At 42.9% G+C, this 121,896-nt stretch overlaps 17 protein-coding genes, 1 non-coding gene and 1 pseudogene across 28 annotated transcripts in view; 5 read left to right on the forward strand and 14 right to left on the reverse strand.

The window, feature by feature from the left end:
- The window catches only part of LOC127770040 (E3 ubiquitin-protein ligase PUB23-like), a 1,662-nt gene extending 1,107 nt beyond the window's left edge, over positions 1-555 (reverse strand). The window contains exon 1 of the mRNA XM_052295705.1: positions 1-555. This exon is cut by the window's left edge and continues 1,107 nt beyond it. Coding sequence (XP_052151665.1) covers positions 1-353 — 353 coding nt within the window. The 5' untranslated portion in view covers positions 354-555.
- Positions 556-7,403: 6,848 nt separating this feature from the next.
- On the reverse strand, positions 7,404-8,957 carry LOC127770415 (uncharacterized). Its single transcript, XM_052296126.1, has one exon. The coding sequence runs from the start codon at positions 8,916-8,918 to the stop codon at positions 8,454-8,456; it is 465 nt and encodes a 154-aa protein (XP_052152086.1). The 5' UTR covers positions 8,919-8,957; the 3' UTR covers positions 7,404-8,453.
- A 2,793-nt stretch (positions 8,958-11,750) lies between these two features.
- LOC127770414 (PH, RCC1 and FYVE domains-containing protein 1-like) lies at positions 11,751-19,413 on the reverse strand. Its single transcript, XM_052296125.1, has 9 exons — positions 18,651-19,413; positions 17,034-17,120; positions 16,644-16,733; positions 16,487-16,573; positions 16,273-16,398; positions 13,599-15,572; positions 13,375-13,521; positions 12,299-12,816; positions 11,751-12,180 (listed from the first exon to the last, which is right to left on the reverse strand). The coding sequence occupies exons 1-9, from the start codon at positions 18,675-18,677 to the stop codon at positions 12,063-12,065; spliced, it is 3,174 nt and encodes a 1,057-aa protein (XP_052152085.1). The 5' UTR covers positions 18,678-19,413; the 3' UTR covers positions 11,751-12,062.
- Positions 19,414-28,097: 8,684 nt separating this feature from the next.
- Positions 28,098-30,201, reverse strand: LOC127769918 (uncharacterized). Its single transcript, XM_052295578.1, has 3 exons — positions 29,856-30,201; positions 29,684-29,772; positions 28,098-28,405 (listed from the first exon to the last, which is right to left on the reverse strand). Exons 1-3 carry the CDS (start codon positions 30,184-30,186, stop codon positions 28,274-28,276), a joined length of 552 nt encoding a protein of 183 aa, XP_052151538.1. The 5' UTR covers positions 30,187-30,201; the 3' UTR covers positions 28,098-28,273.
- Positions 30,202-30,469: 268 nt separating this feature from the next.
- Positions 30,470-30,555, reverse strand: TRNAY-GUA (transfer RNA tyrosine (anticodon GUA)). The gene is given in 2 exon segments: positions 30,470-30,505; positions 30,519-30,555. It is a non-coding gene; the product is annotated as a tRNA-Tyr (tRNA).
- A 33-nt stretch (positions 30,556-30,588) lies between these two features.
- Positions 30,589-33,075, reverse strand: LOC127769311 (putative pentatricopeptide repeat-containing protein At3g15130). The gene has a single exon (XM_052294851.1). It carries the CDS (start codon positions 32,798-32,800, stop codon positions 30,731-30,733), a length of 2,070 nt encoding a protein of 689 aa, XP_052150811.1. The 5' UTR covers positions 32,801-33,075; the 3' UTR covers positions 30,589-30,730.
- A 118-nt stretch (positions 33,076-33,193) lies between these two features.
- Positions 33,194-35,180, reverse strand: LOC127769312 (serine/threonine-protein kinase ATG1t). 3 transcript variants are annotated; one of them, XM_052294852.1, is made up of 8 exons: positions 34,775-35,069; positions 34,581-34,698; positions 34,259-34,317; positions 34,092-34,156; positions 33,872-33,965; positions 33,707-33,787; positions 33,516-33,627; positions 33,194-33,435 (listed from the first exon to the last, which is right to left on the reverse strand). In XM_052294852.1, exons 1-8 carry the CDS (start codon positions 35,018-35,020, stop codon positions 33,383-33,385), a joined length of 828 nt encoding a protein of 275 aa, XP_052150812.1. In that variant the 5' UTR covers positions 35,021-35,069; the 3' UTR covers positions 33,194-33,382. The 3 variants fall into 3 exon arrangements, 2 of the variants coding, with proteins under 2 accessions (XP_052150812.1, XP_052150813.1); XR_008016754.1 differs by having other exon boundaries at positions 33,406-33,435; positions 33,865-33,965; positions 34,775-35,180; XM_052294853.1 differs by lacking the exon at positions 34,259-34,317 and having other exon boundaries at positions 33,865-33,965; positions 34,581-34,702; positions 34,775-35,166.
- A 353-nt stretch (positions 35,181-35,533) lies between these two features.
- Positions 35,534-42,021, reverse strand: LOC127770062 (serine/threonine-protein kinase STY8-like). Of its 4 annotated transcripts, none has more exons than XM_052295730.1 (15): positions 41,376-42,021; positions 41,111-41,290; positions 40,788-40,889; positions 40,131-40,203; positions 39,923-40,033; positions 39,680-39,730; positions 39,330-39,466; positions 38,912-39,019; positions 38,745-38,833; positions 37,050-37,225; positions 36,886-36,972; positions 36,414-36,494; positions 36,254-36,304; positions 35,981-36,121; positions 35,534-35,861 (listed from the first exon to the last, which is right to left on the reverse strand). In XM_052295730.1, exons 1-15 carry the CDS (start codon positions 41,612-41,614, stop codon positions 35,802-35,804), a joined length of 1,686 nt encoding a protein of 561 aa, XP_052151690.1. In that variant the 5' UTR covers positions 41,615-42,021; the 3' UTR covers positions 35,534-35,801. The 4 variants fall into 4 exon arrangements, with proteins under 4 accessions (XP_052151690.1, XP_052151689.1, XP_052151688.1 ...); XM_052295729.1 differs by having other exon boundaries at positions 36,886-36,981; positions 40,131-40,200; positions 41,376-42,019; XM_052295728.1 differs by having other exon boundaries at positions 36,886-36,981; positions 41,376-42,017.
- A 6,762-nt stretch (positions 42,022-48,783) lies between these two features.
- On the reverse strand, positions 48,784-50,439 carry LOC127770064 (SKP1-interacting partner 15). Its single transcript, XM_052295732.1, has one exon. The coding sequence runs from the start codon at positions 50,385-50,387 to the stop codon at positions 49,149-49,151; it is 1,239 nt and encodes a 412-aa protein (XP_052151692.1). The 5' UTR covers positions 50,388-50,439; the 3' UTR covers positions 48,784-49,148.
- A 4,705-nt stretch (positions 50,440-55,144) lies between these two features.
- On the forward strand, positions 55,145-56,169 carry LOC127771478 (vacuolar iron transporter homolog 5). Its single transcript, XM_052297392.1, has one exon. It carries the CDS (start codon positions 55,364-55,366, stop codon positions 55,988-55,990), a length of 627 nt encoding a protein of 208 aa, XP_052153352.1. The 5' UTR covers positions 55,145-55,363; the 3' UTR covers positions 55,991-56,169.
- A 9,085-nt stretch (positions 56,170-65,254) lies between these two features.
- On the reverse strand, positions 65,255-68,748 carry LOC127772070 (soluble inorganic pyrophosphatase). Its single transcript, XM_052298053.1, has 9 exons — positions 68,594-68,748; positions 67,987-68,117; positions 67,872-67,900; positions 66,745-66,810; positions 66,391-66,498; positions 66,097-66,162; positions 65,871-65,991; positions 65,689-65,770; positions 65,255-65,556 (listed from the first exon to the last, which is right to left on the reverse strand). The coding sequence occupies exons 2-9, from the start codon at positions 68,111-68,113 to the stop codon at positions 65,514-65,516; spliced, it is 642 nt and encodes a 213-aa protein (XP_052154013.1). The 5' UTR covers positions 68,114-68,117; positions 68,594-68,748; the 3' UTR covers positions 65,255-65,513.
- A 2,735-nt stretch (positions 68,749-71,483) lies between these two features.
- LOC127771461 (uncharacterized) lies at positions 71,484-72,774 on the forward strand. Of its 2 annotated transcripts, XM_052297377.1 has the most exons (3): positions 71,484-71,660; positions 71,791-72,245; positions 72,343-72,774. In XM_052297377.1, the coding sequence occupies exons 2-3, from the start codon at positions 71,863-71,865 to the stop codon at positions 72,569-72,571; spliced, it is 612 nt and encodes a 203-aa protein (XP_052153337.1). In that variant the 5' UTR covers positions 71,484-71,660; positions 71,791-71,862; the 3' UTR covers positions 72,572-72,774. The 2 variants fall into 2 exon arrangements, with proteins under 2 accessions (XP_052153337.1, XP_052153335.1); XM_052297375.1 differs by lacking the exon at positions 71,484-71,660 and having other exon boundaries at positions 71,713-72,245.
- Positions 72,775-73,196: 422 nt separating this feature from the next.
- Positions 73,197-77,239, reverse strand: LOC127771460 (uncharacterized). Of its 2 annotated transcripts, XM_052297374.1 has the most exons (8): positions 76,868-76,979; positions 76,528-76,616; positions 76,047-76,076; positions 75,191-75,286; positions 74,891-75,011; positions 74,025-74,334; positions 73,788-73,842; positions 73,197-73,615 (listed from the first exon to the last, which is right to left on the reverse strand). In XM_052297374.1, exons 2-8 carry the CDS (start codon positions 76,552-76,554, stop codon positions 73,541-73,543), a joined length of 714 nt encoding a protein of 237 aa, XP_052153334.1. In that variant the 5' UTR covers positions 76,555-76,616; positions 76,868-76,979; the 3' UTR covers positions 73,197-73,540. The 2 variants fall into 2 exon arrangements, with proteins under 2 accessions (XP_052153334.1, XP_052153333.1); XM_052297373.1 differs by lacking the exon at positions 76,528-76,616 and having other exon boundaries at positions 76,868-77,239.
- An 8,608-nt stretch (positions 77,240-85,847) lies between these two features.
- On the forward strand, positions 85,848-89,438 carry LOC127769958 (WAT1-related protein At1g68170-like). Of its 2 annotated transcripts, none has more exons than XM_052295615.1 (3): positions 85,848-86,285; positions 86,737-86,799; positions 87,953-89,438. In XM_052295615.1, the coding sequence occupies exons 1-3, from the start codon at positions 86,092-86,094 to the stop codon at positions 88,941-88,943; spliced, it is 1,248 nt and encodes a 415-aa protein (XP_052151575.1). In that variant the 5' UTR covers positions 85,848-86,091; the 3' UTR covers positions 88,944-89,438. The 2 variants fall into 2 exon arrangements, with proteins under 2 accessions (XP_052151575.1, XP_052151576.1); XM_052295616.1 differs by having other exon boundaries at positions 86,211-86,285; positions 86,716-86,799.
- A 4,961-nt stretch (positions 89,439-94,399) lies between these two features.
- Positions 94,400-98,024, forward strand: LOC127771266 (tubby-like F-box protein 7). The gene is made up of 5 exons (XM_052297136.1): positions 94,400-94,531; positions 94,872-95,260; positions 95,768-95,855; positions 96,701-96,833; positions 96,934-98,024. Exons 2-5 carry the CDS (start codon positions 94,904-94,906, stop codon positions 97,742-97,744), a joined length of 1,389 nt encoding a protein of 462 aa, XP_052153096.1. The 5' UTR covers positions 94,400-94,531; positions 94,872-94,903; the 3' UTR covers positions 97,745-98,024.
- A 2,106-nt stretch (positions 98,025-100,130) lies between these two features.
- On the forward strand, positions 100,131-101,842 carry LOC127769396 (protein ROH1-like). The gene has a single exon (XM_052294978.1). It carries the CDS (start codon positions 100,331-100,333, stop codon positions 101,612-101,614), a length of 1,284 nt encoding a protein of 427 aa, XP_052150938.1. The 5' UTR covers positions 100,131-100,330; the 3' UTR covers positions 101,615-101,842.
- A 3,785-nt stretch (positions 101,843-105,627) lies between these two features.
- On the reverse strand, positions 105,628-111,971 carry LOC127770441 (peroxidase 12-like). Of its 3 annotated transcripts, none has more exons than XM_052296165.1 (3): positions 111,607-111,952; positions 106,588-106,773; positions 105,628-106,483 (listed from the first exon to the last, which is right to left on the reverse strand). In XM_052296165.1, the coding sequence occupies exons 1-3, from the start codon at positions 111,877-111,879 to the stop codon at positions 105,866-105,868; spliced, it is 1,077 nt and encodes a 358-aa protein (XP_052152125.1). In that variant the 5' UTR covers positions 111,880-111,952; the 3' UTR covers positions 105,628-105,865. The 3 variants fall into 3 exon arrangements, with proteins under 3 accessions (XP_052152125.1, XP_052152127.1, XP_052152126.1); XM_052296167.1 differs by lacking the exon at positions 111,607-111,952 and adding an exon at positions 106,928-107,239; XM_052296166.1 differs by lacking the exons at positions 105,628-106,483; positions 106,588-106,773 and adding exons at positions 110,469-111,246; positions 111,328-111,513 and having other exon boundaries at positions 111,607-111,971.
- Positions 111,972-113,811: 1,840 nt separating this feature from the next.
- On the reverse strand, positions 113,812-115,237 carry LOC127770443 (cationic peroxidase SPC4-like). The gene is made up of 2 exons (XM_052296168.1): positions 114,893-115,237; positions 113,812-114,738 (listed from the first exon to the last, which is right to left on the reverse strand). The coding sequence occupies exons 1-2, from the start codon at positions 115,145-115,147 to the stop codon at positions 113,950-113,952; spliced, it is 1,044 nt and encodes a 347-aa protein (XP_052152128.1). The 5' UTR covers positions 115,148-115,237; the 3' UTR covers positions 113,812-113,949.
- A 3,849-nt stretch (positions 115,238-119,086) lies between these two features.
- Positions 119,087-121,001, reverse strand: LOC127770444 (peroxidase 66-like; annotated as a pseudogene).
- Between the last annotated feature and the right edge of the window lie 895 nt (positions 121,002-121,896).

Below are 121,896 nucleotides of genomic sequence, written 5' to 3' on the forward strand. Positions count from 1 at the left end.
GCAGCGGAGCTCGTGGCGCCGCGGAGGCGGGAGACGAGGTCGGCGACACGGGCGCGGTCGGCGGGGGGCTTGGGGGTGGGGACGAGGTCGACGCCATGGTCGGCGTGGAGGGCGCACCACGACTGGATGAGGCGGCGCAGGGTGTGGTTGGGCGTGGGGTCGCAGTCGGGCGGCACGGGCTGCTTGGTGAGCGGGCAGGTGCCGGCGGTGAGGAGCCATCGCTCGATGCCGTCGCGGTCGTAGGTGATGCCGGTGGGGAGCGTCACCGGGTCGCGCATGATCTGCAGCGAGATGGGGCACACGAAGTAGGACGGCACCTCCACCTCCACCTCCACCTGCTGCTGCTCCTCCATTGCCGTCGGTTGCAATGCTGCTGCTAGCTCGTCGTCGTCGTCGTCTTCTTGGCTCTTGCTCCGGTGATGGTGAGCTGAGTAGTAGTTGTTGTATTGTATGTGGTGGAGATGGCAGCAATGGTGGATGGGAGATGGGGAGTACTGGAGGAAGAGATCGAATCCGAGTAGTTTTATGGAGTACGCGGGAGGAGGAGGAGGTGGATGGATTCAAAGTCCACACGCATGAGCGAGAGCACGAGCATGAGCTGCCCGAATATTAAAGAATTCGGTCGGTCAAGGTAGCTAGCTAGCTCTTTGGTTGTTGCTAGCCTTCCATGAAGGTGACGCCTCAGTTGATTAATCTTACAACTTGATTCTCTCTGGTCACCGCCCCAAACTTTTTCTTTACTCAATATGGTTCTATATTAATTGACGTTTTAGATAAGATTGAGGATAAACTTTTATAACTTTGACCATCAATAACTTTAAGAATATTTAGTTTAAAGAAACTAGAAAAACATATATAGATTTGTTTTTCAAAACACTATAATAAAAGTAAACATGCATTTATTTATTGTATATATTATAATAAAAAATAAGCTCAAATGTATATCTTGTAGAACGTGTCATTGTCCAAAGCGTCAATTAAAATGAAACTGGAGGGAGTAATAGTACAAACTGATTTTTTTTTATTTTCAGAATCTTTTTCTTGTTTCTGTAAAAAAAAAAAACACTCCTCATGCCTCATTTTCAATACTAATAAATCCTTTGTCCAGGCCACTGTTGTTGACTAGCCATGCCATAACGAAGTATCGTATTGCCATAGACATATATTGGAGTTATCATATCATTGTCAAAAATATTTATAGTAACTTGAAAATATTTTGTTGGTTGATTTTGTAAATAAAATATTCAGAAAACAAGAAAAAAAATCAAACATTATCTTCGATCCAAGTGATTTGCCTAAGCAGATAGTGCTTTTGTAGTAAATGAGATGAAGATCTCCATTCGTGAATAATATCAAGATTATAGTACTGTACATAATAGGCCACGAGCATTGCATGATACCCTTTTAAATTAAAAAAAAACTAGCTTGCACCAAATTATAAGATAAGTTTGTTTCAGTTCGTGCGCGCGCGATGCTAGAGGTGAAGCGAGTGAGATGAAGCAGAAAAGAGTTGACGAGGTGAGATAAAACAATTGGATTATCGAGAGAAAAATGGCCAATGACGTGAGGTCTCCAACGCCTAGGAGGCCGCTGCTCCTCTATTACTTGATTTGCTTAATTTACAGTGGATTTCTCAATGTTTTGGCCTGCACCTCTTGTTGGAGACGTAAGATTTGTCTAGGTGAATTACTAGGCAGATATAAACGAGAAATTTGCCTAGGCGACCTCTAATGACCAGCAGGGCATCTTTGACCACACTTGTTAATTACGCAGCTCATCCCTCCAATTGTTTACAAGTACAGTTGGACTTGGAATTAAGGAAGGTTTGCATGTGGCAAGTAAAAGACTAAGCATTTGTTTGTTGTTTCTTCTTTTTTCTGATACAGTGTGCTCATTGTTTTCTTGCTCTAGGTGAACTGAACTGATAGATTATAATCTCCTCTACCGACTCCAGATCTGTCTGATCTGACCCAAACTATAGATCATTTCATTATCACGGGGCAGTTTATGGAATATAATTATAATTATTCGATACGGATGATGGCGGCTTGTCATCTGTAACGCTTGATTAAGGTGATGTTTTAGGCCTTAAGCACACTGTTTTTAGTGAATAATCAGACTCTTGTTAAGTTGTTATTCATTTTCATCTGAATTGAATGCGATACTTTAATTTACGTCCATGTATGCGGCTAGCTGAAACGTTAGGAGCAAAATTCAGAGAAAGAATAGCGTCAAATGAACAGGACATGATGCATTCCAAAGAGAAATCCAGGGTAAAGACTAGTGATGAGGACATGAGAAAGGCCAAAACTTTGGTAAACGGTAGGCCTCGGTCCGAGGTGTACAGTGCTGGATTTGCAATTAATCTGCGGCTAATCACTTAACTAATGGTCGCTAAGTTGCTAGTTTTGGTTGATTAATCCTGTGAATTTGACTTGCGATCGAGAATGAGACGAAATGCTGCATGAGGTCGCTGTCTCTGACAAACCGCCCGAACGTGAGTACACGCTAAGACAAACGGGAAAATGATAGAAATTTTGGAGCAACGAGGAGACTATACACGTAGATCGGTAGATGCATGGCTAGATGTAATCCTATTGATACTTCATCGATCGATGTGATGGCAATGGTTACTAGTATTAGCTAATTAAGCATCCTATGAGAAGAACTTTTGTTTCTTCCATTTGACTAGTTGCGCCATAGAAATTTCACCGGTATTTGCTACTTGTTTGCTTACGAATCTGACCAAGACTAACATTCGCTTACCACTGTGTTTGTCTGCAAGTGATTCATGTATATATGTTCAACAAGTTCAACAATCGTTTTCCAGATCGTTCCAAGAAATGTGCAGTGATATTCAGAGAGAATTTAAATTTGTGCTAACTGAATATTGGAGTATCTACCAAGAACATTAGGATGATATAGAGAATCCGTATTCTACACCACGTGATAACTGATAAGCAAGTAGAAGAATGGGTTCACCAATTAAGTCTAAAATCATGCGATTAATTATTAAGATGGAGCACGCATGCATAGTGCCGACATCGTCTTCTTGCAGCGAGAAAGAAGTGAACTTTCCTTTTGATCTTTCTTGATTTTGACTGAAAATGCGATATGGGGTGGTGTTGACGCCGACGAATGCACTGTTCTTCTCCTAATCTTCTTGCGACTGTCTGACTTTTATCAGTTAAACTAATCGTCACGTACATAGCTTATCTCTGACTAAATCGCTTCCCTTGTTCAGTTGTACTGGCTTAGCTAATAAATATAGTGGAATGCTTTTTTGAACGAAATATAGTGGAACGCTCATCAACACGTACGTTTGCGTGCGCGTAAATTAAGATTGATCGATCGGCCATACAATGTGCTGTGCTGTGCCCTGGAAGTATAAGGATGAAATTGTGTTCTGTCATTCAGAACTGTTGAGAAATTCAGACCTGTTGAATCTAAGGATATTCAGAACCGATGCGACTTTTGTTCTGGTATGCAGACATGTTGAATCAAAGCTGGATTTTGCAAATCTGACACGCATTGAAAAAAAAACGGGTGGACTATTGCAGCGAATGTATGTATGAACAGTATCGGTTTGGAATTGGGATAGGTAGGTGGTGCTGGCACGGGATGGGGAGAGTCGGAAAATTAATGAGAACTTGGATGGCTCAGATCATACAACATGATCAGCGAGTTGGATAGTTCGATATCGATCGGATTTCTCCTCTGATCTGCAGCGATGCGATTGGAATGATCAGGTAGACAAACCGGCGTGGTCCGCTCCGCTACTTGTGGTCGCATAAATTATGCATGTTTGGTTGTTGACGAATCGATCGAGCGACACTGTTGCTGTCCATTCGCTGAAATCTCTGACCGATCCGGTTCATCCGTGAATTTGAAGGACCAATGTCTACTCCTCGACTTCTTTTCTTTTTTTTTCTTTTGAAGTTTTTGGGGTTATCTATATGGGATTCGTATGATTTTTTAGGCTTCCATCATGCAGTGTTTCACCGAGTAGATCGAAAATATTTCACCGAATAGATCGAAAATGTTTCAATTTTTTTAAAAAGCTGTAATACAATCAAATCACCCCATGAAAACATTTTGCTACAACGTATAAAATAACGCTTCTAAATATATTGAAACATGAAACAAATCTGAGTACATTGAGAAAAAGTCTATGGGATTCCCATGATTTTTTAGCTTCCATCATACAGATTTTTGAAGCCAATCGGGCATTGTTTCACCAAGTAGACCGAAAATGTTTCACCAAGTAGATCGAAAAAGTTTCAATCTTTTTAAAAACTGAAATATAATCAAATTACCTAATGAAACATTTTTCTATAATGCATGAAACAAAGATTCTGAATATATTGAAACACGAATGATTTAGCTATAAAAAAAAACATTCGACAGCCATTTAGTCTTCCCCTTTTTTTTTTTTGAAAGGAATACACCATCGATTTCATATGTTATTTATTTGGGCCAAGATGGTTGTAGATGCGAAGCCCATGTAAATTTACGCCGAAATAGACATTCGGTCCAATACAGTTGAGAAAGCCCGGACGAACTCTTTGCGGCCCACATATATTTCGGTCTAAACAGTTGTTGGGCCGGAACAGTAAGGCAACGTACGTGCTGCCAATATTACTGGACCATAGCCCACGTAACTGTTAGCGGGCCGGGCTTTAAACGAGCCAAGCCCAGACGAAGGTCGCGACTCGGCCTCTCGTATCCGGATGGAACCCTCCGCCGCCGACGCCGCCATCGCCCATCGCCGGCAGTTGGTGCTCGTCTCCCTCTAGCCGGGCCCTCGCAGATTAAGCCAGCGATAACGGCAACAGCCTAGGGTATTACTATTGCTACTTTTCTTGCAGTTCTTCCATTATGTTTCAAAACTTTCAACCAAACAGACTAGACATACGCGTGCTCTGCTCTCATCAATTTGGTAGTCATCATTGTTTGTTACTAGTTGTTGTTTATTTTCCTTTCCGAATCCGAAATGCTACTTACCAGTATTCCGTCCCAACGGGAAACCATTTTTGGTTCCAGCTATGCACCGATTCGCATCTATCTCATTTAAGGCAATGTTGTTTTTGGGATTTTTTTTTATTTCAGACAAAACTAAGGCAGGCTTGGGAAGGAAAGACAAGGCTGACGTGGATGGAGGAATCGGCGAATCCTGCGTCAACGACGACAGCGCCGGCGCCGACGCATGTGGTCATTTTTTTTCTTCCCACAGTGCACTCCAGGTTCTTCTTCTCGCTCTCATTCCCCATTTCGTCACATTTATTCCCTCGAATCTAGATCCCAAATGCTCTCCCATCTATTCTAGGGTTTGTGTGCATGTTTACGATTTATTCAGGGGCTGCTATTCCGATCAGTGATAACCAATAGCAGTTGGGATTGTCTTTGATTTTCTAGGGTTCAGAGTTAGTGGAGAAGAAATATAGTTAACTCCTTGGTAATGAGATATGTTGGGGCTTTTTTTGCGGAGGCTGATTTTGGCAGGATTAGGGAGAGAGAGGCTCTTTTAATATCACCTAATACCTTGCAAGTATCACCTAATATATGGTAGGAATCGCCTTACCTGACAGGTTTTACCTGATACTTCGCAAGTATCACCTGATACGTGGTAGGAATCGCCTGATACTTGACAAGTTTCACCTGATACTTCACAAGTATCACCTGATACGTGGTAGGAATCGCCTGATACTTGACAGGTTTCACTTGATACTTCGCAAGTATTACCTGATACGTGGTAGGAATCGCATGACACCTGACATGTTTCATCTGATACTTTGCAAGTATCACCTGATACGTGGTAGGAATCGCTTATTACCTGACAGGTTTCACCTGATACTTCGTAAGTATCACCTCATACGTGGGAGAAATCGCCTGATACCTAACATGTTTCACCTGATACTTCGCAAGTATCACATGATACATGGTAGGAATCGCCTGATATCTTATAGGTATCACCTGATACCTCGCAAGTATCGTATCAGGACCTGATACCTAACCGGTATCATCCTGTCCCAACACGATTCCGTTGTATAGTAGCCCCTTAATTGCAGGGTTTATTAAGACCGAGGATCTCAGGCTTGGTTGTCGTACTAATTCGGTTGTTACAGTACAAATCGATCGGACGAAAACTCGCATGATCCATTCGCCCAAATCATAACTTATGACTTGACTACAACAACGCGAATATTAGGGAGTGACCTAATATCAAATAATTAAAAGGGGTAAGGCTTAGAATCCAGATCGTATAGCCCACCATCTTGTGGAGCTAGCTGGAAAACCCCTAGGTGCTTCTCCTAATTTGACTACAACGTCAAGTAAGCTCTTCTTTTTTTCTCTTTCAGGGGAAGCTCTAACTTTTCTAATGTACTTCAACATGACAATAAAATATATTCACCTGAATTTGATCATTGTACGGTTCATTTTACTTGAAAAATTTTAAGGTCACTGAGGCTTAGCACACGATCGGGTGAATTGAAGAAGGCGGCAAGGCATGGGCCATTTGATCAGGCAGGGCAGTAGTAGTAGCTTTAAACAAAGGGAAATCGTACGAGGTTTGGAGACATGCAAGCACGATCAATTGTCGCCCTGCACCTGTACGCACCATCCAAATTCTGAAATCTGAATGCTGCTGGGCTTGGCTTCCTTCCTCATCTTCTCGATCTGTGGCAGTGCAGTGCACGATGGGCACTGCACTGCTGCAGCTACAATCTCAAGCTGTGATTATATATATACTTCATCTACCTTACCACAAGTCATTTCTCAAGTGACCCGTCACTTTTTCACCCCTCCCCCCTGCATCTCTCCTCTTCCGTTCATCGCAATTCACAAGTTCACAACCATACATCACATCCTCTTCATCTCCACTCGTTTGATTTGTGTAGCCCTAGTACACCTATAGTATACAGTATTAATGTTTTCCTTGTAGTACTGGCTGCTCTCTAGTCAAGCAAGGAAAAGCCAGCCCTGATGTACCCTACAGTGCTCCCTGCCTGCCGCCATTTGCACGTCCATATTTTTCTAGCGAAAACAAACTAACGCACATGTACACTTATTTAAATTTGTTATCCTCACCTATCACGGATTGTTTTTACTTCTTCCGTTTTTTAATAAATAACTCCATTGACTTTTGGATATTTGACTATTTCTCTTATTTTATTTTTTTATAAATGTATTAAGATATAAATCATGATTAAAATAATTTTTAGTGATGAAACAACTCACAACAAAATAAATGACAATTACGTAAATTTTTTAAATAGAACGAATAAATAAATGGTGTCCAAAAGTTCATAGCGTCATCTATTAAAAATAGAGATAGTATTTAATAACTCGTTTGAAATGGATTCTTCATTGGATTTTTTTTTAACGAATCAACGGGCGCCAATTTCATTGAATATAGAAGGAGAACTTTACAAAGCGAAAGGAAAAAAAAAGGAGCTAGGACCTTTGGTCCGAGCTAACTGAAAGAAAGCCAGCTATTAAGACTTCTCAGCCAGCTATTAAAACTTCTCGCTCCTGCTATCGCTCCTGCTAAGGCCCAGAGTTTTGGTCTCTTCCTTAATCTTGGCTAAAAGGGAGGTAGCTGAAAGCTCCTTTTGTTGGAAGGTTCTGCGATTTCTTTCGTTCCATATCTCCCAAGCTCCTTCATTGGATTATTGACATGATTATCTACTCATTTATGGGGTAGATTAGATATTTTAGAAAATAAAGTCAATAAATTGTTTAGAACAATGGTTTAAGCAATGGAGTAGAAGGATTTTTTTTTTCGCCAAGATAACATACTTTTAGAGACGTGGAGCAAATAAGCTGATGAACGAAGTAGCTAAAAAGAATGAAAGAGCCAGGATAGATTTGATACTGGTGGTTCATTGACAATTTCTTGAATAAACTGTTTAGTATACTGCCTTACTGTGCATGGGATGGCAATTTGCTTGGTGTATATGATGAAATCAAATCAAAGGTCCAAACAGTAAGGCAGCAATATGAATGAAGGTTGTAACATGACAAAATGCCTGAACAATCATTCTGCCAAACTTTTGCTGCACCAGACCTTCAGAAATCAGAACTGGTGCTTCCCTTTGCCCTTTCTCTGGGACTGACATTATCATTCAGCTAATGATAAATATACATAGTAGGCAAAACAAGGATGACGCATAAGCACTTTCCCTTTTCCTTTAACCAAAGAAGCAAAGCAAAGTAAAGATGACATAATAGTAACTGAAACCTCAACTGTTAGAGTTGTGGACCGAGGAATGTATAGTTAGAACCCCAAAAGAGAAAAATGTTAATGACAGAGACATGCAAAAACCATATGTCTGACAGGCCAATACATACATACATACATGCTGCTAGCTAGTTACTTACTATCATATGACAGACTCTGATCATGACCACCTTCTCCACAAGTGGCTAGGTTACCTCTTGAGTCTCTGCCATCATGGCTTGCTGATCAGCTCATCCCCATCACCATTCTCCGGTCCAATGGCGTTGTGCCGCTCCGACGGGCCGGACGGCGGGATCAGCTTGGCCCGCGGCAGGTAGCCGAAGAGCCTCCCCGACCTCATCATCGCCGTCGGCGCCGTGGAAGGCGTCCTGTTGATGTAGCTCGCCTGCATGGTTCTTGCACCGTCGACGCAGCTTGCGACGAATGTGGCGGCGAGGAGGAAGAGGAGCGCGATGGCTATGCATCTGCGCAGCTGAGCCATTGATTGATGATAGTATCTTTTTGATAGTTTGGGACTGCACAGTTTGAAAGGCTGATGCAGATGAGGTTGCAAGAGCTGGTTTGGGAAGGAATGGAAGGGGAAGTGCAGAGTATGCGTGAGCAAGATGACAATGGTGCCATATATATGCTGCAAGTCTACAGAGAGAGGAGGCGAAGGTGAAGGTGAAGTCGCCATACTCGTACGGCGGCTAGCTTGATGGGACGAGAGAGATGTGTGGTCTGGAACGTGAGGTAAAAATTCAGAAGAATGAGAAAGTAGTAGCAAGCATGCGTGTGCAAGAATCTGGATAATCTGATCCTGGAGAGGATAAAAAGGGTGCTAGCTTATCGCAAGGAGTAGACTAATTAATTAGAGTAATTAAGTATGGCGTGAATGAAGTAAGCACTGCACGCGGAATCCTAACAGAATGTTGAACAGTTGAAAAGTGGGGAATTCATCGGTGAGCAGCTAGTCCTAAACAGGATATGTACTCCATGTACTGCTGTGTTGTGCTGTTCGATCAGCCTGCACACCTTTTGGGCCCTGCGTTTCAACCTGCAGGTACACCATTCGGATTAACTGTGTACAGCATTCGCTTGCTTTGTATCGGTACACCGGTTAAAATTACACAGTGGAATCAAGAATGAAATATCGGTAGTACTATAAACAAGCATTCAAGCATTCGTCATGATCAATCTTGAGAAGAAGAAAAACGTTGCCGAATTGTTCCTGTCGAAATGAAATCATTAGCTCCAGAGGGACCTTTTGGGTAGGAGTAGGACAAACCCTTGTTGACCGGATTCACCGACGTACCCCTGCTGAGCATTGTTGAACATCCCGTCTCGGTGCTGAAAGTCTGAAACAGCTGCTACTACTACTCGTAGTACTAGCTTTTGTGTTATGATGAGAGCAAGTCAGTACCTACTATAAGGTCAACTCTATTTTCTTCGGTCACACGACGGATTCACTATTCAGGGCTCGTTTGAATCACAGGAATGAAAAAACGGAGAAATATGATAAACATAGGATTTTAACAGGAATGTAAGTGTAAAACAGAGGATCGTAAAACACAGGAAAAACATAGAAATGATTGTTTGATTGGGCCACAGGAAAAACATAGGAATTTATGGAGAGATAAAGACTCAAATGATTCTTTCCATGAGGTTCTACCTCATGTTAAATTTCCTCCAAAATTTACATGAGAAGAGATATTCCATAGGAATTTCATAGAATTCCATAGGATCCATTCCTTTGATTCAAAGGGGTATACAGAAAAAAATTCCTATATGAATAAAATCCTTTAAAATTTCTATAAATTTACTTTGAATCAATCAAAGTGGCCCTCAGCGAGGGCAAGTGTGTCGTACTACAACCGATGCTGCCCGCAATCGGAAAAAGAAATATTACTCGTGCTGTTTTGGTTGCCAAAGAGTATTTGCAGTAGCAGTAGAACTGACAACTGATAGGTCATGAAATGCAATGCAGGTACCTTCAATTATTTTTATGTGTTTGATTTGTAGTACCATCGTGGTGGCGAGTGTTGTGTGCCAGGCAGCTTGGAGTGATTTGGTGAGTGAAAAACTGTCTTTAATTGGTGAGAATTCAGCAGGGACGGGATAGTATATGGCCACAATCTTTATTTCCTTTTGAGACGACGTGACCTGCTGCTGCAATGCAAGCCTCCAAGTGAATAATACTATCAGCCAGTACTGTGCAAGTGCGTGTCATGAGTCGGGTAGGTAGTGTGGATTTCTGGAGTAATTGTCAGATCAGTTCCAATCGATCGATGGGACTTCCTCCCTTTAAATTTCCAGTCTGCCTCTACCTCACCATGGGTAGAGGCACTACTAGGCAGGAGTAGTACGAGCTTTGTGCTGATTGGAGTGAAATCTTTGTGCTTGGCTGCGTATAGGTCGATCGGTCTGGGGGCCAGGTGTGAGGCGATGTTTCACGAGGATGGAGTGCCAACGGCGATGGATGACAAGGAAGAAAAAGGCCAATCGATTGACTGTTGCTCAATGTTCCCGTGCCGTGCCGACGGTTCAGTTCATTTTGGCTGCTGGGCTGGCAGTCAGGGGACTGGACTGGCAGAATAGGCAGGCTTGCCCTGGAATGTTGGGATGGAACCTGCACTGCACCTTTGGGTTCATTTCTTGGGGAGAGGACGACTTGCTTGCTGCTGTGCTATGCATCTCCTCGAAACCTCGATCGGTTGTCGTCGTCGTTGCCAGCAAACAAGATCAGTGCGGTGGCCGGCGGCCAGTGGACATTCTGCACCGGTGTGGACAGAGAACGACGACTGAGCAAGCATTTCATTTCATTTCAGAGAAAGGAGCCTTGCCATTAGGCTGCCTGCTTGGCTGACTGATGCACAGCAATAGTCAAGCTCAGTTTTCTCTGCTAGTGAAACAAGCTACTAGCAGGTGCGTTCCTTCCATCACCAGCCATCGAATAGAATCGAATTTTCGGTGAAGTCCAGCACTGCAGATAACCAATCTTTATGAATCAATCTAGTTCTACTACTAGTATATAGCTGCAGGATCTATCCAATTAAGGAATCGAGCTTGCGTCGTCATCCTTACCTGATCCATAATCTACTTTACGGGAGCATATATATAACCCTTTCTGTTTTGGATGATGAAAATTGACATCGCATCGCATGCATACTTGTATAGCTGCTCTCATCAGTCTGAGATGGAGCCGCGTCACCCTTTCGCCGACCTCTGTTGCTAAAAGGCAAATTCCAACCTTATCAGATTACATTTCCACGACGCCAAACTTCACTTGCAATTAACACCAAATGCATCTACACATTTATTGTGGTGCCATTGCTTAATTGAATTCCTCCCTTCTTTGTGATATTCACGTCCACAAACGGAATCCTTGGGCAGTGCATTAGTACCAACTAGAACCGACATTTCGGCGCTTCAGAGTTCAGACAAAAGCAGCATTTCATGATAATCTTTCAGTTCCTTATACTCATTTCAGACGTATGGTAGCACACATTTGAGATCAAGAAACCCATCGTCCACTTCCAAGAGCATTCCGTTTCATTCATGTAAATGAAGGAGCTTTTGCTCAAGACTCGTCCACTAACTCCCACGAATATACATACAGACATACACAGCCTTGTATCATGGTCAACAGAGCAACCTCACTGCACTGTATTAACCTATTCATACGACACATCATCAATTCTGATTCCTTCTATACAACAATAGTACAGGAGAAGATAGTCAGGAAGAGAACATCATCAAATACATTTAGGCGAGGGAAAAAAAGATCTCTTCTGAGATCTGAACCAGTTTGAGAATTTAGCTTCTAGCTGGTATTATCACACTACGCTGTCATCACTGAAGAAATCCGATCAGTTCCCCGCACGTTGTATTTGTCGTACACTTTTTCACGGTTGTCATTCCACCATGATTCCGCCTGATGCTCTCCAAATCTTCTCCGGCTGTAAACAATTCGACCTCCATGTCAGGCTACTCTTATTCAGGGCACGCATTTCACAAGTTAGAGCTTAGAGAAAACAAAATAAAATATGTTCTTTAGGAGTAGCGAATCTTGGTTACCTGAACCGCACTCTTTTCAGCTCCTTGGTTCCATCACGAAGAGAAACTAGTGTTAAGTATACCCCTGGTTCGTATTGTTCTATCCATTCAGCTTCGACTTGGTTGCTGGGTGAGCTAGAACCTCTCATGTTGAAACCATGGAGGTTTATTTGGAACCTTTCTGTTTCCCGCCGATCATGATCTTCTGTTCTTGGGCGATACCCCGTCATCCCACCATTGGTCATCTGCTGCGCAACTGGGAACTCCTTAGTGTTGCCATTGTTTTCATGCCTGCTGTCATGTGGAACCATCGTGTTACCATTGGGTTCACTTATTTGATGGGCTTGAGCAAGGAACCCATTAAACCGGGCCGATGCAACAGAAGTAGGTGTTTGTGGGTACTGGAAGCTGCCTGGCTCATATCTCTTTTGGTTTTCTCTCCCTGTATCAGGAGAAACTGCACCACCAGGTAGATAAGGCTGCCGTGTTTGCTTCATGTCACATGATGCTGGAGGAAGCCTTTCAGCCATTTCTTTTAGCTGCAAAAATGGGGAGTGTTTTTAATTTCTATATTATCCAGTTGGGGATATAACAAGTCCAGAACATGCAATTATCTATGTGATTTATATAATTATCTATATGCAATTATCTACAAGCACAGTTGTCACTGTTCCACTGAAGAAAGCACAGCTAGGCAGTAGCAGTAGAAAAAGAACAAATCAGGTTTACCTTGGTTTATTCACCCCTAGTATCTATGACTACTAGCAAGGTGCAACTAGGATCAACAATGAGATGAGCAGAAACATCCATATCAACTGAATATGCAATCATTTTATAGGGGCTGAATGCACCTCCAAGCACGTGTGGGTGCATGGAGCAAAAGGCACATATAAGAGACAAGGTTGCTGTTGATAAGAACTGAAATTAGTGCCATTTTAACTGTCCATGTCACAAATTAAGCTTACCAACGTTTTGTTTCAATGAATGAGCAATGCAAAAATAAAAGTAAAAATAAGGTAAGTGAAGAAACTGGCAGATAATATGCAGCTAGAGCCAATTTAACATTAAGACGTGCAATAATAAATTCGGAAAATCACCTGTGCTGTTAGTGATTTAATAACATCCTTTGCAGCCTTCGATTTGGATGCTTCTTCAGAGGCCAGGGTCATGGCCTCATGAGCTTTTGCCTCTGATTTCTGCAAATCTGCATCTTGCTGTTCACGTTGCTGCCTCAAGCTGTTAACCTGCATAATAGATAAGCATAAAGACGCATTCCCCGGATATTTTAGTTATTACCACAAAAAATTAGAATATAGAATACCTCTTCTTTTAGTTTTTGAACCTCTTGCTTCAGAAGTTCATTTGCATCTCTAAGAATATCAAAGCTTTCTGAGGACAAGGAACTAGAAGAATTCAGATTTGGCAGCCTCAACAAAGGTGAACTATATGTGGAGTCATTAGGTTGCTGGTCAGCAGCCCCAATGAAAGGGATGTCCTTCAGCTGCAAAATCGCAGGGAACTGTGGTGGATAGTCATACTTCTTTGTCTGCTTTGCTGCCTTCACATCCAAGTTCTTGATCATATCTGAGCTATTAGCGGATGCAACTCTGTTTCCCTTTGAGTCCATTTTATCAGCCTTGGAATCACCTGATATGCGAGGCGTATTGTTCTTGTTATGACCGATTCCAGAATCCAAAACTTTACTTAGTTTCAGGTAACATGAATCACATACGCGATATGGCTTTCCAGGATTAGGGGACAATGCTGCTCTTAGAGCCTTTTTTGAACTGCAGGAATGGCAGTGTACTAATCCACAGTTATAACAGTTGTGCCTCTTTCGGGTGAACCCAAATGGCTGTCTGCATGATGAGCACTGAGACTGCTCCATCCCAGACACCGATTTATGTTGACAAATTGCAGCTGTGAAGCCTGATCCACAAGCGATGCGTTTTACAGACCTATCCCTTAAAGCCTCAACAAATGTAGGTGTCTTACGATCTGCAATATCACCATGACCCAATCTTCCATTTGCACCCTTACCCCATGTGTAGACTTCACCGCTCTGTGTCAATACCGCAACATGATAAGCTCCACACGCAACTTCCACAACACCACCACCACCAAGCTTCTCTTCAACTAGGCGTGGATACCTTCCATCATTATTGGGATTGCCAAGCTGTCCATACACAGAGCTCCCAGCAGTAAATATATGGCCTGAAGTAGTCAATCCAATTGTTAGAGTATGACCACACACAGCCTTATGGAAATTGTAATCTATTAATGAAGGCACACAGGTTGGTTTCAGTTTTGAAGACCTGTCACCATGCCCAAGGCGATATTTATCTCCATCACCCCATGTAAATAGCTTTCCAGATGAAGTATTTGACTGTGCCATGATAACCTCAACAACTGCAGCAGTATGCCACACCCCACATGAAACAGAAATTGTCCTCAAACCCTTCAATGACTCCACTTCTTTCGGGTATGAAACAGTTTCTCTATTTCCATGACCTAAGACTCCAAATGTGCCATCACCAAACGTGTACAATTTTCCAGAACTGGTTATCAAAGCAGTATGCCATGTGCCACAAGAAACAGCTGACACCTGAAGGCCCTCCAAAGGACCTGAAACTCTTTTTGGAATCCAGTGGCTCACGTTACTTCCATGACCAAGGAGTCCAGCGTTGTGGGTACCATCTCCCCAGGTGTAAAGGTCACCAGTTGCAGTGATGGCACAAGTATGGAATTCACCACAGGCAATTGTTTCGACATTGCAGATAGACAATGACTCAACAAGACGTGGTTGAAAAATGCTTGTGCCGGCCCCATGACCAAGACGGCCACTGCATTCTTCTCCCCATGTAAATACCTCTGCCTGTCGTGTAACCAGTGCCGCGTGCTTCACACCACAAGCCACATAACTGACATCAAGCATTACATTTGACTCTAAGGGCTTCGGTACAAGAATATCAGTAGCTGCAGTAGCAGAGTAAGCATTACTGTCAGATCCTTGCCTACAAGTAGTGTCACACATGACTTCCCCCCATACATAAACATCTCCAAAAGATTCAGAATCATCTCCAGAACCATGGCTGGATGTGCTGAGAGCACTGGAAACACTGATTCGAATGTCTGAAGAAGCACCTTTCACTTGCATATCTGACACATCTGTCCTTTCTGAATATGTAAATTCTCCTGAAGAACGATCCTTGGCAGAATTCGCTGAGCTCAACTTATTCTCAAAGGAATCCGTTGTATAAGCAGAGCTACTGCTTAGGCTACTATCTCTGCCACACTGTAAGCAATTTAAACAAAAAACAAATCAGAAGCATAGCATGCCATGATGTAACTGTGAGGTTCATCTATTTTACATGGGATTAACAATTGAAAGATCATTCGGTTGAAAATAGATATGGAGCATGTTCTTGACAGTTAATAAACCACAGGAATGCATTATTGGTTATTTAACATACAAGCAGCAGTACAAGATAATATGATGTATAAAAAATATGTTGAATGAACAAGATAAAGTAAAAGAACATGTTGAATGAACTAGGTAAAACAATAATATAAATATGCATGTAACCCTATAGCTTAGGCCAAAAGTGCACCAAACAAAAAGTTGGTAATCAAACAAGAAGCTCAATTGGATAGAATAATCAGAACTGTGGTTCTGCTTCTATGAGATGTTCCTAGATGCTAGGCTAGTTCTCGGAACATGATGGATAATGCGTATTACTACTAGAAATGCATGTGGGAATTTCGTCAACAACAATAACTTGTACTAGCTACTAGAGCATAGGTGGTGGATAATGACCCAAGAGTTGAACACAGTGTACAGACAGAAACTTTGAACTGAGGTTGCTAGAAATACTAATAGCGTTCTGCCCAAAGATTTTTCTTTTTTCTTAAAAAAAAAAGCTGTAATGATGATGTGAAATCATGACTCAAACAATGATATATTCACAAAGTGGTCTGTGTTGAAGAGAGTTTACCTCAAAAGACAGGGCACCGTTGCGTATTCCATCAATGTGTTGGTGTTGGGATCCATGCTGTCCAGGAGATATCAATACATTAAGGCCTGCAAACCATACTTCTGCCTCAACTTTATCCTTGCAGATCTTTGAAACAAGATTAGGACTCATTAGATGAAATTCATTCAGAAATGAAAGAGAAGAAATAAAGTTCAATTGATCCTTGTTGTAATACCAGATCAAGAGACCGCTTGCCATCATTATATATGAGTGAGAAGGATAAATGGTCCTTCTCAGGGAGCAGAAAACGTTGAAAAACCAACTGAAAAGAAACAGGTTGAAGATCAAATGCATGAAACAAATTGCCATATAGTTAAAAAGTAAGTCCTTACTGTTCTTTGTCCCGAGAGAACTCTAGACACAGATGATAGCTTCAAACTTTTCTCTTTGTTATTTGAGACCCAAATTAGTGTTGATTCATCCTGTGGAGCATGAAAAAGAAAGTTGCGTAAGTACATATAATAACTACAAATGGAAGTTGCATTGCTCTCAGTTTCATATTAATATGTCATAAATTTTCTAGCTGTCAATAATTTAAGTGGTTTCTGCTCCAATGGTTGTACTCTTGGGTAAGTAGCACCATAAACAACATAATATGGACCTAGATATTTTGTTAAAAAAAAAAGAAATCCCATCCACATTTCAGGCTGGAACTGTGGAATTCAAAACCGTACTTTGAGATCACCTTTATCAAAAAAGGTTGCACAAGACAGTAAACTTACATTTGATAGTCTGAAGGGAGTAAATTTTGGCTTCCCCTTGCGACCATATTTAAGCAGTTGGGTGCCTTTCTTTAAAGCAATAAGTGCCTGCCAGATGCATTAGGACGAACAGAATTATGAAGCAGAGTAGCTGGTGCAGAACATTGGTAAAACATTAGCAAAAAACTTCAATAACAGATCACTAGAGTTTAGAACATTTTCTTGGAAATGTAATTGACAATTAAAACTTCGATAGCATCAATGCTAATGGGAAAATTCCAAGTGTCTTCTTGTCTATTCCCTCAAAACAAAAGTAACTAATGGAAGTGTCTGCCTGTCCCTTTGTTTTCTCCATTGCATTTTGACATTGTTAAAATTTTGATTTTGATATTTTGGTTAGCTCCAAGAACCCAGTTATCCAGATTCCAAAACAAGAGTAGGATCTATCTGAAGGAAAGCAGACATCGCAGTCATATACATATAATCAAGATTACTCAAAATCTTTTTCCTGATCGTCAAGATTTCTAGGACACAATCACACAACCTGCCCAGATAGTGATGCTTTAAATGATGCGATTTGTGAGATAGTGCTAACTCCTAACAAAAAAAAAGAAGACAAAACTGAGTTCATCACTAGTTGTATGTCTCTCACACAAATGGCACACATTATTTATCTTAAGCACTGAACCAAGTAGGTAAACAAGACCCTGAAATTCAACTTCATGATTCTTTTTAGCAAGAAGGCAGGGATCCTGTCGTTTTCATTATCCAGAGAGAGTAACGATATTTTTTTTTAAAAAAAAAGGAGTAATAAGAGTAAAATCAAAACATCAGAGACCCCATAAGAATAGGATCCCATAAAAAAGAAAGGAATGGCAACTAGAAACGATAAGCATCAATTCAACTTTGATATATAGAAACTAATCTAATGCACCAGCTTCTCCTCCTTTCTATATCTGTGCATAGCACAAGATAATTCGAGCAGGGGGAACAAGGCCTGAAACTCTTTCGGTAAACAAAAAAAAAAAAAGCCTCAAACTCGATAAGCCACAGCATTCTCCAGTGAAAGTAACAATCCTCCATCCGACTAATAATTGAATTCAGCACAGCTCAATCGGCGGTTTGCAATTGCACATCGAAAATTTCGAAGTATGTGGAGTGGAACTTGACAAACCTTTCTTTTGTTCGTTCCCAATTTCCCCTTCCATTTATGTTTTTTTAAAAAAAAATAAAAGAACAGATTTTTTTCCCCTCCCAAAATTGGGCATTGCAGTAAGCATAACCCTGGAATGATCTCCAAATGCAAATAGGCAGGCCAACATTTGAGAGAGCAGGGGCAGCATTGGCTACATTCATGCAACCCACGTTGTGATTGTTGGCATTGAATTAAAAGTCAAAAGTGCGTGTTCCTCAATAATCCGCGGTGAATCTACAACAACACCAGCAAGAAGGCTACAACGACAGAGATTGTCGGAGCGAAGGAAAGGCTAGAGCTTTGGTTGCAGCAATCAATGATAGTTGCCGGCATTTAGCAGCACGCAAGGTATAAGATGGGGGAGAAAGAAAGGTGGTAAAAGGCGCGAAGAGATGGAGGCAGCGGCGGGTGCAGGGAGGGAGGGAGAGGGAGAGGGAGAGTACCTTGTCGATATCGACGGGATCTGCCATTCCATCGGCGGCCTCCGGTCATCATGGAGCTGGTCGTCGGGCGCTCATGAATGCCTCCAAGGCTGGCTTCCAACACAGCGACTCAGAAAAGAAAGGAAAAGAAAAGAAAAAGAAAGAATAGTGGCGCCGAAATGGAAGGAAGCCAAGGTTGAAGAATGGAGGAGACAAGGTAGGCGAAGATTGAAGATAGAGAGACGAAGAGGGCGGCGGCGGTGGTGGTGGCGGCCGGGCGCTTGCGGCGGCGAGGTGGGGAGTGGAGGAGGAGGAGGAGGTGGAGAGGGAGTGGGGTCGTGCAGGGAGTGCTTCCGCTGCCTCTTTCCTTCAATAAATAAAGAGGAGGACAGACTCCCTCCGCTCTCTCCTCGAATTTGCTTCTTCTCTCGTCGTCGGACTCGGAGGAAGGAAGACGACCGACGGATTCTCAGATTAACTGCAATCCTGTCAAGGCACAACATGAACAAACTCGAGGCTTTCTTTCTCTCCAAAGCAAAAGCTCAGTAAATCTGACCCCTTTTTTTTTCTTTTTTGGAACGCAGTAAATCTGACTTTGGAATGAGCGGATGTCACTACTACGCGCTCTGCCTTTGAATTGGCGCTGATCGAAAATTAACCGAAAATGTCACAAGCAACAAGGCATGCAGTGCAGAGCAGTAGCAGGCACACATAATCCATTCTCTTCTCTTGTGAAGAAGAAACAAAGTCGATCGCTTTTAAGCTTGGTTTTCTTTAGCTTTAATGTGTGCCAAACAAACAAAAGAAAAGAAGCTAATCACGCCTACCTACCTGCACACAATTGCAAAAGGCAAAATATAATACTGCTACGACGGCAATGGAACGGAAAAGTTGATGATCGGTCCATTGGCACACGCGCAGGTGCAGATACATAGAAAAGAGTTATAGAGATCGAGGAGAGAGCGACGTGGCCGTGTGGGGTGGAGAAAGAAAGCGTTACATGAATGCATCATGATGCGGAGGTGCCTGCATCTGCATGCGCACACACGAACGAATTCTTGCTTGCTTGCTGCTTTCAGTTTCAAGTTTGAGATGAACTGCTTTTGTTCGGGTTCGATGGGTGTGTGGACGAACGGGCCCACTGATTCCTGGGCCATGGCAAAACCTAGTGGGCCCCGGCCTTCCCCCATTCCGTCTGCATTTGTCCGGCTCTGTCGGCCCGGCCCCACCGGCTCTTTTTTTTTCTTTTTTAATCTCTCTATCTCTCCCTCCCTCTTTGGCGCGCCTCGGCAGCTCGACTCGATCGCCTGGAACGGGAAACGGAAGGGGGGATTTTGCTGCATCTGCCGCAGGCTTTGAACCCACCACCACCTTGTGGGGCCAGTCGAAAAACCTCTAACTATTTCTCATATGGTACTCCTACCAACGATGGGTAGCATTTGATCGCTAAAATCTTAGCTCTTCCGTCCTAAAGCATAATCATTTTTCAGATGAGCACAGGTAGTTAAAAAAATAGATGAAAGTAATTGAAAAAAAATATTTTTTTTGTTTGAGAAAAAAGAAAATAGGTGAATAAATTAAATAAAAATTGGTGTGATTGATTGAGATAAGGTGTCCATCCAAAATCTTTTATAATATGAGACGAGGGAGTAGCACTATGCTAAAAATTGCTAGGTACTCAGCATAGCCATGAATTTCCGTCGCCAGATTTGATCGTTCATTTTATTTTCAAGTTTTTTATAATTACTCCATCCGTATTTTAATATATGACGCCGTTGACTTTTTGATAAACGTATGACCTTTCGTCTTATTCAAAAAAATTATATAATTATCATTTATTTTATTGTGACTTGATCTATCATCAAATGTTCTAAAGAACAACATAAGTATTTTTATATTTGTATAAAAAATTTGAGTAAGACAAATGGTCAAACGTTAGTTAAAAAGTCAACGACGTCATACATTAAAATACGAAGGGAGTAGTATTTTATTGTTATTAGGTAATGAAAAATAAATAATAATATATGTGTGACTTATGTTTTTTATTTTTTTTAAAAAAATTGTTTTTTATTTTTAAATAAAACAAACAATTAAATTTAAATACGAAAAGTTATGTATACGTTTAAAATGTGACGAAGGAAATATAGCTCTAGTAGTGCCGGGCCCAACGCAAGCAGCCGAATCAAACGTGCAGATGCAGTAGCACTGCACTGCACAGAAGCCCCAGCGTAGTACTCCTGCATTGCTACGCGCGGCTAGTAGGAAAGGAAAGGGAACACAGCACAGCACGGCAAGGATCAATCCACGTCTCATCTGCATGCCTCGGGATTTCATACAATTTGGATCCACCACTGTAGTACTGTACTGTACACTACTACTAATAGTACACAGCTTTCTGACAAAAGCTTCAGCGTTGCATATGCCGTCCAGATGAGACGACCCTACTCTAATGAGGAGGAGTACTTAATTGCTAATGATCCAGTTTTCGAAATTAAGGGGGCGTGCATATCCCATCGCTGTCGTCAATTAACACATGCAATCCTCTTTTGTCTCTTTCCCACTTGTACATCACCCTTCACTTCCACGATTTAGGCCCCCTTTGAATAGCGGTATTGAGAAAACGTAGGAATATGAAAAACGTAGGATTTTGATAGGAATGTAAGTGTAAAACGGAGGATTGCAAAACGCATGAAAAACAAAGGAATGACTGTTTGATTGAACCATAGGAAAAACACAGGAATTGGATGAGAGAGATAGACTCAAAGGAAAGTTAGCAAGAGGTTGAAGCTCTTGCTAAATTTCCTCCAAAATCTCTATAGGATTGTCCATTCCGTAAGAATTTCAAAGGATTGGATAGTTTTCAATCCTTTGTTTCAGATGGCTCTATAGGAAATTTTCCTATAAGATTGAAATCCTCTAAAATTCCTATGTTTTTCCTCCAAATAAAAGGGGCCCTTAATTCCTGCGTTTTTCCTGCGGTCCAATCAAACGGCCATTCCTGTGTTTTTCCTGAGTTTTGCAATCCTCTATTTTACACTTGCACTCGTATTAAAATCCTACGTTTTTCTTATTTCTATGTTTTTTTAATCATGTGATTCAAAGGGGCCCTTAGACCTCCAGGTTGGTTTTTTTGCCTGATGATGCCATTTTGTCCTATTTTGCCTAACCATCCATGAGTTCACGGCCTTAGGCCTTTCACAGTGCACCGAGCTAGCGCGTGATCTTGTTGCGCCAGCTCGGATTCGGGTCGACGTGGAGCAAACGCCCATGCCTCAGCTAGGTTTCTCGTCCCTTGTCTGAGCGGCGCAAAACTTCGGGGTGGCAAGGGCGCGAGCGGACGGGGAAAACCGAGAAACGCCCGCTGTGGGTAGCATTTCTTCGCTGCCCCGTGACCTCCCCAAATCGCCCTCCATAATCCCCACGACATCAGACATGCTAGTAATTTCAGATCGAAAAAACATCCATCTTGAAAGAAAAATCAAGAACATAAATCCATGGCGGGTCGCCTGCTGCCGCCTTGCCTCCTCTCCCTCCCCTCTCCCCCCCCCCCCCCACACGGGTCGCTTCTCCGCTGCGGCCGTGGCCACCTCCTTCGTGGACTACTGTAGCGAGGAGGAGGGGGAGGAGGAGAGGAAGGCAGCCATGGCGAGGGTGCGCGCCTACACGGCCTCGAGAAGTCCGTCGCCGAGAGCGATGGAGGGGAGGGCTAGGAGAAGTGATGTCTCGCTGAGGATAGGTGGGGAAATGAATTCCGTCCCACTCCCCTGTGTCCACACGTGAGGTCACGTCCACTGTGGGCTCAGTTTACTCCTACAGTACATTCAACCAGTTAAGCCACATAAAAGAGTGTATTTGCACTGTAGGAATGTGTGTCTTTGCACCAATATTTTAGACGAGGTTCCGGGTTAGGGTGTTTGCAGCCCTTAGGGAGAGGCGATAGACTAGCAACAAAGGGTACTATCTCGCACTTGAATTGGTGGTTGTGATATTGTACTGCAGAGCGTGATCGTGTCACTATGATGATGTTAGCCTCAAATCGCCTGCTACAGTACTACTCTGCAGATGACTGCATACGAGTAGGGTAGGTTGATTGACTGGTTGATGGATTGGACCTTGGTACTCGAGTGTCAGTTTGATCATGCATCAACACATGCGATAAACAGTGCAGATCACTCCTTAATTACGCTGGCTACAATCATGCATGAATTCCCCTCATTTGACAGGTCGGATATACGAGTAGCATTTGCGACTTGTGGTATTTTCTTTTCTAGAGTACTACACGAGTGAGCTGGACAAAAACAAGAGTGTAGAGATTGGCAACGGGCCATACATAGCAGGCACACGCTCGATCCGAGGCTCTCTCACCCGACCTACGCATTAATGTTCATGTATATATCGACCGGCACAAATAACCCGCTGCGTATATAATGGTCTTTTCATAACATGAGTAATATCTTCATAAATAAATAACTGAATAGAAAGCAACATAGTTAATTCAACACAAACAATTAAGAGATACTCCAGTACTCCTATACTCTACATGTTACAGTCACCTTAATTACACTCTTAATTATCCTTGCTCTTAGCTCCTAGTCAGGGTCCATCCAGACCTAGCCTAGGCACTGCACGGTACTACGTGTTGATCATCGGAACTCACACCGTGTTTACGCAGTAGTTGCAAACTTTTTTTCAAACTTATAACTTTTCCATTACATAAAAACTTATCTACACACATAAATTTTCAACTTTTTCATCACATCATTCCAATTTCAACCAAACTTCCAATTTTAGGTGGTGTTTGGGAAGGAGGGACTAAACTTTAGTCCATCTCACAAAAAAACATAAGTTTCTATGAGAGGGACTAAAATTTTTGTGAGAGAGACTAAAGTTTAGTCCCTCATTCCTAAACACCACCTTAGAGCAGGTACAATAGCAGGCTATAAGCCAGCTGCAAACATATTTTAGTGAGATAAATGAGGAGAGAGAAGGGCAGCGGGCTACATATTTATAGCCAGCTGTAGCACGGACTCCAAGACGCAGCGTGTGTATGGCATGTGGGACCAAGTATTAATAGTGTAGTATGTAACTATTATATGAATGAGCTATTAGGTTAACTATAGATGAATTGGAGTTAGTAGTTAGCTATATACTAGTATTAAACTTGCTCTTAGTGTAAACTAAACACATCCTCGGTGGCAATGGCATCCTCGACTCGACTCGACTGGACGTGCTGTATGCACATGTAGTAGTAGTACTGTACTAGTAGTCATAAAATAAAATGCACCATCGATCACATCAGATTACTCCCGTCTCCCGACCAACGTACGCAGATGCATGGTGCAGATCCAGAAGAGATGGGCGGTGGAAGACCGTGTCTGTTTTGTGGCAATGGCAATGCATCAGTCCCAGGGGAGGGAGCTGCTGTTGCATGTAAACTCTGTTCGATCAGATTCAGAGGGTATCAGCTGCCTCGTGTTCAGTTGAGCGTTGACTCTGATAACCCAGGTCACCACCTCTCTGCCTGACACCAACTCATCGCCACATCTGTTTTTCTCTGCAAATACTGTACTACTCCCTCCTTTTTTTTAATTAATCATCGTATAATAGAATTTAAAATTTCTCAAATTAATCATCATATAACCATATAAACATAGATTTCATCGTAATACAATTAATACAGTATGAGAGAATACATATGTGCATGCTAAGGTGTAATTGGCATATTGTTTTAATCAATGCATGTATTATGGTAGAATGTGTGCATGATATCTTAATTAATGTGATTTAAATTATCTTTAGTCTTGGTGTATAAACATAAAGTTTTATATATGATGATCAATTTGGAAAGAAGAGAGTACTACTATTCCTACGTAGTGAGAAGACTAGTAGACAGCAAAAATACATTGATCGACGTGGAAGGGAGTGATATATCATATGTTAATACATTTTCTTTTTTTTTCATAACCATTTGAGTGGTATGCAAATAACGAGGGAATATCCCCTCGAGAATAAAAATAGTTTCCCGATGTAGAGCCCCGTTCTTTCTAGTTGTTTAATTGAGTGAGCTAGTTACCATTTTCCCGTGAGCATATTTCTCAAATTACTAAATAGTATGTTTCGTGTAAAAGAAATTTGTATAGAAATATTTTACACTATGCCAGGTCAGGTTATAACTTTTGACGGGCTCAACGTTCATCCTTGACGAGTTTGATCTTGGTCAAAGATGAGTGGTCAGTGATGACTTCACTTATCTCTAACGGATCAAGGCCCGTTAGAGGGCGACCTTTTGTCAGGCACAAATGACGCCCCGTCACATGTGATGGCCTACCTGTGATGAGCCTCGGCTGATGTCCAAACCTATTACGACCTTTATATGGACTCGCCAAAGGTGAGGCCATTTGTGATAAGCATTTCGGCTCGTCAAATGTGGACCGATCTAGTATAGTGTTAAAATGTTCAAACAAATTTGTTTTTCAAAATTTTGTAATATTTAATACTCGATTAATCATACGGTAATGGCTTATCTAATTTCGTGTGCTGCTAAAAATGTAAGCCAACCAGCTAGTTACTACGGAACTCAGCCATTCGTAATAGAAGGATAGAAACCAAAGAGTGTTTCAACACAAGGATCTTTTGGCGATAGCCCTAGTAGCGAGAACCAAGAAGGAGGTTAAAACTTGGGCCCTAACAAAAGCGAAACGATACGATAGCTCATCCTTTAACTTGTGCGACATTTTTTTACTCGGCACAATATTTAATAAAATCGGCACACTCTAAATACCGGTTTGTTAAAAAATAAAAGAGATGGAAGCGCGTGTTATATATGCGTGGCGGCTCAGTGTCTCCCGATCAACCTACGCAGTGCGTAATGCGCGCTGTGTGTCTCACACCACTGGGACGAGAGAGTTTGGTGGTCTCGTCGATTGATCGTGTGCTTTATTTAATTTTTGGCAAACAATTGCCCTTTACTTGTCCATATCTCCGGCTGTGTTCCCATCCAATGAACCATGCAGATCGAGAAATGCAATCCAACAGCGCAGCGACCACATAAATACTGTTGCCGTTTAAGAATAGTATAGTACAGTACTAGCTCCAATTCATCTATAGCTAATATAATACTCAATTCATACCATAGCTACTTACTATGCTATTAATATATGGTCCCACCTATCATACACATATTGTGTCTTGGAGTCCATGCTGTAGCTGGCTACTGCCAAGTCGATCGGCCTGGACTTGTTTTTAATTTGCATGCACGCGACGCCTTGTACCCGTGACTCTCGACACTCTCACCACTTGACCAATGTACAATTGCTAATTCCATCTCCGGTATAACCTGCAACATGGATTATATATACACGACTCGATGCATGCATTTTAAACTTTTTCATGGCACTCCGTTCGATCTATAGATTCGTGTTCCATTACATATATGCTATTGGTATGATGCATATCGGTTCTCACGTATAAGTACAATTGGCTGATTGACACACATAGATTTTACTCTGAATTCGGAAACGATTGATGAAACTCTTGCAACTTGACGTAAAGCAACTCTCCCGTGAGTGAGCGCAACGCAAGAATATTCGTTCCATCATCATGCCTCCCTCATCTGCTCACAATCGCTATCAACAACAGGATGCATATATGCATGCACGTACGTTTGTTGACTGGATCTCATCGATCGTGAATACTCGAGCTAAAATACTTTACATGTCTTTATTCCAGATTGCTTTCCTCCTTCAGTTGATGCAATTAATTATGTATTAGTGTACTCTATTATGTACTTCCCCAGTTCCAAAACAACTTCATTTCTCATACATTCCGTATATATCAATACAAAACCTAAAAACTAGAATACCCTACTTTATCAAATAATGCAAATATTCCCCACATTATTTACTCTAGATACAATTATTTTTTACTTTCATAAACTCCGATGTAATAATTACTTAAAAAATAATTTTGTTTTACAATAACTGAAAGGAGCTTAAAATGAACTGAACTTATTATAAGACGGATGGAGTAGTAACTTCTAGCGTTAAAATATTATCTTCGATTATAACAATTTATTCAACAACTTTATCATCTCGACCAGTCACAACTATTTTCTATTTAATTTTACATATATTTTTAATCAATGTGTAAAAATTTATAAACTATTATTATATTTTGGAATAGATGGGTACTGTACGAAAGACAAAGCGTATTCGTACAAGACAAACCACCTGACCATCCATCCAATCATGAGACATGTACTGCAGGCACCATGGCCCATGCAATGCATGCCCTATGGGGCGCTATCTGCACTGTGCCCCAATCTCGAGGCACCTAGTACCTGCCAGGGCAAAGCACACGACGAGCAAGCCAAGCAGCAAGCAAACATCAAACATTTCTCTCGCTCTTGTAGCCTGATCCCCTATTTTACACCAATGTTTGGCGCCAACCGATGTAGGAGAAGCTAGTGGTAGATCACAAATGGAGTACCTTTGGAATCCAACAGCTCGAGCAGCTGGCACACAGTATCTACCATCGAGCCCATCGTCGAACTTGCAATCCCATTACCCATCCACGAAATGTTCGAAGTCCGATCCGATTACTTTACACTTAGATTAAGTTAGCAACAAGTACGTGTCGCCCAAACAGGTCGAGGTCCTGCGTGTTTCATGGAGAAAAGTTTCCAGCTAGTGCCCAACTTGCTATACTAGCTTCTTTGGTAGCCTTTCAGTTGGGGGCCGCCGATTAAGAAATAACCTCAACGAATTCCATACTCGACGAAATTAAATCTGGCCTGTTTAGGTTTAGGCCCACTTTAATTCAAAGGAAATTCATAGGAATTTTAGAGGATTTCATTCCTATAGGAATTTTTCCTATATAGCTCTTTGAATCAAAGGAATGGATCTTATGGAATCCTATGAAATTCCTATGGATTGCCTAATGCCATGCAAGTTTTAGAGGAATTCTAACATGAGGTAAAACCTTTTGGAAACTTTCCTTTGAGTCTTTATCTCTCCTCTAATTCCTGTGTTTTTCCTGCGGTCCAATCAAACGACCATTCCTGTGTTTTTCCTGTGTTTTGCAATCCTCTGTTTTACACTTACATTCCTATCAAAATCCCGCGTTTTTCCTATTCCTATGTTTTCTCATTCCTGCGATTCAAAGGGGCCCTTAGTATGCAAACAATCATACAAATCAGTCCATTTCTTACCGGATCCAAAAAAGAAGACATATGTTCTGAAATGATGCTGTCATTTGTTTTCAAATTCGACATCCAAAAGGTCCAACTCCAAACGCCCAAACTGGACATGCTTTGAAAACGAAAGGTACAATCCGATTGAAATATCAGGATCAGATTGTACCTGAGAGTGGCAACGCAGAGTCACCAGCGTAAATCATGAGAGAGAGTTTTAGCATATCAAACTAAAAACCAGCTCTCATAATTTTGCCCTTTGCTGTACCACCATCTCGTGATAAAATATGCGATGACCAAAGTTTTCATCTTGTAAACTCGCTAGGCAAATTAATTAACCGTTTACAGGGTTCATTGCAGGACAGAGTTGTACAGATAAAAGGGCACTAGTTAAGTTGACACTCTTTCTATTCAGTTAAGTGAGTAGTTTTCACATATGCACATTTAACATACATCATGCAGAAGCACAAGCCTTCTTCAGAGCATCAAAGACACCCTGGAGAGTCGCATCTTGCACCAGCACAACCTTTTCCCTCGATTTTGAGCCAGAACCAATAGAAACTTCTCTTTTCTTAACTCCAAGTACCTGAATATGTCAAGTAGGTTCTCAAAATTCTGATGTGATCCATAGAAATACAACATCAAATGTTTAAGCACTAACCCAGCTAAAAAAATGTTTAAGCACTGGAAACATCTGTTCTAATTATCATTATCCGATATATGTATCAACGTCTCTGATGAAATGTACAATAACTCTTTTGATTAGAGAACCTATCTCCAGAGTCCAGACTAAGCACACATTCTCAACCAAGTCTCGAGAATAACAGACTCCGTTTTTTATCTCATATTTTGGAGAATGAATAAGATCGAAATTATCTGAACAGATATAATGCAAGGATCTGTAGAGAAAAAACAATATAAACCATGGTGCAACCGTGCAAGGAGCATGGACGGTAATGATCTGCTCAGGATGATAATAATTGACACGGTGAAGTGGGTTAATGATGTATCAGGAATATCTCTTATACTACTGCAATAACAGGTGGAAAACAATGTTATTGGAAACCAAATCTGAGACAAGTTGGTCTGAAGAACAGTTTCACGTGCTCCACGCGGAGCAATTTGGAACTGAGCCACCTTTTTCAGCACACTTAAACTCTAAACAGTGATGACATTGCATCGATTCTTGTAAAGAAAAAGGTTGTTTTCTGTGCTCTAAAACCAAACGCAAAGCAAACCATTTACGCGATGCAAAAATTGTAGAGCCTAGAGTATTAAACTGAATAGTGGACACTCCAAAATCCAAATACCCCGACATAAACCAATGATATCATAGGCTACTTGGAAGAAGTAACACAACTCGCTGAACATAAGCAAAACTAACAAGAACAGTAGGGCAAAGAAGATGAATAGAAATATAGAATGGCAAACCTAGTTAATTCAAGTATTCGATAGTGAAACACATCTCTAAGATGTACTATCAATTTTCAACCGCTGAAAGAATTAATTGTGGCAGGATGTATAAACTCAGCAGAAGTGCACATTTACAGACGTTGTGGAAACAATGCTCTCTACTGCTTGAGGCATGTTTTTTTTCGTTAGCTACATATTCCATCAGCACTAGTTAATGTGAAGTTTGAATCTTGACTGAAAAGGGGGAGTTTTCAACCACGTCTCACTTTCCAGACTAGACAAATATGATGATGTAGTTTTTAAGCAAGTTATATGGTGTATTTTCTTCTGAGAGCCTTGCTGTATCCAAAATTCCTATGCATACAACCATACTGGAGTATAAATCATCATGCCAACTAAAATTGATCTCAATCAGAAAATCCACAAGCAGAGCAAGCAAGAAAGCACTTACGGAGCTGATGAAGTCGACGAGAGCGGCGTTGGCCTCCCCGTCCCTCGCCGGCGCGTCGATCTGGACGCCGACGGCCTCGTCGCCGATCTCTGCAGAATCGAAGGATGCGCGTATGAAGTAAGTAAAGGGCGAAAGTTGGTGTTTAGGGAGGAGGGGAAAGAGGGGGACGGACCGGTGATGGTGGCGAGCTTGGAGCCTGGCTTGGCGTGGATGGAGATGGCGACGGTGGAGGGCGGCATCAGGCGGAGGCAGGCCGGGAAGCCTCCGGCGGCGGCGGCGTTGGGGGCGGCGGGCGGCGGTGGGGCCCCTTTGGCCTTGCCTCGTTGCTTCCCCGGAGCCATGTCTGACGGTGACTGACGACAATCTGGTCGAGCCGTGGAGACGTAGAGAGCAAAAACCAACCGATATGGCCCAGTTTGGGCCTGGTCGCTGGAACTGGGCTGCGGCAGATGATACTTTGCAATCAAGGCCCAGCCCATCATCACCTTGGCAGGATGATCCATCAAGCTAGGAGCTACAGCCAGCGTTGCCGGCAGTAAACAATCCAAGAAAAAAACACGGGGAGTTCTGCACATCTTGAACAACAACTTGGCACTGAATCCTTTAGATGAGTGTTTTTTTAGAAAAAAAAAATACCACTAATAATTTTATGGTAGAAAGACTTTCGTGATAACTGATACTACGCGTTTTCCCAAGAACAGGCCAAAAGAAAAGGTGTAGCAGTAGCATCTTCAGGATTGCCGAAAACTTGGCAATAGGAACAAGTTGTTAGAGAAAAAAAAACTATCCGACCTGCCGGATTCGAACCAGCGACCTAAGGATTTATCTGCAAACACTACAGTCCTCCGCTCTACCAACTGAGCTAAGGTCGGTTTCTGAAAATTTTGTTGAACCATATGATACTTTTACACGTCTTCCGCGTCAAAGAGCTACTCACTCTCTAAATTGGGGATTGTGTACATGACATTCTATGCTACCTCTCACGGTCGCTCCAATTCAGAATTCGGTAATACAAGTAGAATTGAATTGAGAGAAAGATGGTGATGGTCACCAGTAGTCCCTGCAAGAACAGGCGCCATTCTGAAACCTGTGGAACCTGTTGGCGTCCCTCACCACCACCACCCTCCTCACCACCGCCGACAACCCTTTCAAGAACTCGTGGCAGTCGCCGCATACCCGCAGGTTCTTGTACACCCTCACCACCTCGCCGCCGCCGCCGCCGCCGTCTCCGGTGCCGTCGCGCAGCAGCCACAGCCCCACGGCGAGCCTCTCGCTGTGTTCCCTCAGGCTTTCCACCCGCGACTCCTCGTCCACGTCGTGCAGCGCGCACCGCGCGTCGCCGCTGTACCCCAGCCGCTCCCGCATCCTCGCCTCCACCTCCCGCAGGGCGCGCCGGATGTCGCCGGCCTGCGGGTGCGCGTCGTCGCCGCCGCCGTAGAAGAAGTGCACCTCCTTGTCCACCTCCGTCCAGCTGCACCCGCCCTGCTTCCTCAGCCCCTTGCGCCGCATGGCGCCCCTTATCCCCTGGCACTCGCGCCACTCGCCGGCCTCCGCCAGGATGTTCGACAGCATCACGTAGTTCACCGGGTTGTCGCCGTCGACGGCCAGGAGGACGTCGCCCACCTCCCGCCCCACCGCGACGTCCTTGTGCACCCTGCACGCGCTCAGCAGCGTCTGCCACACGCCCACCGTTGGCTCCATTGGCATGCTGAGGATGAGCTCCTTCGCCTCCCGGAGCTCGCCGGCGCGGCCGAGGAGGTCCACCATGCACGCGTAGTGCTCGGCTTTCGGTCTCATCCGCCGGTCTTGACAGATTCTCGAGAAGTACCGGCGGCATTCGTCGACGAGGCCGGAGTGGCTGCACGCCGACAGCAACGCCAGGTAGGCCACCTCGTCGGCCTCCACGCCTTCCGCTTGCATCTCCTCAAACAAGTCGATGGCCTCACGGCCATGCCCATGCTTCCCGACGCCATTGATCATCGCCGTCCACGACACCACATTCCTCGCCGGCATCTCCCGGAACCGCCGTCCAGCCTCGCCGGTGAGGCCGCACTTGAGGTACATGTCAACCAGAGAGTTGGCCACCGACACGTCCAGCCCGGCCGGGGTCTTCGCCGTGTAGCAGTGCACTTGCTTCCCCTGCTCCACGAGAGCAAAGTCCGCGAACACGGCGACCACGCTGGACAGAACATGGCCGTCGGCACGGACGCCGGAGCTCCAGAACCGCCGGAACAGGCACATCGCTTCCTTCACCTGCCCCTCCTGCGCGTGGCCGACGATCACCGTCGTCCACTGGATAGCGTTCCTCCGCTCCAACCCGTCGAACACCTGCATCGCCACCGGCAGGCGGTGGCACTTGACGTATACGTCGAGGAGCGCTCCGGCGAGGATAGCGTTGGACGCTGGGGAGACCCCTCTGACTGCCATGGCCGCGTGGACCTGCGCCCCCTCGCGAGCCGCGCCGAGGCCGCTGCACGCCTTGAGAAGGCTGGCGAAGGTGAACTCGTCGGGCTGCTCGTCGTGCCGCCGCTGCATCTCCCGGAAGACGAGCAGCGAGTCCCTGCCTTGGCCGGCGTGCGCGTAGCCGGAGATCATGGAGTTCCAGGTGGCGAGGTTCCTGGAGGGAATTACGTCGAACACCCGGCGTGCGTCGCCGGTCCACCGGCCCTTGGAGTACATGACGACCAGCGAGTTGGCGACGACGTCGTGCCCCTCGAACCCCGTCCTGACGCAGACGCCATGGATCTGAACACCGGCTCTCGTGCCGCCGCCGCACGCCTTCAAGGTCGCCGACAGCGTGAACTCATTCGGCGAGGTCCCTGAACCCCGCATTTCCCCGAACAGGCGGAGGCACTCTCTGGCCTCCCCGTGGTGCAGGAAGCCCACCATGAGCGCCGTCCAGGACACCACGTTCCTCTCGGGCATTCCGTCGAACACCTCGCCGGCCATGTGAAGCTTCCCGCACTTGGCGTACATGTCGATCAGGTTGTTGTTGAGCATGGTGTCCGACCCGAAGCCGAGCTTCATCAGCGCGGCGTGGAGCTGGACGCCGCCGCGGAGGGACGAGCCTCTCGCGCTCGCCCTGAGCAGATCGGCGATCATCCTCCGCCGCTCCATCGGAAGGAACCCCAGTAGATCAATCGCTCTCAGCTACGACATCAACACGGCGCCCGAATCTGAAGGTCCAGGAATGGCGCTGCTCCTGATCATTGCTGCTAGCAAGGAGATGGATTGCAAATGCGGAAAATACCTTTAAGGCAACAGAACAGTGAGAAACGCCCAGAGATCTTCCAGCTAACTCCACAAGGTGGTGAGCTAGGCAACTTGGGTTCGAAGCCTCACCCCTTATAATTATTTAATATTAGGTTATTCCCTAATATTTATGTCTTTTTGGCAACAGAACAGTGGATTGGGGGGGGGGGGGGGGGGAGTCTTGAAATGTTTGGATAGGAGACCGGGTTTCAACACAGACAAACAGTGGATATGAAAATGCATTTTGGTTGCTGTGTACAGAACTCCCAACTTATATTCACATTTTTCGTGTAAAGAGTCTACAGGCTACAGAGAAGACTACAGGAAAACAAGGTTTTGAACACAAAGAGGTACCTGCATATGTCCAAGTACAACAAACAAACAATTCAACTAATCGTGAACTTCAGATGATATTGCTAAGCTTGCATAGGCTCTTCAGTAAGGCGTCTATGGTCTGAGGAAGCTGTGGCTGAAGAACTCTTGGAAGGACAACCTTTTCACTGGAAGCAATTATGGAAATTTGTTAGCTTCGCACTCTCCATATTTTCAGTGAGAGGTTGTAACAAGATCAAAGGCGCACCTGGATTGCTACACAGAAGTCTGGTGCATATATCAATAGAATCAGGACGTAGCTTGGAAATAACGACTTCTGAGAATGGAAGAGACATGGTTCGGTTTATGCACTGAAGCAGCTGCAGAGACAAATCTGTGATGAGAACTTATGAAAGTTTAGATAAGATAAACAAGGTTGAAGAGAGAACTAGTAGCCACCTGGACATTGCTTCTACCACGGAATGGTGGATAGCCATTCAAGAGCTCGAAGAGAATCGCGCCGATACTCCACAAATCTACCTGCACACAACATACATATGTTCAGATTTCTCCCGTTTGTGTGTGTGGCAAAGAGAGTTAGCCATGTGAGTACATACAACATACCCCACCATCATACTTCTGAAACAGCATAACTTCTGGGGCCATGTACAAACAAGTGCCACAATTTGTATCTGTGTATTCCCCGGGACGAAGAACTCTAGAGACCAGAAGTAAAACTTGGATTAGATTGTCTTATGAGTAGCACGATGCCTTTTGCAACTAATACAGCTTTTTAAAGACTGAGTAACCTCAACCTACAGGTTATGTATGTTGAGCAGTGTACCTTGACAGGCCAAAATCAGATATCTTGAGGATCGCATTGCTGTCAGGAGAAGAGAGCAGGATATTCTGCGGCATACAACAGTTTTATCAGTCAACAATGGTGTCTCAAATCAGTTAGAGCTTAATAACACAAGTAATTAAGAGATGAAAAGAGAGAGATTTGTGGACCTCGGGTTTCAAGTCCCTATGGACGATATGGTGTCTGCGGAGCACTTGCAAGCCAGCTCCTACCACAAGGTGTTGGGCAAGCACAATTTCTTACACATGATTATCTTCTTGTTGTAATTGTAACACAACTCTACTGTAAACTGTGACATTTCTCTTAATGGAAATGGAGGACTAAGGCCCTTTGATCCAAAAAAAAAAAAAATTTGTAACACAACTAACTAAGGTTGCGGGTAATGTGATAGATTGGGGGGCAACAAGAGAAAAGAGATGCTACTAGGGCTAGAAATGAAATTGATATGGCAAATATTACTAGGTGAATTACCGATCTGTCTCATGAAATTGCTGGCGACGCGCTCCTCCACCCTCCCGTTGCGCTGGATGTAGGCCGCCAGGTCTCCTCCCTCGCACAGCTCCAGGACAAGGTACAGGTTGCTCTGGGTCTAACTAAGGAGAAAAATTCACTAGGATTGGTAGAGAAGGAAGAAGAAGAAGACGATGGAGAAGACAAAAGGAGACCTGGATGAGGTCGAGGAGGCGGATGATGTTGGGGTGGGTGACGGCGGCGAGGAAGCGGACCTCGCAGTCGAGGCTGTCGCGGAGGGTGCTGGGGAGGCCAGTCAGCCGCACCTGCTTCACCACCACGGGGGATCCGCTCGACCGCTCCACGGCGCGCCACACCACCGTGGACGGCGGCCGGCCGCCCAGCCGCTCCCGCAGCTCGTAGCTTCCCACCGTCGTCTCCGGCTCCGGCGTGCTCGCCATCGCGAAACCACTGGAAAGGAAATGGATGGATTGGATTTTTTTTTCCTCCTCAGTTTTCGATCTCATCAGATTTTGGCCCAAGCAACTAACTGGGCCAGGCCCAGCCCAAACTGCTATTTTCTTTCTTTACCCGTGTCAAAACATACTACTCCCTCCGTTTCACAATGTAAGTCATTTTAGCATTTCCCACATTCATATTGTTATTAATAAATCTGATCTAGATTCATTAACAACAATATGAATGTGGGAAATGCTAAAATGACTTATATTATGAAACAGAGGAAGTAGTTCTTAATATGTTTGAATTGCTTCCAGTTAGGTGCCAAATCTAACTAGAGTATAAACAAGGGTTTGGGATGCTACCAAATTAAGCTTGGGCATAGCCAACAATTTGGCTCCAATCCTATAGACAAGCATCAAAATGGAATTCAGCAAAAGAGATATGGTTCATCTGAAGTTCTGAAGTCTCAACGAAGTTATTGCCGGATGTACATGAGCCAAAATTGCACAGGCTGGAAACACAAAAACTAGAGCTGTATTAAAATATCCCAGTGGCTGCCGCCTTGTTCAGCGTTCTTCTAAATTTAGTACACATATTATATGACAAAACAGAAAACTCATACCAATCAGGTGTGAGTAAAAAAATATTATACATGCAAGCATCCGACATATATACAAAATCATTTCTATGCTGCCGTGCTAGCAACAAATAGTAGCCTGGTAGTTTTGAAGAAAACCTCTAAGCTGTTTTCACAAAGGTCACAAGGAGCCCATGTATTCTCTATCGCGCCGATTTCTTTTGTATCTTTGCTTTGGGATGTCGACTTCCTGTCTTGGAAACCTACAACAGATATGCAGCTTTTCAGCAGTCTCAAGCATGAACCTAGATACTTCAAATTCATTGTTTTTTTCCGATCGTCGTTTCATTAAACCTAAAGTGTACAAAGTTCAGAAATTTACCAGGACATGCCGTAAGATATCTTCCAATTCTACAGTAATCTCTGAGAAAAGGGGCCGCACATGAGGATTTTCATCCCAACATCGTTCAATCAGTTTGGACAACCTCGGATGCACCTTCGGTGGGATCTCCATGCGCATTCCCTAAAATAATTAAATAAGGGTCAACGTTTACAGTCATCCCTTCATCCTTGAGCATCCATTATTTGTTAATATTATTTACTTTTTTTAACATCCAATGTGTTATGTTGGAGCTTATTGGCATCAAATACATACCTGCCTTACTCCCAGTGCAGCTTGCAAGGGTGTCAGATTTTCGTATGGTATCTACATAGCACATGTATTAGTGGTTATTACATCTGACCATAGTTCACTGCTGTTAAAAAAATTGAGAACTATGAAAACGGCACACAATGCCTTGCCAGCCACAGGTTACCTTTGTAGTGACCAACTCCCATAGAACAATAGCAAAGCTGAAGACATCTGCCTTATGGTCATAAGGCTTATGGTTTATTACCTGGTAACACACGCGATTCTAATAAGTACATTGCACATGCATATTGTCTTAGCTTTGCATAACTCTTCTAAGTATGGCTTTTGCACACTGATCCAAAAAATCAGTGCAGTAAGTAAATGCAAGCGTGATCAATATGTAAGCCAACATGCTTGCAAGGACAGCATAGTCAGGCAGTCTGTGTATGCATACATGTGAAAACAGTAAAATAGTGCATCATGCATCTGTATATGTGCCTAAGCCTGGTGAAATGGGCTTGTGAAACTGAACTTATCATTAGCAAACAGAAAAGACTTTCTGTTGCAGTACAAAAGTCTTATCGAGTAATCAGAAAGGAAAATAAAGGGAAAAAAGGGACACCAGAGGATAAGGAACAAAAGGATCAACATAGTACCTCAGGTGCCATCCATCTATACGTGCCAGTTTCAGCAGTCATTTCTCCCCCTTGAGATCGGAGCCGAGAGACACCAAAGTCTGCGATCTTCACGACCTATTAAGAATTGAATCAGTGCTTCGACATCCTTCAATTGATAAGCAACTTCGAAACAATATGCATACTTGACCAGAGCCAATTAGCAAATTGGCAGTCTTCAAGTCCCTATGGATGATATTATTCTGGTGCAAATAATCCATTCCTTTTGAGATACCAATAGCAATCCTAAGAACAACAGGAAGCTCCAAAGTATTGTTTTGCTTATGAAGGAAGTCATACAAATTACCTCCGGGCATGTACTCTGGATGAGACACACAAATAACAAAGCAAAATATCAGTCGACATGAAATAATCGCAGAAAAGAAATTGCCCGATAATAGATACCCTAGATAGATAAATGCTCTACATTGAGCTGACTTGATCAATTCGGAAAACTCAATACATAAAAATACAAACAAGCAATCCATGGCCTATGCTCGTTTGTGGGATTGAAGCAAGAAAACAGAGTGCACCCTTGGAAAGTTGGAAATCGGAACTGACACATACAAACATTTTTTTCCCTAAAAAAGCAGTAAGATAAATATATAAATGATCTCATGACTACAATGATACTACTACTAACTTAACTCATCTAGATCGCTGGCTCTTGATATTATGTAAGAAATCCTATGGCATGACAAGGGAACAGAATAACAGTATTGTACATAAGTAATTATTTATTTACTATCCATGCAATTCTTGTCCATTATCTAAAAAAAGTATAATTCTTGTCATCTTCTGAATAAATAAAGACTAGACTGTACGAAATATTTGAACCAAACTCCCATGTGAATACGATGATTCAGTAAAGAAGATGCACAAGTATCTTTTTTTAAGTGACTAGAAAAGAGTTTAATTGGGATTCTGAACACAAGTTCACTTGCAGTAAAATGAATTAACACCCTCCTAATAAAGCTCTTCAAAACATCTAAATATTTAATTAACAGCAAGATTGGACAACCAATACCTTACTGCTAATCAATTATGCAATGGGAGTAATCTCAATAAACTAATGTCAAGTTAAAACGTGTGGATGATACATGTATCTTATAAATCCATGGATAGCATCTCCTTATTTATAGGTGCTATACAGGATGAGTCTGATATGAACTTTGCAGCTAGGGGCCCAGAACTCATCGCCTTGCAATACAATAATAGAAAAAAATACTCATGTGATGTGTAAACAATACAGAAATTTGGCTGGTAATTTAGAAAATGAAAATTTGTGTGCTCATTAGGAACGAAGACTTATTTCACATGCATGAATTAGAAAGTAGTAATTCACAGGCTAATTGAAGGGTGGGTAGAGACCTGTTGATAGGAATAGAGTAGCAATATTCTTCTGACCAGACATTTCTTGCACTATTTTCCATCATGGTGTAGGATTCTTTATGCATGGACGCAACAAGCAAATGTAATGGTTACAGTATCCCTCCTATAGACTTAGCTGCTCTTGAAGTCCCTACCAAAATGGATAAAAGACAGGAGTTATCCCCCGTCTTTCGAGATTTTTTGTTTTTAACAATTCCACCTAATGACGCTCACCAAAATGCAAAACTAAAAATGTTCAATCAACAGTTATTTACATTAGATGCCAAGGAAACTAGAGATGAAAAACCAAGCACATTGGTTATACCCAGACATGAGCTCAATCTTTTAGCCACCAACACTACTCAGATTGTAAATATGCCCAAGCACTGCTATCTGAATCTTGAGAAACAAGGATTTTGATTCCTACGAAAAAAATCAGCAGGCAAGATTATCAGCAATATTTGTGTCACCTGTTACAATGAGATACTTTCGATGCTTTGTGCAAGCTCCATAAAATTGGACAACATTTTCATGATCAACACTCCTGGACATGACTTCACTGTATTAGAATTATCTGGAATTTTAAATGATTCAAAGTCAAGTCTATGCATCAAAGTGATTTCAAAAGAAAGCTTACTTTAAAATCATTATTTCTTGCAAGAACTCCACTTTCGAAGAATCGTTAACATGTTCAGATCTAAGAAATTTTACTGCAACATCCACACCGAGATAAGTTCCTCGATATCTGCAGCCGAGGATACAAACAAGACCACTTGGTTAATGAACTGCTGATCTTGCTAGAAACATTAAAAAATATAGAATAATGCACACAGCAATATGTCTCCACAAGTTGAAATCAGAAACCCAGAACACAACTAGCTTTGTGACTATTTGTTGATAGTGCCCCCTTGTGAAACCATTTGCTTGTAAACAGATGTAAGAAAGGTCATGCAATCCACACTAGCAGTTGAGTTGTACCTGTTGTTCTAAATAACTACCTCCGTTCTTTCCTAATATTCATTATTCCTAAGTAATAAGAGTTGCATGTTTCTTACAGATCCCCAGAAGATCCGGATGCAATTTTCTCCCCAATTTGCAGCAAACTCCTGTCGAATTCAGAATCTCCTATCTTTTCCTGCAGCTCTAGAACTTTCTCTGATTGTGACAAATTTGTCGGATTAGACAATGAGCCCTACATACAAGAAGTTCAATTCTGTAAAGGAAAAGGATAGGGATGGCATGTTCATTTCTTCAAGTCTTGTAATGCTGACTTGAGAGTATTTACAGGACTGCATTTAATGCAAAAAGGAGGTAACTTGCAAGCATGTTGACTTCCTAACCAGCAAGACACCTTTAAATTTCAAGCAATCGTGTTGATTAAATGGAGAAATAGGAAGAACCATACATGGCTGCTTGCCTCTGCCTCTATAAGCTTCTGAAGCAAACCATCCGTTTCCTGCACATAGTGTTAGGCAATGTTTTAATTTGTGGAACACCTTGAAGCATAGTGTACTTAACAATCTGATTATCTAATTTTATGGTTTTCCACCATAAGTAGTCATGATTAAAAGTTCGAAACATAATTTGTAGAGTTCTGTAATTGTGTGAAAAAAAATAAGCTATAACCATGACGATGCTCTAAGTTTACCTCTGTATCCCAGCCATCAACAACAAACACATCGAGACAAAAGCCATCTGATGTTGAGAACACATGAGCTTCACGGATGTTCAACCCAATATCAGACAGTATCGCGGATAGCTGTAAAACAATATCTCACAGTTCAAGCGGTGACACAAGAAGGTGTGGTATTCGTATGGAGGTCTCTAAATAGAAATCACAAAGTACATGGCCTTGCCTTACTGAGGAGCTTTGGCTTGTCTATGGAAGAAAAAATAATTTCATGAACACGGACGAATTTCGAGTCCCTTCTGCAAAATTAAGAGAATGGTTATGGACAAATCATGTAAAAAATGATTAAAGATGATTGCTCAGGCAAATTAAGAGAATGGTTCACGAAAAGAAAGCATATAATACATGAGTGCTAAACTAGTCTGGATATCAGAAAGAAGTCCATATAAAAAGAATAGGCAAAGAAGACGTTACTAATCATTTCAAAGAATTATATGAGAACTGTTGTGCACCGATGTAGAGAGCAAAGGCTCATATCCACAAAACTCAACAATTCAAACAAGGCTGATTAGAGCAACTAGCCTGATTGCATATAACTGCAGTAACACCAACTATAAAGGTTGCTCTTAAGTATCATGACGGAAGCTTTGTACCAAAGAGGAACACAGTGTTCTTTTATGGACAGAACAACCTTTCAGTCAAGTTAGCACCCTTCTGGAAACATAATCTATGTTTATACAAATGAAATGGAAATTTCGCATTCTTGCAGTTTTTAGATCGAACCAGATGGTTGAAACCTGAAACTGACGTTCCGGATTAATTGATTGTTATTATGGTATAGATATGTCATACGCACAGCACAACAGCTTAGTAACAAAAATACCTTGCAGAACTGGCTTCGAAGTCATCCACACCTTTTCCTCTCTCTAGACTCAGGTCTTCCATCATCCTTTCATATGGCTCGGATTCTGTGAATTCATCATCTCTGTCCAATATTCACAGGCACAATCGATGTTAACACAAAAGATATACTGATAAGTTGGCTTGATATTTACAGAAGAAGAAGCATTTTTGTTTGGACAAAGAGATACCATTCCGAACACGAAAAGAAAGGTACATACACTCCACTGAAATCAACTGTGTCCTCAACTAGTAAAGTATATATATATATATATATATATGCATTGGAAAGTTGGTGACCTATACCTCAAATTGATAGGGAGAAAGCCCCCACCATTACCGTTTTCAGTTGGAGTTGATCCAGAGTCTACCCCTATGTAGCGGGCATGGAAGATTGGGCGCTTTTCAGGGTCGGCGCAGTCGGCGAGAATCCTCCGGTGCAGCAGCACTTGCTCTGCCTTGCTGACATCCAGATCGATCAGATAGCTGCACAGGCAAGAAGATTGGACTTTGAAAGGCGAGAAAAGCAAAACAACTGAGAGACAGGCGAGAAGCATCGTATGTGTACTACCTTTCGGGCAAGCGAAGGAAGTGGCGGTCGAGCTCAACGCGGAAGGAGGAAGGGTTGGAGATGGCCTCCTCGTTGCGAATCGCCACCAGGCGCTCGTAGATGACGTTCCTAATGTCAGGGGACCCGTGCACGCTACCGCCGCCGCCGCCGCCGCCGGAACCGAGTCCCGCGGCGGCGGCGGCGGCACGGGGAGAGGGTCCCGAGCTCTCGGCCACGCCCTCCTCGATGTCGTCCTCCATCTCCCCCGCGGCGGCGAGGTGCCGCCTACGCGAGTCCCCCCATAGCGACGTCGTCCACTACGTCTCAGGAGGAGGCGGCGAGAGAGAGGCGGTAGTAGAAGAAGCCTGAGCTGAGGTATCCAATCCAAGAGGTGGTGAGGAATCCGAGGGGATCTTTTTGGCGCGAGAATCTTCTAGAGGATGGCGCGGGCCGGCCGGCCGGGCGGTGGGCTAATATTTGTAGGGTGAAATTCCTCGCCGGAGCGGAGATTCCAATCCAAACGCCGGCGAGGCGAAGCGAGACGACGAACTGAGCAGCGTCTCGCTCTCTCGCAGTCGCAGCAGAAGGAGGAGGGAGATTTTCCTTTTCTCTTTTTTTTTTCCTTTCTTTTTATTATGAATTTTTGGCTTTGGTGGAATGGAATTATGGAAAAAAATGAAATGGAAGCAGGAGGAGGAGGAGGAGGATCTTCTGCGCCGTCGCGCCACAGGAGATATAGCTTCTTACTGCATCCAGTAGGGACGCGACGCGTGGCGGCGGAGGGGGTGTCCTTATCCGATTCCGGGGGGCGAGATGGACGGTCTGGATTCATCGTGGAGCAATCGGACGCCGGCGGGACGGGCGCCCGCCGGAGAGTTAAAGTTTGGGTGGGGACCACCAGTCCTTTCCGCAAGTACCGGAGATTGGACAAACGGACGCTGGAAAGGGTGGAATCAGAGTACGGCTCGCTGTACGGTGGGCCCGCCGTGCTTTCCATCTCCTTCTCTCTTTGCCTGGCCCACCGGGCAGTGACCTCCGGTAGTAGTAGTTCCCCTAAACTTGCACAGATTAATTTTCGAGTAAATTCCATTTGATAAAACTATCACTTTGCTACAGCTTTATTCAGAGTAAACCATAACGGTGTGTGTCTAACATGTGGCCTGACATAATTTTGTGTTTTTGAGTGCGTGCCTAGCAAATAAGCCTAGACAAATCAAGCTATTACGGTTACAGTTTTATGATAAAATCATCAGCTATTGTTATAGTTTGCTGAAATTTACTTTTATTTTTTTTAATATTAATTTGCAAACAAAATACTCCTACAAATCTTACTCCATTGATTTATGGTTGTTTTGGCAAAACTCCATATCCTTAATCCACGACAAATTTAAAGTTTGTAAATTAAATTATAATGATTTATTTACATTCTGTCTTAAGTGATGATAAAATGATTCTTCAAATTTTATCAATGTGATCTCAGATTTAGGATCATGCCAAACAGAGCACAAAACTCACGTATTTACAAGCGGAGAAATTATGTGTCTGCTAGCCTACTCCAATTGTTAAGTACAGTGTACTACTACTTGTTATAACATCAATATCAATGTCAAACCTTCGTTTTATATAATAGCAACGGCCAAAATTCACTGCTAGATTATGCTAACCTGATAGCAAATCAATGTTAAGTTATTAGTACTTCATTACTCACATACATAAGATTCTAGCAACTGGATCCAAGATACCACGCTTGACCGCATCCAGTTAGCTTCTAATTTCAACGATGTGCCTTGCATGCTTAATTCACTAACTAAGCAATTGATAAACAATTTACTAGTTTGCATCAACAGAGAAAGAGATCGTACTTGCTCCAACTTGTCCCGACGTGTCCAACACGTTCCTCTTCGACGTAACTTGTGTTTTAAAGTTGGCAATGACACGGAGTTAATTATAACTGTTTTTCAAGTGATAAACACATTGTCAATGTCACCACTGTGCTGGGGCACTACTCGAGCAAAACGCATCAAGTTGCAATTAAAAAAACTTCCGATGAAAGAAACATAAACTCAGAAGAATAATCAACCTCGATGATATTACGATATTTTCATTGATTAAGAGCAGCAAGGGCCAAATCAAATCTTCAGGTCAGAAGCAGCGGCAGTACTCAACTGCTAGAGCAGTAATCACTGTCAATTACTAAGTACTCCCTTTGTTTTTTTTTTAATTTAACGTTGGCGTCAAACAAAGGAGAATGGAGGAAGCAATTAACTACTCCAGTAGGGAATACATAGCTATAGCGTTTGCAATGTACGGCAGCAAACAGCAAAGGCCAAACCTTTGTTTCCAAGCGTATGTATGCTAGTCAAGAATCTAATTAAGCAATATTCTGTTCTCAAAAAAAGAAAAAAAAAGAAGAAAGAAAGATCCAATATTCTAATAACCGGACTCCAGATTCTAAGAAAGCAGTTTCGTCGTATCAATCAGAAAATAGTAGTACAACGCAGTTGTTTCTACATACCATAATTGTAGCGTACGTCAGGCTGCACGCTTGGCTTAACTTGATGGATTAGTGCCAACCTACAAATACTCCTTCCATGCATACAACGATCATACAAAGGGTACCGTACAAGGTAGTAAACACTTATGCCTTCTTTGAAACGGGAGAGCATTTTGAAGGATCATCTTAGGGATTGAGCTAGATTCTAAAAAACAAAAGGAAATACAAATACACATTTCTCTTGTTTCAAAGGAACTCTCCTTTGGAACTCAGGATTAAAAAAAAACATGAAAAGAAAAAAAGAAGTGTTGGATTGAATTGTCAAGGCTTGTTAAATCCTTAGGATTTCAAACAATACAAGAATTGATCTAATAAAGTTGTTTGGAGTTTCCTAGGGAAAAAGCACGAGAATTTTGAGAGAGGAAGACATAGGAAGATTCCCATGAGGTTGGAATTTATGCTAGAAACCCTCCAAAATTCTAATGAATTGAGGCAATTCATAAGAATTTATATGGTTTTGAGATGACCACTCATTTGTTCCAAAGATATGCATAGGGACTATTTCCACCGGATTCAAAATCTCCAAATATCCTTTGTTTCAAAGAAGCCCCTATATGGCGCATACTGTAATATAAGTTGTATTACCATATAATATATGTGGTTGTATCAGAAACAGCTTCTATTTAACAGTTAGCTATGACATGGGCTTTTATTGTTCTAAATTTCAAGGGATAGCAAGTATACCACTGTGTGAACTACGTATTAGTTAGACCAAGCACAACTAGTTGTTGCAAGATTTTGTTGTTGTAGCTGCCAGAAATTGCTTTCAGCTAGCTTCTGCGTCCAACCATAACAGTTTTTAAACGTAGAAAGGAAGAAAGTCGACCCACCATATTATGCGCATTTGTGCTGTAAGCACCGGAACAAAAACGCATCAAGTTGGAATAATCAAGTTCCAGACTTCCTGTTATTTGGCAAAGTATTGACAAAAGCTGGGGTAACCTGACCTGAAATGGATCATGACATCGGCACAATTAAAGCCCACGCTTTGTTGTCGCCACCTACAAAGTACGCTTATGCTGCAAGTGCAAATTAAAGGATATTACTGTCACTTCCAAAGTAATTATGTCACGCGGTAGTGACAAAAGCTGGAGTAAATTCCGTATTATCGCGCAGTAAGTAACCAGTAGTGTGAAGAAGCTGTGGCCGGCTGCGATAGCGATGTGAAGGTGAAGCCGCTCTGCTCAAAACAATCCAGCAGCAACTAGCAGTAGCGAGTAAGTTGATGGGAAAACAAACAAATTCAGTAGAACATCAAATGCAGCAGCAGCAGCTTGTGCCAATCCAATCCAGGATTAGGTAAGAATAGCACGGGATCAAGTGGACAAATCGGACAGCAGCTGCTGACCCAAAAGATCACACTGCCGAGTCATCCCACCTTACTATATTGTGCATACATCAATATTAGCAGCATTTTTTCATGCCAACTACAGGGCTTACCACTTAATCAGAGTGGGTCCCTGCATGCTCTTATGAAATAAATAATGATGGACGCATATCACAAGCACTAAAGCCACCAGAGCGTGTTCATTATCAGATCACCGGATGATTAGCACAGCCTTGCCAATTATCAGCCGACCACGAACTTGTGACATCATAAACCACACTAACGATAAAACTTTTACAGTGTAACAAAAGATGTGATGTGAAGACAGTTTTTCAAATTTAAAGTACTATTGCTTCCGTTAATCTTCCTTCACGAGAACAACAATGAATCGGCATGGCACATCAGAAATATTCAATCGGTTGATCGTCGTGATAACAACGCTTCCATGGCTTTGAATAGTAGTTTGCTTACATTTGTATGCACGTTCCAATTTTTTTATACTAACCTTGAAATAGCACTTACGTAGTTCGGTGTAGATTTTGGCACATACCGTACAATACAATATTGGTAGATGACGACTGGCAAAGCATTTCAATACAACAGCAACAGGTTCGCAACAATAATAATGCCACCGTGCTACTGCTCATGTGGACACTTTCTAGATGAACAAGCAAGAGTTGCTACACATGAGGTTGTATACCAGAAATGAAAATTCCCAATTTGATGTACCCAGAAGACCTATGAAATAGCTTAAATGGACAAGATAGAGATCTATCAGTCCCAACAGTACGCAGATTCCAGTTTATGTAATTGCTTAAAAAAATTCAACAGGGTGTTAGACTGTTAGTTCACCTAAGGCATTCTGCTAAACTGCTGCCAAACATAATAAAAGTGTCCATTCGTCTCGAGCAAACTAGCATGGCTTCCCCAGACTAGCGAACATCAAGAACACAGGTAAATAATACTAGGGAGCATGTTCATGTACAGAGAAAACCAGACATACCAATTTATAGCTTTCAGATCTTAGAGAACATTTTGAAACAGGGAAAAGATGCATGAAAATTGAAAAGGCTCACAAAATCAGAACTCTCATAACTTTCTTATTTCAGATCACTCACCAGCTCAGTAGATACCAGAAAGTAACCATTTAAGAACAATAAAACAGAAACAGTGAAGAAGTTATAACATAGACTCGCACAAAATCACCAAATTTTACAAGATGTATTTAGCTCAATATCATTAACACCAAACTGTGGTTTAGTAGAATCTGAATATCTGATGATATTCAGGAAGATGTGACATGCCCATAGATCTGCCAAATTTTCAGGGATCATATCCAAATACATCTTGTAAAATTTCATATTCAGTGAAAGGCTTATAGCATGGCACAGCAACTTGGTTAGGCATTGGAGAAATAGCAGTAGATTCGTTAGAAAATGGCATAAGTAAGAAGCTTCAGCAAGAATGAAAAATAAGGAATGAAGGTATAGCAGATTGATTATTCATTGCTTCAAGAACTACATGCAAAGCACAACTTTGTATAGGACGAGCAGGTGCATGACACCTAGATTGGCCTAATGCTAATTATAAGCCGTACTGCTTATAATTTGTGGCCAAAACTTTTATGTGTCCTTAGTTTTCTAAAAGCCAGTGCTGAAAAATAAACCTTAAAATGAACTTCAAAATTAAGTTTTAAAATTCAAATTGACAGTGGCTTATAAGCTGTAGGGAAAATGATGGGAGCCTAATTACTCTAGCATTATACTGTAGCTACAACTTTATCTATAACTTAACAAATACCAAATTCTAGTTTGAAAAATGCATATATTATCTTTACCTAAGGCAAGCAACAAACTCCTTATTCATATGCCATTTATCCCTGACCCCAGACCAATGTCCATAATGTTTGAGACAGGCAGATGAATCGTCAACACAAAAGATCATATCACTTAAAACCTTCCTCCACCTAAGCAAACAATTGTAAAAGCTGAAAGCATTCATGAACAAAGATAATACTTATTCTGGAACCAATGTTAGAACTTAATGTTGTAGTAGTCACCAATAAGCACGGTCCAAAACGAAGATAAGCAAAGCATATTATACTCCTTGTGTCTTTAATCAAAGCAAAATTAAGAACTAAATAATGTGTTCACCAAATTAAGTTTAGTAAAGCACCTCATCACATTGCAACTAGGGACTAAATTAGTTTGTTATAACCCAAGGTTGCATGACCATGAACTGTTTCAATCTTTGGCAAATGGGCTTCCTTACTACACTATATTTCTAAAAGTACCACTTCATACAGTTCATAATTAGTGCAGCTGTACCCTAGCTTTGACTTTTGTGTAGACTCCTGACTTTCTGAATTCAAATATGAGATGCTTGCATGTCATTATGTCAATAAGAGCATGCAAGTTATCAATTATATGAACATGCCTTGTTACGAAACAAAACCTGACAAAACCTTTTCTATAATGTTCACCACCTGAACCTGCAAGCACAGAGCAGAAGAGGAATGCATGCTCTTTTGTGTAGACTCCTGACTTTCTGAATTCAAAGATGAGATGCTCATTTTCGAGGAAAAAAAAGTTGAGGTGCTTGCACGTCACTATGGCTGTGTTCTTTGCCCAGGGTTCCCAACCCCTCTCCCTCGTTTTCCGCGCGCACGCTTTTCAAACTACTAAACAGTGTATTTTTTGCAAAAAGTTTCTATACGAAAGTTGTTTAAAAAAATCAAATTAATCCATTTTTTTAAAAAAATAGCTAATACTTAATTAATCACGCCCTAATGAACCGCCCCGTTTTCCACGATCACTGTTCTGGTTGGGATCCTGGGCTAGCGAACACACCCTGTCAACAAGAGAGCACGCAAGTTATCAATTATATGGACATGCCTTGTTACATAACAAAACCTGTCAAAAGCTTTTCTATAATTTTTATTAGCTAAGATCACCACCTGAACAATGTACAAGCACAGAGGAATTCAGCAAAAGAGTGTGTTGAGATATTTGAATCCATAAGGAATTAAGAACCATAACACAGCATGAAACATATAATGTTATTGCTGAATTAACTAAGAACATAGACACGTTTATGGTATTGGAATACCTAAAAGCTATTCTGTATGTGAAACACGCTGAATGAAGATATATATATATGCTTGTGTTAGGACCTATTTTTAGCATCCTTGACTCTGCTGGATGATATTTCATATAAGGCATCCCAATAGCACATCTAAGGTCAGAACAAATGAAGCTTAAGACCTAACAAACTTGTTTTCATGTTCATTTCAGAAGACAAATAACTAGAGTACCAACCAAGCCCTAGGAAACTATAAATTCAAAAGATCAATAGTAAGTACAGAACACACACACACACACAGGAAAAATTGTATACTTGCCTGCCCTTGCTATGACTGCTGATAACATTAGTACTGAGTAGAAAGAACTAGGGCACACCTGAATTCATTAACTTTATATATAGTGATTCCCCACTTCATGCGGCCAGTAGGAAAACTAATTATGTACTGACTACTGAGAACTAATATGTAAGTAGTGTCGCGAGTCAAGATCAGCAAAGTTATTATAACGATGTGATCACCTTGTTCATGTAACAAGCAGAGTGATCATCATACACATATTCCCCCCTACGAAATCATCAAAACAAAATAAAAGTAACCTGAATTTTATTGTCTGAAGCAACAAACCCTGAAAAGATATTTAAAACATTTCACTTTTAACAAGTACAGCAATTGAAAGTATCTCATGATGCTACGAACCAAGTACAATGCAAATAAAATTCTTTGACATGTCAATTCCCTCTGCATGCAATGGATAGATGTCCCGAATCAATTAAAATCTTAACCTGAGCGCATTTAGTCACGCACCGGACTGGTATGTGTTCTCCATAGACTTCAGGGCATAGCAGTGAACCCACCATCGAACACAAAGCCACGGTATACGCCATCACTGTACCCAGGAACACCATCAACCCAGTCCCACTTGCCACCGCTGTTGCCTAGCTCATCCTCCTCCCACATTGCCAGCTTCCCGCGCACCCGCTTTCCAGCAAACCACACCTTGCCATCACCGCCGAACACCTTGACCTTGTTGTTGCCACCAGCAACAGCAGTAGGCATGGCATTACCCTGTGCAGCAGCCTCACAGAGGCCGGTGAAGCAACGGTACATATTGGGAGGCATGCGGCCAGCTTCGTCCCACTCCATGGTGGCCAGATCTAGGCGTAGGATGAGCACCGTGGAGCATGGCGCGTCTATGGCGAACGAGGACCTGAGGCCGCCGATCATGAGGACACGGCGGCCGCCGGCACCAGCGAGGAGGCGCGGGCGCTTGAGGATCTCGAAGACATCGCCCCACGCGGAGCGCTCGACGGGGGCCCAGCCGCCTGTGAGCATGGAGAGCGGGCAGGAGAAGAGCTTCCACTGGCTGCGCCACGGGGTGCCGACATCGCAAAGCGCGAAGACGGCGGCAGCGCCGGAGGCGAGTATAGGGCTCCGCGGCTTGGAGGGGAGCGAGAGGGGATGCTTCATCCACTTGCCGGATCCGGATGGGGTGTAGGAGAGGGCGGCGAGCTCGGTGAGCACGAGGACGACGCCGCCGGGGCCAGCGAGGACGGTGCCGTGGCGCGCCCAGGCAGATCCGAGAGGGGGCAGGAAGCTGTAGGTCCCCGCGAAGGGGTTGCAGACAGCGAGCGATTTGGGCGGGTGGGCGGTGGAGGCGGTGGAGGAGGAGGAGGAGGGGAGGGATGGCAGGGAAGGCGAAGGGGACTCGAGCCAGAGGTAGAGGAGAGAGGGGGAGGAGGCGACGGGGGAGAAGGACTGGTTGGGGAGGAAGGCGGAGAAGGGGAGGCGGAGCCAGTAGCGGCGGTCGGGGTCGAAGGCGTGGAGGCAGCCGCCGCCGTCGGGGCGCGGGTGGCGGAGGAGGAGGAGGCGGAGGGAGGGGAGGAGGGCGAGGAAGTTGTGGGAGAGGGTTTCGTGGAAGAGGCGCGATACCGGGCGGCAGACGACGGCGTCGCGGAGGGGGAGGCGGAGGAGCACGTTGTGGAGCGCGTCCGGCGGCAGGAGGTGGATGGGCGCCGGCAGCAGCGAGGCGGCGGCGGCGTCGGCGTCGGAGTCGGAGTCGGATGCGGCCATGGCGAGAGAGAGTTTGGTGGGGAACTGGAGCCAGCCGAGCCGAGATAGCGGTGCGCAACTACACAACACAGAGGAGGAGCCCGGGGGCATTTCCGTCATTTCAGCCAGGCTGTAGAGCGGATTATAATACTAGTACTATACGGTGGGTTCACCTACTCGCGCGGTGGCCCCCTATGCATGTGGGTCCCAAGGAAGACTGGACCCACTGTCAGTGAAGCGTGTAAGGGAGGCGCTGGTGGAAGACGTGAGTCTGACGGGAAAGCCGTTGCGGCTGCGGCGTCGCGATCCCTTGCTGCTTCCCTTCCCACCGTGGGGAGTAGACTTGGAAGCCAATGGCAGGTGGGGTCCACCTGTCCGTCCGTGCCCGTAATGCCCGTATGCAGGCCAGTACAGTGTCGGGTGTTTGGGGGAGGGCTTAAAAGGGAAGTGGGCCGTATGCCACTACAATTGGAAAAGAGGCCAAGCCCATTTATGTACAACCCACTACACTCCATCTCCTTTATAGTAGTCTAAACCGGCGGCTTTACAAGTTACAACCGTCGAGTTGGATTCAGATAAGTGTTGTGACTGCATTATTACCCGATCAGGTTGTTTACAGGTGGTAGAGACGATGTAAGATGGGGGCTTTTTGGTAACAACGGCTACGGCAATTTTCTATGAATGCCAGATTTTGATATATGATGTTGTTAAAATCTCTGTTGAGCATTGTAATAGGGAAGCCAATTGTGTGGCACATGTTCTAGCAAATCTTACTTTTTTAAGTTTAGGAATTCTTGTAATTGGTTTGATGAGGCCCATATTTTCTTGTTAACGTTCTAAACGTTCTAGTGAATGTTGTAACAATGTTTGTATATTAATAAAGCACACCAAATGATTCCCTAAAAAAAGTGTTGTGACAGTATTCTGAGAACTGTACGTAATCTCAGCCATTTATTTTTATGATCGATGGTTTAGATTTACTGTTACAGTAACAGCATGAATAGTATCCCTTGCTACGATGTTTTTGCTATAGTACGATGATGAACAGTGTGATCACAGTCTGGATCGTCCGATTTGCATCCGTTGATGAGAACTGCAGTCAGATCCGGATCCCGTCCAGGTGCGGTGAGCACAGCGATGTTTTGTTTCTGGCCGGCAAAAATCTCAATCTTTTCATGTTTCTTTTCAACGATCAATCGATCATGCGTTGCAAGAGGCAGCCCTTGTTGTTGTTTTTTTAATTAATCTGAACAAACAAACTGCATTTGTGCTCGTGCAGTGCATGCATGCTCGCTTGGGCGACCCCAAGGGCCATCCTCAATCAGCTAAAATGCTCCATTATATGATCGATCAAGGCAGGAAAATGGCATTAGTCAGTCTACAATGAAAAAGCAAGCAGGGATCAGAGAAAGCGAGAGAGAGAGACCAGTGGCATGATACAACAACATAGAGTGGAGAATGAGATGGTAAAGCAGAGATGGAGCAGAACACAAAGATATGGGCAGGCAGCAGCAGCCAGCCAGAATTCGGGATAAGATTGATAAAACCGAAAAGAGGGATTAGAGTGGTGCCTTTCGTGTGGACGCCATGCTTATCCCGCACTATATCTACATATCTATATGTGCTTGCCTATTATTAATCCTCTATTGTGTCTGTCTGAACTCTTAACCCCTAATCAATCTGATCACTTGATTACCAATTGATGATCCATGGCGCGTGATGGCGGCTAGCTCGATCATCATCATTCTTAATTTACTCTGATTGCTAGCTCTTTCCACACGCCGTTCTTCCGGTCGGCTGTTTGGGCGAGCCGTTGCTTGCAGCAGCTACGTACCATTTCTCTGATCGACCTATGTTCCAGTGGCTGCCGATTCAGCACTCACTAGATCTCGCCCGATTTTTCACGAATAATCAATACAACAAATCTCTCCACTAGATTGTTTTTATTTCTCCATAATCTCCAACATACATGGATGATGGATGAGTGCCATCGAGTAGCGTACCTAACATCTTGACCTGCTCTGCTGCACTTTGTCATCGTCCTCTTCGTTTTCTTTGAAAACTCTTGTCTTCTCTTCTTCTTCTGTCGTTGATCTTTGCCCATGGCAGGGAGTCCATCGAGCTGCCTTTTCTTCTTCATCTTTTTTTCCATTTGCAAAGTTGTGTTTCCGTTCACCACTTGTCATCTTTCCCTCCAAAAGTTCATGTCTAATCTCCGCTCAAAGCTTTTTTCCTTTATTTTTTGCTCGGATAAAAAAAGACAACAGTCTCCACGAGAGGGATGCCTGCAATTTGATTAATTTAACTGATTTGCATTGCACACCTTGACATTAATTTTTGTACTACTACATACATTTTGACTAATATAAATATGTATAGTTTTTTTCTTCTCTTCTGTGAGGGAAGCAAGATGAGAGCAAGCAAATTCGTTCATTGGGCTCGATCGAAGCCGTTCTAGAATTAATACAGACCGGTGTCTTTTCTTTCTTTAATTTGTTCCTTCTTGGATTCTCATGTTAAAAAAAGTGCAATTCCACTCCCAAGCACTGGCCGTAAATATGAAGTGACAATTAAGGAAATAATGAGGTTTCATCCGACAAGGAGAACATTCCCCTGTCAACTTAACCGAATCCCGCACACTTTGACTGTATGAGCTAGCTAGCTACAATTGTTTTCAGTATACCGTACCGTCTTTAGGAATTTAAAGCCCTGGTGTACTGGCGTGAAATAAAAAAAGATGTCTTAAAATTGAAAAACTCATATAGACAAAGAATATTTATATAACTTCGATATATATGTAATTGCTTACAACGTTAAGGTAGTGTTAATTTAAGGTGGGCTTTTCTCTGATTCTAAGTATAGTACTTCATCTACCAGTAGTAAATTGAGCTAGCAACATGCATGATCTTCAATGCATGGCATATGCTCCTTTACTTTGAAACGCATATAGGAGGAGTATATGCTAAAGAGAGCGCATATGTTGCACAGTGAAACTAATGTAATCATTTCATTCAGGTACAATTAATGGCAAACGAGTCGATCTTCTGCTTAGAGTAGTCCACCAAATGTAGTAAGTTAAGGTACGAGAGGCCTCTTTTGTCTTCAAGGGATCTTGCACAGTTACCTTGAAGCTGAAATTAAGCATCATCTAGTACGTGCTAGGCACTTACTATATGGCTTGCACTCCATGGTGTTCAGAAGTCAGAACAGGGAATCGATCAGTGCAATCGACTGGTATGACAAATTTCACTGAACAGTACAGTTTGAAGATATAAATGCATGGGAAATTTATTATATTATTAAAGGAATAGAAAAAGGAGCCTCACGTTCGCTCTCATGACCTAGAAATTCTCACATTAATCGGAGAAAAAGAAAATGCAGAGTCCATATAGAAATACAATTTAGAAATAGCTAAAATTCTAAATTTAAAAAATAAGGAATATTAGAAGAGGAGACTAGAGTCCATATAGAAATACAATTTAGAAATAATTGAAATTCAGAATTAAAAAATAAGAAATATTAGAAGAGGAGACTAGAGTCCATATAAAAATACAATTAGGAAATAACTGAAATTCGGAATTAAAAACAAGGAATATTAGAAGAGGAGACTAGAGTCCATATAGAAATACAATTATGAAATAACTGAAATTTGGAATTAAAAATAATGAATATTAGAAGTAGAGTATAGAGTCCATACAGAAATACAATTAGGAAATAATAGAAATTCGGAATTAAAAAAAGGAATATTAGAAGTAGAGTATAGAGTCCATATAGAAATACAATTAAGAAAAAAATAGAACTTCGGAATTACAAAATAAGGAATATTAGAAGTAGAGTCTAGAGTCTATATAGGTATTTAAAACTAACTAAAATTCGGAATAAACATAATAAAATGAAAAGTAGTGTTTAGAGTCCATATAAAAATGCATTTTACAAATAAATAAAATTCGAAATTAAGAAAAACATGGGAAGAAGAGTTTAAAGACAATATAGAAATACAATTTAGAAGTAACTGAAATTTGAAATTAAAAATTAAAGAATATTGAAAGATGAGTTTACAGTCCACATAGAAATATAATTAGAAATAATAAAAATTCATAATTAAAAAAAATATATTAAAAGACGAGTCTAGAGTCCATATAGAAATATATATAATTTGCAAATAACTAAAATTTTATATTAAAAATAATTAATAACTAACACGTATATAAAATACAATATGAATATTACACATTAATAGTTTCGTAAAGTTATTGCAAAATTTAAAATTATGTTGTCATTGTAATATATTTTAATAAAATAATGAGAAAATATATATGCTATTATATGAGAGAAAATATAATGATGCTAGCCGCGCAATCTGCACGGGTTACCGTGCTAATTCTTTTGATTTCTCAAAGGGATGTCTACTCGTTTGCTAAAAAGTATTATCTCCTATCAAAATTCATACAATGTATATACATACAACTTCATAAAATCCTAAATCTATACTTAACTCACATATTGAGAAATAATACCAAAATATGGTAAGGTTTATTTTGGCGACAAATCAAACACATCAGCTGGTTATATATTGGTAATATATATAGCCTATTAAGTAATTGTCAGTTAAGTCAATGAATAATTATTAATATTAGATATAAATGTAATTTGCACATACACAATCGGCAAGCACCGATATTGAAGAATAGGTGACTTTAAATGTTCGTGGAAGGTGGCATCATGTCGAGGAGCAATACAGGGGAGCAAAAGTGAAGGGTGTTGGTCTAGAGAGGTAGATAGCTAAAAAGAGATGGATCGATCATGCATATATAACGATGCACTGCACTGCAGCTAGTGTAGTAGCTTTAAAATTAGTTGGCGACACGCAATAGCCACACCAAAACCTCCTGAAAACCACTATAAAACACGCCAAGAAGCGTGCTCGCCACACTGCCCATCCATCCACTCGATCGATCTCAGCTAATTAATTAAGCTAACAGGCCAGCCAATCAGCCATGGCGGCCATGATGAACAACGAGAGATCAAGCAGCAACAAGCTGCAGGTTGACGCCGAGAACCCGGCGGCGGTGGGCGACGAGCTGGACCTGGCGGCGCGCGCCAACTGGCTGCGGGCGGCGGTGCTGGGCGCGAACGACGGGCTGGTGTCGACGGCGTCGCTGATGCTGGGGGTGGGCGCCGTGAAGGCGGAGGCGCGCGCCATGGTCATCTCCGGCTTCGCGGGCCTCCTGGCGGGCGCCTGCAGCATGGCCATCGGGGAGTTCGTGTCCGTGTGCTCGCAGCGCGATGTGGAGCTGGCGCAGCTGGAGCGCGATGGCAAGCGCGGCGGGGAGGAGGAGAAGGCCCTGCCGAGCCCCGCGCAGGCGGCGGCGGCGTCGGCCATGGCGTTCTCGGTGGGCGCCGTGGTGCCGCTGCTGGCGGCCGGGTTCATCGTCAACTACAGGCTGCGGATCGCGGTGGTGGTGGCGGTGGCGAGCGTGGCGCTGGCGGCGTTCGGGTGCGTGGGCGCGGTGCTGGGGCGGGCGGCGGTGGCGCGGTCGAGCGCGAGGGTGGTGCTCGGTGGGTGGGCCGCCATGGGCATCACCTTCGGCCTCATGAGGCTCTTCAAGGCCAGCGGCATATGATCGATCGATCACTAGCTAGTTAATTAAGCTCTCTGCTCTACTACTAAGTTCATTTTTTTTAAAACTTACTGCATTAATTAAACTAAACTAAAACTGCATATGCATGTGGACGACGATGATGTTTTGGCGCCATGAGCGCATGATATATACGCGCGCACATGCACGCGTTCTTCGTGTTCGATCTTTCCTCTCCTCCTCGATCTCCTCTGCTTACAAGAGATTGCTTGTCTAGCTGCTCCGGCTGCCTATCGAGGCTAACTAATGATCGATCGACGACTTTACGTAGCAAAAGTAAAACCATTAAGCCTTGTACTCAGCTCCATACATATATAATAATAATAATAATAATAATAATAATAATAATAATAATAATAATAATAATCCATGCAAATTACTCCTAAGTTTTTCTTCCTTAAGTTTTTGAAGCTACCAATCGATCTCTGGTTAATTATAATGTTTGCTTGGCTCTCTCTCTCTCTCTATATATATATATATCGCCAAATCGATGCCATATATAATTAACACAGCTTGAACATACAGCTGTTACTAATGATCAAGCCATGTATATAGCCTTGAGAACAGCGATTAATGGCAAAACAAAACCAAGCTTTTTTGCTGTGAGCAATCATGCATGCATGCCTGCTCTCGCTTGCTTTTCGCCTCATTCCCTTTGAACAGCTAAACTAGTTATATATATCTGGTATTTATTCTAAACCTCATTTCACTCCTTTTCTTTTCTTAAGAAAATAAGAATTTTGTCTTGTCGCCCACTATCTACTACTCCCTCCGTTTCGAAATGTTTAACGCCGTTGACTTTTTAGCACATGTTTCACCGTTCGTCTTATTAAAAAAATTTAAGTAATTATTAATTTTTTTTCTATCATTTGATTTATTGTTAAATATATTTTTATGTAGGCATATAATTTTACATATTTCACAAATTTTTTTGAATAAAACGAATGGTTAAACATGTGCTAAAAAGTCAACGGTGTCAAACATTTCGAAGCGGAGGGAGTATAACAAAGATATTTTGTTTTCCTTTCCTTTTACCATCGCGGAGACATGGATGTTCTCCATTATACTATCTCCATCCTAAAATGTTTAACGCCGTTGACTTTTTTAAAAATGTTTGACCATTCGTCTTATTCAAAAAATTTAAGAAATTATTAATTCTTTTCCTATCATTTGATTTATTGTTAAATATACTTTTATGTATACATATAGTTTTACATATTTCACAAAAATTTTCGAATAAGACGAATAGTCAAACATGTTGAAAAAAATTAACGGCGTCAAACATTTAGGGAAGGAGGGAGTATTTGCAAGGACGTCGTGGCTGTTGTTTGATCTGGTTGTGGAGAACGGGCTAACTAACTAGGCCCAGTTTAACTTTTTGTCTAGGAGAAGCCTGAAGGAATGCCTGATCAATGGGCCGGCCCACCTACCCCGCACCCTTCTTTATTAGCATGACGTGAGATATGGCTGACGTGGCCACTGGAGAGGCCGCACCTTGCATACGCATATGGCACAAGGAGGAAAAATAATGGGGAATGGACACCAGAAATACAGACAAATGGAAATATTGTGCATTAATTACTACTCTAACTTAATAAAAGTGAAGTTTATTTTACACGAAACTACATAATAAGTTTACTCACACGTTGTCAGCTATAATTGGTAGGGTTCATTATTATGGTTATTCACGTAATTGCGCGGAAAATATATCGGTTCATTTAATTATATAGTCGTTATACTAGAATCATAACCTTTTTTTATTATTTTATAAGGACTTCATCCAATTGCGCGGGAAATGGTTCACGGTGCAATCTTGATTATATATCACTCTTATGTTTGCACACAGGTTAGTGGTTGTATAAAGGTTGAGAGGGTGTGCTTTGCATGTGTACACCATCTAGGTTGGAATTTGTCAGCCCGATGCAAAACTTTCTTTAGTCTAACGTACTCTGTTATGTTGATTTTATCAGTATTCCTTTTCTTATTACGCGAACTATGGTAGGCAACTATTGAATATTGGAGTATTACTGATCAAATCGTGGTACATTACGATGCTGTAGTCGTAGGAGTACATAATAACATAAACAAGAAGGACAAAACTAAGATGAACTCAGGTTACATATCTAGAGAAGATATTTCCCTCATTATATTGAACAACTGTTATGACCTTATCTACTCCCTCCATCCCAAAATATAATAAGTTTTGGTTGGATGAGACGTATCCTAGTACTACGAATCTAGACATGAGGTACGAATCTAGACATGCCTCATGTCGAGATTCATAGTACTAGGATACATCACATCCAAACAAAAATTGCTATATATATTTTGGGACAGATGGAGTATGTTTTAGAACCAATTTCATATATAGAGCCATGTAGCCATGTAACCATGTCTTAGGGGGCACCACAATATAACCATAGCGATTACAATGTAGCGTAGACACGCAGGGAGATGATGGCGGCGTGGTGATGGACTCGTAGCGGCTAGTAGCTATATTGGTTGGAGAAAAATGTCCATAATCAAAGCCCTGGGGATGTAAGCTTCAGCTGAACCCCATTAACAAATTAATATCGTGTGTTCTTATGTCGTCATCTAGCGTGTCTTGGATGATCAATAACTGAAACGATCGAAAAAGTTAATCGTCGTTCCGCTGTATCTTTTATAACAGAAATCACCCGATTGATCAATTCGAGAGGCAAGGCGAGTTACAAAAATTATTCGATCTCTCTAGCTACATATTCAATTTATCTTTTAGAAAAATCCATTGCACATTCCCAACTGCTAGCTTAATTATTAGAAAACTGATTAAACCGGTAGAAATAAATTGATGACTTCTAGTAACAACTTCAATAGCTAGAAAACATCGATCAGCAAAGAAACGACAGCAACACTCATCATCTCCAGCAACATGCGTCCATCAGCATCACGGCATCAAGCTAGGGTCAATGCTAGCTCATGCATCGGCAGGAGGAGCCCCAGCAGCAGCGTTGTTGCTGTTACCGTTGTTGATGGCGGCGCCGTTGCCGTTGCTGGCGATGTTGCCGCCGGCAGGTGGCGACGGAGGCGCCTGTTGCTGGTGGTGGCGACGGCGGCGGCGGCGAATGTAGGTGTGGAGCTGGGCGAAGAGCGTTGATCTCCTGGCGTTTGCACGGTTGATCCTCCCAATGATCCTCAGCAGCACAGCAGGGCCCGGGTTGTTTGCTTGGGTGAACCTGAACAGCTGCTCAAGCCTCCTGATCGTCTCATCCAACACCCTGATCTGCATCACACACATTTTCGATCATCACACTTACATCAACACACATATTTATCTGTGTGTAGTACACACAATCTGTTAGGAAACGATAGGCGAACAAACGATAAAAAACAATAGATCAATCACAAAAGACACGAGATTTAACGTGGAAAACCCTCCCAAAACAGGAGAGAAAAAAACCACGGGCGCCAGCCAGCAAAATATCTTCACTATATCTGAGGTGAGGTTTCATCGCCGTACGGCGGCTTACAAGAGGTATATATATAGTGGAACCCTAAAAGAGATGATGATCCGTACCGCGGGGGCTCCGCCCCCGCTCCCCCGGGCGTCCCCAGGCGCACAACCCAATGGGCCAGCTTCAACCTTCGCTCTGCTACGGCAGAAGCTAGCCTTTATTAAGTGCAAATGAATTTGGATCACAACTCAACACAATTATGTATGCATATTTGCATAGACATGCATGATATGTATAGGAGATTTTTTATGGTCCAGCAAATTATACTGCTCGGTACCAGTACGCATCTGCCGTTCGTTCCAGTATGGGTAGGATTGGAAGAGAGTGGCGCCAGCCATGCGTTGAAGCAATCAAGTGGCGGTGAGCGGTGGATACCGGCATGCGTTGAAGCAGGCCGCGGCGGCGGCATCGAACTCGTCCTTCCCAGCGGCAGCGGCGTTGAAGCAAGCGGCGGCGGTAGCGAACTCATCGTTCCCGGTGGCGGCGGCGTCGATGTCGTCCTTCCCGCGGCAGTAGTGGCGGCGACGTTGAAGCAGGCGACGCCAGCAGCGAACTCATTGTTCCCAGCGGTGATGGCGGCGTCGATGTCCTCGTTCCCGGCGGCGGCGGCGGCGACGGCTGAGTTCACCTCCAAGAGTCGGCGGCGTCGATCCAGGAGGCGGCGGCGGCGTCGATCGATCGAGAATCCCAGCGCTTCTAGGGTTCGAGCTGCCCGTCCATCCCTCCCGATCCGGTTATTGCACGCGAAGTTACGTTTTTGCCCTTCCATCTCAGTTCTCCGCGTGGTACTGCACAGGGACAGAATTGGTACCGCCCGGTACCAAACTCTACCAGCCGTTGGATCGGGCCAGATCCAACGGCCAGGATTTTGGTACCGGGCGGTACCGGTACCGACCGCTGTACCGTAACAACACTCTATGTATAGATATGTTACACAAACAAAAAAAGGATTGATGCAACAAGCAGATAGAAGATGAGATGTGTTACTCGGCGTATGAGAGATCTCTCCAAGACTCGGTCGATGTCGTTGATCTGTAGATCACCGTCGCCCTGCAGGCCATGATGGTTGCCGTTGCTGTTGCCGTTAGGAGCGGCGGCGGCGGCGGCGGCCATGATCGATACGAGACCAAACTTACAGTACTGATTGTTACAGATGCAACACTTGTGCTCAAGTTTGAAGATCGAGGGGTGCTAACTGCTGCTTATATAAGCGTTTCTACCAACAAAATAGTTAATAAGGCTAATTAATGTGTGATACACACATATACGTCTGCAGTGACTGGCCACAAGCTGACGACGGTATCCCAAGATTTGTTTTTCCAATCAATGGTAAACATAAATTCCAGAATTGATAAAGATCTCGATTTGATTGCTTTGCTTGATTGAAATCCAAGTGTATATATCCTCAAAATTGCCATCATGTCCCGGCATAGACAATGTTAAAATGCTCCATTTTTATTTCTTTATTTTTTTTAGAAAATGTCATTGATGCAGTTCACAGAAAATTAGTAAGTACATCTAGAACAATCGGTTTCATATTCATTACATTTCTCATGAAACAAAAGAAGATAATCATGAAAGGATGGTTAAGTTCAGGGACATTTTCTAGGTTCCGATGAAGCTATGTGTACCACAGTCCTGATTTTAGTTGAAACTTTGAAATGTTGAAACATGTTTAGTACACTAATAGCAACGTACCCAGTCAATTTTCCAAGAGCATATATCACTTTACATTAGAGGGTACGTATATAGTGATAATAGTGTATATTACATAATTGGATTTTCTCTCTTGTGTGTGCCCCCCTCCCCAAGCGCGCGTATAGTTTTGTGTGTGCCCCCCCACCCCCCAAGTGCGCGTGTGGGTTTTTTTTGTGTGTGTTTGGGATGAGGTGGGAGGTAGTGTGTGGGTGTGGGGGATAGAATGTTTTGTATGTGGGTAAAAGTGTATCGTACAATTCTATATATAGAACATATTTGAGAACATATGTATATATGCACGTTTATTTGAATCAATGTAAGTGCGTGGGTAATTTATTTGTTAATCATTCTTTTTTAAGACAACAAATATAATCAGAAAGAGTCAATTTAACCCATGCACTCTGTCCACGAAGCACCCGTGCAATTGCGCAGAAAATTTTATTATTTCGAATAAATCCGTGCACTATCTATCTAGCGCGAGATACGTACTCTGACTTCAACAGGAACGGGAGGGAGGAAGAGCTGGACTGAGAAGGGAGGATACGCATCTTCTGACTTTGGCTAGGAGCGGTAACACATGACACGGGAAGGAGAAGAGGCGAGATTGACCTAGGTAACACATGACATGGGAATGAGAAGATGCGAGATTGGAAATGGGATAAGAAACAGAAAATGTGTCGTCCTGTAGCATGGACCTCCCACTTCACGCGTTGTTGTCTGTAGTCACCCGTTGTCGCCCGTCCGTTGCAACCGACGAGCCATCCTCCCTAGCTTTTGCTGCCGCCCCCGCTACCGCCAGCATCAGCTTGCCAATGTTAGAGCAAGAATAAAATGGGCTATAAGCAAGCTATATGCTTATGTCGATTAGAGAGATAAATAAAAGTGGGGAGTGTTGGCTCTTATACAAGAGCTAACTGCACACAAACTCCAAGAAATATGTATTAAATTCATGGTGAGAGAAAGAGAGAGGATGAAGAAAATAAAGATAACCTTATAGCCAACCTACTATACATGTTAGTTTTAACATTGACTAATAGTAAGTAGTGAGCTCTACTATTAAACTTGCTCTTAGCCTCCTGTTACCGTTTGTGGACGTCGTCCTCCCGCTGCCAATGGTGCCATCCCCTTGCAGCCGTCGGTCTCCTACTGCCGCCGATGCCACCCGCGCTGGCCTCCTAGTGTAGTTCCCCGCGTTGGATGTCACCTCCCGCCATCGGCTACTCGACGCCGGATCTAGCCGTGGGGGCACCGGATCTGGTCGGTGCAGCACTGGATCTACCACCTCACACCAGAGTTCGCTGTCGTAGCCCCTCCGGCTTCCCAAGCTCCACATAGCCTCCCTCGCGTCGGAGACGGAGTGTCGCCGAGGTCTGGCCGGAATTTTCACAAAAGAATTTAGTAATAAATCCAAAATTTATAGTTTTGCAGGGTAAAAAAAACACAATAAAACTTTCATTATATGTCATCAAGCAATCATTTTAATAGTTCATCCAGAAAATAATTTTAATAAAGTAGAAGTGATTTAGAAGTTAAAATGGGAATAACTTTGTATCGGACAGCATCTAATGGACGGAACTAAATCAATATATTAACCTTGATGTTTTATTTTTTTTTTCGATGGGATCACAAAAGAAGAGTATGAGCTCTGCGATGGGTTTTTGCGGAATGGGGGCCAACGCGTTTGTGCACACTTCTCAGCACGTGGTTTGACCTGCTATAATCGGACGGGTGAGATAAGAGTTGCAAGATTAGACCAACCAGTGACGGTGAGATTAGAGCTACACGATTAAAATAAGGATGTGACTACACAGTTAGTGGTAACTGTATTGTCTAAACCAGCTACCACTCTATATATGAGAGACCCTATCCACCTATACTTCAAATAAAAATTTCTCTTAAACTACTTATCCGATCTACGATCCGATTACACCGTTGTGTTCATAACAATTAAATCTTTATAACAAGATCTCACATGATTATATTTTGATGAAAAAACATAAATTACTTTTATAGTATATCTAAATTACTTTTAGATTTCACTAAATTACTTCTTAGACATATAAAAATAAATTTAATAAAACCTAAAATTAATTTGCATATATTATAGAAGTAACTTATAACAAAAAGAGTGTAACTTTAATGCATGTCTTTTTTTTATTGGACGTGACTACACAGCTAGTGGTAGCTGATTTGTACTCCATCTCCTTTGAACTTGAAAAATGCAATAGTATGTATCTTTTTTAATCTCTTTAATAACTTATATCTTTTTAAAAAGGTACACTGGTGGGCAAATGCCTGGTAGTATTCATTTCAAAAAAAAACTTATGTCTTTTAGATCACATATTACTTCTAATGTCGTGATAAAGTTACTTCCATTTTGTTTTAAGTTACTTTTATAATATATGTAAATTACTTTTAGACTTTATTGAATTTACTTTTATATGACTAAGAAATAATTTAGTCATATCTAAAAGTAACTTATATATATATGATAAAAGTAACTTACGTATATAATAAAAGTAATTTATAAATATAAATATTTTTTCATCGTAATATAATCATGTAAGATCTTGTTGTAAAGATTTAATTGTAACGAACACAACGGTATAATCGGATTATAGATCGGATAAGTAATTTAAGAGAAAACTTTATTTGAATAGGAAAAAGATATACATGTCTATTGAGAAATAAGGCACACACTATGTCAATCCTTCTCGTTGCGCCATTACAGCGCGGCCACGTGGATGGACGATAGGCGCGATCGATCGGCTATGAGACGCGTCGCGTGATACGACTAAAGCGAGAAGCCTCTCAGTTTAGATTTTACGTTAAAACAACTAGTGCACACCGTTTAGATTTTCATAAATTCATACAGAGAATCGATGGTCGACGCTCTAGCAAAATCATCGCACTACAATTAGGGTGTGTTTTAGAATTGAAAAAAATAATAAAAGGGATGTGCTTCTGTGCTCTGAAAAAAAAACTTGCACTTAATTAAAAGGGAGATTAGCACTTAATTATCATTAGCGAGGGGGTAATTTCGTGCAAAGATTTTCGAGCCCATATCCAGCCCAGTCCATCTGAAGCGATCCCCACCCCCTACTAGTCCACCACGGCGCCGCTCCTCAACCGCACCGCCGCGCCGATTTTCGCCTTGCCGTCGCTGCTCTGCCCTCTTCTTCAGTTAAAAGGATACCTGAGTAGCTATGGCCTGAGTGACAGTAAATTCAGTTTCAGCCTTAAATTGTCTCCTCAAAGATTTGCCTTCAAGTTACAGAACAGAGTCAATGCCTTATTGCTGCAATCTGACTTGCAAATTTGGTTGTACATATACACATCTGGCACAAGCTTCATATTTACAAGCACCATGAAAACCTCATATGCAGTCCCAGCGCTGCCACTTTTCAATAGAATCGAGAGAATGGCATTCGCAATAGGTGACGATGGTTGGGCGACGCCGCCGACGCGCGGGTTGTGGAGGAGCGATGGCAGCGCCGACGGTGGCGGAGGGAGGCAGGAAGCGGCGTGGGGAGGGAGCCGGGCGGCGAGGCGGCGTTGCGAGGGGAAGAAGAGGGCAGAGCAACGGTGGCAAGGCGAAAATCGGCGCGGCGGTGCGGTTGAGGAGTGGCGCCGTGGTGGACTGATGGGGGGGGGGGGGGGGGTGGGGATCGGACTGGGCTGGATATGGGCTCGAAAATCTTTGGACGAAATTACCCCTCGCTAATGATAATTAAGTGCTAATCTCCCTTTTAATCACAGCCACTGATTCGCTTTAACTTTCGTGCAAGTTTTTTTTTTTCGGAGCATAGAAGCACATCCCGTAATAAAAAGATTGATAATATACACAACACAAGATAAGTCACTAGTACATATAATTAATTAAGTATTTAATTATATCAAACTTGAAAATGGATTAAAATTTTTAAAACTTTTCTATAGGAAAATTTTGAAGGAAAAAAAAAGCACTATTTAACCTTCAGGAAGCGTAAGTGTAAAAAACGAGGGATTTTTCTCCCCCTTGTGCTTTTCTCAAACACAGCCTTAGAGCAGATAGAAATAATATAACAAGAACAGTAATTCATGTCAATAAACGATCCGGAGGGACAGAAGCATGACACAGAACAAATTCATGTCTGCCCAAACTTCACTTATTCATAATTTGTAAGTATGAAACCACATGCAAATTGATACACAGCTGGAGGGTAAAGGAAATCATAGCCAGCCCCATAGCACTCCATTTTTGTGAACAAAGTCTCTACTCCAGTTTTGCAGTTGGCACAAATACAATATTTTCACGATAAAGATCGGGTAGCACTCTACTGCCTCAAGCTTTGCAAGATATATTGCGCATACAGGTCCCTGAGATTAAATAAACAAAAATATGTGTTAATATATGCCAAAAGGAATAGTGGTATCTTCATACCTATTCCACAACACACACAATCACATCTTGTTATGGACTTATATTTCACTGCAGAACAGAGAACTTACATGGAGTACTGAATGGCGTCACGAGCAGTGTTGGCAGGCAAGAATGCATCAACAGCAACCTCCTTGTTCTCATTCTTCTTGTCTAAAAACATATTGTTAAGGACAATAACAGATGTATGCATGACCAATACTATACTATATGGGATATGCAATTTAAACCATAAAACGGACTATGAGGATACAGTCTTCAAAGAAGCGTTTAATCTCTTGGAGGCGGTGAGGAGACAGCTCACTGATGTCATTGTAATGACGGTATTCAGGATCATCAGCACATACTGCTATTATCTTGTCATCCTTCTCACCCTGATCACAAAATCCAATATCGTCAGTAAAAAAAAACAAAACAAAAAGAGTGAACCCGTGCAGGTCTTTTTCCCTTTGCTACAAACAGAACAGTAGAAAATATACCTGGTCAATCATGGGCATAAGGCCAATTGCTCTAGCACGGAGGAAGGAACCAGGAATAACAGGCTCCTGTGTGGATTAAAAGAACACATTACCACGAGATAATGGCACAATATATTCCACACTGTAGTAAAAAAGAGAATGGTTTTGAGGTGCAACTAAAAAACTACTGGTGCTTGTTCAAAAGTGTCAATGCCAAAGGACTTGCAGGCTGATCCCCTGCTCTCAGACACTATCAGTTAATAATGCAAAGGACTGTTTTGCATGTTTAAAAGAAAAGAAGCACAATGGAGTTACCTGCATCAGGACCAGAACATCCATTGGATCATTGTCTTCACAAAGTGTCCTTGGAATGAAACCATAATTATGGGGATACACAACTGATGAGTATAGGACACGGTCGACCTGTCAAATTATGAAGCACACAGTTACAAAAATGTAATATTCTTTGACAAGAATAAACTCCTACAGCTTACAAATGCAGACCTATCAAATAATACAACACAGTAACACAAGTACATGGTGGTGGTGCATACTTTTAATTCCTTACGTAAGTACACAAAAAATAATTATGAAATTAGTCCATATTGTTCTTGAAATAGAGTTGTGGTAATGATATGCAAGCAATCATTTTACAAATAGAACACACACCTTAATCAGTCCAGTTTTCTTGTCAAGCTCATATTTCACTTTGCTTCCCTTGGTGATCTCAACAACCTGTGGTGTGATATAAATGGAAGCCATTAACCATGTAGGTTGCATGCACTGTCAGGAACCGACTGTAGATAAAGCTTCTAGAATCGTTAAACAGAACAATCAAAACCACTCGACACACTTGTTTTGACTCATAAGCAATTGTTTCCCAGCAGACTAACATTCCTTGTTGTTTACCCCCGCAAAAAAAAAAAAAATCCTTGTTGTTTGCACCAGAATCAAATATCAGTAAAGTTAAAATATTCAGTGAAAATCTTAATAGTAGAAAAAGGGGGAAAGGTGAAATTCACAACGTGCCCATGAGTCTACTAGTGGTTCTATTTTAATTCGAATCAAAATCCTACCTACAATTTATCCAAAGGTATAAACAGTTCAAGAAGCATAAAATTCCCATGGCAGCATATGGCTACACCTACCAGTCTGCCACCTAATACACATCATCCTGCTACTACCAAGATTTACAGAAGGCACATGCTGCGCCCACAAAAGATAGATGCTTGATGCCATGATATCAACAAAGTTGCTGAGAAACTGATGGAGATCAGCAGAAGGTTTAGAAATGTTAAGAACTTATAAATGTAAGTACTTTTCCAACTAGGTTTATTTATGATTGGCATCTGTTGTTCCATGGCTTGATCAATCCACTTAAAGTTCCAGGTTTGGTGCAATACCAAGGATGTTGCAACTGTCTTTAATTTTTGTTTAACTTAAATTCAGTGGCCCCCATTCTCTTGCCTGATTAAATTGGTATGAAGAGCTGAATTCTAATTATTCATTCATCATGCTCTTTGCCTGGTGAGTGAATTTCTTTATTCCTTGAGAGTGTCATGTTACTTCTTTGTAACTGGAAAGTACAACACCTATTGAACTGTAAATTTAGCAAACACCAAAAGCTGTCGCGGACCTCTACAGAGTCAATATTAATTGGACAGATATTATTTCCGATTTCAACATGTTTCAACCCGTCTAGCGGCAAAATTGTGCAGCCTACAGCCCGCCAAGGAAACTTATTTTGCACGCACTCTGGCATCATATGTATAGGTAAAGGCAGAGATGACACTTACAACGTTGAAGACAGCAGGAGCACCAGGGCCTGTTGAACCAAATTAAGTGAGATGATGCATGCCACATAGTGTTGTGGGTGAGCCATAAAGAGAGATGGGAAAGACAGTTCCATACCGATCTCAAGATCATGCCACGGATGTGCAGCTACTGATCTCCTCGACAAGGAGGACAGGATCCTCTCGTTGAGCTTAGGGGCGCGCCTGGGCTGCCCAGCAGCAGCATTGGTGTCCTCTTCACTCATCCTCCTATGATCATATCATAATAGGAACCATAGATCAAGCATCAATATAGCTGCTATCAGAATGAAAAAAAATAAATATATTTTTAATTAGCTTGAGCTGCAGCCTAGCAGGTCGAGCAAACATCTAGCAAAAAGCAGAGTTGCAACTTGCAAAGTTGCTTTCTTTTCCCCTACCGGAACTAAATACAGTCAAGCTGTATACAGTATACAACCCCCTGACCTGAGGCTAACATCCATGAGATGAGCATCCGAACAAGATACAGTCGTTGATCCGATTGATCTTAACACCTACCTACTACACTCAGATCAGATCCAGGGTCATGTATGAACCCCACCCAATCCCTTTGGAAGCAGAAACCAAATCCGCAACAAACTAAACTCGATGTAATATGGCTTCCGCTCAGATTGGACGCAACCCACAGCAAATAAATCCAAGTCCTGAGAAATAGCGCGGATGAGGAGGGGGAAGGGAGAGGATACCTTGGATTGGAATGGCGGCTGAAGGGGTGGAAGGTGGCGGCGGCGGCGGCGAAGAAGAAGAAATGAAATGATTCCCTGCACTGCACTGCACCCTCCGTCTGAGGAAACAGTATTAAAGACGGGTGGGATGACAATTTCTACTTAACTCCCTCCTTCTAACGTTTTAATACAAAATGAGCCCCTAATGCAAGTACTTGTGCTAATGCTAGTGCGCGTCTCGTGTGCCAATCTTTGGACTGGGAGCTCCCATGTTTTGGCAGCAAGTGGGAATATCCAATATCGCCCCTGAACTTTTTATTCGTTCTTTGTGATGGTAGAAAATCATGTCCCTTTCAAGGCTTTTGTTTTAAAATGTTTTATTTGAGAGGAATTGCTTGAAATTACTTGCACCTGCTCAACTAGTACACTACTGAATTAAAGTTGACCTGATGCGGTTTGTGTTGGTCATCGCATTCGCAGACGGCCATCAACCTTCGAAAAAGGGCTCGGGACATTGCCTGCCGAGTTGGTTGGTAGTACAGTGTTCCAATCGATCCCCATGTCCATCCATGTGGGCTCTTGTTTGACAGCGCCAAGCTCAGTTCAAGTGGATTCGATTCGATCGCGATTCCATATTTCCATGCCGTTTTGGAGTCAACTCGGTTTTTGGTCGGTCACACAGGTAAACTAGAAGGCAGGTTGACCGCTCCAAGCTGCATAGTCCTTCTCACGATGCTCTTTTCTGATCCTCAAGACGCTCGAGCATCCAATGCTCTTTTCTGTTGTCCGTAGTACTTCTACTCGGCTATCTCAGCTACAAGAGTGGATATCACACACAGAATTTTGACTGCGTTAGTTTGTGTGATATAGGGTGAGAAAGCATCTCGTTTTCCGCGCGCACGCTTCCCAAACTATTAAACGGTGCGTTTTTTTACAAAAGTTTTCTATAGGAAAGTTACTTTAAAAAGTCATATTAATCCATTTTTGATATTTAAAATAGTTAATACTCAATTAATCATGCGCTAATGGCTCACCTCATTTTGTATATCTTCCCAATCTCCTTTTCCTCAAACACACCCTTATACTCGAGTACTAAATTATTAGGATTTTTTTTATCTTATTTTCTTTCTTGCTTGCTTGCTTGTGTGGAAATGTGAAAATTGAGCGTCTCGCTTACAAATATTACAAAAGTATGGGCGAAATGAAGAAGCAAAACGGCAACGGAAAAAAATGAAACAAAAAGAAAGTATAGTGGTCACCGTCGTGCCAGTAGGTACTAGACCTTTTCATGTCGTCATTCAGCAACGTTGTTGGAGACTCGAGTGGAGAAGGCGTTGTTGGAGTGCAGCCTGTCGCCATAAGATTGGAGGAAATGCGCAGTTTGTCAGTGTGCGGTGTGCCTGAGTTGCGGCTCAACTTGAGACGACGTCCGAGGTAAAGAAAACGTCGACAGACGTTGCCGGCTCACAACGGAGGTGGAGGTAGGGATGGAAACGGAGCGGATATTTTTTGGATATTTCGGATACGGATACGAATACGAATATGGTATCAGGGTTTCCGTCGGATACGGATAATAATTCGGATATCCGGTGAACAGTGCTATTCGGATATCCGCAGGACCCATGAGACATACCTCATTTCTTTCTAACTCTATAACCTTCAATATACCTTTATAGATTTTAATAGTAGTTTATCTCTTAACACTAGTCCATACTATTAATATTATTTAAATTTTAAGAAATATTTATAAATTATACCTCATTTTATATTAAATGAGCTAATTATATATGTTGATATTTGTTTCTATTAGAAGTTGAGTTGGTTTTCGTGTTCCGAGAAAAATTTGTTTCCATATTCGTGTCCGATCATATTCGATTCTTATTTGTATTCAAGATAATCCGTATTTGTTTCCGTATTCGAGCTATCTGTATTCGTTTTCGTATCTGGTAAAAAAAATATGAAAACGAATATGGTATGAGCATTATCTGACCGTATCCGTTCCGTTTTCATCCCTAGGTGGAGGCAGAGACGGCGGCCCAATGGAACGGATTCGTCGCAAAGAAGGTAAAGGCGGGGACGTCATTTGAGTTGGGTAGAGTCGCCACCACCTATTGCGGACATCGGGATTAGACGGTGTCGCGGCGCCAGGTAAAGATATAGGTATTTGGTATGCTTGTGTAATGTATCGAACTGTTAATGGGCCTATTGGACCTGCTGGGAGTAATTCAGTCAATCTAGTTAACTGAGGTTGGTAATTGAATAAAATTCGGTTAGTTAGATCCTAAGATCAAACCAGTGGCCGAGTTTTTTCATTTTACAAGGATACCACTTGAACGATATTTTTGACGATATTTTTATAATTTTATAGCGGTAATCTTATAATAACGATTCAAACCAATAATAAATTTATAATTGCCCCCTTTTTTTCCACCACTGGGTTATAGATTGAGATCCTAGCGAGTTGGTTATGATAAACTTTTCCACAAGTGATCGAGAGAGAGAGAGAGATGGTACAGTGACCGTGCTAGTAGTCCAATTTTCATGCCCCCATGTGGGCTCATTCATGTTTGACAGCAGCAGGCTTTGCCTCCTAACTCCTGACTATAGATAGATAGCTCGACCATACTAGTACTATACTGTACTGTATATCGATTCGATTGCGATTGCGATTCCATGGCGTTTTGGACTCAAACTCGGTTTTTTCGGTCGGTCGGTCACACAGGTAACAACAGCCAAGTTTACTGCTCCAGGGAGACTCGCAAATAATTACACGACGCTCGAGCATCCAATGCAGTGCTCTCTCTTCTACTACTCTTCCTTACCTAGCTAGTACTCCTACTTGCCCATCTCAGCTAGTACAAGCGTGGAGATGGATCATACACAGAATTTATACTCCAGTACTACTCGTAAATTAATTATCATCTTGTCTTATTTCTTTCTACAAGGCGATCGAGTACTTGCTTGCTTACAGTTACAGTTACAGACACTAGAAAAGTACTCCATGGGCGAAATGAAGAGGTAAAACAGCAGCGAATGGAACAGAAAGGAAGGCATGGTGGTGGTCGTCGTGGCATGGATGGCGTCTAGTGTTAGTAGCAACTCTTCTCATTATTACTGTACTGGATCTATCCATCCATCAGCTTTTGCTGCTAACGCTAATAGCCTCTCTCATCTCAGTATATTCATCAGTAAAAAGCAATGGACTGCTGCTTGTGCAGGTGAGGGAGTGAGCGAGCACTATACTAGTAGTGGTAAGAGAAGAGAGAAATCTAAGAGAGAGAGAGAGAGAGATGGATCATCACCAGCACCACGAGCAGCAGCAGCAGCGGATGGTGGAGATGCGGATGGGGATGGCGATGGGCGAGGCGTACGTCGGGGGAGGAGAGGTGGTGGCGCGGGAGGCGGCGGCGCAGGCGCTGGGGGCGGTGGTGCAGCTGCACTTCGACAAGACGCTGGAGAAGAAGCGGGCGGCGGACGCGCAGAAGCAGGAGCTGTGGCGCCTCTTCCTCGCCTTCTTCCTCTTCCTCGCCATCCTCCTCTCCGCCGTCGCCCAGTCCCCGCCGTCCCGCCTCCAGTGCCGCCACCTCTGGGCCCCCGCCGGCCTCCTCTCCCTCGCCCACCTCGCCTTCTACGCCGCCGTCGCACACCACCTCCGATGCCTCAACGGATTCAGGTCGCTCTAATTGCCTCTTGCTTAATTTGCTTGCTACTACTTAATTACTAGCTTACTTACTTAGCAGCAATTAATGACGCGCGAATGAATATACTAGGTACCAGCGGCGTTGCCACAAGCTGACCCTGGCGCTGGCGGCGGACAGGCTGCGGATGCTCAAGTCCGGCGGCGACGTGGTGGCGGCCGCCGACGTGGAGGTGCCGTACCAGGAGCCGCCCGAGAGCTACCTGGCCAAGTTCAAGCGCAGCTGGGCCATCCACTTCGCCTTCCTCATCACCACCTTCGCCTTCTCCGTCGCCGCCGCCGTCGCCATCCTCTGCTTCTAGCTCTCAGATCTCCTCTCAACTGGACTACTCCTCCAATCCAATCTTACTAGTAGGAGATTTTGATTGATCATCAGATCAGATGATGGAAGAGTCGTTCGTTGTTTATCTCTACTGTAATCCCTCCCTCTCTTTCTCTTGTCGTATTCATTGTGATTTATTAGTAGAATGTTCTATGTTAATTGCCTTTCAGCGAGAGGCCCTCACATGCATTATCTCAATTGTCAGCCAGTGTCACATTCACTCGCTCAAATCGCGGCAGCAGCCAGCAGCCACTGTGGCAAAAGCAACTGTATTTATCCTTAACTACAGTATCTAGTACTATGATCTCTCTTGGAGATTGGTTAGTTTGTGAGTAAAAGCTGCCAAGCTTGTTGCTATCATTATTGATGTTGATGCAACCAACGTCGCTTTTAAGTACCACGGCGACGATTTCACTGTACCAATAGTACATATTTCTTGGTTCCAGTCCTGCTTTCTCCCGACCAAATCATAACATAAACCCAAAGACAACATGACGCCACATCGTCCAGACAATTGTTTAGGTTAATCAAATCGTCATTAGTTAGAGCTTGTTACACAGTGCCGCACAACACATGACACAAGAAGAAACAGCAAACACAGGTGATAGGCTCTTCAATCAACTTTTCTCATATTGTGTGTGTAAAAGTGTGTTTCTGTGAACAGTGTTTGTTTTATTCGCTCAAGGAATAGGAAATCAAATCAAATGAAGGAATAGATGTTTGTTACAGTGATTAGTAGTACGTACATGTTTGTTACAACAGCACAAATCCCCTTCCTTCTCTGAGCTTGGTGAGTTGGTGAACTGAATGTGTCATCCGATTGATGCTCTGAAACAATGCAGCAGCTTCATGCTTGGCCTTGTCAGCTACAAACCTTGGAATGCTGTTGCTGCGAGTTCACAGCCTCCAGCAACTGCAAGCTTGAACCACCATCGATGCAAGAGGAAAGCTAAGCAGCCTTGAGGACATTGCAGAGAGAATTGTATGCGTTGACACAAAGCTTAAACTTCTCTTCGGCCACGGCCTGGGCACATGTAAAACAGAGTATGCAGTTATACCCTCTGTTTAGTGTTTACCAACTTACCATCCGTTGTTTTGCACATTGATTTGTTACAGACCAATCAGTACATTGGCTGCATCAAGACAATGTCGTATGCTGTTGTTTACTCCAAATCAAACAAGAAGGAAAGGGTTACCTGTGATGAGCCTGGGTGCTTGTCAGGGTGCCACCTCAGAGCAGATGCCCGGAAACTGCACACCGAAAGTAATTCAGGTGAACGCTAGTGGAGCACCTACTTGGAGCACCTACTTGTAGTGCCCGGAAACTACGCTAAACATTTCTGTATGTGCACCTACGCTAGTGGAGCACATACAGAAATGGTAGTGATAGCAAGACAATAATTCGAGGAATGGTACAAAAATTCACAACTTACGCAGTTTTGACAGCATCTAGAGTTAGTGGACCACAAGCTGGTAGTCCAAGAATAGCCCGGTGTGCATGTGACCCAATTTTGGTTGTTTCATCCTCACTTTCATCGTCACTATCGCTACAAACTCTTTCTCTCTTCGATTCACCAGTCCTTCGAAATCTGGACGATGAATCTCCGAAGCTAAAACTCTCCCACGATATATGGGACCAGGTAAAACGATGATTCTCACCGAACATGTCTTCAAAGATTTTGTCAGGATGCACATAATACTCCTCACGGAAGAAATTGTAGAACCTCTCCCTGTCTTTTTTACCTGCAAAATATTATAAGAACATTCTCACCTATGTGACATTTATGGTGTTCTGTAAACTAATTTGAAGTGATCTGAGTGGGTCACAGCAACAGCACAAATCCATGTGACACAACAAACTGCAGTCGAATTATGCATGCTCTGCAGGTCACTAAAATATGAAGTATGAACAGACCAGTATGTTTTTGCACCATTTTCAAGTCAATAAATAACATCCTGATATGTGCAGTTACAGATATGCAGAAAAGGTAATAGCAGAAATAACATAGCAAAAAGCCTAGAGCTGCATTTGGTTTAAGGAGCAGGGTTAATATGTCGGTTAGGGGTTCAACCCACACAGACACCTCCTACTCCTCAACTTAACCAGTTCAGACTTGTAATCATACTAATGCATGATAAAGTTAACCGACCACGGATGACCTTAAGATACCACTGGAGCGGCAGATAAATTATGAATGCGATACATGATAGTATGATACATCAGAGATGCTCAAAACCAGACGAATAGATTCAAGTGAAGGTAGTACGCGTCTATTTTCGTTTTGGAAGAGGAACATACATTTTCTGTGATGGTGTACACCTTGTCGCGACTTTGTTGAGCCATGAGACTGAGATCCTTTCCTAAAGGTTTTGAATCGTGGGATATCATGCGAATTAGCAAAGCTGCCCGTACTTCCACCCTGGATAAACACATGTAATATTGCGACATCAAATGTTATTGGTTGTTTTTGCAAATATCTTATCCTAAAAGAAATAAAGTATTACCATCAAAAGCTTTTTGAAGAGTAAATAGATTATTTGTGCTAGTTAGAGGAAGGACAAAAATCTGGAAATGACAACTCACAACAGAAATTCTCACCTGTAAATGAGGTGAACTCTTTCCAAATAGAAGATAATCTTTTAGGGCCTTTTTACCTTCTGCTCGTTTTTGACGAACAACATACCTCTCATAGTTCTGTTGCAAAATTATTTGTCAGAACAATCGTCTTACTGAGAGTTTGGAAGGTCAAAAGTATTGCAAGAATGAAACAAAAGTATTGCATTATCAACATTCAGAAGCATAATCAATGTGGCTTATATAATAGGAAGGGCAGAAAATATTGATATTATTGATAAGATAAATAAAAGGCCAGCTACTCGTGTGCTACAGTTCCTTCTTAACATAATTCGGCTTGGCTACTTGCCAACCCCTCTAGAAGATCAATATTATACTTGTTTTAACCATAGTCACAGGAAACGGGGTCGGTGGCAGCGATCCTCGACCCGGGAACGCCGTCCCCGTCCCGAAAACGCGGGGTCATTTTCGTCCCCACCTTGTAAAAACCTCTCGCAAGTAGCGTATCACGTTCCTCGACCCCGTTCCTTGATCCCATCGACCCAGGAACTTTGTGACTATGGTTTTACCAAAACCATATTTTGGTAGTCCAGCTAGAAAACCATAAAATTTAATTGAAGGAAAAAGGTTTTGATTATTCATATGAGAAAGCAGGTACCCTGAAGAAAAATGTCAAATTAATAAAATACATCTGAGAACCATTCCTTGTGGCACCTATTAGTATCATAATGGAGCACTGATATTGAATACACTAGTTCTTTTCTTGCATCAAGCATCAACCCAAACTGCTAATTTGAGTTTCTGTCTTTCGAGAGAGTTGACGTTAACAATTAATCAGTTCCATCAGGTGGTAGGTACAAAGGAAGATATCAAATCATACCTTGGATAGCTTCCGCGCTCCATGTTCATGCTGAATAATGCATTGGCAGCAAGAAGATTGTGTTAGCACACAAGCTATGCATATAGGGAAAAAGGCAAAACATGAATGATGTAAATCGTATTTATCACACTATCAAGTAAAATGGTCGTGATTCTAGAGACAATGAACCCAATGTTCATGATCACTTATTGATATCATTGACATGGTCTAGTTACTTAAAATGTTATTGCAATTATGACGTAACAGTATAGATATTTTGAATGTCTATGGGCAAACTAGATATGTGTGTTCTTTCTTACTAAAACTAATGAGGCATAATCCATGGCCTTATGGCTTGTTCCAGATTCCAAGTTTGGCAATTAAAGTGTTTGGCTGGGTATTGTAGCATCCCATTGAGAATTTGAGATGCTTTGGTTTGGGAACTGAAAATACCAAGTTGCAGAATAAGCATCGATCGATCGATTAGCACAGTTGAAAGTACCTTAACAGAATCGGAGTAGCCGGGCATTTCTAAAGCCTAATATCAAAGAGCAGCACGGGCACGAAAGCCGCCGGGTATGTTCCTTACTCCTGTGATTACAGGGCGCAATCCGGTGAGCTCAGTGCCATTTCTTTGGGCACATTGTGCACATGGTGAATGAATCGGTTGGTGTGGGTGGAATAGACCAACTGGATTATCACTTATGCTCTCATTCTGGCCACATGACATTGCTTGCAGCGCATCTTTATCCTCGCCTAACAAGATGTTGGACAGGATTCCGAAACGGGTAGGGGGGGGGGGGGGGGGGAAGGAGAAAGGGGGAGGGAGGGAAAGAAAGGACCTTGCAATCGAACTTGTCCTTCCACTTGGCGGAGGAGACGGGTGTGGAGTGGAAGGAGGACGCGGCGAGACGCGTGGGATCGACGAGGAGGTGGGTCGTCCGTAGCACGGCCCTCCATGGCGCCGCGGCGGCCTGCATCGTAGCGGAGAAGAGGGGAATGGATATGGTGGAGAAGCAAAGGAAACCTAGCTAATTAGGTAGCGTGTTCGCCAACTCCTCCTCCTAACCCGCCATTGAAAATTGGAAGCATCTTCTGCTACAGTATATCCGATTCTCCCTCTCCCTCGCCGCCGGCCGCCCGCCCGCCGCCGCTTCTCGATCGGAATCTCCTCTCCTCCACGAGAAGTGGAAGAAGAAATTAGGTTGCCTTGGTTTAGGCCCATCTGCCTAATTCAAGTGGATCTTTTATGGGCCGCACAGTCTGGCCCATGTGCTTCTTCTTCTCTCTCTCGCTTCTACTTTGTCCCGGATTGAAGACTGCATTCTCACTAAAAAAATGAAATGAAAGAAATAAAGAGCAACTACTACAATAGCAACAGAAATATCGGATGATGAGAACTGAGAAGAGAGCATACACTTTTTTGTTTTCATATCTGAGTTAATTGTACTGTTTTTCCCGTTTGGTTTGCTGATGATATCTATAGTGGGTGAGAAGTTGAGGGTGCTTGCCTAATTTCCACCAAACTGGCCTTTCTTTTGTTCCAACTTATCAATAACGGTTGGCCACATGCATACATACAGAACAGCTAGCTAGCTAATATATATATGTGCATTGCATAGTTATAGTTAAAAGGGAAAAGGGAAAAAGGGAAAGGTAGCAAAGCATGATACCTAGCTAGATCAATCGATCGATCGATATATCCATAAGGCATCAGCCTAGCTAACTGTCTGGAGATGCCTAAGCTAGATAGCTACATATATACTGTAATGCACTATCCATTATATTGCACCGTAATTATATACTATAAGATGAGCTTTTCATATGCGTCGATTAGTCGTGTATGCACAGAAATGAAATGTTATAGTGCGTACTAGCTACAAAATTATTAAAGATGCATATATATAAGCCTGCACTCGATCAGCACTCCGGCCTACTACATGTTTTTGTGGTACGTAAGTGCGTCGCTGTCAAATAAAGATCGATCTAGATCTGCTATCTCTTCTAGTAAGTTGTACGTATCTATCGATCGATCCATCAAGGAACACTAAATAAAATGGTGTTTCTTATGGCCGATTAATTAGAGCTGATGTTTCTTATGGCCGATTAAAATGGACGGTCTGTATAGCTAGAGCCTCGAGATAAAGTATATAGCTTCCCACTTGCATCTAGCTAATTATGAAATTAAGTCAGTCCCAGATCATGCATGAAACAAACGTACACAGACTCTACCTGGAGATCATATATATAATATAGATATATACTATATATATGCACGTACTAACCAGCTGAATCTATTCTTTCCCATGTTTCTTTCTTTCTTTAATTCAGTTTTCTTTCATCAAATTAATAAAGTTAATTAGTGACCTGGTCAAGGCTATGGTACGTTCAGTAAAGCTGCTTTACCAATACCCGGAACCTTAGATATGTGCATCGTATACACACGATAATTGTTGGGACCAAATGTCATGAAGAAAATGGGGATAGCTAGCTAGGCCGGAAAATACTCTTCTCCCTGTTTATCCATAAGATAAAAGTGAACCCGAGGAGTATTCATTGGTACTCATCGCTACTGTCTCGGTAAAAATATAATCTGGTCTTGCTACAGAATCCAGATGGCTTTTATATAGCCTTTCAAAGATATAATAGTATATGTCTATATTATTATATAGCCCTTCAAATCTCAGTAAAAATATAATTCTGCACATTAGGACGACTCTCTGGACCTCTAACTAGTATCAGCTTGTAGAAATGGTTGGAGTTGTCCCCCTACACCTACTAATGGAATATTACCGCCGGGCCACGTAGCTATATATCAGGCCTCCTCCTCAGCCTGGCAAGTTCTATTTGCCCTCCTATAGCAAGCTCAAATCCCTTCTTTCTATAAAGTTTTTAAGGTCAAAAACTTAAACCTCGTGCTTCCACGTCATCATCAAATTGTGAACCGTTAGATGAATGCATTAGATTGCTTCTCAGACGTTCGATGGAATGCAGCATAGAGCCCAACCCATTAGCCATAGGGTGAGTCTCTTCTCCTCCTCAGTGCCAAATGTGGCCCACATGAATACATTGGCCCATCTCCACACACATCTACATGTATCCAGTCCGTCAATCCGCATAAAAGAACTTTATGGCTGATCAACACGTCTTCAGTTGACATGTGCTACCTAAATTATCTACAAATTTTGGATAGGGTTGCTAAAAAAAATTTCTCTAAAAAAGCTATTTGTTTCTGCCGTTTCTTCTTAAGATTGTACCTACTATGTAACAAATACGTGGGGCATTCTCTAGTAATATATGATGGGTAAACACCCAGACTCGAATAGGATTTGATGGGTAAACACAACTTTCTCTTGAACAACTTCTCTTTTGCCTTCATCTAAACCTGCTAGGGAAACTTCAAGAAGTATTAGCCGTTGGTTAAGAGTAGCTCGATGTCGTGTTTTAGTCGAATATGTGAGGTGTGGCGTCTAGCCTCTGCTACAATAATAATATTACTCCTTATTTTGGATGGATGAGATATATCCTAATACTACTAATACTATGAATCTATACACCATAAAAATTCATAGTACAAGGATAGTTTGCCGGCCCTTCCAAAGCCAGCTTGCTAGTCTACATCAAATTGAGGGGAAATGTACAGAATCTGACTCAATGAAATGTGTTTAATAGTGAAGTATTAGCCGTTGGTTAAGAGTAGCTCGATGTCGTGTTTTGGTCGAATATGTGAGGTGTGGCGTCTAGCCTCTGCTATAATAATAATATTACTCCTTATTTTGGATGGATGAGATATATCCTAATACTACTAATACTATGAATCTATACACCGTAAAAATTCATAGTACAAGGATAGTTTGCCGGCCCTTCCAAAGCCAGCTTGCTAGTCTACATCAAATTGAGGGGAAATGTACAGAATCTGACTCAATGAAATGTGTTTAATAGTGAGTAAAATCTACACCTCCCAATAACACACTTGCGTGGAATAAAGGGATCGTATTTTTTTCCAGGATTTGGTTCTGATGTCAGCATATCAATGCGCCATTGCTAGCTAGTAGAATATATGCCGTTTATCCTGGAACTGATCTCTTTTGTGGTACGACGTGCAATACTATAATCTCTCTAAAACTTAATTAACAGGGTAACCTTTCTTTTCATACGGCAAACTTGTGCGAATAAATGATGAAAATGGAGGAGGGACCTATGCATTCTATACTCTCTTTTTTTTTCATAACTTATTACTCCCTCCATCCCTAAATATTTAGCACCGTTGACTTTTTTAAACATGTTTGACCGTTCGTCTTATTTAAAAAAATTAAGTAATTATTAATTCTTTTCCTATCATTTGATTCATTGTTAAATATACTTTTATATATACATATAGTTTTACATATTTCACAAAAGTTTTTTAATAAGATGAACGGTCAAACATGTTTAAAAATTAACGGTGTTAAATATTTAGGGGCGGAGGGAGTAATTAATTGCATCATTCGTGGCTCATCTCATAGCATGCATACTGCATACTATATACTAGTACGACCACATATGTCGAAATTAAAGCGGTTGCAACTTCCCTGAAAGCCATGGGATGAAAGCTACTGGTAGCACAGCATGAAGAAGAAGACAGGAACAGGAGGGGAGCACTTTTTGTTTGAGGCAGACAAGACGCATCGTTTTCATGCTGCAACCTCCTATCAATCGATCTCTCAATGCACGCGCGCGTGTACTAGTGTTATCCATGTTTCTATGTGGTTTCATGTAAGTAATCTGCGTCTATTTTTTTCTCTTCTTGGCATGCAGTTGTACTGCTACTAGTGTGGTAGTATGATTGATTCAAACACATGCATGGTGCCACGGGAAGAAAACTAGAGATGTCGTGTCACCTTTTTTTAAAATGGGGAAAAGCAGAAATTTAACATCGGTCGGTCGGTGTGTGTATCGTGCGTGCATGAATGAATGATGTGTATAAGCAAGAAATTAAGCATGCAGTGGATGGATGGATCATCATGCTGAATTTGGTATTTGCAACCTATAGCTCGCAGGTTAATTAAAGTCATGCGCGCGACTTCAGAAGAAGATCGGATCGAGCAAATTAGAGCACGAGTTATGGAATCTTCACGTGCATCCTAGCTAGTCCTTCGTGTTGATTGGTCTGTTGTTGTTTGATTTGAATACCATCTCGATCGATCACCCATTATGTACGTACGTATGACTAACAAAAGCACCCGGCCGGCCGGTCACCATGTACGACGACACCACCCCACGTACGCCAGGTAGCTATAGCAGCTATTGACTAAAATTTTGTGCACTTACTTTAATATAAAATTGACAGTTAGACTTTAAGTAATTTTGATTAAATTTTAGCTTAAACGTCAAGCATATATAACCAGAGGGACTATATATTATCAACAAGATACATGTAGACACCTAGCCATGTAAGAGAACATGTGCATGCTATATTCATATATATGTCCATTATTTTCTTCGACAAAAGTTGGACGAAGATTAAAATTTTCGTGGCATACTTTTTAAACTGCTAAACGGTGTGTTTCGTGCGAAAACTTTCTATATGAAAGTTGCTCTAAAATATCGTATTAATCTATTTTCAAGTTTGCAATAATTAAAACTTAATCAATCATACGTTAATACCACCTCGTTTTACATAAAAAAACATAATCTTTATATTTATCTTCAGGAGAAAAGAACACCACCTATGGTAGTATAATTGCCCCGCAAAATACACTGTATTATGAACTATCTTTTCTTTCCCACTGAGCTAGTAGCTCGCAGGAGATGTCGATCACTCCATAAGTTTTAATCCTTTTTATTTTTACACGAGTTAAAAAAGACACGTTAGTAAAAAAAAATGAAGGATTCCGATCACGGGCCACACGTGACAATTGATTTTTACTTAAAAAAAAGACCTTTTACGAGGCCTGTCCTATTTTTAATTGATGGCCCTCTTAGAATCCCACCTAATAAAATCTAATTTTCACAGAGAACACCTAAAAAATATTGCCTGCACACTAGAACCGCATTAAAATAGAGCGCCACACAGTCAAATACACCAAGTCCTTCCTTGCTAGCTCTCACTCCCTCCTTTTCTCTCCCCTCTCTTGACCATAATGGCACCTCCTCCTTTCTCCAGCTTCCCACCTCCGAAACGATGCTACCAGCCTTCCTTCACGCTGTCCTCCTCCGCCCTAGTCTTCCTCTTTTGTTGCCCTCGTTTGCTGCAGAGGATTGGTGGCCACCACGGGTCATACAACACGGTTCAACGGTAATGTGCCAGGGAAGATCAGATCCAGTGGCGGCGGTCCCTGGCGTAGCGAATTGATGGTGCTCGCTGGTCTCAGGCATGTGGATCGATGGTGGCAACGGGCCTCGGGTAGTTTCATCTTGGCAACAACGGCAACAACCGCAACTTGGCAGCGATGGCGATGACTGTGGTGAGGGTGCCAAATCGGCGACGTAGCTGACTATTGTAGAGGGGATTTGGGGAATCTGTGGTTGTGATTGTTGTCTTGGAGAAATTGCGTGAAAAGGAAAGTTTGGGAGGTTTTATTTTCGGAAAATCATCTCCATAGACGGTCGGCTTAACCTTGTTGCTTGCAGAAATCGGCTTAATAGCTGCTTACAAAAAAATGATTTTTTGGGGGGTTGAAGCCCCGCCTATAAAAATCATCGATGTTCACAGGTTTTTGATCGCAAGGTAGGGACGTATGGCCTCATGCAAACACGTGTTTTGCAGTAGTGTATATTGGGTACTGATCGACAGGTAGGCTCCTTGTCACACATACTCATTTTGTTCTAGCCGTACTCGTATATATGTGGTCCAATGACATCTATTTTTGGATAATAGAAATTGTCGACGGGGGATACCCGTAGACCAGATATAGAGGGTATTGGGGTCCGTTGATACGAGGATCTACGTAGTACGACATCAAGCAAACAAAAGACAAGGATTATACTGGTTCGGACCCCTTGGTAGGTAATAGCCCTAATCCAGTTGGTATGGGATTATATGATGGAAACCACAGAATACAAAGGGAATAACAGAACTCGATGATACCGACGAGACCGTAGTCGAGTTGGTCCGACTAGATCTCCCGGCGACTTGGCTCCTGTAGGCCCCGACTCCGTAGGTTGTGGTGGGTATATTGGCGGTGATATTCGATGCCTTAGGTCCTGCCCATGGGGTCCCTTATATACCGCGGATCAATTAATCTCCAAGTAGAACTCGGAGATATCGGACCCCTCACGATATGGTAAAAACCCAACCTCATCCGAGTAGGACTACTTCCATCCGTAGATTATGTTTCTATCACGGGATAGATTTCCTTAACGTATACGGAAACTATCCGTACACGCGCGGGTATACCGTATCGGTACCCATCGTATATCCAAAGATAGAGGGTATACCTTACCCGTAACCCTGACAGAAATGTTTTACATTTTTGTTTCTGCCATAAGACAAAGAAGATGTAGAAAGAAAAGTTAAAAGACATTTCCATTATCCAAGAAAAAGATGACATTTGTCTTTGTCTGCCATAAGATGCTGGTCTGCCCGAAGTTTATATAAATAAAAAGACGATGCAAAGAAAGAAAAATAAAATATAAAGTGATAGGATAAATTCTCAACTCCCCTATTGACTAACTTTAAGCCATGTAGATTTTTCAAAGCCGGCCGTTAAGAAAGAAAGAAAGATCCAAACTAATAGAAGAAGAAGTCGTGACTTGTGAATGTCATATGCGATGGCGATCGAGTGGTGGAGGGGAAGATTAGTTCAGGACGCACGCAAATCTCTTTCTCGCTCGGTCGCACAGGCGAAGCTTCGATCTTGCCATAGAGGGCCGGCCGGCGTGGGTGGCGGCCGGCAAGTTCGTCTCGTACGCCCAACAATTTATACCACCACATGTGTGAGATCGATAAAATCGTTCGATGCCCCTTTAATTAGCTAGCTCGCTTTGATTTTGGGACAATCAGCTCCAACTTTTGCTCTTTGTCCTACTCCATTACATTGCATCTATATTTTTTTTTTGAGTTAGTAGTATTATGAAAAGATCATTGTGTATTTTATTATCTCGCTACCTTAAGGGGACTTTCTGTGTTTATGTTCGTTACGCTCCGAATGTTTAGAAATTAAGTACTTCCTCCGTATTTTAATGTATGACGCCGTTGACTTTTTGACAAACGTTTGACCTTTCGTCTTATTCAAAAAATTTATGTAATTATAATTTATTTTATTTTGATTTGATTTATCATCAAATGTTCTTTAAGCATGACATAAATATTTTTATATTTGCATAAAAATTTTGAATAAGACGAGTGGTCAAACGTTAATTAAAAAGTCAACGGCGTCATCCATTAAAACGAGGGAGTATATATTATGACAAGATTAGACGTCGGATGTCTGATCCGAGCGTAAAAATCCATATGCTGGTCAAAATATAACAGTTGACTAAACATGGAACATTCTCTAATATGTAGTGAGATGAAATTATCAAAGCTTTTTCAAAAATAAAAGAAAACAAGCAGGTATATAAACTGCAACATCACGAGATATTGCTGAAGAAAAAACACCATGTACAACTATCACAAATGAATAAGTAAAATATCACAAAATTACTTATTGTAACAATATAATATACTTCCTACCTTCCTAAATATTTGACGCCGTTGACTTTTTTAAACATGTTTGACCGTTCGTCTTATTAAAATCTTTTGTGAAATGTGTCAAACTGTATGTATATATAAAAGTATATTTAACAATAAATCAAATGATAGAAAAAGAATTAATAATTACTTAATTTTTTGAACAAGACGAATGGTCAAACATTTTTAAAAAAGTCAACGGCGTCAAACATTTTGGGATGGAGGGAGTAGGAAACATTAAAAGTATCTTCCACAACCTAAAAGATACAACAACACCCTTATCTCCTCTCTACGTACCTAGTCGTTGCGTAGCCTCGCGTAGTGGCTATCAAGTCTGTCTTGGAACGCACCAATTTTGGCTCGTCAATGCCAAGGCCACCTTTGCCTACCCATGATGATCTATTGGAGGTCACTAGGCCCTCTCCCTATATATGGGATTTGTGCCTCTTCCAGCTCCTCACGTAGCCTAGATATCTACACCTCCGCCATCGGCTAGATCTGGTTGGTAAATCGGCTAGATTTGTGTCTCTTTGCTTGGTATTGGTCACTCCATCGGCAGCATTAATTGCATGATGAACATGCTTGGAATTGGTCACTCCGTCATCTACATTGTCAAGGCTAGAAGGGAACACAATAGGCGGAGAAAAGAGGGAGGGAGGGAGTGTGGACGTCCGATTTTCTTTTCACTTAATATTAGATACTCGATGGAAAGCGTTATGAAAAGTACATATTAATAAGAGAAAAGATAAAGTTTACATGTAAATCGTGCTGAGAATGAATTATAGTGGTAGCAATGGATTAACATAGTTTTGTAAAAAAAAAAAGGAATTGCATTTGTGGAAAATAACAAGTGCTTTATATATAAAGAGAAAAAAAATCCAAACAAAGTTTTTAAAATCTGCTTTCATCCTCCGAAGCAAGCACTTAATAGTTTACCTTGCGCGCTGATTTTATAGTAAGGTTTGAAAAAGTTTCCGTTTACCCTAGGAAGATATAGTTAGGTCCATTGAATTCGGTGGTGATCGAGTTAACTAATTTCTTTGTCCTCCCTGAGACTCGCCGTGCGCTTGTTGTGGTCTCCTGCTAGCAGCTAATAAGCACCATGGACCTGTCTCTGATGACTTAGGCACTGTCTATAAATACACCATCACCACCCCCACACTCCTCGCTCGCCTGCCTCTCTGTTCTTAATTAGCTAGTTACCTCCAAATCAATCCAATCTCAATTCATATATATGCGATCGATCGATCGAACAAGCAAGTAATCGTCAGTAGTCCTAGCTAGAGAGACATAAATATCTAGCTCAATTGGCTAATTGCGTGCCCAACTCAACTGCAATTCAGTTCATCCGATCCAGCACAGAAATTAGCTATAAGTAAGGGCCGGCGCCGCCGGCAAGAAGAAGTTAAGAATATGGGGGCCGGCGAGGTGGTGCAGGGGCTGAAGCCGGTGGCGGCGATGGTGGTGGTGCAGGTAGTGTTCGCCGGAGTGAACATCTTCTACAAGCTGGCGGTGGTGTGCGACGGCATGGACATGCGCGTCCTCGTCGCCTACCGCTACCTCTTCGCCTCCGCCGTCCTCGCCCCGCTCGCCTACTTCGTCGAGAGGTCCCTCCCTAATATAATTCCCTCTTCTCTTCTCTTCTCTTCTTTTCTTGAGACTATTATTGATCGAGTTGTTTGCATTATACAGTATATTTCTACAACTTCTTCAATTCAAAGATACCAGTATTTCTTTATTATTTTTCCTAAAATTAAGTATCTCCCTTTCTGTATAACATCACTTGAATAATTATTATTTTTTGTTTTCCTTCACGACCGCCCCATGCATGAATTGAATGAATGCAAGTTTTATTCTGTGGCGAAAATTAATTAAACCATCAGCCTTTTGCTGCGAATAAAAATCAATGGCCCAGCTCACTCATCCTAGCTTTTTCTCTGCCTACATATATATGCATGTTTTATTTTAAATAATTTGTTTATTCTGTGGTTAGTCAATTACTGAAACAATAGCATATATGCAATCTGTTAATTTTAGGTATGTGTGTGCGTGATGCAGGAAGAACAGAACAAAGATGACGTGGAGAGTGCTGATGCTGTCGTTCGTCTGCGGACTCTCCGGGTAATTGTTTTTATTCAATCACGCTGACTGTACTAAAGTACTAACATGCAGTTAATTAGCTACATATATATAGTACTCCTACTAGAATTTCACTTAACTATATAGCGATACCCAATTCATCGAGATAATTAGGCGTTAATTAGCTTTCAATTTGAATGCCCATGCTGCTTAATTAGCTACTACTCCAGCTGGCTATATATACTCGAGGTAAATGGAGGCTAAGCATGTGTGTTTTTGGTCGGTGGGCCCGTCCGTCACGAGGTGCTTGCCGATGCCGGCTGACAAAAACGTTTGGCTGCCTCACCACCATCCTTTACTCTACATATATAGTACGTTGCTTATATATTTTCTCTGCAAAAAAAAAAAAGCAATCAAGCATCGTCTAAAGCCTAAAGATGGATGGATGGATGGATGGCGCACATGTACATGACAGAAGCGGATAACCACTTAGTTATTGGACAACACAAATTAACCACAAGCTTAATTAGCTACTACCTCCAGTTTGAAGTTCAAACTAATTTTACCTTATTAATTAATGCCATATATATGCTACCACGTACTACTAGCAGTAGCAGCTGGTACGTACCTTCCTGTGTTTGAAGGTAAGCGTTAAGTGTTTGTGTTGCACACGTCGATCGGTCTTCCCTTTTTCCTTGCTTCTTTTGCACTTTAGTTTCCACTATCATATACTGCTAATGGAAATTCCATCCAACACACTGCATGCTTTCTTTAATTTTGACCCTTAATTGATCTCTAATTAATCAAAACCATTAGAAGTAACGTGACGTTGGCAGCATATATATATACAGCCACGCACGCAGCTGTGCACACATCGATGCTGACGATGGCGTACGCCCTAGCTAAGTTAACTGACTAGTAGGAGTAGGTTGCACACTTCTAGGAATGCTAATCCATTCACCCACGTACGCGCGCGGTGTCCGTACGTATGTACATACGTATCACACGCACCTCGATCGATCTGATACGTATACGTACGTACGTGTATAATTAGCTACGTACATACCTAGTGGAGGAATACGTGTCACCGAGCTTCAATTCTCGGTGTCAGTGCCTGCTGACGTGCAGTTGAATTAATTTGTGGTCGATCTGGTGTGCATGCATGCTGACGTGTAAGGTAATTACGTACGTGCAGGGGGTCGCTGGCGCAGAACCTGTACATCTCGGGGATGAAGCTGACGTCGGCCACCTTCGCCACCGCCATGACCAACCTCATCCCGGCCGTCACCTTCGTCCTCGCCGTCCTCTGCCGCTACGAGCGCCTCGCCATCCGCACCGTCGCCGGCCAGGCCAAGGTCGCCGGCACGCTGCTCGGGGTCGGCGGCGCCATGCTGCTCACCTTGTACAAGGGCGCCGAGCTCAACCCCTGGCACACCCACCTCGACCTCGTCGCCGCCCTGGAGGCGCGCCACCCCGCCGCCGCCGCCGCCGCCGCCGCCACCGGGAATAACGACCGCGTGATCATGGGGTCGATGCTGGTGGTGGGCAGCTGCGTGTTCTACGCGGTGTGGCTGATCCTGCAGGCGAAGCTGAGCCGCGAGTACCCGTTCCACTACACCAGCACGGCGCTGATGTGCGTGATGAGCGGCGCGCAGTCGGCGGCGTTCGCGCTGTTGGTGGACAGGGAGCCCGCGCGGTGGCGGCTGGGGCTGGACATCCGGCTGCTGTCGGTGGTCTACTCCGGCGTGCTGGCCTCCGGCGTGATGCTGGTGGTGCTGTCGTGGTGCGTGAAGCGGCGCGGACCGCTGTTCGCGTCGGTGTTCAACCCGCTGATGCTGGTGGTGGTGGCCGTGCTGGGGTCCCTCCTGCTCGACGAGAAGATGCACGTCGGCACCCTGCTCGGCGCCGCCCTCATCGTCGTCGGCCTCTACGCCGTGCTCTGGGGCAAGGGACGCGAGACCGCCCTCGAGGCCGCCAAGGTCGGCGACGACAACGATAACCACCACATCCACGTCGTCGTCGTCGTGCCGCCGGAACAATCGCAGCCGCAGCCGCACCAACAAGCGGAAGCTGATGCTGATGCCACGACGACGGCATGCGAACAACCATCGGATTCGGACCGGGCGAATATTGCATCCTCTTTACGACACAGCCATAGATACTTCCATCGTTCTTGCGGGTTTTAATTAATTAATTACTCTAGCTAGCTCAGGCTCAGCTAGCTGCTAATTAATTAACTCGCACGTACGTACGGCCTGCTTAATCCATGATCTCTGTTCGAGGGTAACTAATTAATTAATTAATCAGCGCGAGTACGTAGAAACCAATTAACCAATCAACAAGAAACAAACAAACGAGAGCGGTCGCGATCAACAAGCTATCGATCGACCGTGCGTACGTAGGATATGCATGTATGGTAGGTAGGAGAGGAGATTAAATATATTGTTGCTCTATCTCTGATCATTAATTATATACGTACGTACACATGCATGAACACTACTTCTCCAATTTCTGCCAAATTCAAATTGTAAACTTGCAATGTAACCCGGCCAGAGTGGGGTGCCCCTTCTTCTTGAGTTGTTATTCATCGCCATCGGATTGGCACAACAAGTAGGCAGAGGAGAATATTGGCAAGGGAAAGAAGATGGGTTGGGCTACGTACCGGAAAGAATTGCTTTCGATTCCGACCAGTTAATGGGCTACTTTTGGTCTCGGGTATGTCATGGGCTGGGCTGATTTAAATCATGGCAGAGTTGGGCTGGGCCTAAAACCAAGTAGTCACTCGTCACACCCTCACCATTCACCAACCATTGATTCGTTCGTCCATTGATAGTTTGGTGATACCGCGGCGATGGCGACGACGACTCGGACAAAATATGCAAACAAGTATAATTCCGTGCGTGTCAACGTCATGAGCAACGAACGAATTAAAGGATGATATGGATGCGGAGCAGCCGGCGTCACACATACTACGTACGTACCCAGGGCAGCTATAGCTGTTGATTTCTCAAACGGTTTTGGCTTTGACCATATATACAAGCTGTCAGGTTGATTTCTACCCATTCATCACCCAAGCTGTCTGCATAAATGATTCACTTACGTGCCGACGTTTTCTTCTTAAAGATACGCTCGATCTATCCCAAACGACAAACACAACGTATTTCTCTGCACAAAAATAAATTAATTTATTAATAGCTTTTTTTTAGATAAAATTAATTTATTAATAGCTAGCTGCTCCTCCTCATGAAACACATACATATACATGTATGATGATTCTAATAAAGACGACAAATTAAGCTGTCGTATTCCCAGCCTTCCCTAGTTCAGTTCACTCCAAGCTAAAAAAGTTTAATCCACTCTAAGGCCCCGTTTAAAATAGCTAAGATTGATGGATCGATGCTTTGTTTTTCCTTTGATTAGAGTTATATATAGTATTGCACGCGGTAAGTTACGAGTGTTTTGTAAATCTAGAGCACGTGGAAGAGTGAATAATCTAGTTTTTATGATAGTTATTTAAGAACGAATTTGCTAGAAAACTTTCGCAATTTTTTTTGAATGGATTAACTACTGAAAGGTTGCTTTAGAAAAGTATTCTAAGGAGATTTAATTTTATATACATTTTTTTTCCTGAAACACATTGTTTAGAAGATTGGAAGCATACAAACTAAAAACAACAAGTACACGGCAATTAACTGAAAGAAAGTACTTCATGCTGCGTTGGCTTGTGTTTTTTTTTTTAAAAAAAAAAAGTCCAATGAAGCCTCAGCATTATTAATTAGCAGTCTAATTACTTCAGTATATTGTTCATTCAGAACTTTAGAGTAGATAGCAACATGAACCAGCATCCAATCCGGGTTACAGCATGCAACAATAAAGTAGGGACACGATATATGTGAGCGATATATACTTGCACCCCACCGGACTAATTAATTAATAAAACATTATTCTTAAACATATCGAGATATGGTAGCTTAGCATTAGATACGCCCACGAAAGCGAGTAAACAAATGGAAAGAAACCACGGGTCGAACGAACGAAAAATGTTCCTCCAACACGAAGCATCACGTACATACATATATATTCTTCAATTCGCATATATAAGAAGCATTTCTGCTTGACTCAATCACAACACGAATTGAATCGTTACATATATCGATCTTGCTGGTGGTAGTGGTCGCTGCACTATCTATCTATCTATATATATCTGCAGCCTTTAGCAAGCAGAGGCAGCCAAGGTGGTGCTGGTTGCTGTCTCATGGAGTACTTCCACCTAGCTAGCTCATTTTGTGATCTTTCCGGGTGGAGAAGAATTAATCCATCATTTCAGTGCTGGTGGGCATGACAGATCGCGACATTTTTAACCTTATCCGGCGAGAGATGTGTTTCTGCCCTCTCTGAATCACTCGTGTGTCTCGTTTTGTTTAATTTCCAGGGGACCTGGCCTACTGCTACTTGCAGTACTACTCATTAGCATTAAACAAGAACCAGATGCAGATTTAGTAGTATTGTTAATTTGCACTATGTAAAGCTTTGTTGCCCTCATGCATTTGTTTAATTATCTGCCTGTTTGTTTGTTTGTTTCCACGTGATTTCGTATGCATATGCATGCATTTCCCCCAACATTATTATTTGACTTCTATCTGCAAGTGCGAATATAACTATGTGTATGAGTGGTACGCAATATGATAGATATTGTTAGCTGATATGATTGAGCTTATCCAATGATTTGTGCTGCTTCTGGTGAAATGTTTTTGGTCCAAGTTAACAAGAGACCGGGAGAAGTAAAGGATTAAGGAAGAGGAAAAAAAGCTACCGGCATGCAGCAATAACAGCAGCAGCAACCACATTTATTTGGAGTTTTGGACCATTTGGTTAGATGTAGCTATCAGCAGTTCCATGATGCTTGCTTGCTTTTATTCATCCACTGCTCTATGTTTATATGCACAGTGACTGATATTTGTCTTGGTTTGCCTGATTAGGTCATCGCAATGATATTTGGCAGCTAATTAATCAAGGGCTACTTTTGCTTAAATAGTACTAGTACCAATCTCTGAGAGATCGATAACCACAAGGTATTAGGTGGTGGTTATCTTAACACCGCCGAACTGAAAAGGATGATCAATTTCTCTCCCTTTCTCTGTCATCATGAAAAGTGAACTCGATCGATGCAGGAATTGAACAGTTGTATGCATAAATGGCAGATAAAAATCTTGAGATATTTTTTCCCATTCCCTTTCCTTTCATCATGTGGAAAAAGTCATCTTGTGTTATTGCCTTGTGCTTTCCTTATCCTGTTTATTTGATGGATAAGTACACTAGCTCATATCCCTTTTTGTTTCAGAGATTTCCACTTGGCTCAGGCACTTGCTGTGGTCTATCTCTTCTGCATATTGCAAGCACTTTAGCAGAAGAGGCAGCAGGTGTGATGTGAGTATAATAATATTTCTCTGTATACATTGCTGATAGTGCTCCACTGAACTAAATGTTTTAATTAGGTTTTCGCCTCGGCTGCTACATTTTTCAGATTTCTCTTGCGGCTGTCCAGGTCGTTAAATATCTGAATCGCATTAGATATTTAGTTAGCAGGACAATGGTATAGAAGAAAATGGAATGAATTACAAGTGTTAACAGCATATCAGAGAATCAATGCCGGGAAGCAAGTTTCAAGTAATTTTCTTCAGAGAGCACCGAAAAGTCTCCGGTCAGGTTCAGTTTGTTTACCTGTAACAGACAGCAGAATACTAGTAGTAGCAGATAGTTACGCAAAACCGCCTTCTCTGCTCGCAGTTGCAGCGGTGTTTGGGAGGCAGCTAAGCTATCATGTCGCTCTGTACTACTACTGGACCAGATTAGATGCTCGAGAGGGGAAAAGTTGCAGAAAAATTTCAGTAGATCCGACAAATAGGGATTCAAGATTATTCTGAATTACTCAAGCCTGAAGCTTAGGTGTCCTACTTTTTAGCAAAGTCTGAGTTTCAGTGGAATGCACATGTAAATTACTATGTAAATGCAAGAGCCTAGCTGACTCGATGCATATATAAAGATTGATTACTAGTGCTACATATCGATCCATGCATTGCTTGCCTCCCAATCAGAGAGGAACAAATATTTGCAGGAGGAATAGACAAGATGCGATCTTTTTCAGTTGTCTCCATGCTCGGGGAGCGATTCATGTGTCTTGAGCAGCCAGGAAAAACTTTTGTAGATTTTTTATCTAGTGCTCTCCATGTCGGATTATGCTCGCCAAAGTGGAGTATGTCGCTGTAGACTGTATTGCAAGGTGGATCTCTCTCTCTCTCTCTTTTTTTTCAAAAAGGCAAACGCGCAAAGTGGATCGTGTTTAATTCACTTTTGCCTCTTATGGCTCCACTAACCAATCTTGTTGCCTTGCCTCATTTCTCTAAACTATTTCACCATCGTACATAACTCACAAAATATTCTACCTCCTCCGATTCATATCGATTCTCTTATAAATTTGACCAAATTTATAAAAAATAATATTTCTAACACAAAACAAACATATTATCAAAATATATTCTATATTACATTTAATGGAACTAATTTAATGTTATAGGTGTACCTAATTTATTCTACAAAATTAATCAAACCTAATAAAATTAACTTAAAAAATTAAAATGACTTATAATATAAAACGAATGTAGTACTAGCCAGCTTTACTTAGTACCATTTCGATGCCGTTGACTTTTTCATAATATTTTACCATTCGTCTTATTTAAAAAATTATGTACATATCACCTATTTTATTACAACTTATTTTACCATTAAAGAAACTATAATAGTAACTTATACTTTTATATATTTATACTAAATTTTTAATAAGATGAATAGTCAAACTAATACGAAAAATTAGCGACAACATATATTTTGAAACGAAGAAAATATTATCTTAAAACGGAGAGTAGCATTGAAGTACTTGCTCGAGCTAATGGTTCTCTGTTAATTAGCCTGCGTAATCCAATGAAAAAAGTTATTAGAGTTTGTACTATGTATTTTTAAAAGGTTTCATATTATATCATTATTTAACTTTTTTTCATTTAACAACATCTAATTTCACATTTTTGTTTTAATTTGGATCACCCCATTCTATCTATCTCCAAATCCGGTGACTCCACCTTCGCTACACCTACAAGTTCAGTAACTCTATAACCACTTCATGCACTAATTATCTATTTCCCCTCTGATGGTTGAGGAACCGCCGGATCTAGCAAGTAGGAGCCTGGATTTAGCGTCTCTGCTCTCCAACGGGTCTGACTCCTGCCTCCCCGAGTCTCTGCAAACCCGACACCCTTAGCCTTAACGACGACCATGAAAATAGTGTACATTACGACTTGGGAGGAGAAGAGACATGTCGATGGCTAGAGGGTACGACGACGCATGTGAAGGAGAAGAGGAACAATGGTGTATCATGAGGAAAGAGTGGTAGTGATTGTGGTTGGGGCGGCAGTTAGTGGTTATCAAGGTTCGAGAAGTTTGCTATCGATATAATCTCTAAGTGAGTTTCTTGTATTTTTTTTCTTAGTACCACTGACACGTGGGTCACGAATCATCATTGTTGATAAAGAATGGGCTAGTTTTTACTATGTGAAAATTTTGATATAAAAGGTAGAGCACTCGAGTATCTCCCCCTTCACTTGCATAAAAGAAAATCCCCCGTCTCGTCTCCTCCGCTCCTTGTGCCTGCGCCCATCGACTCCATCTGGCGACTCGCGAGAGCAGAGCAGGGGAGGGGGAGGGGAAGGGCGCCGTCGTCCTGGTGAGCATCCCCATCCTCTGCCTTCTGATTTCATCTCTCTCTCCCCCCATCGGGACTAGCTTCTCTTCTAGATCTGGAAGAAGCTCTTCTCTTAATTTTCATTACACTGAACCCCCATGTCTCAAGTTGGATCCGCCCAACCATGACATCATGTGGCCATGCATACATACAAACAATCTTTGGACTTGAGCTTATCAAGATGTAGTATAATTATGGCAGCTCTGTTTTTTATATTGTCCATAAGCAGTGCCTCTGATGATGAGTGAGGCTGAGCTGATTTCAGCAGATTTTGATGACCGGTGCTATTAGTTGTTAATTGCAGCTTGTGTATCTTTTGCAGTTGTTCACTCCTGACTTGCATCACATCTGGAGATGTCTTTCCGCAGCATAGTTCGTGATTTCAGGGACAGTTTCGGGACTCTATCCAAGCGGAGTTTCGAGGTGAAAATTTCAGGCTTTTCGGGCCGTCACAGAGGGAAATCCATTGGACCATCAAGCGAGCTGGATGACACGCCCGTGGTAGCTCAGCAAAGCAAGTGGGCTGGTCTTCCTCCTGAATTACTTCGCGACGTGATGAAAAGGCTGGAGGAAGATGATAGCAATTGGCCCTCCCGCAAGGATGTTGTTGCCTGCGCTTCAGTTTGTACGACTTGGAGAGACATGTGCAAGGATATTGTCAGGAACCCTGAATTTTGTGGAAAGCTTACATTTCCAGTGTCTCTTAAGCAGGTAACCACTGAATCCAATAGCAAATAACTACAATACGTAATTCCTATTACAATCATTATTCCCTGAGCGGTGCTGGAGTTCCCATCATGTTCTTTTGTATTTCTCCAACCTTTAATTTCACACCACACTGTTAGTTTACATTGGTTTACACTAGCAGACAGTAGTGCCATTTGGTCCAATGCTACTCCCAGGTTAGCTCTTCTAGAGTAAATGAGTGAAAGACAAATATGCGATATACATGTGTGGCCTGCCCCATGGGGCTTGGGCACTGAACAAAATTTGGACCTCGGGGTTTTTACATTTCTTGGGACCTGGCTGAGACTGAATCTTATGCGTAACCTGTTTTCCAATTATCGTACCAATCACTTTCTTGATGAAATAACTCTGCATTGATGAGATGTTATATTCAAGTTTACCCCTTTGGTCTCATCTCTTTATCCTTGTTTTCTTGTTGAGATATGATATTTCCTCTGTCTTTTAACAATGTTTTTCATCTCTTGTGCACAGCCTGGACCTCGAGATGGAGTAATCCAATGTTTCATAAAAAGGGACAAATCAAAACTAACTTATCATCTCTACCTGTGCCTTAGCTCTGGTAAGTTCCTGTAATCTTTTTCCACTTACCCATTATTGCTCTAATCGGCACTATTTTTGATATTATAACAGATATGTTTGTTGGCAGATAAACTAGACAGTACTCATAGGAGTATTTGTTTTGTTACTATTTTAGTCCTTAACTTTGTCAATCCTTATCCTAGCATCCAGTGACTGTCTTTATCTATTCTTGTGTAAAACCTCCTTGTAGAATCAATTTTTGACTTAATGCTTGGCGTAGTAGAATTTTGGTGGTCATTTTCAGTAATTTTGAAAAATCTGTTTTAGTATGAAATTTTAGTCTGTTCAAAAGCGACTGGAAACGAACGTACTATAGTATAAACCGATTCAACTTGCTGTAAGAAAGTGAGCTTGTTGAGTGATCGAAAAGAATATGATTACTCATGCATGCTATAAGCAATATGGTAATTATTGCCCTCGGAACAGTCTTCCATAAACTTTCTTCTCGTCCGTTGATTGCTACCATTTTTGTAAACGACGTATACTAGTCCTATTGTCTCTCTGAAAGCAATGTATCTTGGTAATTGATATGTAGATATTGCAGTTATGCAAACACTCACCTATCATTTAATGCGTAGGGATGCCAGTACTGGTCTTTTGTGGCTCTAATGATGCTGCTTTGGAACCTCCCATATAACATGATTTTTAAGTTAAAGTAAACACGTGATGTGCCGTAGTTCCATGTTTTCTGCTGTATAAAGGACTTCTTCGACACAATTTTAGAGATTACCTACAGCATTTTCAGATAACTCGTTACAATACTCTGAGTAGTATATTGAAGAGAAAACTAGAAATTGCACCAACAATTTTAATTGCATCTTGTAGCTGTGCTTGATGAGACTGGAAAGTTCCTACTATCAGCTAAAAGGAGCCGGCGAACGACACACACTGACTACATCATTTCTATGGACTCCAAAAATATCTCCCGATCAAGTAGTGGCTATATTGGGAAGTTGAGGTAAAGTTCCTTTGCCATCAATCTTCTTGCACCCACATTGTCACATACACGTGGTCACAGATACATGCATAATAATCTGACATACACCATGGTATTGCAGGTCAAATTTCCTCGGCACCAAATTCATCATCTATGACACGCAGCCTCCATACAATGCTCGGACACTTTGCTCACAAGAACGGACGAGCCGTCGGTTCTCCTCTAGGAAAGTTTCCCCAAAAGTTCCAACGGGTTGTTATCCCATCATGCAGGTGAATTATGAGCTAAATGTGCTTGGAACCCGGGGACCAAGACGGATGCAATGCGCTATGCATTCCATCCCAGCATCAGCAGTAGAGCCTGGTGGCATTGTGCCTGGCCAACCTAAAGAGCTCCTCCCGAGGTTATTTGAGGAGTCCTTCCGCAGTATGGCAACTTCCTTCTCCAAGTACTCCATCACAGATCATTCGACAGACTTCAGTAGTTCTCGCTTCTCTGAGTTTGGGGGAGGGGCTCTGCAAGGGCAAGAGCAAGAGCAAGATGGCGATGATGTGAACAAGGAGAGGCCTTTGGTTCTCCGGAACAAAGCACCAAGGTGGCATGAACAGCTGCAATGCTGGTGCCTCAACTTCCGTGGCCGTGTGACGGTGGCTTCAGTGAAGAACTTCCAGCTGATAGCTGCTGCACCTCAGCCATCTTCTGGAGCCGCCTCTGAACCTTCACAGGCAGGGCAGGCTGCACAACAGCAAACCCAACCTTCTCAGCCATCGAGTTCGTCGTCGTCGTCATCATCCAACCATGATACGGTGATCCTGCAATTCGGCAAAGTTGCAAAGGACATGTTCACCATGGATTACCGGTACCCATTGTCGGCCTTCCAGGCTTTTGCTATCTGTTTGACCAGCTTTGACACCAAGCTGGCATGTGAATAAATGAGTAGAATAGCGATCAGAAAGCACTCCAGTGTACCTGAGGACCTAAGCCACTCCAGGCGTATGGTATTTTAGGATAGGAGAATTCTGTGTCTAGTCACTTGTGTGTATTCATGTGCAGTTCTTTGGTTGAATCCTTGTGTTCCTCCGGCGTGCGTGTTTGTTAGAAGTGTAAAAAGGGGATTGAAGTGTAGATGTCTGTAAGATAGAACAAGATCTTGTTTCTTGTATGTTGGGCTTAAAAAGTTTTGAGCAAGAGAATGAATGAATGGTTGAGGGAGCCGTCGGTCTGAATGTGGGGTTAAAATGATGGAGATGGTGAGCTTTGAGCATTATTATGGCCAGACAGCAACAGCTATCAATCAATCTGATTCTATTGTATCTTGGGTAGCTACTGACTGTCTGATGTGGCCAACCAACCGGGGTGACCATTTGTCCCCGTGAAAGAAGTCAGGTACCGTGCTACAGTAGTACTCATTGCTTAATTAATGACGAGTTTAGTTTAATACAATTAGAAAAACCTAGTGCACTCGTAGTATAATACTCCCACCATCTACTTTTAATAGTCATATTTCATCTTGGCACACAGATCAATGACAAGCAATTCTACTTATCATCCATTTAAACATGCTAATGGAGAGTCACGTATTAAATCCGAGAAAGTCATTAAGATGATAAGTTGTTGGATTGAAATATACCTATCAAAAATAAATTTTTCAGATTTAGAAATATGACTACTAAAAAGTAGATGGAGAGAGTATTCTACTACTAGTATTAGTACTTACTCATGGAGGATAGGAGTTGTGATGTGGCTAATTTAGGGCAGGAGTACATTATTAATCAGTAGAAGCTGTAGTAGTACGCCTTACAAATAGTAGCTGTCAGTAGCAATGTCAGCATCATTACATTAATCTGTTGCTTGAGTAAAAGATAATGTTGGATGGATCGGTTTGTGGTTTGCTTAATTAATTAAAGGCTGGCCTGCAGCTGCAGGTAGGCAGGCAGGCATCGAAACCCAACCGCAACAGACGAAATCGCCGCTGCTACATTTGCCAGCGATCGATTAGAAAACAAAACCAACCTCGCTTCGCTTGCCTCCTTCCCATGACCTTGTCTGCCAATTGGTCGTATTTGGTGTTAAGTTCGATTAGTAGATAGAGTAATCAAAACAAAAGAGAAATTAGCGGCGGCCAAATGGCACGTGCCGTATTCTACGCCGCGAGCCCGCGAGTCTAGTACTCCGTAGTCCGTATTGCCGTTTGTATGGGAGTGGGACACCTGGGCTCAGCTGTCAGTGACACACGCTCCGGTTGAGAAGAGCTCGTCGTCGACGGCGACCACGGGCCAATCAATCACGTGCCTTTGACCTGTTTTTGGTCTACACGTGAGCCATGTAGTAGCTCATAGAGCCACGTGTAGAGAATTCTTGTGTTCCAGGGCGTGACGGCCTCCGGAACCGGAATGGTCGTCTCCCTTCTCTCTTGGGTTACAATCGCATGCTCTCTCCGTTTAAAAATGTTTGACATCGTTAACTTTATAGCACATGTTTAACCATTCGTCTTATTAAAAAAATTATGAAATATGTAAAATTATATGTGTACATAAAAGTATATTTAACAATAAATCAAATAATATAAAAAGAATAAATAAATTAAATTTTTTAAATAAGACAAATAGTCAAATACGTACTTAAAAAGTCAATGATATCAAACATTTTGAAACGGAGGAAGTATGTACCACTCTTGTCAATTTTTTAACGGAAAACAGCACAGTAGTGCCTTTCCGTTAAAAAAAAAACATTCATGCTGCTGCCTAGTGAAAAATCTGAACCGTAGTAGTATAAAAATACCGAAATTCCAAATGGAGCTGCGTATTGGCCGGCAAGTGGAGTACAGTAGTAAATATCAAGTCGATCGTTGGTACGCATGACTAATCAACGTCGCTACAAGGTCCGAGAACATTCAAAACGTATACTACACCACAAAAATATTGAGACGTACAGTACAAATATAATTATACAGCCTCCAAAATGTTGCTTTAATCCAGGTGGGAAGAGTTGTTGGTGTGTCAGGTTGTCCAATGGAAACTACAGGGAGGCTCCAAAGTATGTACAGGAACAGGATGATATCTGCATAGTGTAAACATTACTAATACTCAGCGTTTTAAAAGCTTGATTGAGATTAGCGTGCAAAACACACATTGGGAGTGTAGAAAATACAGGCAGGCGTACACCAGGGCAGTATAGATTAATGGTAGGGAAGGCACTAGGCAGCCAACAACGCGACAGGCTGAGCCAGGGTGGAGACAGACCACCCCTGACCCCACCTCGTCAGTCAGATATCACCCGCAGCGCTACTCCTCCAATACTCACAGACGGACAGACAGACAAACCCCTCCTCGCTTCTTGCATTGCTTGCTCCTCTTCTGCCTCCTCGCTCGCGAGGAGTACTTTACTAGTAGTAAATCCCAATTTCTTCTTCTATCCCCTCGCCTCTCTCTCTCGTCTCCGCAAGACAAGAGGAGTTGGAAACGGGGAGAAGCAATCCATCCATCAATCAATCGATTAACCCTAGCGCCGCCGCCGCAATGCCGGCCACCGATTCCTCGTCGGCGGCCGCGCCGCTCACCTCCTTCGGCCGCTCCTTCCTCTCCCACCGCCGCGACCAGATCCCTCCTCCCCCACCCGACCACCACTCCCACTCCCACACCCAACACCCCTCTTCCTCCGACCTCGAGATCGACGCCTTCCACCGCCACGCCGCCGACCTCCTCCACGACCTCCTCTCCGACTCCAACTCCGACCCCTCCGCCCCGGACCTCCTCTCCCTCGCTTGGACGCGCCGCCTCCTCGACTCCTTCCTCATCTGCCTCGAGGAGTTCCGCGCTATCCTCTTCGCCCTCGCCGACTCCCAGCCCCTCTCCCGCCCCCCGCTCGACCGCCTCCTCCTCGACTTCCTCGACCGCGCCGTCAAGGCCCTCGACCTCTGCAACGCCCTCCGCGACGGCCTCGACCTCATCCGCCAGTGGCGCAAGCACCTCGCCATCGCCGCCGCCGCTCTCGCCCCCGCCCCCGCCCCCGCCGCGCAGCGAGGAGAGGCCCAGATCCGCCGCGCCCGCAAGGCCCTCACCGATCTCACCATCCTCATGCTCGACGACAAGGACGCTGGGGGAGTCGTCGGACAGCGCAACCGCTCCTTCGGCCGCGCCGGTACTACTCGGGACTCCCTTCCCCACGGCCACGGCCACCACCGCCGGAGCAGCAGCGGCGGGAGCTCCGGGTCCGGCTCTGGCTCCCATCTCAGGTCACTCTCCTGGAGCGTCTCCCGCACATGGTCCGCCGCGCGCCAGCTGCAGGCCATCGGGGGAGGCCTCACGGTGCCCCGCGCGAACGACATCGCCGCCACCGGAGGCCTCGCCTCCGCCGTCTACGCCATGGGCGCCGTGCTGTTCGTCGTCACCTGGGCGCTCGTGGCAGCAATCCCATGCCAGGACCGCGGCCTCCAGGCGCACCTCACAGCGGTGCCCAGGACCTTCCCCTGGGCTGGCCCCCTCATCACACTCTTCGACCGCATCCTCGACGAGTCCAAGAAGAAGGACCGCAAGCACTCATGCGGCCTGCTCAAGGAGATCCACCAGATTGAGCGCTGCTCGCGGCAGCTCATGGAGGTCACTGATGCTGCGGAGTTCCCCTTGGCCGACGACAAGGATTCCGAGGTGCAGGAGGCCACGCAGGAGCTGGTGCAAGTTTGCGGGTCACTCAAGGATGGGCTGGACCCTCTTGAGCGCCAGGTGCGGGAGATGTTCCACAGGGTTGTGCGCACCCGGACAGAAATCCTCGACTACCTCAGTAGGCCGCACAACGCCGGGTGAGGACTCATTGCTTGATCCAACTTTGTGTGAAATGCAGCCGCTCCACCGAGGTAGCTTCTCTGTAAAAGTTAGCATCTACATATACATGTCTCTGCATGAAGAAGGCCTGGCCTTAGTTATGATACATTTGAGTTATTTCTTTCATTTTTTTTCTCTCCTTTTGTAGCTTGTGAATCCTTACTTGAGCAGTTCTTCGTACTAATGGTCTAATATCATTTATTTCATTCATTGCTTGTCCTGGTAATGTTGAGCACTCTGGTTGGTTTGTTTCCATGATTAGTCTGTGGATTAGGTTTATATTGTAAAAAGGCGTGGGCGTGAGTAATTTATACAATCGGATAGGTTAGCTCAGATATTGAGCTGTGAGGTTTTGATATACTGCTATTCCCAACATTTTGTTTGTTGATGTTCCAACAAATGTATATGATCGGAAGAAAAAAGAATACAGAATTTTATTGATTATTGACTTGTTTTTGCTCTAGTTCAAAAGACCGAACAATGCTCCTTTTCTTTCTTCTGCCCTTTGTTTTGTTGTGCGTTTAGATTTGAAAATGGCCACATTCATCGTGTGCTCCGTTGACACAGTCTATGATCAATAACGCAAAACAGGAAAGCCCAATGGGTATTACATTTGGGATGAATAAGTAGAACATCCGCTTGCAAATGTCTGCTTCTGTGTCCTTTATTGAGCTTAGATCAATATTAGAACAAATTGTTTGGTATTCTCTATTTAGTACTATTAGTTATATAATCAACACACATATACTCTTCTTTCTTGCAAGAAGTATTGCTTTGTTGGAATGATTATATCTATGTAGAAGGTTCAATTTTAAGGTTACTTAACTTACGTTCAAAACTTATGTACACATTTACATTTTTGTTGTATGAAAGTTGTATTAGGGATAGGAACTAGTATCACTAAATGGGATATAAATTTGTATTGTTATTGTCACTTATTCCCTCCGTCCCAAAATAAGTGCCACCGTGAACTACACTTTCGCTGCACTTATTTTGGGACGGAGTGAGTATATCTATAAGTTAGAATAAACCTTGAAATCCATTTAGGAAAAGCCAAATTCCACTGGGCACTCCACGATATAAGACGCTCCATTAGAAACCTTGTGTACCTACGTTTGCAGTTTGTACTGCAATTCAGCAAATGCATAGGTAAATGATGCTGGACTGTACTGTTTTATGGCATTGCTTCTGTGTGAGTAATGTCTGTAGCGACTGGCTGTTTAGAAACATCTGCAGTGACTTCAGTGAGAAGTTCTATGACTTAGATGGGGTGATTGTGGTATTCGTTTCTAAGGTGACTTCGGCTGCACTGTTATTAGCTGACTTCTGTAATCTGTGGTATTATATTTACCCTTTACCTGACTATAACACTGTAAACTAGTAGTGTTGTGTTGTATGAATTATTCAAGAGAGTTTGGTGTGTTTAAACGTTCTAGAACCCTAGGACCAACCCAGTCAGGTGAAGAAGTCAATGCCAAGGTGTTTATCCCTATAATTAGAGTACTGTTGCAGCAAGATTGCTGTGCAGGTTGCTTGGTCAATAAGGCGGAATCTCATTATCTTTCCATTTCTTTTCATGCCTAGGCGAAATGCCATTATCTTCCCATTTTTTTTCTGCCTGGGTGGTTGCTTAGCTCTTGCAACCTCTCGTGCATTGCCACTTTGAATTGGAAATGGACCTCACCATTGTTGAGCTGTCAAGTTTGGGAGAATTTTCCTGTTTCTGTGATAACCTGAATAAAAACATTGTACATTGTGAATTGAACTTGGAGTAAATTTTAGAAAACCCCATGTTTTATGATATAAGTTGTAGAAAACCACAAGTATTCTGACTTGGCGCCATCCCTCATGTATTATGGTTCTAAAGTTTCACAAAACCTCACCCTTTGCATGTTGAGCACGATATACTTACAACTCTAAAACATAGAGTGTATATAATTTTTTTAATTATGAAGTTCTTGATTAATAATGATAAGGTTGATAGTTTAACTCTTCGCTACAAATTTTTTTTTTCAAATATGTTAAAATTAATCAATATTTTAAGGTGGGGTTTTATGAAACATATAGACCACAAAACCTATGGTTATGTGTTATATGTTATAATTTTGTGCAACTTCGATCATAATATGTGGAGTTTTCTGAAATTTACTCTTGAAATTACATTGCATTCTAATCTTCTTGGTGTGAATCTGCGGTCCAATTTAAGTTGTGTGGCTTGTTCTTTTCGAGCGTAAAACCAGAGCGCATGCTATGCGCAAGTTTGGCATTTCTTTTGGCAAATTGCTTACTGCCTCTGCCTGCTTGACTTGGTCTGCTGGTCCTTGGCGTCCGTGGGACTGGCAAGAGCTTCATTTTTTTTTTCCTTTTTGACACTTGCAGTTAAGACCTCTTAATTTTGCTTCCCATGGACGCAGAGGAAATTGTGTTTTGAGTAACAAACTGTTGTTATCCTTACCTTCTGTAAGTTCAGAAAATACTGTTGTTTGGTTCCGTTTGCTTGCAAAGTTGTTTTCTTAGTTCACTTATCCTTTACGAGTACGACCTTACCTTCTATAAGGATGGTTCTGTTCTGTATAATATTTTGTTTCAGGCGATGTATCAGGGAATTTATTTCCCTTAAACTCTGTCTTTAATCTATAGTAATCTAATGAGTTTTTTTTTAAAAAAAAGTACTCCATCCGTCCCATAATATAAGGGATTTTGAGTTTTTGCTTACACCGTTTTACCACTCGTCTTATTCAAAAAATTTTAGAATTATTGTTTATTTTTTTGTGATTTACTTTATTATCTAAAGTACTTTAAGTGTAACTTTTCGTTTTTTATATTTGCATGAATTTTTTGAATAAGATGAGTGGTCAAACAGAGTAAGTAAAAACTCAAAATCCCTTATATTATGGGACGGAGGGAGTAACAAACTGATATGTAGCAGTTCGCGGATGATGATGGTAACAAATCGTTCGTGATGTCTGACCACTTGCATAATGCATACTAGTGCTAACTTCGTAACTACTCCTGTTATGTTGCTCTGTACAGCTGATATGTGGGTGTTCCATAGTCAGTTTTAGGATGATTCCACGGAAAAAAAAAGTTTTAGGCTGATTGATGGGAATGATTCGCCATAACTGTAGATGTCTCTTGTGCAGTACCAGAGATCAATCTAATGGTAACAGGCTAGGACGAGAGCAATTTTATCGTGAGAAAAAATGGTGGTGATTGATGCAAGAAAAGAAAAGAAAGTGAAAGTGTGAAACTTGTAAGTGAGAGTAATATTCATACGGTAGAGGCAGCAGGGAAAAAGAAGAAGAGTGATATATTATAGGCTGTGCTGCCTGGCCCATTGACTGAAGTGCTCTAATTTTGGAGGCCCAAACGAAGCCCGTCTGAGTATCCTCGTATCCTGGCGTGGTTGATATGATTGTGCTGGTCAAGCTCTCCAGTCTCCACCATGCTGCGGGCCAATCATCAGGAGGTGTCATCCAAGATCCAGATGCAGAATGTACTAGCCGTCTTTCTTAAGGTTTATATATACAGTAGTATAGTATATATAAACCTTTCCATTTGTTTATTTCCAATGCTATATACTGGCTACTTCTACCTCTCTTTTCTAATGCTAGCACGTTGTAAAATCTGCTCCAAAGTAGTAGTAATATCTTAATGAACTAAGGCTGATTGTTTTGTTGCGCTTTTATTTGCTGAGTTATTGGATTCCTTTGTCCCAAAACATTCACATGATCATCGTTGGTGTACACTAGTGATGGTGTGCAAACGTGGACGACTTTGACCAATCTACCTTTTGTCCCAGATTCAGAGCATCTAGTTATGCACTTTAACTCCGGTGGGTGAGTGACTTCTGAGTAGTCGTACTCGTGTCACGTATGCTTCCCGGTCCTGTGCCAGCGCTGTGCAATTTAATAAACTACACTTTGTTTTGTTTTTATCTGATTAAGTGTCGTGCTATGCCGAACGATGGAAACATTAATTTTGGGTTTATGCTGTGACAAAGACAGTTGTGATGATGTAGCACTAACTGATGATGATGATACATTTGACATGCAGTTACTCTGTCCCGACCGAGGAATCGAGTAGTAACTTTACTTTTTATGAAGCAAAACCATTCTAACTAAGCAGAGAATGCATGGAAACCAAACACCACGCGCAGATGGCATCCTCTTAATTATTATTACTAGCACAAAACATAAACATAAAACGATCACTAATTACTCCATAAGTTAATTAGGCGTCGGCGGCGAAGCCTTGGTCGTCGTCGGCAGCGTTGAGGAGGTCGGAGGAGCGGCGGTTGGGAGCGGCGCAGTTGTTGCGGATCTCGCCGGCGTTGCCGGTGAGGACGTCCATCTGGCTCATCTTGACCATGGAGCGTGCGAACTGGTCGAAGAAGGCGGCCTGGTTGAGGGCGAAGCGGACGGCGGTGCGGTTGGTCTGCGCGTCCTCGATGAGGCCCTGGTCGGACTTGAAGATCCCCTGCTTGGCGATGAGGTCGAAGTAGTACTTGTTGTCGAAGGCGTTGGGCGTGCGGACGTCCAGCTCCTGCGTGACCGAGTTCACCGGCACGTCCTTGGCGCACTTGGCCTGCAGCTTCTTCACCAGCACAGGGTCCATGATGGGCTTGGAGCCATCGAAGCGGTCGTTGAAGCTGCCGCAGTGGCCTAGTCCGATGGTGTGCGCGCCGGACAGCGCCACCAGGTCCGTCTTGTCCAGGTTTCGGTCCTTGAACGCCTGGATGAGCGTGGGCACGTCGAAGAAGGGCGCCGGCAGGAGGCCCACCTTGTCGCTCGACGCCGGTGCCAGCCCGTCGCGCCGCCCCAGAGGCACGTCGAAGTAGGGCCCGCCGGACTGCATATATATCCATGTAAATGTAATTAAATTAAATATGTTAATTTGTTCAGTTCTTGAGTAAAAATCCCGACTGTTCATTATTAATTAAGAATTAGACGTACGGCGACGATGGCGTCACGCGTGGCGAGCGTGGTGATGTCGGCGCAGGACACCTTGGCGCCGCAGGCGGAGTGTACGGCGGCGCGGATGTCCTCGATGAGCTTCAGCGCCGACGGCCGCAGCGTCTGGTTGGGTATCTCACCTAGCTCGCTTTGGGAACCCGTCAGGAGGACCGACGCGTCGCACCCCTGAACACTTAATTAATTATGTTAATATACTACTGTAGTTACTAAAACTCGGTATTTAATTTGTTTTTTTTTTATGTATTGCCATCTGTAAGAAGGAGGCACCATGCATCAACCGAACCGGCAACTACTGGAGTAAAATGGTAGTAGGACGTGCCTGCGGGAAGCAGTCGTGGAAGAAGATGCGGACGAGGCCGGCGGCGATGCCGATGTCGCGGCGGAGGGCCTCGGTGACGTGCCACCTCACGATGCCCTCCACCGACGGGCACGACGTGTCATAGAACCCCCAGGAGAGGCCGGCGACGACGGGTTCGCCGGTGGTCACCACGGCCGCGCAACGGGCAGCAAAGAGGCCCGAGATCAGTAGCACAACCATACCCAGCTTGGACGCCATTGCTCAACACTCTAGCTAACAAAGGTCGATCACTCTCAGCTCGACCTCTGCCTCCTGCAAATGGTCCATCTCTCCATGCCCTATATATATACTGGACTGGACCCTATCTTGTGGAAAAGTGGAATATAATGTATACTCCTACTACGTGCATAGTATGTTGGTCTAGGATTGTGGCTTGATTGCTCAAGCCAGCACATTATCAAGATGTCAGTTTGCTGTTTCTAATTAATTGTTATGTCCAAGCCCGATCTGATCCACAGGAGGCAGGCATATGCCTACATCAAAGGCAGAGATCAATAATTAATATATCACCACCTAACCTTGCAGTATGTTAACTATATTCAAAGAAAAATAAAGCTGACTTTTCCACAAAGATAAAGCTGACCAGCTAGACTCATTTCTTTTAGTTACCATCACATCTTTAATTTGTGTTGTACAATAATACTGCCTCTGTTATTTTAAACCTCACATTTTTGTATTTTCTTGTGGTTTCCAAAATACGACTTGGGCTAATCCATTTAATAACTTTGCATCAAGATCATACAAAGATTATATTTGTATGAACAGATTTTGTAACGAAAAATCTAATTATATCAATTTTATAAATCAAATTCTAATAGTTTCAAACATGTCAGTCGTCACACTAATAAAATATTTTTTTCAGCATGGATTCTCGGATCTTAAGACTCCAGATTGCAAGAAGAACGTTGCAGTGGGCCATGATGTTGATCAATTAATTAGCAAGTGGTCTAGTGTATGAAAAGAAATCCAATTAGCAAGTGGTGATGGTGCAATTAATTGCGCTTGATATGTCTATCTTACGGTTGCACGCCCCCACCAATTAGACACCTCCCAACTCCCATTTCTTTTCTTTCCTTCTTTTTAAAGCTTCACGAGCCAGTTAGTGGTACAAACTACAAAGCAGTCCAGAGAGGAAAAAAATCAATGGAAAACAACCAATAAAACGATGTGCAATATATAGTGTACTCCATCCGTCCCAAATAAAATAATTTAGTATTAGATGAGACGTTTTTATAACGAATCTGTACAAAGCTCAGTATAGATTTGTTGTACTAAAAATATCTCATTCAATACCATATTATAGCCGAGTTTAGATCCAAAGTTTTTCTTTAAATTTTTAACTTTTTCATCACGTCAAAACTTTCCTACACACAAATTTTCAACTTTTTCATCACATCGTTCCAATTTTAACCAAACTTTCAATTTTAATGTGAACTAAACGCGCTATATTTTTTTTTCTAAGGACGGAGGGAGTTTGTTGCAAGGAAGCTCTGGTCGCCATGGAATCCTTTGCCTTTAGGGAGTGTCTTCCGGATTGTGCCTGCCACATGCCCACATGCTAGGCAAATGTATCAATTTTTTTCCCTGGACACGTGCTTTTCTGTACTAGTAAATCCAGATGCTGTGAATCGATCTGGTCAGTCAAGAGGATGCTGGATGCATGCGTTCCTTCCCAGAAGTCAAGTTGTTGTTTCCCGGCATTTTCTGCAAACAGGCATGTGCATCTGTCCACTAAAATTGTAGTTGGTGACCAACGATGAGTACTATTGCTAATGTAAATTACGGTTACAATGACTCTAGGCTTGTGGAAACCAGATCGCACACCCACAATTTTCCAATCATGCATACCAGTGGATTTTGCCGACCCCACCCGGGGTGTGGCTACAAGACGACACCATCCGGCGATGACATGGAGTACATAGCTAGTGGCTGCAAGTCCAAAATGACTAGATTTGTTAAGGGGTAAAGTGACTTTCAGTGATGCAATCGATAGGGAAATAAATGGAGCATTTAATTTATCTGTCAACCGATTTGCTAGATAAAATTGAAGCATAGAATTCGCATGCAGCTGACTGTACATATATAAAATCTAAATTATATGTAACATGAAGGATATATATAAAGCAAAATAGCTTTTAGACTTTGGCATTCAAATATATTGTACCCCTCTAACCACAAAAGAATGTTGTTCTAGAATCCATACATGTAGAATGTAAATTTTATGCATATGAGAATGATATAGCCATGTTTGTTAAGGTTCCATAATGTTACAATAGTGTAATTTGGATATGTTTCAAAGAATTAAGCGGCTAAAGATATATCTTATTGACTTTGAAAAGTCCAAAAACAGAGGATGTCTATCTATCATGTGACCAGGGTTGGAAATTTCGAGCTGAAATTTCCGAAATTTCAGACCCCTCCGATACGATACTATTTCGGCAAATTTTTTTCATCTTTTTTTTAATTTTTCATGAATTTTGATAATATTTGTTCAAAAATTCGAATAGAATTTCAGAAATTTCGGTATATCTATGACCTCCAATCAAATCGGCAAAGCCGAAAAAGCAAGCCCTCCATGCGACCGAGTTTCTTCAAATGAATCAGTCGATTTTATGCCATTGAGCTTCGTGCACACACCAACCTAACCCATTCCTATCCTCCCAACACAATCCCACCGCCACTGGCCACTCGTCCAAATAGTTACGCTCCTCCATCTACGCCGTCTCTCTCTACCCAGTCCACACCATAGTGGCATCTAAGAGATCCGCTAATATGGCGCCCTCCTTGCTACCTACCTCCTATTCTTGTCCACCACCGGTCCTCCATCACCCAGGCCTTCCCTCAAAACCTGTCCTTACCGCCTCTCTAACCTTTCTCCATTGCCACCGTCACCTAATTCAACAAAGCTTAAGATATATTATGAAGATAGTACACAAACATACAAGTTTAAATTTAATCTACATATAAAAGAACAATAACGACAAATTTTACTGGTGTTGCACGTACATGTGCTATTCGTTACCTGATTTTATTATAGTTGTAAATCGAATTTAGTTTTACATGTTTGTGTATAGATTTATGTTATCATAACCAATGTTATCTATTATAAATATTTTAAGCCGTATGAAAATAACATGTGCAATATTGCACCTGTATGTAAAAGGGGTCTTGTCCTTAGCACAACACTCATGTCTGACTAATGGGGTAGTACTCCCTCCGTTTTTAAATATTTGACGCCATTGACTTTTTTTAATATGTTTGACCGTTCGTCTTATTAAAAAAGTTAATTAATTATTATTTTTTTTCTATCATTTGATTTGTTGTTAAATATACTTATATGTATACATATAGTTTTACATATTTCACAAAAGTTTTTGAATAAGACGAATGGTCAAACATGTGGTAAAAAGTCAACGGTATCAAATATTTAAACGGTATCAAATATTTAGAAACGGATGGAGTATTATAATTCTCAAACATCTCTCAATCGTACCTCGGAGGATTGACGACGAACCAAGGCATCTTCAACAGATTAAAGATACTCTTATTAAACTATACGTCACGTACGTGGGACGCACTGCACTACAAAGTACGTGCGCAGTATTATCATGCACGCACGAGACGGCTAGCTAGTGCTCAAATCAAGAACAAGATCGAGTCTTGTACAACACAAGACTTTTGACGTGATGATGTCAAGCAGATGCCGTGAAGCCATCGTCGCCGGCGGCCGCAAGGATGGTCTGGCTGTTGGGCACGAAGCAGCTGTTGCGGCGGATCTCGCCGACGTTCCCTGAAGGACCCTGGAGCTGTCCCAGCTTCACCATGGAGCTGCCGAACTGGCCGTAGAACCACCAGTGGTTGCCGGCGAAGCCATTGACCACCCAGCTGGTGCGCCAGTCGCCGGTGAGCCCCTGGTCGGAGGTGAACACCCCCTGACCGGCCACCAGGTTGCTGTAGTACTTGTTGTCGAACACGTCCGGGGTGGTGACATCGAGCTCCTGCAGGCGGCTGCCGTCGTTGGAGCAGTTGGCGGCGAGCCTCCTGGCGAAGTCGTCGTCCTCGCGGAAGCGGTTGGAGAAGGAGCTGCATCGCGCCCTGCCGATGGAGTGGCCGCCGGAGAGCGCGACGAGGTCGACGTTGTCGAGGTTGCGGGTCTGGAAGGCGCTGAGCAGCGTGGAGACGTCGGAGGTGGGCTGCGGGAGCTGGAAGACGGCGTCGCTGGGAGCCGGCGCGAAGCTGTCGAGGCGGCCGAGCGGCACGTCGTAGGGCAGACCACCGGACTGCAATGCAAGCATCGATCAGTACGTTGATGCAGTATATATATATGCACAATGGGCAAACATGTATCGATCTGTACGTACGGCGACGATGGCGTCGCGGGTGGCGAGGGCGGTGATGTCGGCGCAGGAGACGGTGGGGCCGCATGCGGCGTGCACCTGGGCGCGGATGTCCTCGATGAGCTGCAGCGCCCGTGGTTGCAGAGTCAGGTTGGGCGACAGCTGCTGCTCGCTGTTGGCTCCCGTCAGAAGCAGCGACGCGTCGCATCCCTGCAAATTCAATTAGGTTAATTAGGTTAGGTTGACAGAGCTAGCTAACCTAGTGTTCATTACTTAATCAACAACAAAATCAGTAACAAGTACCTGGGGGAAGCAGTCGTGGAAGAAGATGCGGAGGAGGCCGGCGGCGAGGGCGATCTCCTGCTGGAGCGCCGCCTGCACGGCGGAGCGCACGGTGGTCTCCAGCTGCGGGCACGAGTCGCTGTAGAGGTCGAAGGCGAGGCCGTCGGCGAGGGGCGGCGTAGTGATTGGAAGATGGTCGGTGGGCAGAGAGATGAACCGTGCGGACACTGCCGGCGAGAGCAGAGTAGCAATGGCCAAGAGCGCAAGAATGATGCCCATTCTTCTCAACGCCATCGTATCGATGGATCGAATCCTAATTAACCTAAGCTAATTACTCGTTTCCCAACCTTAATTACACCCACACTGTGGTGATGTGATCTGTCCTCGGTCCCGTCCAACAAGATGGATGCATGGTGCCGGTATTTATAAGAGAAGGAATTAACAGTGATGATACTGCAGACCAGAGTTGAAATTAATCTTAATCTAGAGATCGAAGTCAGGATTGCATGCATGGGTCGCGCGATAGGTCGAGTAACTGGGAAGCAACCACACGTGAATACTACGTGAGATCTCTTGGGTGATCCACAAACAAGTTCCCATGCTAGCGCGTACATGTATATCTTTACTTTTTTTTTGGGAGCTAGATTTAAGATTGATTGCCGACACACTTCAGCTTAATTTGAGGGATTTAGGTTTGCATTTCATCATCAATTAATGGGGCCACGTACGTTTTGTTCACCTAAGATGTTTAGATCTAAGGATGTAAATTTTTGGTGTGTTACATTAGATATTATGAAGATTGTCGTATGAGGTGTTCCGGCACTAATAAAAAAACTAATTATAAACTAATTATAAAATCCGTCAATAAACTGCGAGACGAATTTATTAAGCCTAATTAATCCACCATCAGCAAATGTTTACTGTAGCACCACATTGACAAATCATGGAGCAATTAGGTTTAAAAGATTCGTCTCGCAAATTAGTCGCAATCTGTGTAATTAGTTATTTTTTAGCCTATATTTAATACTTTATACAGGTGTTCAAACGTTCGATGTGACATGGTGAAAATTTTTAAGGTGGAATCTAAACAGTGCCTTAATTTGCTGGTATATCTGCAGGGAAATACGTCGGAGTTGTCGATCGAGGAACTACAATAATCACCCGTTTGAATACGACCACCTGGCACCTTCTAGGAAGCTCAAGGGGAAGGGAAAGATAGTCAGCATCTCTGGAGCGTGTTCCCGGGGTCAACAAGTTAAATTTACATCATTTGAACTGTTTGTTTTCAAAGTTGTGTACAACACTTCTTCACACCATTTAAATGGGAAACTATTTTGATGCTACAAGGGGATCTCTCGTTATTTGCATATCACTCAAATAGTTATGAAAAAATTTGAGAAGATGTATTAACACGTGGTATAGCACTTCACAAATATACAAGTTCAAATTTAACTTCTACATCTCGTAACGAAAAACCAAATTTAACCGCAGTTAAATAACGTATATTTACAATCATGATTTTTTTTTCGTTGCGAGATATAGAAGTTGAATTTGAACTTGCATGTTTGTGGAGTGATATATCACATGTTAATACATCTTTTCATTTTTTTTAATTTTTTATAATCATTTAAGTAACATGCAAACAACGAGAAGATATTCCATAGAGGGATCAAAATTAATCCACTTCCCCTTTTAAATAGTAGATATCATTGACATTCTACATATATTCGAACATTCATCTTATTATAAAATTTATTACAATATTTAAAAATTAATGTTATACTACTTTGATGATAAAAAAACTTACAACATATTTACACGATTATTTTGAATAAAGCGAATGATTAAACGAATGCTTAAAAATCAATGTCGTTATATATTTTACAAACAGATGAAGAATAATCTATGCATAATGCATGTATAAGTACGAGAGTACTCTATTAGGCTGACATGCATGTGTATAAGTACGAGAGTACTCTATTTCGTTATGTAAGTTAGTCCTAAGTTAAACTTATGTCAGTACACTTGTATCGTGATAAATTTCAAGTCAAATTTAATTAAACTAATTTAGTGGTGGTGCAGATGTTGGTGATTTCTTAAAATATCGGCAGAGTTGGAGAAGATTATTTTTTACTTAAAGATAAAATTAAAACAACATAATTATTACGGTGCGGGAGTACGTCTTATTAACGCGCGCACGGCCGTAACGAAACATACAAAGGCCATACTGGCGAGACCGACCGACCGGGCCCAAAAGGGGCGGACGTACTATACATACTAGTACTAGGTCACACATACAACGGCATAATGATGTCGACCCTAGATATTCATCTCGATTATGATCGATGAGCGACATGACATGAATTAAGCAGAGGCAGCGAAGCCCTCCACGACGCTGGCGGCGGCCTCCACGACGTCCACGAGGCGTGCTCCGCTGTTGGTCTTGAAGCAGTTGCGGCGGATCTCGCCTTTGTTCCCGCCGGGCCTCGGCACCTTGCTCAGCTTGACGATGGACGTAACGAACTGCGTGAAGAAGGCGGCCTTGTCCTGCGCGAACCGCCTGACGATGGCCGCAGTTTGGGGGTCCAGGATGAGCGCCATGTCGGAGGTGAACACCCCCTGCTTCCTGGTGAGCGCTATGTAGTAGCCGTTGTCGAAGGTGATGGGGGTGACGACGTCCAGGTCCTGCTTCGTGTTGGGGTTGGCGCTGCAGTTGGCGGCCATCTTCCGGGAGAAGGCGTCGTCCACGGGCCTCACGAAGGCGCACTTTGACTTCCCCACGGTGTGGCCGCCGGAGAGCGCCACCAGGTCGGCGGCGTCTCCCATGCCCCTGCTCCCGAACAGGTCGATGAGAGCCTGGACGCTGGAGGTGCCCGGGCCCGGGAGCTGGTTGACGAGGCGCAGCGGGGCCGGGGCGAGGCTGTCGAGCTGGCCGAGGGGAACGGGGTAGGTGGGCCCGCCGGAGAGGACGACGGCGGCGCGGGTGGCCAGCGCGGAGATGTCGGTGCAGGAGACGGTGGGCCCGCATGCGGCGTGCACCTTGGCGCGGATGTCCTCGACGAGCTGCAGCGCCCGCGGCTGTAGCGAGTTGGCGTTGGGCGGCATCCCCTGCTCCGAGTTGGCGCCACTCAAGTAAACCGACGCGTCACAGCCCTGCATTAATTCCATCATCAGTTAATCTTTTTTTCTTCTTTTGCCATTAGTATAGTACGTACACGATCGTTTTTGCTTGAATTAAACATTCATTCAATTAGATGGTTGGTTGGTTTAGTTCATAAAAAGGTAGAGTATATATAGTAGCAAGTGCCTGCGGGAAGCAGTCGTGGAAGAAGATACGGATGAGGCCGGCGGCGAGGGCGATCTCACGCTGGAGCGCCGCCTGCACGGCTGAGCGCACGATGGAGTCCACCTGCGACTGCGAGCACGCCACCACGTCAATGAAGTCCACAGACGGCTCAGCAGCAGCCGCAGGTGGGGAGGAGAGGAGGACGGCAGCGGCGACGATGGAGGCGAGCTGCAGGACGGCCAATGCGCCCGCGGTCCTGCCCGCTGTTGCGGCCATCTTGAGCTTTAATTTGCAGTGTACGTACTCGTAGAGTCGTAGTGGCCGGCCGGAGTTGTGGACTACTCTCCTCACTCCGCTTTGCTTGTGCCTTCCTCACTCCCACAATTGGCCCTTATTTATAGGCTAGCTAGTGTACGTGTCCCGTGTCCCATCGTCTGCAATACTTGTAGTACATCAACACCACATCCTCTGCCGTCCCAACTGGAACAGCAGAGAGCTACAGTGCCATGCTGTTGGGACATTTATACCCGTTAGATCAAGCTTTGGATGCACGAGAGTAAACGCTACAGTAATGATGAAAATAATCAATATATATTTTTCTACTGTAGCTACAATATTTTTCACTATGGCAACGGCACGGTACTGTAGCTTCCCTCATGTTTCACTGTGCGTCTCCGCCGTTCACCCCCCAACGATAGTGCTATCTAATCTTATCGAGACTGCGTGTAGCTACAGGAACCCGAATGAATCACCCCGTTCCCCGTCGATGGAGAGAATAATTAACTACTGGAGTGAGTAAAAAAAGAGCGGGCCCAAAAGTTAAGAAAAAGAAGCGGTTAAGAAATGGAAGAATAACGATAGGAGAAAGCAGGCTTATCACGTGGTGGACGAAAAACTGCTAGAGGAGGAGTACTAGTGCTATCTAATCTTATCGACACTGCATGTACGTTCTCCTCCGTCTCCTATTAAATTTTATTTTTAGTTTCTTACATTTGTTTTAAAATAAAATTACTTTTTAAGTAATTACGAGTATATCTTAGTTTGTAAAAATAAAGAATAGTCGAAAGTAAATAAAGTAAGAAATAGTTGTATTGGAATTTGATAAGAAATAGCCTTAGGCTCTATTATTTCCCCATTTTCTCAACCCACATCTCTCGTTTTTCGCGTGCACACTTTTCAAACGGCTAAACGGTGTGATTTAAAAAAATTATATTAATCTACACCGGAGGAGGGGGTTGGGAACCCTTCTCCCCAACACGTAAAACAAAGTCCGTTTTATTGCATGAGATATTTCAATCTTTTAGATTTGTATCGGTGTGTTCAGGATATGTGAAATGTAAAGTTATTTTAGGACAAAGACAGCACGAGTATTGGCGTCTTTTTATAGAAGATGGTTGACGGTTTGCTTTATTCTAGCTCGTCCCTGTAGGAGTAGTATGTACTGTAGGTATCTAGCACAAGTGCACACCAGAGTCTGTACTACGTACAGCTAGCAGAGCAAGTGGTAGTGGTGGGCACTCCTTCACACTGGACTGGAGATTGGCAGATATATGTACCACGTACTCCTAATCACTGTTTGATGTTTGAAATGCCATGTCCCTGTCGCTAACGGGTTGTATGGATAAGCAATCCACATGTCCATATGACCAAACTCAACTTTGACAATGCCACTATACAACTTATGTGTGTGGAAATTTCCAGCCTAACCCCCAACCCCCATATCATGCCCAAAGGCCAAAACGTATATTTTCAATTTTCCTGCTTCATATCTGGCATAAATCTTTTCCACGACCCCCTACGTACGTACTGAAATATACTGCATATAATTCATTGTAATCGTCGGTCTTTTACTGGAATACTCCCTCCATTCTAAAATAAGTGCAGTCGTAAATATTCGTGCCTAACGTTTGATCGTCTGTTTTATTTAAAAAAATTATGAAAAAAATAAAAAAAAGTAGTCACACATAGAGTACTTTTCATGTTTTATTATCTAATAAAAATAAAAATACTAATCATAAAAAAATTTAAATAAGACGAACAGTTAAACTTTGAATATTTTGGGATGAGTATTATCTTCTGTTGTCTTTGTTTTGACTCAAAACGAACAAGTAGGTTACACATATACTACTTATATTAGTACTCCTGGTCAGAATTGTGACGATGAACATTTTAATGGTTGATTTTGAGGTGTGACTTTTGACTGTATAACTAGCCGTATAAAAAAACGAACCTAGAATTAAATATAATATATTCTATTACAACTAATCTGAACAAACTTCTGTTCGGATTTAGTGTACTAGGATATTTTACTTCTAATTCTATATTTGTTTTTTGGAAGGGATTAGCTAGCTACTTTTTTTTCTTCATCAACTGGATGCATACCGGTCCTTTTTTTTTCTTTTGCGTGGGCAAAATAAATGCTAATCCGATTCATGTTGACGCGTACAACGTTTGAGTTCTGACGACAATATATGCAACATCAACCAATCTCCAAACTTGGTCGATAGAGTAGATTAATTACCCGCCAACTGGCCAAGCAAAAGAATGGATCGATCAATGGCAACATGTGATGCATGCATGGCAATTGTCGTCTATCGCCGATCGGCACGTTGAATCTTTTGCCATGCTCTCGATTGGTCATGCTTGAATTGTCTCGCTCTTCCTCGCTCCGTGGCCATATCTCATCGGGCGATGTATATACTTCAACTCCTTACACATGCATGCATGTAGTACTGCAGCCATTCGTAAAGATGTTTAGCAAAACATGCATTGGCTGATGCACATGCGCGCGGGATATGAACGTATAAATCAAAAATCACGTACCGGGGGGAGTTTGCACTGCTACACAGAAAATTTTCCTGGACAGGGACATCCCATTTTCCCGTGCGAAACTTTTTCACGTGCGTCTATAAAAATCAGTCAATCAATTCTCTCTCCACATGGAAAAATGCATAATTTTCGCATACGGACCTCCTAATCCATCAGCACAGGAAAATATCCATTCCCTCTCAACCTACTCAAAAAAATTTCAAATTTCCTTCTCCCCCGCCCCTCCTCTCCCTCCCCCTTTAATTATCTTCTCCTCACTTCCCCTCTCTCTCTCTCTCCCCGGCCCCCTTTCTCTCCTCTCTCTCGCATCTTCTCCTTCTCCTGTGGCGCCACATCCTTCTCCTTCTCCTCCGGTGCGACGGGAGCGGCGGGCTGAGCGGCGGGTTCGCGCGCGGCGGTGGGTGACCGGGAGCAGCGACGGGCTCCCGCCCCCGCCCGGATCTAGCGGTGGCGGCTATCCCACGTGCGGATCCGGCGGCGGTGGCGGCCGGCGCGATGATGGCGGCGGCGTGCGGGCTCGACGGCGTTGGTTGCGGCAGCTGGGAGCGGCAAGCTCGGGTGGCGGCGGCGTCCTGGTCGTGGTGTCGGCGGCTGAGTGCGGCAACGGGCGTTTCTAGGGTTAGGGTTAGTTTTTTTTATTTTTTTTCGTTTTTTTTTGTTTGGTTTCTTTTTGTTGCGTGCGGACGGTATAATTTGATCGCACATGATAATCGATTATCCTGTGCGGTCCACTTAACCCGACCGCACGAGAAGATTATTATCCCGTGCGGTTGGGCCGTCCGCACGTGAAAATATTTATTTTCACAAACACTTGGCTACAGACGAACAAAACCTCCGCATGGAAAAATATTTTTTTGACCGCACGGAAAAATCCTTCTTGTAGTAGTGTTTGATAGGGCTAAAAAGTTTTTAGGCGCTGTCACATCGGATGTTTGGACACTAGTTAGAAGTATTAAGCGTAGACTAATGATAAAACCTATTTTATAACCCTGGACTAATTTGTGAGATGAATCTATTGAGCCTAATTAATCCATGATTAGTCTATGTGATGCTACAGTAAACATTATCTAATTATGGATTAATTAGGTTTAAAAAAATTCATCTCGCAGATTAGCTCTCATTTATACAATTAGTTTTGTAAGTAGTCCGTCTATGTTTAATATTTCAAATTAGTGTCTAAACATTCGATGTGACAGGATACAAACACCCCCAAATTCATGTATTACGATTTAGACAGTACAGAAGTTATAGTTGCATATAATTAAAGTACAATTGAATTTACAGATAAAGAAGCTGACAGTGACGTACCGATAAATTTAATTGGAGAATTGATGAATTGCTGAAAAAATGCGGCAACTTTGTTTTTTAATATAGAAAGCTTTCAAATATTGTAATTACTAGTATATTATAGTTATAAACGTAAAATATACATCGCCCGAACATATACGTACATACATACAGTTGGGACAAAATATACTCAAGATATATATGATCACTCTTGGTATGAACCCAAATTAAAAGTACGGACGGATGTATGGTGTATGATGCATGTATCAAGCAGACGCAGAGGCAGCGAAACCGCGGTCTTGGTCGGTGGCGGCGGCGACGAGGTCGAGGCGTGGTCCGTTGGAGTTGGAAAGGAAGCAGTTGCGGCGGATCTCGCCTTTGTTATCGTCGAGCCTGGGTACCTTGCTGAGCTTGAACATGGAGTCGGCAAACTGCTTGAAGAAGGCGGCCCTGTCCTGCGCGAACTGCCTGACGATGGGCGCAGTTTTGGGGTCCCTGATGAGCGCCATGTCGGAGGTGAAGACACCCTGGCCGGTGGTGAGCGCGATGTAGTAGTCGTTGTCGAAGTCATCGGGCGTGATGACGTCAAGCTCCTGCAGCCGGGTGGGGTTGGCGGTGCAGTTGGCGTCCAACTTCCTGGAGAAGGGGTCGTCCGCGTGCCTGCGGAAGCCGCACTGCGCCCTCCCCACGGTGTGGCCGCCGGAGAGCGCCACCAGGTCGGCGGGATCTCCCAGCCCCCTGCTTCTGAAATTTTTTTAGGTGCTCGTCGACTTTGCCTTCGAACGGCGACGGGAGTTGGTTGACGAGGTTCTCCGGGGCCGGGGAGAGGCTGTCGAACTGGCCGAGGGTGACGTTGTAGGAGGGCCCGCCGGAGACGACGACGGCCGCGCGGGTGGCGAGCGCAGAGATGTCGGCGCACGAGACGGTGGGCCCACAGGCCGCGTGCACCTTGGCGCGGATGTCCTCCACGAGCTGCAGCGCCCGCGGCTGCAGCGTCAGGTTTGGGCCCATGCCCTGCTCCGAGTTGGGGTTGGTGGCATTCAGATATACCGACGCGTCGCACCCCTGCACGTACGTACGTATACATGTCCACTTAGTTACGTACTCCGATCCTATACCGTATATATGTACACACAACACAGTACTGTACTCCGTCCGGCCCCTAATATAAGAGATTTTGACATTTTATTTACACTGTTTAACTATTTATCTTATTAAAATAAATTGGAATTATTATTTTTTTACTAACTTTATTATCCAAAGTACTTTAAGCACAACTTTTCATTTTTTATATTTGTATAAACTTTTTGAATAAGACGAGTGGTACAGTGCAAAGAAAATATCAAAATCCCTTTTATTAGATGACGGATGTAGTATTAGACTATTAATTAGTACTCCCTTTATTTTAAAATGTTTGACGCCGTTGACTTTTTTAAAGAATATTTGACCGTTCGTTTTATTAAAAAAAATAAGTAATTATTAATTCTTTTTCTATCATTTGATTTATTGTTAAATATACTTTCATGTATACATATAGTTTTACACATTTCACATAAGTTTTTAAATAAGACGAACGCTCAAACATGTTTAAAAAAATCAATGGCGTTAAACATTTAGGAAATCAGGGAGTACAGTAATAAGCGGGCACGTAGAGTAGTAGCTAGAGGTGACCTGGGGGAAGCAGTCGTGGAAGAAGATGCGGAGGAGACCGGCGGCGAGGGCGATCTCCCGCTGGAGCGCCGCCTGCACGGCGGAGCGCACGATGGTCTCCAGCTGCGGGCACGACGCAGCGTGGAAGTCCACAGATATCTCACGAGATGCAGCTGCTGCTGGTGGCGAGAGGAGGACGACGACGGTGGAGACAAGCTGCAGGACGGCCACTGCACGGCCGCTTCTGCTCACTGCACCCATCTTAATTTCTAGCTTGTACAATGTTAATTACTCCACTAGCTAGCTGCTAATCGATAATAATGCAGTAATATAATTGATCGATTTGTTACTAACTGCGCTTGTGCTTGTGCCTTCCTCACGTCTAGAAGTGTTCGTTATTTATAAGCACATATACAGCGACGATAGCGGCAGGGGGGCGGCCTTCAGATTTTTCCATCTCACACTCTAGCTAGCACACATTCATACGTACATCAACGCTGTACAGTTGTACACCAAACGCTGTAGCTAGCTAGCTCCATGCATGCATGCATGCATCACCCGGTCATCGTCGTTGACGGACAAAGGAAGGAAATTAAGAGATCGAATTACTTAAGCCACAAAAAATTTTACTGTCATATGCTTTTAGTAGATGGAGGAATATATGGGCTGACGGAGCCAACAGCGAAATCGACCTTATCACATATACATATTCGCATGGTGGATTAAAAGTATTATACTACCTCCGTCCCAAAATATAACTATTTCTAGCACAGTGTCTTATCCCAAAATGAAGCTATTTATCTATCTATCTTCTTCTCTCAACCAATCACAACCATTCTTTTTCACTTACTTTCTCTTTTCAACCAATCACACGTACACTTCCTCCAATCACTTTTATCTATTTTCTTAATACTCGTGTCAACCTAAAAAATAAGTACATTTTGAGACGGAGAAAGTAGTTGAATATCTTATATGCAGACTACTGCATGGAAATCTTTTAATATCGATCTCGGGCGACCAGGGAAAGATGGCTCATTTTCCTATGTGATAATAAGATACATTAATATATGTGCGATATACCATTTCATAAATACAAGTTAAAAATTAACTTCTACAAACTACAAAAGAAAACAAAATTTTACTATGAGCACACATATACTAGTTTGTTTTTTTTCCCCAACTTGCAGAAATCTAATTCGAACTTACTGGAGTGATATATATGAATTAATTTATTATCTTGTCATTTTTTTTATTCTTCC

Source organism: Oryza glaberrima, chromosome 4 (genome assembly GCF_000147395.1).
Source record: "Oryza glaberrima chromosome 4, OglaRS2, whole genome shotgun sequence".
In the NCBI taxonomy this organism is placed as follows: Eukaryota; Viridiplantae; Streptophyta; class Magnoliopsida; order Poales; family Poaceae; genus Oryza; species Oryza glaberrima.

Bases quoted from the DNA above. Each gene is read 5' to 3' on its own strand.
- LOC127770415 (XM_052296126.1), bottom strand. From the start codon at position 8,918: ATGGCGACTTCACCTTCACCTTCGCCTCCTCTCTCTGTAGACTTGCAG.
- LOC127770414 (XM_052296125.1), bottom strand. From the start codon at position 18,677: ATGGCAGATCCCGTCGATATCGACAAG. The intron at 16,574-16,643 runs GTAAGGACTTAC...GTTTCTTTTCAG, and splicing joins TTCTCTCGGGACAAAGAACA to TTGGTTTTTCAACGTTTTCT. The intron at 12,181-12,298 runs GTAACCAAGATT...AATTGTTTACAG, and splicing joins CTGAAAAGAGTGCGGTTCAG to CCGGAGAAGATTTGGAGAGC.
- LOC127769918 (XM_052295578.1), bottom strand. From the start codon at position 30,186: ATGGATCATCCTGCCAAGGTGATGATGGGCTGGGCCTTGATTGCAAAG. The intron at 29,773-29,855 runs GTCCGTCCCCCT...TCGATTCTGCAG, and splicing joins CAAGCTCGCCACCATCACCG to AGATCGGCGACGAGGCCGTC. The intron at 28,406-29,683 runs GTAAGTGCTTTC...TGACATATTCAG, and splicing joins TCGTCGACTTCATCAGCTCC to GTACTTGGAGTTAAGAAAAG.
- LOC127769311 (XM_052294851.1), bottom strand. From the start codon at position 32,800: ATGGAGCGGCGGAGGATGATCGCCGATCTGCTCAGGGCGAGCGCGAGA.
- LOC127769312 (XM_052294853.1), bottom strand. From the start codon at position 35,086: ATGAGATCGAAAACTGAGGAGGAAAAAAAAATCCAATCCATCCATTTC. The intron at 34,157-34,580 runs GTAATTCACCTA...TGTATGCCGCAG, and splicing joins CAATTTCATGAGACAGATCG to AATATCCTGCTCTCTTCTCC. The intron at 33,788-33,864 runs GTATGTACTCAC...TGTTGTGTGCAG, and splicing joins GTATGATGGTGGGGTATGTT to GTAGATTTGTGGAGTATCGG.
- LOC127770062 (XM_052295728.1), bottom strand. From the start codon at position 41,614: ATGGAGGACGACATCGAGGAGGGCGTGGCCGAGAGCTCGGGACCCTCT. The intron at 38,834-38,911 runs GTAAGCTTTCTT...ATTCTAATACAG, and splicing joins CAAGAAATAATGATTTTAAA to TGAAGTCATGTCCAGGAGTG. The intron at 36,982-37,049 runs GTATGCATATTG...AATTCTTAATAG, and splicing joins TGCTAATTGGCTCTGGTCAA to GTCGTGAAGATCGCAGACTT.
- LOC127770064 (XM_052295732.1), bottom strand. From the start codon at position 50,387: ATGGCCGCATCCGACTCCGACTCCGACGCCGACGCCGCCGCCGCCTCG.
- LOC127771478 (XM_052297392.1), top strand. From the start codon at position 55,364: ATGGCGGCCATGATGAACAACGAGAGATCAAGCAGCAACAAGCTGCAG.
- LOC127772070 (XM_052298053.1), bottom strand. From the start codon at position 68,113: ATGAGTGAAGAGGACACCAATGCTGCTGCTGGGCAGCCCAGGCGCGCC. The intron at 65,992-66,096 runs GTATATTTTCTA...TTTTGTGATCAG, and splicing joins TTATGCCCATGATTGACCAG to GGTGAGAAGGATGACAAGAT. The intron at 65,771-65,870 runs GTATCCTCATAG...ATATGTTTTTAG, and splicing joins TAAACGCTTCTTTGAAGACT to ACAAGAAGAATGAGAACAAG.
- LOC127771461 (XM_052297377.1), top strand. From the start codon at position 71,863: ATGGATCATCACCAGCACCACGAGCAGCAGCAGCAGCGGATGGTGGAG. The intron at 72,246-72,342 runs GTCGCTCTAATT...TGAATATACTAG, and splicing joins CGATGCCTCAACGGATTCAG to GTACCAGCGGCGTTGCCACA.
- LOC127771460 (XM_052297373.1), bottom strand. From the start codon at position 77,005: ATGCAGGCCGCCGCGGCGCCATGGAGGGCCGTGCTACGGACGACCCAC. The intron at 75,287-76,046 runs GTATGATTTGAT...ATTTTGCAACAG, and splicing joins GAGCGCGGAAGCTATCCAAG to AACTATGAGAGGTATGTTGT. The intron at 73,616-73,787 runs GTAACCCTTTCC...ACATGTGCCCAG, and splicing joins AGCACCCAGGCTCATCACAG to GCCGTGGCCGAAGAGAAGTT.
- LOC127769958 (XM_052295615.1), top strand. From the start codon at position 86,092: ATGGGGGCCGGCGAGGTGGTGCAGGGGCTGAAGCCGGTGGCGGCGATG. The intron at 86,286-86,736 runs GTCCCTCCCTAA...TGCGTGATGCAG, and splicing joins CTCGCCTACTTCGTCGAGAG to GAAGAACAGAACAAAGATGA. The intron at 86,800-87,952 runs GTAATTGTTTTT...ACGTACGTGCAG, and splicing joins TTCGTCTGCGGACTCTCCGG to GGGGTCGCTGGCGCAGAACC.
- LOC127771266 (XM_052297136.1), top strand. From the start codon at position 94,904: ATGTCTTTCCGCAGCATAGTTCGTGATTTCAGGGACAGTTTCGGGACT. The intron at 95,261-95,767 runs GTAACCACTGAA...TCTTGTGCACAG, and splicing joins TTCCAGTGTCTCTTAAGCAG to CCTGGACCTCGAGATGGAGT. The intron at 96,834-96,933 runs GTAAAGTTCCTT...ATGGTATTGCAG, and splicing joins GGCTATATTGGGAAGTTGAG to GTCAAATTTCCTCGGCACCA.
- LOC127769396 (XM_052294978.1), top strand. From the start codon at position 100,331: ATGCCGGCCACCGATTCCTCGTCGGCGGCCGCGCCGCTCACCTCCTTC.
- LOC127770441 (XM_052296165.1), bottom strand. From the start codon at position 111,879: ATGGCGTTGAGAAGAATGGGCATCATTCTTGCGCTCTTGGCCATTGCT. The intron at 106,774-111,606 runs GTACTTGTTACT...TTAAGTGTTCAG, and splicing joins TCCACGACTGCTTCCCCCAG to GGGTGCGACGCGTCGGTCCT. The intron at 106,484-106,587 runs GTACGTCTAATT...ATATATATGCAG, and splicing joins CGCGTGACGCCATCGTCGCC to TCCGGCGGGCCCTACTTCGA.
- LOC127770443 (XM_052296168.1), bottom strand. From the start codon at position 115,147: ATGGCCGCAACAGCGGGCAGGACCGCGGGCGCATTGGCCGTCCTGCAG. The intron at 114,739-114,892 runs GCACTTGCTACT...GAATTAATGCAG, and splicing joins TCCACGACTGCTTCCCGCAG to GGCTGTGACGCGTCGGTTTA.